Source organism: Podarcis cretensis (assembly GCF_951804945.1).
Source record: "Podarcis cretensis genome assembly, chromosome: 2".
In the NCBI taxonomy this organism is placed as follows: Eukaryota; Metazoa; Chordata; class Lepidosauria; order Squamata; family Lacertidae; genus Podarcis; species Podarcis cretensis.
The window spans coordinates 85,475,805-85,618,177 of NC_137171.1; the positions used below are offsets into that span (position 1 = coordinate 85,475,805).

Consider the following 142,373-nt stretch of genomic DNA (forward strand, 5'->3'; position numbering starts at 1 on the left):
TTACATGGCAGTAGGCTATCCTGTGCCAGGAACATATCTCCTGGATTTGTCAGCTTGATTCTATTTCTATACTCTGTTGATGAAGTCAGCCTGTTGTCCTGGTGCATTCAAAGCGTGTGGGGAAAGCACATGCAGCGGCACAAACGGGGGAAAAGATAACCAAACAGAAAACAGCCTGTAGAAAAAGAGAACAGGTTATCCTCTCAGTGGCAGAGGATGGATGATGTCAGGGTGGAATTCAGAGACAGGGAGGGCAGCCAGCCTACCTCCATGTTTTAAAGAGTGGCCTCACCTTTGGAGTCTCAGTATTACACCTTTTAATTGTCTTAGTTTTATAGAAATCTATAGAACATATAGAGAGAGAGCATAATGGAAGACAACAGGTTCCCAAGGATGTGCTCTACGGGGAGCTGGCTTCAGGCACCAGGCCTGTTGGCAGGCCAATTCCATGTTACCAAAATGTCTGCAAATGTGAGTTTAAAGGCAGGGAACATTAAGTCCGCTGTGTGGGAATCCCTTGTAGGCGACTGCAGGACCTGGAGACAAGTAGTCACATCATATATCCATAGTAGTGATCAGAAGAGGAATGACTGCTAGAAAGAATGCAGAAGGAAGAAAGGCCATGATGCATCTGCAGTAGCACAACCGGATGCCTTCATCTGCCCCAGCTGCAACAAAACAGGTCTTACCTGTACCAGTTTCTACAGCCACAGCAGGCGCTATAGTTCTCCCAACACATTGACTTCACCCCTGAAGGTGCACTCCTCCATTGTCTCTTGAGACAGACAGATGCCAACAAGCTTCCAAGGAATCATGGCCAATGTAGTAATTGCTGAGAGTGAATTCGTGTTTAATTATTATTTGTTGCTATTTTGAGAGTTAATTTTATCGTGTACTATCCTAAAGCATTATTGAATATTACTTAATTTGATATAAGTTGTTTAAGTCTATTTTTATTATGATTTATTTGTATTGGATCAGATTGCTAAAAGATATGTGATCTTTACTTTTTTCAGTTGTAAACCACCTTGTGTTAGTAATATAGAAAGGCACTACATATACAAATTAAAAGTGAAATGACATGAAAACGAGATGTCCCAAGTGTGTGGCTCCATACTGCAATCCGGACTGTGATTTAAGTGATCCGCATTGAATATTGCAGGATCTGCCTCTGAGTAAACAAGGCCTAAGATTGTGCTGGATAGTTTTACTGCAGAAATCCTGGGGCATACACGAGAAGCACACTTGATAACATGAATTTTGGGGCACGAATATTGCCTGTGGTTTCAGCTGCTTTGGCAACTACAATACTGTCATGATAAGGTTGAATAACCACCCTGGCTCTTGCAGGAGAAAGGGTAAGGTAGGGTAAGGTAGAAATGCAATAATAATAGTAGCAATTTATTATTATTATTAGCATCTCTATCCTACTCTTTCTCCTGCAGGAGCCCAGGGAGGTTAATAATTGCCGCCATTATTATTATTATTATTATTAATAATGTTTTATGTGTTGGAAGCCGCCCAGGGTGGCTGGGGAAACCCAGCCAGATAGGGTATAATTAAGAATAATAATATTGTAACAACAACCATTTTATTTAAAAGTGGTCCTTTCTTGGCATTCCCTTGAAAAGGGCCGAGTTGTAGAAACCCTAAGTGTGCCTGATGTTGCACCTATGTAAGGAGGGAGGCCAGATCCCGAGGGGTCCCGAATCCTTCCCCCGCCCTCGCGCGCCCCTTCCTCGCTCGGCGTAGCGCAACTCTCCATTTCCGAGGCGGCGCTTTGAAAGGCCCGCCGGGGCGCAACGACGGGGTGGAACCACCGGGCCGGGCTGCTGACGTCACCACCAGGCCCGGAGCCGGAGCTGCGACGACGCCGAGGAAGGCGCGAAAACCCCGCGAGCCGCCCCGGGAGGGAGAGCTCTCCCTCCGCCTCTTTCCCCTTCCCACCCCGTCACGCGAGAGCGGAGCGCGCGCACAAACACCCTCGCTGAGGCGGAGACAACTGCGAGTTCCGACGTGCGAGTCCACACACCGGGCGCCGTTCCGGGGCGAAGGTTGCCCTCCTTGCCAGCAGCTCCACAGTCCGCGCTTCTTTCCCTCGGCAAAGGTGGTCGCCGCCTTTTTCAGCCCTTAAAGACATCCCACAGGTAAAGAAGTTGGCCTCTCTCTCGCTTCCCCACCCTCCTTTGTTTCAGAGCTGCTCCTTTTTTCTTTCTTAAACCAAGAGCGGAGATTCTTGAGGAGGGATAGATTTGCCCTCTGTAATAATGCGTCTTTGTCAAGTTGCCCCGTCTGATGATGACTTTTTACTGGCTCAAATTTCAGTCTTTTAAAAAAAAATGCAGGAAAGCTGCTATGTTGCCACAAGGAAGTTAAACGTGGGCTAGAGGTGTCGCAGAAGAGCTGGATTAAGGGGTTTTTTTGGGGGGGGGGTCTTTGCTGCAGCAGAGATAGGGCAGGTACCCACATCTGAACTTTTTCAGGAAGGGAGCCTATAATGATAGTGAGCTGTGAAGCTCTACGTCTTACTGACAAATTAAAATTTAACATCACGTGCTCCAATAAGCTCTTAACTTGAATGTGAAATTGCTGATCTTCTGACAAAAGTATGTGGCTTGTTTCTACTTTGGGCATTAGCACCTGAGAACTAAAGGTAAAGGTAAAGGTACCCCTGCCCGTACGGGCCAGTCTTGACAGACTCTGGGGTTGTGCGCCCATCTCACTTAAGAGGCCAGGGGCCAGCGCTGTCTGGAGACACGTCCGGGTCACGTGGCCAGCGTGACATCGCTGCTCTGGCCAGAGCCAGAGCCAGAGCCACACACGGAAACGCCGTTTACCTTCCCGCTGGTAAGCGGTCCCTATTTATCTACTTGCACCCGGAGGTGCTTTCGAACTGCTAGGTTGGCAGGCGCTGGGACCGAGCAGCGGGAGCGCACCCCGCCGCAGGGATTCGAACCGCCGACCTTTCGATCGGCAAGCCCTAGGCGCTGAGGCTTTAACCCACAGCGCCACCTGCGTCCCCTTTAGCACCTGAGAACTAGAAAGTGGCTAATGTAGCAACATTTTTTTTAAACAAAGAGGGATGTAAGGGGGAATCTAGGAAACTGTAGGCAGGTTAGCTTCTGTGTGAATGAGTGTAAAGGAAAATTTAAAATAGAATTATCCAACATATAGAAGAAGAAATCTTGCTGAAGAAAAATCTGCATAGTTTTTGCAAATGTTAAGTCCTGTGTCTCACTAACCTTTTAGAATTGTTTTAGAGTGTCAGCAGACATATGGATAAGGATGAACCAGTAGATATTGTGTACTTTCAAAAAGCTTTTGCCAGAGTCCCTCACCAAAGGCTTCTGAGTAAGCTTAGCAACCATGATACCAGAAGACAAGTATCCTTATTGATTACTAACTTCTTAAAGAACAACCAGCAGAGAGCTGGAACAAATTGGCAGCTCTTAGAACAGAGGGATGTATGAAGTTGGGTTGTTGGCATCTGTCTATCTTGGACTGTGCCTCTGGTGGTGAGATCAAACCGTTGGAGAATCACAGCACCTGCTGCAGCTGCAGAGACAGGTAGCTTGTAACTTGCTGCCTCCCAAGGTTGTTTTTGCTACATTAGCAGCACTGAAGTGGCCTCTCTGGGGCACAAGCCTGGACACTGTAAATGGAGGTCCTGGGCTGTCCACACTACAAGATCTACCTCTCAACCCATCCTGGAATGATCTCTCCAGGAAAGCTTGGGATTCTATGAAAGGTGCACATCAAGGGCACATGGAATACTAGGATTTACTGGTGCTTCTCTGTTTGCATTTGTAGAACTGAGACATTGGAGACTGCAGGGGTGTCAGCCAGATTCATAGGCCTTTGGTCTGAGTACATCTGCTTTTTGCAGGCCACTGAAGAATGTGTGGGCGAACAGCTGTTGTACTGGGAGCAGATCGTATCCGCCGTGCCTGTGAATACCGTGATAATCAAGGAAAGAGAAGGTGTCCAGAATGGAAAAATGCTGAAAAATATAGTCCATCCTACAATAAGAGCCCACAGTCTAATAGCCCTGTGCTTCTCTCCCGACAACACTTTGAAAAGGTGAACCCCCCAAATATTAGATTTGTGCTTAGCATAACTTTCTGTTCAGCTACTTTTACATGTATAGGTGCTTTATGTTAGCTCTGTGAGATCAAAATTTCACAAATAAGGGGAACTGTGACTGTCTGCTCAGTGGAGCATTTGTGTTCCAAAATTAGAGACATCTGTTATATTCTGTAAGTCTAATAGAGAGCTTCTGAAGAATAGAATAGAGCTCTAGAATAGAGAGCTTCTGCAGAAGTAGTCTTTCAGAGTAAGAGTTTATCACTCTTTGTTTTATAGGTGAGGCCAAATTTTGACCAGTCCATCTTTATTTAAGACAGAGATGTGGAACTTGTGTTGCTGGACTCCAACTCCCATCAGACCCTAGTAGCATGGCCAGTGGTCAGGAATCCTGGGAATTTTCATTCAACAATGTATAGAGAGCCACAGGCTTTCCCATCCATGATTTAGGGCATTATGGGCAATGTTGCCTTCATCAATGACTCCAGCAATGAGGCATGGTTGCCATAATCTTTAGTGTTCACTGTGTTTCCAGTATTGCTGAGGGAATGTTTCCTTGTTTCCAAGACTACCAAACCATCTTTCAGCAAAATACAGTTTTGGTATATCAGTGGGGAAATGGTGTGAAAGTTTCGGAATCATGAGATATTAACTGCAGCAGCCCTCTATAGCAGTGTTTCCCAACCTTGTGCCTCCAGCTGTTTTTGGACTACAATTCCCATCATCCCTTGCCACTGGTCTTGCTAGTCAGGGATGATGGGAGTTGTAATTCAAAAACAGCTGGAGGCACAAGGTTGGGAAACACTGCTCTATAGAAACTTCCCACTATCCAGCAGTGTGCTGAGCTGGATGTTCTCAGTCGCATTAGATCCAGCTGACCCCCGTCATGCCATTTCATCTTCATAAGCTCTTGACTAGTGATTTTAATTTTGTTTTTAATTTGTAATCATTCAACTTGTTTTTATTAGTGCTTGTAAGCCGCTCTGAGCCCGGCCTTGGCTGGGGAGGGCGGGGTATAAATAAAAATTATTATTATTATTATTATTATTATTATTATTATTATTATTATTAGTGTTGATAGCAGCCCTAGTAAAGGAGCCAAGACTGAAGTCTTTGTATCCAGGCATTGTGACGGCATCACACAGGTCTATTGCAATACATACCGTAAATCATTTTCTTTTCCTTCTGCATCACCCTATTTTTTTCAAATAAAAGTTAGATTTAAATTTATAATAAATATGCTTACATTCATCTTTATATGTAATACAATCACTAAATAACAATTTTGTATACTGAGAAATTACTAATAATTACAAAGCTTACATTTCATTTAACTCAATCTGCATAGGCCTGCATATGGAGGATTGAGTTGTTAGTCTATCTGAGAGTGAGAGGAGAAATGTATGTTGAGAAATGAGAGAGAGAAACCCTTCCATCAGCCGGAGATGATTATCTGTAATGGAGCATTACAGTCTAAGCAGGCTTCTCTGCACTACCTTGTTTCCACAGGGTGCTGTAATTGTGTCTGGTGGTTGTTGTTGTTGTTTAAAAAACAAATTCCTGCTCCAGCACACAGACAAATATAATATTGGATTGGTAGTTAATTATGTTTTCTGTTTTTCAATAAAGCTGTTCTCAAATCTTGGAAGATAAGCACTTGTTCTGACACGATTTCACTCATGGTACAAGAGTAAAGAAGGAAAAAAGTGATTTTTTAAAATAATCTGTGTCTCAAAATAGTATACATGCACAAACCTGAAGCCCCCGCCCTGTCACCTTTTCAAACCAAAAATTTGCAATCCATTTCCTCTTTCATTTTCCTGCCTAGACAGGAAGCTGCCCTAAGTGCTTGTGGTTGATTAGTTCTTTCTCAAATGCACATATCAAAGGTATCTTGCCCTTGTTGGCCAGAGGAGCACAACATAATTGCCTTAACTAGGCAGAAGAAGAGGGTGTATATGCAGCAGTGTCAGGTGGATTTCAAAACAGCAGGGAGGTCAGCAAGTTGGAGGAGTGAATGGGTGTCTGGAGTCCTCAGTACACTGCTTTTCTACCACGGATGTCAATAAACATTTGCTACACTGTATTCCTTAACAAACTAGTTTCAGTGGTATTTACCATTAAGGGAAAGGTATCATGCGTATTGATTCAATATTGATTTAGAGCTTGTGCTGTATTTTCTGATGCTTACATGTGTATGCATGCTTTAAAATCTCAGACCAGTAAGACTATTTTGGTATTTGTTTTCATTGAAACCATTTTAAAAGTTGCCCTCGGGATAACACCGAAACTGAATTTGAATAGAAACTGGCAAACAGAGAAATGAAACCCGTTGGTCTGTTTCAATTGTTTCAACTGAGAAAAATGAAAGAAATGAGTCATAAAAACCGGAAGGTACATTGGGAAGAGGGTAAAATAGAAGATTTCAAATTCTGACAGCACAATCCTACGCACGTTTACTAAAAATTAAATCCCACGATGTGTTCTACTTGCCTGTTTTCAAATGGTATTTTTTAACGTGGCTTGCCTGGCTATAACTCATGTCTAATTTACTTCAGCAGGACCCTTGCATTTTGCTGGTTCCTTCTGTAACTATTGTAGTCATAGAGTAGGGTATCATCACAACACAGAATTAGAGAAATGAATCCCAGAGCTGTTATAAAGTGATAATTAACTTGCTGCCGTCTTTTTAAATATAAAACTTGGTATTTTTGTCAGTAACTGACTTGATTAGAATCACTTTGCTTATATAATGAGAGACAATGTAGAAATCTAGTACACCCTTTCACCTCAATCTACCTAGGAGGTACAAGTGCATAGAAGTTTGCTTCTCTAACTGGATAAAGAGCTGCTTGTGCAAACAGGCACTCCACACACGTTTTCCAAATCCAAACACCAGGAGCTGTGCACCCAGTCGCTTTTAGAAAGGTAAAAACCTCTCCAGTTTGGAAAGGTGAACTTATCAACCATTTTCTGCATTCCAACAGGATTTTTCAGCAGGAATTTTGCTGTTTTCTGTGTTCACACTGTGCACACTGATTACTCTGAAATCTTCTTTCTGTGTTTTTGGATGCTTCTCAATATTTCTTCCTGTTTCCACTTTATTAAAGGATGCCAACTCTTCTGAACGTGTCCTTGTAGCTATGCGTTGGGGGCTGGTTCCATCCTGGTTTAAGGAAGCTGACCCATCTAAAATGCAGTATAACACTGCAAATTGTCGGAGTGATACCATGATGGAGAAACTTTCCTACAAGGTTAGTTTTTGTGTAGCCTTCCATTTGAAAATAAACTTCTTTTTTTTGAAAGTCTGTCTCCTCCTGGCCATGCTATTTACGGTATGTCTTTTGAGCTATACACAAAAAGTGAAGCTTTTTCCTAGAGGTATTCATAACAGTTGCCTTGCCGCACCAAATGTAAACAATTCTGAACTGCATGCTGTGAACACAGCATCATGATTTTCCTGAAAGGGAAGAGCCCAGCAGGTGATAGCATTTCACATGCTGTGCTTGACAGAGCAGCTTCAAGATAACTGGCTGTTTGGTATCTGTGCAGGTTCGATTAGAGAAGAACATAAGTAATGTTGCTGGTATGGGAGGCTTTGGGAAATACAATAGCAGAAGTGGAAGTCTATGAAAACTCACTGGAAAAACGGTTTGCTCTGGATACTGTCACCTCTTTCCATTTGCATCCCACCAACTTCATGCACACAAATGGAGGTCTCTATTGTGGGGAAGCAAAGGGTCATGAAGAAGTAACATGCATCCGACTGAGGAAATGAGAGATCACATTGGAAAGTTAACCCTCCATGTTTCTCTGTAACTCATTCATTCATTCTGTAAGATTTCTTACCCACCTTTCACCAAAATGTCCCAAGGCAGGTAACAATATAATCATACCATTATAAAAACAGGTGAACAGTTTCAAACAAAAGCAGCTCAGTATAGATTAAACAAAATGGTGGGTCCTCAAAAACCAAATACCCTCACTATCAAAGTCTAGAGTAAAAAGGTATGTATTCAGCATATAGCAGAAGCTACATGATAAAAATGCTAGACGTGCATCTGTGGGCAGAGAGTTCCACAACAGAGAGGGGCCCACTTCTGACCACCTTTTCCTGCACTTTTGATGTATGGTGGAACTATCAAGAGAGCCCCTTCTGCCAACCTTAACACCTGGGAGTCTTTTCCTCCAGCAGCACAAGTCATCATCTAACTATGTGGAAGAGCCCCCTCAAGGGCATGTTGCCATCACACAGCAGTTTACTCAATGTTTAGGAGAGGAAACCTCATTGTTCCTCTGACTTTGTAAATCTCTCATTTTCCAGCCTATAGACACATTCCATACTTCAACACTTCCTTTTTATTTCTGAGCACAGTAAATGCCCTAAAATAGCTAAACCCCTTGGCTCAGTATTATGTAGAAGTTGGAAGTTGGACTATGTCATGGATAAGCTTCTCTCAGAGCATGCTAGACAGTGCCTTTCAGCAAGTAGATGGGTGTCTTTCTCTGGCCATTAAGTAGCATTCTCAAACACTTGTTCATTAATGTTGGATTCGGGATGCAGGCTTGAACCTTTTTTCAGTTCTCTGAAATTGATCATGGTATTGACCCATCCCAGGAAGAAATCATTTGCTAGAGAGGTGTTGCAAGGCTGTCTTATGTGAAATGATTTCACCAGTGAAATTGCCTCAGCACTCAGAAAGTGTGAGTCGCATTGGTGCTAGGAATAGCTGCTTCACAGCTCCTTTTGAGAGCCTTTGAATGCAGATCAGCTAGCTTTGTTGCCAGATTCTTCCGTTCCAAAACACAAAACTTAACTATGTTGCTGTCACAGTCTGGACTCTTAAGAGCAGAACTGAGCACAGTGCACTGGACCCCTTCTTTTCCCCCAGTGGCATAGCCTTGCTGCAATTGCACATGCTCCCAACTTTTTGTGAGAATTTTGTGTGATGCTCCGATAGTGTGATTCCTGTCAGCTCTTCCATCCTAATTTCTCTGACTACTTCTCGGAACAGGAGCATAGCAAACCTTGGGGATTCCGCCCTGTTGCTCTCCTACCTTTTCTATGTTACAGGTGTGTGTTCCTCTTTTAATAGGTGGCTTTGTTTTCATAAAAAATCAACTTTAGAAATGTATTACATTCTATCCTAAAAATAAGCTTTGTCCTCAAATCTTCATGTAGAGGCACAAATAAGACACATAAGACCTTGTGGGAAAGTGGCCTAAACTCTCATCTACACTTCTGGCAGGGATCTGTAGAGGCTTGTGTAAGGAAGGCCACTTTAGGATACATATCTGAGATCAGTAAAAACATTTGTTAGGCTGATAATGTGAGTTAACAGCCAGAACCAGAGTAGAGAAAAATACAAATAAGCACTCTAAAGGGATGGCAAGGATTCTTAAGCATGACTTGTAAGTGGAAAGCTCACAAACACTCATTAAGGAGCAGAATGATAGGGGATAGGGGAATTGTTCCTCACACCCCGTATATGTAGAAACCGTTGCAATAGTATCCCCAAAAAGCACCTGAGCTACACCAGGAACTAGCACAATTGTAGGACTGTTGCCAATCACCACCATTTTAGAATCCCTGTTGTGTTAGGAATGTCATTGGGTCAATAAGTGTAGATGTAGTAATTAAATTTCTGTTTCCTTCCAAGGATTGTAATGAAAACAAATGAGTCTGTCAATTTTGTCAACAGCTCCAAGTGAATTCACATTTGCTCTGAAGATCATTTCTTAGAATCCTATGTGATACTATTAAAGTTGTCCCATCCCAAATGTTTGTTTTTAACTATTTGACATTGCTATTTGCATGAATTAATAAAACTTGCTCCCCCTTCCCTACATCTCTCTCTCTCTCTCTATCTGAAAAGGGGCCTCTGTTAAAAGGCAAACGCTGTGTTGTGCTGGCTGATGGCTACTACGAATGGCAACAACAAAATGGGCAGAAGCAACCCTATTTCATTTACTTCCCCCAGACCGAGGATAAAAAGGTACAACAGCAATACGTTCATATTTAAAGCTGAAGTGCTCATTGGCTCTTTCATTTTCATTTACTTTCCCTCGAACTCTTAACTTGCTTCAGAAGGTTTTGGCTTTATTATTTTGGTCAGAATGCCTTTCCCCATGAAGCAAGGCCACCCAAGGGTAGCTGTTGCTGAAGGTCATATGATTCTGTTCTCCTTTGGCCATGCTGAAAGTTCAGCATAACAGTATGTCAGAATTGTTCATCTTTTATACATGTAATTTTTATTATTTCATTTCTGAATCTCTTCCCATGAGGCATCCTGAAGCAATTTACAATATTTAAAGTGTTTTTGCATTGCCGTTCAATTCAAAATTCCCAGAACATTTTAAAATAACTGAATTCTTTTAGTTACTAAAAGAGTACAATAGAAAAAGCAATTGCAGCAAAGTGCAGAATACATCACAGGTTAAACCCATAGGGAGAAATGGGTATTTGCCTTGCACCTAAAAAGAAACAAAAAAGGCAAACCTCCCTAACATGAGAATACCCCTCTCCCATAGCCATCCAGAGGCAGATTTAGTGGTGTGTGACCAATTTGCACTGGGCATGGAGTCTCAGGGGTGCCGCAACTTTGATGTAGAATGGAAGGGGGGAGGCACTGAACTTTGGCATTGCACAGGGTGCTGCTGAAATTTGAAACCCCAAGATCTGCCCCTGTAGCCACACAACTCACTACAGATCATGAGGGGAACCAGAAGAAGACCTCTGAGAAGATACTAGCAGGTTGAGGTGGGAAATGTTTACTTAAGTAGCCAGGTCCCAAGCTATGCAAGGGTTTAAAGGTAAGCACCATCAGTTTGAATTGTGTGCAGAAATAGACCAGAATCCAGTGGATCTCTTTAAGAACTAATGAGTAGTGGTTACAATTCCTGGTTCCCAGTTAGTAGCCAGGCTGCTGTGTTCTGAACGAAAAGCAGTCCTGAGAGTCTTCAAACACAGCTGCATGTACAACGGATAAGGGCATGGATAGGTGCAGGTGGTTTGTTTTATCCCAAAGGGGTGCAGCTAGTGTACCAGCTTTAGTGGATGAACAGGCTCCATGCTGTTGCGACCACTTTAGTACAGGGGTAGCAAATGAAGTGTCCTGCAGATCTTGTTGGAGTCCAACTCCTATCAACGCCAGCATTGCCAGTGGTCAGGGCTGATGGGAATTATAATTTAGTAAAATATGGAGGGCAACACACTGGCTACTCTGCTCTGGTGACATAGCTAGAGCAATGGACATTTCTAACTAGATCAAAGCACGTTGAGAGCTGACTAGAACACAAGTGGCAGAAGTCTCTAGGGAAATGTCACTGAATGTACTCCCGTTACTGAGCTTACTCTGGTTGAGCGTAGGAAATACTTCTCTGCACCTTTGAATCCTTGGGGTCCTATCTAGAAGAGCTTTTCTGAGTGGCTTAGTGTCTACTCCAGCTTGGCCCACAAGGCAATGTTAGTGACATGTTTGTTAAGCACTTGTTAAGGATGATATTTCTCATATCTGCCTCAGCCTAGATTCTACTGGTTCAGCAGTTCAGTCTATTGATGTGTCCAGAGCACCATCTAGTCTTGGGTTAAGGAATCAATTTCACATATTGAAGTCTGAGGACTTGAAGAAAAGCAGCCTATTAGTGTTTGCTCAGCTTGTGCCCTTAGCTTATTACATCTAGTAGGAGAGGGATAATCTGGGTCTAGGAAGTAATAAAATTGCTTGTTATAAAGAGTCCTGTCTGCCTTGAAGGAGGTAGTTGTGATGCCATTCTTAAAGGAACCCTTCTTGGACTCTGATAACTGCAGTAACTATTAACCAGTTGCAAAGATGCTTATGAAGTGTTGCAAAGCAACTCCCGACAATATTGGATGAAAAAGACCCTGTGGATCAATTTTGATTTGGTTTCATGAATGGTTTTGGCACAGAAACAATTTTGGATAACATTCACTGGGAGAAGAACATGCCCATTGAGATTCTTTCGTATGTCTCAGCAGCTTTCAGTACTATGGACCATACTATTATTCTTGATTGGTCTTCTTAGTCGGGGGCAATGTGTTTCTGTCAGGGCCAGCCCACTCATTAAGTGAAGTGAAGCAGCCACCTCGGGCAGCAGAAACCCCCGAGCTGATGCCTGACGTGCTATCTCTGGTGGAAAAGCAGCACCAACATCACCACAAATTGGCACAGATGCTGGCACAGCTTCCTCAGTGGTGGAGGCACTGGAAATGTGTGGTGCAGGGACAGGAGGCATGGCAGAATGGCATGGCACTTCCTACTTTGCCTCAAGTAGCGAAACAGGGCTTGCTGCCCCTGGTTTCCATGGTTCTGCTTTTAGCTGAAGTGCCAGTTCTAGGACTTCTGAGCAGCAAAATGGCACCTATGCTGTGGGGTCCTGCTGGGCTATTATAAACACACGACTTACGTTCAACACTAGTGTCCTTTTTACATCAAATGAGAGTGAAATCATGGAAGTGTTGAACTGCTGCCTGGAGGCAGTGATAGTCCTTATGAGGCCGATAGTTCCAATGAGGGCTAACAAATTGAAACTTAATCCTGACAAGATGGTAGTATTGTTGATGGGTGGTTCATCTATCCAGGGAGGTGTATTCAACCTTCTCTGGAAGGGGTTGTGCACTTGAAAGATTTACGGTATGTTTTTTAAAAACACGATTCCTTAATTTTGCAGGTCAGCAAACCAGATATGGAAGGTGAGGATGAAGATTCAAAGGACAGGAAGTTACTCACCATGGCTGGTATTTTTGATTGTTGGGAGCCCCTTGATGGAGGAGAAACATTGTACAGCTATACCATCATCACAGTAAATGCTTCAAAAGATCTAAGCTCCATCCATCACAGGCAAGGGAGAATAGCTCAATAAGTGTTTGGTGAAAATCATATTGTACAGTGGAACTAGTTGAGAATAAGACTGCTTAAGTCTCAATTCCCATCACTTCTGTGTACCAGCTAGTGTGGCATATGATTTTTATATTATATAAAAAAATAATCACACCTCTCTCTATATATAATGTATAACTTTTAAAGGAAGGTCAGAGAAATACCCCCCCCCCAAAAAAAAATTCTTTGTCCTCTTAGAGAAGAGGATCTGAATAGAAGTTACTTGTGACAGGATTTGGCTTATAAAGAATTATGTTTATACTATATTTTGTGGTTGTCATTTGAATTATTCCAAAACAGTTACCTGGCTTCGTCATTCAGACCCCTTGAAAAATAGGGCCTCTTTTGAATGATCGTGCTGCAAATTCATGCAGATCTTAGTTGCTGAATTCTCCTTCCTTTATCTCCATCTAATATTAGGAATCTGATTCTTTTTGATGCTTCAACTGTGGTGTCCCCCCCCCCAACCATAACATACTGTAGACTAATTTGGGTTATTCTATTCACTGAGATCTGTATTGTTTAACTTGTTTAGAATGCCAGCTGTCTTGGATGGGGATGAGGCGATCAGAAAATGGCTGGATTTTGCAGAAGTACCCACACAAGAAGCTGTTAAGCTTATCCAACCCACAGAAAACCTTGCTTTCCACCCAGTCTCAACCATAGTGAACAATTCCAGAAATAATACACCAGAATGCATTGTACCCATTGAACTGGAGCTCAAGAAGGTAAGATCTGAGGTTTTAAGGTTTGGGAAAATAGGTAAGGTTGTTATTCTCACGTCATATTTAACTTCAACTAGGGCTACATTCACACCACACATTTAAAGCACTATGATACCAATCCAGTCCAAAGCACTTTATTGTACTAGCCATTGGCCATGACAGAGCTGAATCAAAAATAAATACAAGTAAACAGGGTGTTGCACCACACTATGATACCAGTTTCAACGGTCATGGCTACCCTTAAAGAATTATGGAAAAAATAGTTTGATAAGGATGCTGAGAGTTCTTCCCCTCACAGAGCTACAATTTTCAGAGTTGCCTAGGAAGAGGAATTGATTGTTAAACCACTCTGGATATGGCTCAGGGAGGAGAAATAGGTATCAAATAACAGCTCTCAGCACCCTTAACAGACTACAGCTACCAAAATCCTTTAGGGGAAGCTGATTGTTTAAAGTAGTATCACAGTGCTTTAAAGGGGTGCTCCAAAAACCATGATGGTAATAGGTAGATTCTCTAAACTACTCTCATCATTCCTAATCAACCTTTAGTTCATAATAGTGGTATACTTTTCTAATGGTCCTTGTTCTCTGTCTCCTAGGATACCAAAGTTAGTGCAAGCAGCAAAATAATGATGAACTGGTTAAAAAACAAATCTCCCAAGAAAGAAGATGATGGCGATGGCTTACCAAGATGGTCCAGCCAGTTTATCCAAACCACACCACCTAAAAAGACCAGTTCAAGCTTAATACACCAGTGGCTCAAGAAGGAAGATGGAGAACCTTCTGCAAAGCATCCCAAAATTCAGTGACTTATTTGTTACTTGCACTTTATTCTTAAAACACATTTGGCAGTTTCTACTGATTTGAATTTGCAGAGTGGGATTGCAAATATTCTGACTATGTGGGCCTTGACATTTAACACTTTTTCTTGTCTATAGTACAAACTGGGGTGTGCATTTTATGTACAGTGTTGCTATTCCCCTGCCAACCTTGGGAGAGCAATTGTACTTCAAATATGTGAGACACTTAATATATTTCTCCTCCTAGGAGAGAAACAAAGATTCTGTAAGGCATGTTTCTTGTCCTGGTGTTCATCCGGTACACTTATTGGATTCTTTGGAGAGAACACACCACCATTACAACTAAGATCTCCTGTTGCAAAAATAAAAATAACTGTGTTCTTAAAGCATTATAAATATCTTATGTTCATCTTATGAGGCATGGGGTGTCTCCTTCACATACTTTGTAAGTATGAGCTGTATTAGTGGGAAACTGCTGTGGTGGTATGTCTGTAGCTACTGTTTTAATTATAACTGCCCAAATTTGTGATGAGAAAATGAATAGCAAAAATTCAGAACACTGGCATTGTAGAAGGAATGAGAGTTTGGGCCTATTTTTCTGACATCAGACTTACTCATATTCGGAACTGTACATGTTTTCATGTTTTAAGCAAGGTTGCCTGTTTCAACAATAAGAGATACTTCTTTTGGTTTAGTTTCTGGCTAGCAGTGTTCTTGGCATATCAAAGGATTATTTTGTAACCTCTCTTTTTAGTACCATTGAGCTGCTCTGGTACTCTGCTGTGTTGAACAACACCTGCTAAAAATTGATCTTCTAAAAGGGACAAAGCACATGCTGTGATGTTTGTGGTCTTAAGTTTTGAATAAGCAGGTGCAAATCTTACTAAAGCTCACTATTTGAGCACAGTTTAGCAGAAGCCAGGCTATCTGGAAAAACATTCATTGCTTTTATTTAAATAATGGTTGTAAAAAATAAAATGCGTTTCTATCTCGTTATTTTTTTGTGCATTGCCCAATTCCAGCTAATCCTCAAAATACTCGTTTAGGCTACAGTGCTAACCATGCTTAAAAGGTAAAGGTAAAGGTACCCCTGCCCGTACGGGCCAGTCTTGACAGACTCTGGGGTTGTGCGCCCATCTCACTTAAGAGGCCAGGGGGCAGCGCTGTCCGGAGACACTTCCGGGTCACGTGGCCAGCGTGACATCGCTGCTCTGGCGAGCCATGCTTAGCCATGCTAACCATGCTTACTCAGAAGTAAATCCCACTTACTCCAAGGTAAGTGAGGTTAGGACTGCAGCCTCAGAGGCACTGAACAATATGCCTGTCTTGTCTTGAAGACTATAACAATGAACATTAGCACATGAATTTGTAAGCACTTAACTATGTTAAGAATTAATGTTATAAGTGTATCATGCTAGCCCATGAGTGTTTGCAACATTTTATAAGTTCAGTACAGCGGTACCTTGGGTTACAAACACCTTGGGTTACAAACTCCGCTAACGCAGACGTAGTACTTTGGGTTACGAACTTTGCCCCAGGATGAGAACAGAAATTGCGCAGCAGCAGGAGGCCCTATTAGCGAAAGCGCATCTCAGGTTTAGAACAGTTTCGGGTTAGGAACGGACCTCCAGAACAAATTAAGTTTGTAACCCGTCTTCTACAAAGTCAGACTAATGGTCCGTGTAGCTCAGTATGGCCTGTACTGACTAGCTGCCTCTTCCAGGTTTCAGGCAGGGGTCTCTCCTAGCCCCACATGGAGATGCCAGCCATTGGACCTGGGACCCTCTAGATGCAGGGCAGATGTTCTACCTGAGCCTTTTGACACAATGTCTCTGAATGCAGTTCATATTGCCTTGTACGTAATGTATATGAATGACGTGTGTTTAATAATGATACTGCCACAAGCTCAGTGCTCTTTTCTTATGAGGAATGGAATATGGGTCCATCACAAGCCTCTCCAATTCTTTCAGCTCTGGAAAGCCTCCAGAAGCATGAAGGCAAATTGTCTCTATTCTAGAGCCTTCTTACAATGTATATCACAGTGCTAAGTCCACCAAATAAATTTGTTTAGGTGTTTTGGAGGATGCCTCATATTTCTGTACAATTACCGTATTTTTTGCTCTATAAGACTCACTTTTTCCCTCCTAAAAAGTAAGGGGAAATGTGTGTGCGTCTTATGGAGCGAATGCAGGCTGTGCAGCTATCCCAGAAGCCAGAACAGCAAGAGGGATTGCTGCTTTCACTGCGCAGCGATCCCTCTTGCTGTTCTGGCTTCTGAGATTCAGAATATTTTTTTTCTTATTTTCCTCCTCCAAAAACTAGGTGCATCTTGTGGTCTGGTGCGTCTTATAGAGCGAAAAATACGGTATGTCCAAAGTTGGTCTTCCTACCCATGGGTTGTCCGTTTCAATAATTTAAGGAAATAATTAACCTAGCTTGCTTAGATTCTTCTTGCTTAACGTCTAGCTGGGCCTAATTTCTGCTGAACCTAGAAACGATTTCACTCTCCCCTGGCCCTAGAAGTGTATCCCTGACTCAGCGGTTTCATCTGCCCCCTAAAGTCCAGTCTGGCAATTACAAGTGTTGGGGCATGCTGGAGACTTTAACAAGATTTATTGCAGCAAGCATTTGTGGACTAGAGTCTACTTCGGCAGATGCATATTCATCCGTTTCATCTGGTAAAATGAGACACTGGTCTACAGAAGCTTATGCCATAACAAATCCTGTTAGTCTCTAAGTGCCACAACATTCTACTGTATTTTGCTGCAACAGACTAGCACAGCTATCCCTGTGTGAAGTCGCTGGTCTGGCTGACAATGTTTGATTTAGCATTATTTGCAGCAGGTATTTTTTTAAAAAAACTAATTTAACTAGAATAGGAATGCTTGTGATTGGAGCATGGCCTGCTTGGCCCAACATACAGTACATCACAGAACAAGCTTGTTGGCCAGGCTCTTCTAAATACGGATGGCTTCCTCACCAGCCACAAAAACAGTAACAAAACCAGGCCCAGCATAACACACAATTTGCTGATCCATGAAGGTGCCACAACTCTTACTACAATCCTTACTCCCATATAATCTCAACCTAAATCCTTCCAGATAGGTATCCCCCCTGCCCCCACCCATTGATTTAAACTGGTGTAAACCCTCACATCTTCCCCGTCTGATTTCCTGAGTTAAGACTGCTCTGCCTTTCATTTCAAGGTGGCACAATACACTGGTTTTAAGAATACAATGTTTTAAGACATTGACTTCAAATTTCACTTCTATCCATGAACTCCCTACAACTAGGTGGCTTTAGGCATGCCACTGTCTCTTAACCTCCCCTGTAAGAACTTAGCAATACTGACTAGATTGTTAAATCATACCAGGATAACACTTGCAAAGTGCTCTGTGCAATAAAGGCACTATATAAAATGCTAATAAATTATTGCTGGATTAGGTTTCCCCACCTCAGATGTGCCAATCAAGAAACCCTTGATTTGGCCTTTTGACTAAGGTTTGGTTGGGGTTTGGGCACAGGCTTGCCTGCCTGCTTTGGGATGGGCCAGCATCCTTTTTAGGTGTCTTTGCCATAAGGGTACTGCTAATTAGGCTTATAGAGAGAAAGCAATACCCAACCGAGAGGATCTATAAATAAATAAGAAATGTCCTCCAAAAGGGCACCCAGATACAGCACAAATAAATGGGAGGAGGAGTGTAATCCTATCATGCTCTTCCTCCTCAGGCCCTGCCTGAGTTAAGTTCCCCTTGTGAAAAACCAGACGGCCTTAAATGTTTGCCTTTATTGCGGGTGTTGCATTTGCCCTAGGGCGCGGCGGTCGTGATCCTGAGCTTCGGTTTGCACCTGCGGGTTAGCCTTCAGCTGGGTTTGGGAAGGCAGACCAAGTATTTCAAGCAATTCAACTCGGGAGAGAGGGGATTGGGGAAATTCTGCTAACCTTGGCTGCCTTTTCTTCACCCAGAGGGGCGGCTGCTCCAGGTGGCATTATCAGGAGCAAGTGCAGCAGCCGCCCGCCCGCCTCCTCTTTCCCCCGGTGCATCCCTTTGTCACGCCGCGCCAGAGACCCCCCGCGTCTCCCAAAGCTGCTGCTGCTGCACATTAATATGCTTCACCAGCAGCTCTCTTTGCAGGCGGCCAAGCCTGCGCGTCTGTTGCCGCTCCAGCTCCCTCCGAGTCCGAACATGGACGACGCGAGCTCCTATGCAAATAAGGGATCGGAATACCCGCCAATAGCGGCGCGGCTCCGCGCTCGCCCCTGCCAATGGGAAGCCGCCGACAGGCTGGGCTTGGATTTATATCCTCCAGCATCTCGCGCTTGTTATTGTCACTGCAGCTGCGGCTCTCGGGCGGAGCGCTCCGCTTGGCGAGGCGGCGAACGGTGAGGGGAGGGAGGTGACCCCTGCGCGCGGCGCTAGCTGGGGGCCGCCGGAGCGCGGCCTGCAACCTGCTCCCTGCCAGTCCGCTCCGGGGTTGGGTTGCAAGGCGGGGTAGCGGGGAGGGGGCGGAGTTGCTCCGGAACACGCGTCAGTCTCGCAACCTGCGTTCCCACGTTACTTTGCTAACACTCTGTGGTGGCGGTGTTTCCCTCCAGGTCTTTCTCCTCCTCTGCCTGCTTCGCGCCGGGCCTCGGCTTGCAGCCCTTTCGGAGCGCCCCCCTACCCGCCCCCTCCAGCCCAGCCGCCTGCCCGCGATGTCCGGCCGAGGGAAGTCCGGCGGCAAAGCGCGCGCCAAAGCCAAGTCCCGCTCGTCCCGCGCCGGCCTGCAGTTCCCGGTGGGCCGCGTGCACCGGCTGCTGCGGAAAGGCAACTACGCCGAGCGGGTGGGCGCCGGGGCGCCCGTCTACCTGGCGGCCGTGCTGGAGTACCTGTCGGCCGAGATCCTGGAGCTGGCCGGCAACGCGGCGCGGGACAACAAGAAGACCCGCATCATCCCGCGGCACCTGCAGCTGGCCATCCGCAACGACGAGGAGCTCAACAAGCTGCTGGGCGGGGTGACCATCGCCCAGGGCGGGGTCCTGCCCAACATCCAGGCCGTGCTGCTGCCCAAGAAGACCCAGAGCTCCAAGAAATGAGCCCGGCCCTGTTTCCGAAGGGGAACAACAAAGAATGGGCCGGTGATGTGTCCCCGCCACCCCACCCGCAGGATCCGACCCAGCGGGCACCGGACATTTTCTCCCTTTTCTCTCTGCTTCACTTGGAGCAGCCAGCGCCGGGCAGATCTCTTCCTCTCCGCTCCTCTGCCTTGGCGCAGCCATCGCTGGGCCGCCTCTGCGCCTCCTCTCCTCGCTCTGGTCCTCCCTGTCCGCCTGGCGCTGCAGCCACCGGGCTTCCCTCTCGCCCCCGCCAGCCCTCTTTCCTTCCAATGATCTGCACCTTGCTTGGCACTCCTGCCCCCCTTCAATCCCAGGGATTGGTGTGGGAAGAGCAGGCTTAAATCATTTTTCTGTGTCGCCAAAAGGGCACGTGCTGCGGGCCTGGTGGCTGCCACCTAGTGCCCTGCAAATTGATTTCTGTATTATTATTTTTCCTCCCTCTGTCTCTCTCTTCTCATTCTCCCTCCCATCCCCATGATTTATCCCCTAATCTACTACCCTGAAGCTGCTTATACCTGCAGCATCTGTGCAATTAGCTTTTCTTTTCCCTCCCTCTCCCTCCCTTAAAGCCACTATTAATTTTTTGGGAAAGGGGATTTGGAAAGAAAGGACAGTTTTGGAACTAGAAGAATGATTTGTGCATCTTGTTTTTCTTGCATTGGGACTAACTGGAAGAACGGAAGTCACAAAGCAAGGTGGAAGCTGCAAGCCTGCCCTAGGAAGGCAAGGGACTTGGCAGTGTGCCACCATTTGTGACCATGGAGGCTTTCTGCATCCTGTCTGTGCACCTGTCAGGGAGGGAGGATGAAGGCAGAGCCTCTCCATTCACTACTGTTCTGCACAAATATTCCGTCTACTCTCTTAAAACTGCTCTGTCACGGAGCTCAATACAGTGATGGATCTATCTACCTGTTGTTGCTGCACATCCCCATTCAATGTGATCACAAACTTAATAAAATGTTGGAGGGGGGAGGGGAGAAAAGGAAGCTGCCAGAAAAATCGTAATGTGAAAAGAGCCACTACTCTTGTTGAGGGAAATATTCATCTCTTCAAGCGCTAAGCTTTTTTTCTCCCCCTTCCTTGTTTGCTTTATGATGAGGTATTGTGTCACTGTATTTGTACTCCATTCCTAATTGTGTGCTGGTGTTAAATTTTGATTTTATTGTTGTTGCAAACCTTTTTTAAAGAAAGGGGGAATCTAGTTTATGAAGTTAACAGCCTTGGGCTGGAGGCAAACAGTAGTGTGTGTGTGTGTGTGTGTGTGTGTAAGAGAGAGAGAGAGAGAGAGGCAGGTTATTGGACAGTGTCTTCGGTTTCCTAAGGTATGCACATCTTGTCCTACTGTCACTTCTGGCCAAACATGCTTGGGGTAAGGTTTTGAATGATGTGAATCATTTGGGCCAGACACAAAAGTGAGATGAGTGCACAGGCCAAGAACAGTAATTGTCTTTCAGACCAACTCTTTGGAGAGGGAGGGCTCCTATTATCTGTCTCTAGCCTTGATTGGTGCTGCATTCAGATCTTCTGAATGCGCTTAGCAGCTTAGCTGGAACCTCATTTTAAGCAAGGGTTCTTGGATTTAGGTCGTATTTTTGTCCTGTTGACGTCAGCAGAGCTAAAATCAAAAGTATTTTAGTATAATGGCTTTTGTGGTTTTTCAGCCTAAGTGATGGTAGGTCTGGAGGTGCCTGAAGCTTCCTTGAGACAGAAGCAATTACGTTGTGTGGTCTGTTCTGTCCTCCTCCCACCCCCATTCCCTTTTGGGTTATTAATTCTGTTATAGGCCTTTCCCCAACGATGGAGGTTTGGCATTCTGTATCTTTGTTTTGCACTTTAAAACTATACACAGTTTTTTTTCCTGTTCAGAATTTCACACCTGGTGCATAAAATAGAGTGCAATTGTGGCATCTGTTTAATTGTAATCCTCAATGGATTAATTTTTGGGATTTGGGTTTTTCTAGGGGAAAAAACTGAATTTATACTAGAGTAAAATATCTAGTTAATGTGTTGGTTTACTAAATTGGTGTTTGGGTAATGTATGAGCATGGAAGATGGCCTAGCCAGTCCTGTGGTGCATAGTAGCTATGGTACTCTAGAGATGGTATCGGAGCCAAATCTTGCTTGCTTGCCTAGGTGAAAAGTTTATAGAACCACGTGCATGCAGCAGTGTCTAGGCTATTGAGCAAGTAGAACTTGTAATATTTATGGGCAACTGTGTATGTGCTGTCAAGTAGCATGTGTTCAACCTATCAAGTGAGGTGTAAATCTGTGGATGAAGTATTGTCTTGCTCTGATTTGACAAATAACACATAGGTTAGTGGAACTTGGATGCTTTAATACCTGGGTAATGAAGGTGGTTTGTTCACTCCTTAGTGATACCTAAGAGGTAGAACCTTGATCTGCTCCTGTCTGATTTGTCTTGCCTATCTCCCACTGCAGACCCAGGAAAAAAAGACCCATTGTTTCTAAGTTGCTATCTCATTCCTCTGGCACTGGACCAGTGTAAGGCTCTTGCTTTCTTCTAGAATGAACATGGATTGCATAATTGTGGGGAAGAGATTGTTTAAATGCAAATAACTACTGAAAAATAGGAAATGAGAGTTTGTGGTTTTTCTGTCTTTTATTATTTCAAGATCAGTATTTTGTGTTCTGTCAAAAGACTGCTTTGTATTTATTAGAAAATGCAGAACTTGTGATACTGGAAAAGTGCAAAACCAATATTCTTATTAAACCAATTCAGTCTTGAATGCATGTCAAAGATGTCTCTTGTCGACACATCACTTAATTAGCTGTTTGGGGGTTACTGAATCCATGAAAGGTTTTTTGGTGGTTTGAGGTCTGTAATGTGCATTTATGCCCTACTCTCCTGAAAATACTGCTGGAAGAAAGGGAAGATGGGCAGTGGAAGGTCAAAGGTTTGGTCTAGTAACTCTGACTTGACTGCAGTGTGAGCCATCTGTCTTTCAGCTCCCATGTTCCCTCTTTCTATCTAATAGCAAATTAAATGGTGTTGATTAATAAATGGGAAATCAATGTTTGTATCAAATCTTAAAGCCCATTTTGCCCAAAGTATCCTTCTGTGGTCCTGGCAGTGGAGCCCATTTTTTAAAATATTTATCTGACTTGCACAACCAAATGCCTCATATCTTCCTCACTTCTCTCTGCTTGGCAAGTGACACCCTGATCCCAAGATTCCCTTGCATGCAGAGAGCCCTGCACAACCCAAGGTTTCCCATTAACTTACATTAGAAATGCACTGGGTTATTCCTGACATCAGTGCAATCCATGCACTATTAATCTGTGTTAGACCCGTCAAGCATTTATTTGGTGGTGCCCATTCAAAGTTGATATGACTTGCTTCCGAAAAGTGCTAGCATCAGAGTATGAAGTCCTGAGGAAGCCAGTTCAGTTGGATGCAGTGTTCAAAGTAAATGGGGACAGGATTAAGCTGTGCAGTGCATTTCTTGCTGGCAGAACTTGCATTGTGCTCTCGTGTATTCTCTGTTCAGAATTAATGAAATCTGTTTAGCAATTAACAAATATAACCTTCCTAAGCCCTCATCACATGGCCCCTTGGTATATTTTACTTTTAACTGTGTTTTAAATGTAAAGCTGAAGGGAAGAGAACATGATTAAATCAACAGATGGTAAAAAGTAATATTAGAAAGGGATGTCAGTTCTACAAAGGGGCTTCGCTGTGAAGAGCTTAGGGTCCCATATGTGAGCATCTAAAAGCCTGGTGCTTCCCTGCAGCCTCCCCCCCTCCCTTTAGTACCTTTCTACCATCTGTTTATGTCAATGGGTAGAGCTGGCATCTGGGGTTGTGAAAACTGAAATGACACTAAAAAGAAAATATTGCTCTTGTCCAGAAATGGCATTCCTTACAATAGCAGCTAGCTTGCTCTTCTATCTGTGGGAGTCTATAGTTCAGTTTGCAAGTAACACTAAGCCAAACCATGAATGTATTGATGTCCAGACTGCCATAGAGGAGAGATTATGGCTGCTTTGTTCTTCCTCTGAGCTAAGCTATGATTTAGTTTAGCATGTTATCCAGACTTGTAGTTTGCCTTGCTCCAGACAAACGAGGAACTGTAAACCAAAAGCAAACCTTGGAGTTTACTGGAACAAGACAAGCCATGAGCCTGGCCTGCATTTGGATGACATGCTAAGCTAAACCATGACTTAGCTCACAGGGGCAGGAGCTAAGTGGCTATGATCTCCAGGAATCCCAATGGTATGGCTTAGCATGGTGTATGAACTGTGTCTGTATATTGCTTGAATTAGTGGCACAAATGTGAGCTTTTCTGCCCTGTTGTAAGTGTCACCATTAACTCTTCCCTTTAACGCAGATGGAAATGAATGAATGGTGGAAACTAGATTCAGGAAGAGAATGCAGGTGGCAAAGTGTGTGGAAAAGCTTAGAAGTGACTTGAAAGCAGCAGCCTTTATATCCATTTTGGAAGATAACTTTGGATTGAGGGTGAAGAGTCTTGGTGATCAGTCAATTCAAATGTACAGCACAGCTTAGAAACATAATTTAATTGTACAGCTTAACATAATGTAATTGTACAGCTTAGAAACATAAGTCATTGCAATATATAAGGATCTTGGTGAACAGCATTAATGACCACTCTACAGAGTACAAAAAAATAAAAAATTATTCTAAATTTATTAGATTCCCAATAGTGAACTGAACAGCCATCTTTAACAAACTGGGGATATGCATTTAAAAGGCCTTCCATCCATACTATAGAATACTGTTGAAATCTGATGTGAGCCGCAGCAGGTCGGTCAGGACTAGTACTGTGTTGCCACACGATGCTTCTCAACACATTATATAATATAGCACTTGGAATGAAAAATGTGCTTCTATAATCATGAAAACAGTTTAAGGTAGAGGACACAGAGCTTGTGTAAAAGGAACAAGAGATCTTCAACATAAAAATGTCTCCAAACTCCCAGCAGACTCTGCTACCTGCTACTCTTCTGTTTGAGCCTGTAGCCTGAGAGCCTTGCAAATTATAGAAGGGGGTGCTGTGGTTTCCCCCCTCTGCCTATTTTTCACGTGCCTGTTTCTGCCTTTTGGAAATATCCTTGCAGGGAATTAAGGTAATCATGGCTCCTTTTGGAAAAGGTGAAGTCATTTAATGTTTTCCTTCTCTTGGAGAAACATACCATGCTGCTACAGCGGTGGTTGTAGCTATCTGCACTTAGATATAACGGGTAGCCAGAGTGGGGCCCTCCAAGTGTTGAACTACTACTTCCATCAGCCCCAGCCAGTAGTTCCAAGGTAATGGATGGTGGGAGTTGTAGTTCAACAGCTGTACCACATGGTGTTCTTTTTCCCCCTGTGTACAGAGCCCCCATAGCTTAAGTGTGGCTTAGTTGGATGCTGCTGGTTAAAGCTTGAAACTGTTAGATCATTCTGGAATGGACAAAGTTTAACTGTAAGAAATGTGATAATACCAGTTCACAAAAGTGAAAGTATCTCCATGCATGATTTGAATAAAGTCTATCAATATGGTTTGCAGGGGCGTGCCTTGCTCCTGTATGTGCATTGGGTTGTGAAGCTGGGAGAATATCTTACCATCCTGTCTTCTTAAGTAGTTTATCAAGATAGAGGTTTTTCCTGAAGTGCCAAAATCTGGCCCACTGCAGTTAGTTCTAGGCCACAACTCAGGCTATATTTATTATAAGGATCTTTCTATGCCACTAGTTTTATCTGGACATTTAGAATAGTATTATCACCCTTTTTGTACAATTTGGATACCCCTTACAGCGGCACACTTGCTGTGTATTATTACGTTCTTCAGAACCAAATGGTAAGGTAAAGGTAAAGGTACCCCTGCCCGTACGGGCCAGTCTTGACAGACTCTGGGGTTGTGCGCCCATCTCACTTAAGAGGCCAGGGGCCAGCGCTGTCCGGAGACACTTCCGGGTCACGTGGCCAGCGTGACATCGCTGCTGTGGCGAGCCAGAGCTGCACACGGAAACACCGTTTACCTTCCCGCTGGTAAGCGGTCCCTATTTATCTACTTGCACCCGGAGGTGCTTTCGAACTGCTAGGTTGGCAGGCGCTGGGACCGAGCAGCGGGAGCGCACCCCGCCGCAGGGATTCGAACCGCCGACCTTTCGATCGGCAAGCCCTAGGCGCTGAGGCTTTAACCCACAGCGCCACCTGCGCCAAATGGTGGTGGTGGTTAAATTTGCATGATGGTGAGTTATGGCACCTATTAGGGACCATTTCATGGTGGGTGATACATTCTCTTACCCTCCCCCTTATTTGTAAACCTGAACTGTGTGCTGTGTGTTTTCTTTTATGTAGAGGATTCCTTGTGGACAAGTGCTAAGATTAAAAGTGTAGGAGAAATAGGCTGCTCTTTCTACAGGCTTGGTCTTAGTTCCTGATCCTAATGTGCTCAGCTATTGGAGCGCCTTTAAGTGTTCTCCAAGGGGTTGAAAGTTAGGCCATAATTTAATATGTGGGGTGATATTTGTGTTTGTATTAGCAGGGCCCTGCTCTACTGCACCATTTCTGCCACCCTAAGCAGGTGCCCTCCAATTCCCTTCTTAAGGTTATATACTTCCCTGACCTGAGTAGCCCCATGGCAAGATCCTGCAAAAGCAGGTCTGGGGCTAGCCCAGCTTCCCTCTCTCCCAGGCCATATTCTCCCTAGACCTTTCCGCTATCCCAGACGGCACCAGGGTACCAGCCTCCGCCATTCATTTCCCACTTTCACCTCTTCGTTTGCTGTGACTGCCCCTTCATATTGCTGCCACGGACAGGTAGCAAGCTGCGGAAGGTGTAGCCGTGAAGTCCTTTTCCCAGCTCTGGGGTGGAGCTCTTGTTTTTCTGGCAGCGGAAAGCAGGCCACTGGCAGGAAGGGACACCGGCAGGAAGGGTGGGTGACTATGCAACTACAGTGGTACCTCGGATTAAGTACTTAATTCGTTCCGGAGGTCTGTTCTTAACCTGAAACTGTTTTTAACCTGAAGCACCACTTTAGCTAATGGGGCCTCCTGCTGCTGCTGCGCAATTTGTTCTCATCCTGAAGCACTATTTCTGGGTTAGCAGAGTCTGTAACCTGAAGCGTATGTAACCCGAGGTACCACTGTACCGCCCAGCATCATATGGGATGGTTAAGAAGAGCACTGACTCTCTATGTAGTCACATTGGGTGTTTTTAGCTTAGAGAGCTACACTGCAGGGCTGTTGTAAGGCACTCCCGCCCCTTACGCTGAGATAAACGATAGGCCGGAGCAGACCTTTGGCCGCGAGGGCTGGTGGCAGAAAGCAGCGGTAGCAGCTCCGGAGAGATGATCAATTCACGACTCAGTTGAGCACTTTGGTGCCGCCTCCCCCCTTTCAACCTGCTATCTGCGAAAGGAGTGACGCTACCGGTGCAGACGAATGGCTTGACGTAACCGCCCCGGCCAGCCAACCAACGAGCGTTTCCCCACTCGTGCGCACTGGCGCCCGATGACGTAATCCCCCATGTACGCAAAGGCTAGGCTCGCCCCCTAGAGGCTTCTTTTTAGCAAGGTGCATGTGCGGGGTTTAGGAGAGGAGGGGGACCGCCAAACCAAAGGATTGCCGCCGCCGCCTCCCTGGAACTTCAGGTCCGGCTCGGATTTTTATGTGGGCGACGACCTCCAACTTGCAATACCTACTACGATATGGGTGAAAAAAGTGACTAAGGGCAGTTTTTTTGCTAACAGGGCAATGCAATGCCTGCCGGCCTTTGCAGAAAATGGAGCTCAAATCAGAGAGGAAAGAGCTCGTTTGAAATGATTGACACGCCCACCTCCAGAAAACTCCACACCGGCAGAAAATTAAGCGGGTGGAATGCGCAACCTTCCCCACCCCCCACGCACAAGCTACAGCTTCCCCTGCCTGGTACCCAGCCTCCTCCACCCTATAGCCGCACCCCTATTATCTCCGGTTAATCCCACTAACGCCCCCATTTCCCACCCTCCCTCCCAAGCCGTTTTCATTTGCCTCTTGCAGTTAAAACACACGGAGGAAGCAGCGAGTGAAAAAAAAGCATTTTAAACGATTTATTGAACAAAAAAGCACAAGTGCGGAGGGGAAAGGCTACCGAAGGCAAGACACCTTTGAAGGCAGTATGATGATCTTCCAGGAGAGGAGGGAGATCCCCTCCGATCCCCACCTTCCCTAGAACTGAGCATCTACGCATCCCGCCCGGTAATGGCTGTGCAGGCCTCTCAAAGGCAAAAACGAAATAAAAAAGCACCCCGCCCCAAGCCCCCTTGGTCCCAACCGCTCCCCAGTTCTCCCCTCCCTCCCTGCATCCCGAGAAGCGCCTTTTTCAAGGGAAACGCCGAGACGCCCTTGCAAAGCCGTTGCCATGGCGCCGCAGCGGCATCCGAGGGGCGGCCACGACGGCCGGGGAAACTTTCGGAAGGCAGCCAAAACGCCCCCGTGAGCACGGAGAACCAGGGGCAAGCAGGGGAGCGGCGCCGCCTATCCTCCATATTTTTCGGGGGAGGGGGGCAGGAAAAAATAAACTATTCCAAATCAAAAAACAAAAGAACCCCGCACAAGCCGCCCTCAAGTCATCCCCCCTTTATTAAAAAAATAAAATAAAGGGCTGGGGCGAATAACGTCTTCCTCTCCCCTCCAAGGAACCGGCGGCCATGAAGAAAAGGTGCACCTCCAACCCACGCCCACCCCTCGCTCCCCCCCAAAAAAGAAAAAGCTACAGAAACGAAACCGGGTAACACGGCTGTGCTGAGAGCAATAAGTCACAATGTCTCGAGGCTCCACAAGTCCAGGGCCCCCTGCCCTCTCCATCTGCGCCGCCTTCATTTCCTGCTCTTGAGCGCCTTGGGCTTGGCCGACTTCTTCACCTTCTTGGCGCTGGGCGAGGCGGCCGTCTTCTTGGCGGCCTTCTTGGCTTTCACCTTGTCCTTCTTGGCGGCGGCCCCGCCGGCGCCTTTCTTGTGCGACTTCTTCTCCAGCTTTTTGCTCTTGGCCACGGGCTTCTTCTCGACCTTGCGCGACGCGGGCACGGCCCCCGCCTTCTTGTGCGACTTGGCGTGCGAGGCGCCCCCGCCTCCTGCTCCGGCGCCCCCTTCTCCGCCCTCCAGCTTCTTCCTGTTGAGCTTGAAGGAGCCGTTGGCGCCCGTGCCCTTCACCTGCAGCAAGGTGTCGTTCTGCACCAGCGCCTTGATGGAGTACTTGAGGTAGGTGCGCCCGTTCTGCTGGTCGAACCAGGCCACTTTCTTGGCTTCGTTGTAGATCTTGGCCAGCGAAGAGCCGTTGCGCTCCCCCAGCTTGCGGATCGCCTCCACCACCAGCTGGCTGTACTTGCCCGGCTGGTTCTTCTTCTTGCTATTTTTCTTCTTCTTGGAGGGCGACAACACCGACCCGCCGCCTCCGCCGCCGCCTTTGGCTTTCTTGGCGGCGCCTTTCTTCTCCGGAGCCAGAGGCGCCTCTTCCGCCTCGGCCAGGGGCAGGTCGGCTTCTTCCAGCTCAACAGACATGCCGGATAAAGCGGGACGGCGCTCTTCGCAAGAGAAAAAGACCAGGCTCGTGTGCGCGCTCGGGAAGCAGCAGCAAGCGCGGTAGCCGAGCACAGCTCGCCTCTGCTCCGCCCGAGAGAAAGCCGTCTGCCTGGGCGGGCTCCGCCACAGCTCTTTATATGCGCCAGGAGCGGACCACGTTGAGAACAACAACAGGCAGCGAGGAGGCCGGCTCCAAGTTGTGCTTTTTGTGGCCCCTTCGGCGAGCTCTCCCGCCCGCGTCCGGCGGCCTAGGGTCGGGCTGCCGGCGCCAGCGGCTGCTCCCGACGGTGCCTGACGGAGCTGCCCGGGCGCCGCAGCCTCCCAGGGCTGGGAAAGGTTCCCTGGAGGCGATTTTAAGGGCGCACCCTATGCTGGGGGAAGGCAGAGGATGGGGGCGCCCTGTATGGAGGGCTCTGGGGGCCCCCGAGGGATCCGCACGGCACGGCCAACGCGCGGACCCCGTAGAGAAGAGGGCGCCGCGTGCCGCTGGCCGGTCGTGGGGCGCCGGCGACCCTCGGGGGGGTGACTAGCCCAGGGTTAATTTGTTGCAACTAACACACTGGACGCCCTCACGTGGTCGGCTGCAGCAGCAACGGAGCTGTGGAGCTCATTCCAGGGGGGTCCCCGCCCGATCTGGAGGGGCCGTGACTCAAGGGGTTGCGGGGCTCAGAGAGGGCAGGATTTGGCCGCCCAGGGATCCTCGGTTGTAGGGCGGCAGCACCTTCCAGTTTGGGCTAGAGGGGGTTGCAAGCCCTCCCCCTACCACGCAGGCACTCCCGACGGAGGCGCGTTTGGTCTCTGGTATGAAGTGGTATGGGAGGGCAGAGGGGCGCTGCTATTTGTGCTGCTTTTGGGGGGCGAGGAGGCGCGATGTATATTGACCATAGGAAATGCTCAAATTCGTGAAACAACTGATGAAGCGAAGGTCGGGGGGGGCGATTCTTAGACAACCAGGTGAAGGAGCCTGCAGAGAAGGCGTTGGGTGCCCACTCGCTTTATTGCTTTTGAGTTTGTATATATTTATATTTGCGAGTTCATTATATCAGCCTCGGTAACTCCTGTTAGATGGGGTTGGGGTGGCCATGTCTCAACTTGGGCTTCGTGCGGGGAAATGAATATGGAGGATGTTTTCAGGATCTTGCCACTTGTCTTTAAAGGCACGGGTCACATTGCAAGGCACCCGGAGATAAGAGGGTATGTAAAGTCTAGCCACGAGAAGTCTCTCCGGGCTACTCCGCACCCCACTTCGAGCTACCTAGGGAGGGGGCGGTGCCCTTTAGTTTCTGGTTAAAAGAAAGCGATAATCGGAAGCGTGCAAAACGGGGAGAAGATCAGCGCCGCGGGGTGGGGGCGGTTTGGTGCAGCGGCTCCTTTTCAGCCAAGGCGCACCTTAGTTTTTTTCCCTTTTCCAGGTTTGGTTGGAAACAGATCGGGTGGCAACGGACACTTCCTTCGGGGAGCAGCTACTGGCCGCAGGAGGCATCTTGCTCCGCACGCGGGATGCCATGGATTTATCCCGCCGGCCAAGTCTCCTTCCCGCCCCCCAATTTGGGCAGAATTTAAATTCCCCTTTACCCACGTTAGCTTATAAGCTATCTGAGAGGGCGCCCGATCCGGACGTATTTAAATAAGGGGGGGCGCATATGCCCCCCCATAGGAAGGGGGCTGGCAGGGAAAGGGGGGCGGCACCACCTCTGCTTTAGAAGTGCAGACAGCCGTAGCCAGTGTTGCCAAGAGCACTGTGTAAAATGTGTGTGTGTGTAGGAGGGGGACGTTTCTTTTTAGATTGGGGGGAGTGGGGGGGGGAGAGAGATCTTCATGCAGGGAAGAAAACGAAAGCAACCCAGCGCGGTTACTGAAGGCGAGGGAGCTTTTTAGCCATGGAATCCGCCTACTCCATCAAAGCCTCTTCTCCGCTGCCACCTTTTAAAGCTGGTTCACGATCGCTCTGGGAGGGAGAGAAGCAGGCGCGTTACACCCACTTTCAACTGCATCCTCCTGCGCAGGAAAAGTTACCCCCCCCTTCCTTTGCCTTGAATCTGATTTGCTTCTTATGCCAAAAGGGGGGGGGGGGAGGGAGGCAATTCAAACCCTCGAGCTCCGCAGCTTGCTCTCTCGCTCCCCCTCCCACTTTCGATAAATCTGACACCCGTCCTCCTCCTCCCATGTCTTATTATTTTCTCCGCCATTTCGCTCGCCCTGCCTCCCTCTTGCACGGCTTTAAAAAACAGCAGTTCTGTGCAGGAGGTAAAAACCGCGCTCTAGGGAAGAGCCCACCCCGTAGACGTCTTGCAAAGCATGTTGGGACGAGGTGGACCTCGGTTTACCCCACAGCCTCTTCTGCTCTTAAGCAAAGGATCGCTTTTAAACCCCTTGGTTATGCCTTAGAACAGCCAGAGGTTTCTATGTAGATGTAAAAAAGCACGTTGGTGAACCGTGGGGATTTTATTTTTAAAACCTTCAAAGCTGAGACCATATCACCACACTGCTTCTCATCTAACTTTTGTTTGAGAAGCAGAGTTCAAATGGATCCCCATGCATCCAGGTAAATACGGACTGGTCAGTTTGACATTGATACCAGGACATTGATACTAGAACAGATAATTAAACTGTCCATCTGTAAGCACTTAGAAAAGGATGCTGTGATTACTAAGACCCAGCATGGGTTTCTCAAAAATATGCCATGCCAGACAAGTTACAAGCTTGATGGATCAGAGGAATACTGTGGAAATGGTGTATCTTGATTTCAGAAAGGCTTTTGACAAAGTCCCCCATGATGTGGAGAAGCTGGTAAAGTGTGGGCTAGACATGGTAACTGTTAGATGAATTTGTAGCTCCTTGACTCACCGAACCCAGAGTGCTCACTAATGGTTCCTTGTCTCTTGGAAAAGTGACAAGTGGGATGCCACAGGGTTCTGTCCTGTGCCTGTTGCTGTTCAACATCTTTATAAATGACTTGGACAAATCAAGGATAAGATAATCCAATTTGCAGATGACCTGAAACTGGGAGTGGTAGCTAATGCTGCAGAAGACAGAATCAGGATTCAGTATGATCTTAACAGATTGGAGAACTAGACCTAAACTAATAAAATGAAATTCAATAGAGACAAATGTAAGGAATAAACTTAGGCACAAATAACCAGTTGCAAACGTAAGATGGGGAACACCTGGCTTGCCAGTAGTACATGTGAAAAGGATCTTAGTAGACCAAAAGCTTAACATGAGTCAACAGTGTGATGTATCAGCAAAAAAATTAATGCTACTCTAGGCTGCATCAACAGTAATGTCCCAGTCAAGGGAAGCAGTAGTCCTGCTCTGTTCTGCCTTGGTTGGATTACACCTAGAGTGCTGCATCCAGTTCTGGGCACCACAATTTAAGAAGGATGTTGACAAGTTGGAGCGTGTTCAGAGGAGGGCGACCAAGATTATCAAAGGTCTGGAAACCAAGCCTTGACAGCCTTACAAAACTGAACTCTGCACTTTTCCCCAGGCTCTGATGGAATCACAGTATACACACATCCCAATAGCGAGCAGTGTAAAATATGGAGAAGCCAAAGAGCACCAGCTTATAGGTTGGCCAAATTTCCACATGGAACCCACTAGAGAAAAGGGAGTGTTAATAAATAAATAAGCTAAAGAATTACCAACCCAGTGTGGTGTAGTGGTTAGGAGCGGTAGTCTCGTAATCTGGGGAACCGGGTTCGTGTCTCCGCTCCTCCACATGCAGCTGCTGGGTGACCTTGGGCTAGTCACACTTCTCTGAAGTCTCTCAGCCCCACTCACCTCACAGAGTGTTTGTTGTGGGGAAGGAAGGGAAAGGAGAATGTTAGCCGCTTTGAGACTCCTTTGGGTAGTGGTAACGTGGGATATCAAATCCAAACTCCTCTTCTTCTTCTGACCAAGACAATAGAGTAGGCCTGTTACTTCCTTTGAATGGCTTGCATAACTTCCTAGCCCTTTTTATTACATGTGTTAAAGATGCACAGCACTCAGAAGTTTTAATAAATTTTATTCCAAACTGCTTTGGGGCTAGTGGCATTGGTGATTTGGAATACATGGTCAATCCAAGAGTTTACCGCTCTGTCAATGCATTATTAGCTCCTGCTTTTGCCTTTTTGAACCATAGCAGCTTTGCATGTGTGCGGAATTGACAGAGGACATGCCCAGTTGCCATGCATCTCAGGCCTTGTTAGAACCCAGAAAAAATAAAATTTCAGTTGACATGCAGGATATCATTATCTACTACACTCCTATGTCCTATACAGTGGTGCCCCACAAGACGAATGCCTCGCAAGACGGAAAACCCGCTAGACGAAAGGGTTTTCCGTTTTGGAGGTGCTTCGCAAAACAAATTTTCTATGGGCTTGCTTCGCAAGACGAAAATGTCTTGCGAGTTCCTGCGGGGTTTTTTTCCTCCCCTCCTTTTTCTAAGCCGCTTATCAGCTGATCCGCTAAGCCGCTTAACAGCTGATCCACTAAGCCGCTTAACAGCTGATCCGCTAAGCCCCTAAACCACTAATAGCGCTAATCCGCTAATGGGCTTGCTTCGCAAGACGAAAAAACCGCAAGACGAAGAGACTCGCGGAACGGATTCTTTTCGTCTTGCGAGGCACCACTGTACAGGACATTGCATTCCCCCAAACAGGCAGACTCCCAAGAAAAAAGCTAACCTACTTTGTCTAGTCTTCCAACTCCAATTTCCAAAAGATTCTAGCTGATATTTAAGGATACTCAAGTGACAATGATGGGGAAGGCTATAGAAAATCCAAATTGTTCTATGCCTAGGAGAAAGGAATTCATTATAGACCAGTTACTAGAAATGAAATCATTAATATGAACCTTTCATTGAATCAGCTGGTCCAAAACAGCTTTTGATCTAATAAAAGGAATCAGTTGGGGGAGCCCTTTTTGCTGATTATCTCTGTACCACCACCAACTTCCACTCTGTTTTTTTTTGGGGGGGGGGGCTTTGAATCAGCAAAACTCTCTTCTGTTAAAAGATGCCTCTGCTGGACCAGAAACCCTTCCCTGGGGGGTCCCACCCACTGATGCCAATTCAAGTCATCACAGAGCAAATATGAGGTTTTCTAATGAGGGTCCATCAATATGCTTTTGAAAGAATGTAGATCGAAGACAGTGATCAGACCATTCCAACTGCTACAGAACTATGTATAAGTGAGAGCGCGGGTCCAAAGCAAAGCGCGGGTCCAAGTTCAGCAGCATTTTCTAACTATACTACAATGGCAACAGCCATCCCCTGTATCACAGCAGAAGTTTCCTGAAGGTATATTGGAGGGCAGCTGTCAATGGTTTTACATCCATGAGTGAAGACTTGTTGCCATGACAATTTTATAATTTGCAAGCATTCTTGGTGTTCACAACACAGAAATTAATAGTGGGCTCTGCTATGACATTTTCAGTTCCTTCTGGGTTGTTTTGATTTGTCAGCTTCTACTTCACTGGAGCCCTGGGAGGCCTGGTGTTACAAGATGTGGTTTTGAACAAGTCATGCTTTTCAAGTGGCAATTCTGTTTGATCAGTGAAGTACGCTTGAAGATACTGAAGCAGCTAGCTACACTGAAACCTCAACGGCAGAAAAGGCTGTGCCATCGCAGCACAGCTATGAAGTAAATCAGCTGCAAACCTCTTTTGGAAGACAAAGAGAACATTTCTGAGAAGAAACCATAGACCATGAAAAAGGCAAAGAAATTTAGAGGAGCCCAAACCATATTGCAACAACCATAGCACATATCCATTTTGTGGCATTCATGTACCATATAGCCATGGGTGGATGTTTTGACAAGTGAAAAAAACTAGCTGCACAGGCAGAACAAGTGTACAGCAATCTGCACTGAAAAAAACAGTTCTCGATCTACCTTGTCAAAGGCATAAAGGTGGGACATTGCAACAATCCTATTGACAATAACCATACCAGAAGGCCTGTGCATACATGGTAACGGAAGAGGTTACATTATATACTGGCCTAGATCATCCAATTATTCCTGGCATTGGAGGTGAGCACCATCACTGAATGTCTGGAGGATAAAGAACAGCAGCAGCTCCTTGATAAATGTTCTAAGCCTCTCCCACTATAGAAGAATTTTACTCTGAAATACTACCAATAAACTGTGTTTGCTTTCTAGAGCTCAAGGCTTTTTGAAAATCACATTGACCTCACACACAACCCACTACCATGAATGCATGGTTTCAGCATTGCCGATGTTCAGAGAAGCAGAAGTGCTCAGTATTTTTATCCATGTTTAATTTTGGAGGGATACTCCACACATGAGATGCCTTGAATCTAACGCTTTCATGAGTCATCTATATGGCTAGTGGCCTATATAGTGGTAAGGTTTTGGAGCCAGCTATTGCATTAAAACAATCCGTCCTACATTGTACAGCAAGGATTTGACCCCATTTCTGTTAAACAACATATACAAACTACAGAGTGGAGGAACTAAATATCTGTTCCTTCTGATATGGAACAAGAAACTGCAGTACAACAATGAGAGCTCTATTGTTCTCCAGGCAATTAGTTAGCTATACAAGACAATGACCCAGTTTGCACTCAGTGCTAAGCCAAACCATGGCTTAGCACAAATATGCAGGTGTGTGGGTTCCTGGGATGTAGAATGCAAACACTGTGCTCCTTCCCTGGTCCTGCTGTGCTACATAGGACTAAGTCAGGGTTTAGCATTGTATGAACCTGTGGTTGTGGTTGGTTTCTGCTCAAGCCATGAACAGCAAGCCATGAACAACAAACCTTGAAAATGGGCTCAGATGCAATGCCAAACCTTGGTATAGTTCTGGGTAGCTGGCAGTAACAGGACAGGGCATTTGGGAGATGGCTTTCAGCAGAATTTTCACTCCAGGAATGCATTTGCTCATTCATGCTAAGCGATGGTTTGGCTTAGCTTACATGCAAACAAGGTCAATGTCAAGCCACAGAAACTATCCATATAGCTCATGATGAGAATTAGCATGGTAAGTCTGAGCATGTTAATGTTTGCTGTCACAACTTTTCCCTAACAAGAATTAAAAATATTAAAGCAGCACAGCTTTACTTCCTCGCTGTTGCAAGCAGTAGCTGAGATTTCTGCTTCATTCTACCCTTTCCCTGGCTGGCTAAGGTTATGCTAAGGGGAAGTAATAGAACAGTTAAAAGTGGGCAGCGGACAAGAAGAGATTAAAATGAGATCAGGAGCTTCAGTTTCAGTAACATGATAAAAATAGAAACAGGAGCAAGAAGTTTTGTTCTTGTTAAGTTTATTGGCATGTTTCTTTACAGAAGAGCTCTGCCTACATACTAGAATGTAGACATCTGGGAAAAACAGTAGAAGGGCTCCATTTAAGAAAGCTACAAATGCAAGAACAAGGAGAGGGCAGAACAAAGTTGCCAAGTTTCCATCCAGAAAATCCAGACTAGTGACAGTAAGAGAGAAAGGGGAAGGTGCTCTTAGTCACCAAGAATGACCATCACAACCCATATGGAGATTGTTCTACAAGACAGACATGTTAGATTCCTCTTTACATTTGCAGAATTAATCATGAAGGGTGGTGGTGGTGGTGGTAAAAGGCAAACAAAGTGATCATTCTGAAAGCTGTATTTAATTTTTCTTTTTAAGTCCAATAATCCAGTGTGCAAGGTTATGCAAATCATCCTTTGAAGATTTAGCTACAAAGAAGCCAGACAATATTTTTCCAGACGATGAAGCTTTTTGGCTCTTAAAATCAATAAAAATGTTTACATAATTCTTGCTTCTACTGTACAGAATACTGCCTCTATCTGGACTTGTGTTGCTAGCACACGGCATTCCACAAGTGTCCTGTTCACTTCCTAAACAACCTGTGTTTCAGTACTTAAACATGTAATTCAAGAATTTTACACTAATTTATACATTTTAATTGGTTGCATATATTAACATGTACTATAAGATTTCTCCTAAAGAAGCCATTACATAATACGTGGATACTGTAAAAAGATCTGATTAGTTAAAAGTAACAAGCATTAACAGATACATACAAAACTCAACCTAGTTGGATCGAATGCTGAGCTTGCAATGAACTATGAGTAATCAGCCTTTCCAGTTGCAGCCTTCACAGGGGAAACACAAGACATTAAAAGGTAAATTGTTACAGATTCTGTACATAGTTTCTTTCCGCTGGGACACCTGGAAGTAGCTTAAGTTCCAAACATAGTTTCCTCTTTTTAAAACTAGGAGAAAGGTCTGCTACCATGAAATAATGAGATGGGATGTAGGGACATGGGAGGCGTGAAAAGGAATGGGCTTACAAGTTGTTCATGGTAAAATGGGTGATTTTGGCCACTGAAAATAGGATCTTGTTTTTCTTTTTACACAGAAGAGGGGCTGTGTGTGTATGTGTTTGAAGGCCTAAGTGTGATATCTGTTTGTGAAGGACTGTTCTCAACCCCTCCAGCCCCACCTCAGCAGCTGCAGCTCTCCGCAGAGGCTTTCGCCCGGTCATTCTTGTCTAGTTTGATAGGTTCAGGAAATTCGTTGTAAAGCTCCACTTCAGTTTCCTATAATGAAAGAAAGAAAATGTCACCAACTACAATTTGGTCCTTTTATTCAACTAAGTGGGTGCTAATAGCACCACTTCACCATCATGTCCAATACCTGCTTCCCCAACTCCTGTTCTCTGGAGGAAACAAGCAAAGCAAAGTCTTCCTAACTTGGATGGAACCAAGTTAATACTACAGTTTATGACAGGAGAAGGTGCAGTGTAAAAACCAGGTGCAGCACACCTTGAAGTGCCATGAACTGAAGCACACAATTCCAACTGTTGATGACGTAAGAGGCATCACTGCCTATGGGGATGTATGTTCATCCCACTTTTGTCTTTGAAAACAGGTTTTTGCAATGTTTCAGAATCCTGTTCAACTGGAAAACATATTGGACAAATGCCAGTGCACAAAGGCATCAGTGCCTCCATCACCTATCTCCAGCCATCGCCTGGTTTGATATTGCATATAGAATAAGGACCGGACTGCCAGAAGAGGGCACTAGAACTCATACCTGCTTAAGTGCATTTCGTGCAATTGTTTGGAAAGCCTGTTCCACGTTAATGGCCTCCTTGGCACTGGTTTCAAAATAAGGGATATTGTTTTTGCTGTAGCACCAGGCCTGTGCTCGTTTTGTAGTAACCTGTAATAGAAGCAAACTCCTTTAAGCTCTTTATAATTACCAAGAGTCAAGCGCATTCATCTTCCATGTCCGTACCGGCCATCTTTTTTCACTGCCAAAAAGCACAGCAATTTGCCATGCTAAATGTAAAACCCCATGTTTCCCAGAATCCCCAGGAAACATTGTTCACCAACTGTTCTCCCCCTCCCCCCCTCCCATTGTTTTCTCTTCACTATTTAAAAATAGCAGACTTCTGCAGACAGGATTCAGTTTAGCATCCTTAGGAGATCCTGGTTAATGGTGGTAGATTCAGAATGTTTGCTTTGATAATTATTCTAATTAAACCCCACAGTATGCATCAACCAGCTTACTTGTCTGTTTTCAAGGTCAATCTTGTTTCCCAGCACAACAAAAGGAAAGTTCTCAGGATCCCGCGGACTGGCTTGAATGAGAAACTCATCTCGCCAGCTGTCGAGAGTTTTAAATGTGTTGGGAGCCGTTACATCAAACACCAGCACGCAGCAGTCTGCTCCTCTGTAGAAGGCTACTCCCAGAGACTGAAACCGTTCCTGCCCTGCTGTATCCCATATCTGCAAGACATTGGAGAAGAACTCTTAGGGACAAGCTCAGATCAGGCCTCAAGATCATACTGACTGAAGTTCCTCAATGCCATAACGCTGCTTGTCAGAATGTCATACAAATTTGGAAGGAACACATTCGTGCCTTTGGAAAAAGTATCAGCATGCCCCTAATGGAGAGTAGGTTCTTAAAGACCAATAGTGCCAATAGTTTAGCTAGTGAATTTGGAGCAGCCTGACAAATGTGGGAAGGTAGTGCCTTACCCCTTAAACAAAGCAGGACCATCTAGAATTACAAACCATTCCCCACCCCACCCAGTTCAGAAAATTGCAGGCCATGCAGGGGAAGCTCCATGCCATGCTGAGCTATATAAGAGCAGGCTAGTCTTTAGTCTGCATGACAGAAAATAAGCCTCTCCTTCTCAGCTCTCCTGCATCCTATACTTGTGGCCTGTGATTTTTTTCTACCTAGATGCAGGACTTCACATCTATCTGTTAAATTTCATCTAATTGCTTTTGCTCAGGGTTGTTTTTGCTTATGGTGTTGCTGGGAGGTGCCCAGCATTAGAGCAGGTTGCCAGAGGGAAAAGTTTTGTGATGCTACTCAATTTGCCCTCTGGCACCGCAGGGTAAGGGGCAAGCCACTCTCACCTCTGTCGCTACTAACAAGACACCATAACATAATTTAAGCATTCTGTAGATATTTGACAACGGCTAGTTTAGAATAGTTGTCCAACTATCAAATATGCCATCCCTAGTAAGATCTTTTCTGCTCGTGTCAACGCATCAAGGGTCTTTGTCTCTCACGCACACTCATGTTTGCCACTGCCTCCTCCAGAGGCTCGAGAAGAGCAAGACATGTTCTCAACAGTGTGCTGAGCCTTGGGACCACCAGTCAATCATCCTATTGCTTTCCAAGCATCAATGCAGGGCCTGGTGTGACTGGCTCTTTCGAACTGGGCATTCCTCCCTACCATGCTGTTAGCCCTATCAATGCTGTCTAGCAGAAAAGCAACGGATACAATTCTTACCTGCATTGTGACTAGCCTGTCATCCACCATCACTTCCTTTGTGAGGAAGTCGGCTCCTATTGTAGCTTTGTACTGGTTACTGAATTTCTTGTTCACATACTGGTTCATGAGAGATGTCTTTCCCACCCTATGGGAGGAGGAAGAGAGAAAAGCCATAAGGATACAAAGAATACATGTTGTTGTGCACAAACAGTATGCAGCCATATTCCATTTACAGAAGAATACAAGTTACCCTGCATCACTTTTGGATTTATTCAGGAGTGTTTTAATCCTTAGGACTACAACTAAAACACTGGTGCATTGGTGGCAAACTTACGACTCTCAAAATGTTGTAGGACTCCCAACAATTAGCCCCAGCTGGCATTGCCAATGGTCAGGGATGATGAAAAGCTGCAGTCCAGGAAAGGGGGTGGGGGTGGGGGGGAACAACAGGATGCCGACCCCACCTTAGATCTGAAGGTACATGAGACCACCACTTTGCTGAAGCTAACGGGCCAGAGTCTGGTCTGGGTCTGCATGTAAGACTGTTTGGAAAGCACCTACATTGCATTGGGTTTCATGATGTAAGAATATCAGGATATAAATAAAAAAGGTAAAGAAATCCAAACAACTAACTCCTCTCAGGGGTCATTTCAGTGGTGGCCCTATATTTAGGTGCATCTGGGATCACTTCCACATAACCCATTTAACTGAGAATACATCCTAATTTGTTCACAGAGAGATCAGAAGATGTTGCACCAAGCAAATGTCACCCTTCTCGCCAGTGCATTTGCCTGTCACTTTCCTTCTGGCAAAAAGTATGATCTTTTGTTGAAACAGTTAGTTGAGCAAGACCTCAAAATCAACTTTAACTGCATTAACTTGAATTTGCCACAATAGAATTTCACCTGAAAATAGCAGCAGTCTGGAAGCACCCAAAGCCTGTCAGTTTGCTTTTAAGTGGGCTTTGAGCGTTTTTATTGCCATCTGTTTTTTACTGAAATGATCTTGATCTTGAAATACCATTGCTCAGTTTTCAATTACAGTATAGCTCTTTTCTGATCTGCCTGGAAATTTTTGTATCCTGCTGTTTAACATGCATTTTTAAATACATGTTTTTAAGTTAGTTTCAAGTGTTTTTGAAAGGCAACATAAAGCCCTAAAAAATAAGAAAATTCAGCCCCGTGTTTAGCATTCTACTTATGAAAGAAATAGTTCACCCTCCAATACATCCCTTTAATAATTTGAGGTTGAATTAGGTTCAGGAACAAGTTATCCCACAGAATAACTGAAACAAAAGAGGCTCAAAGATGTTGCATGAGCTATCTGAAGCAGCACTTCCAAATATATTGATTAGATGAATACATCAAATGCACTATCAGTAAGGTGGGTGTTATATTCTTTGTCTGGAAAATAAAGGATTCATTTCAACATGCCAACCTTCACAAATCTGGAATTAAAACAGCAAATTGTGCTGAAAGCCTTGTGTCTCTACTGGACTAGGCTTTAATTCCATTAGTATCTTTAGGTGCTGAAGTAAGCTCTTTCACAAGACCAGTATCGAGATGTGGCCCAAATTTATTTTCTATTGAAGCAACTCTGCCTATTAGGTGATACAGGGTATGAAAATATGTGAGCAGTCTGTAATTGAGGAAAGGAAATTAGTATGGATGGAATAGTTTTGGTCTTTCACTTACACCTTTCCTCTGGTATGATACAAGATCATATGTGTGTACAACAGATTGTTTAAGGAAGCTTCACTCTATCGAATGAGAGGCTGGTGTAGCACATTAGCAGAATTTGCTATTTCACAACTATGACTGCAGCGGCCAATCTCTTTTGCAGAGATGTACTCAAGATGGCCACAACATCTTTCAGAAGCCTGGGCCAAGTGACATCAGATCTGTTTATTAAGAGTAGAATTTGGGTCACATTACATTCCAGGCAGCAAATATGAAACTGCTTTTCCACTGACAGTTGTGAAACAGCTTTACTCACAAAAAACCCCATCCATTTGCATTAAGCATCTCTTTGGTATTCTATCACAGCATGGTTTGTACTGTGCTGCTTTAATGCCTAGAGCACTGCTCTTAAGAGAACTGGTAGAGCTTTATGATCATTGATTTTTCTGTCGCACATCTGCTCTCTCTCTTGTGGGAAGCTCCAAAAAGCCTGGATTTCCTCAGTCATGCAATATGTAGGTGAAGCTGTTAATTGCCTAGGCAGCATAATGCAGGTAGGATGTTTTGACAATTTATTCAGCACTGAAGGTTAGATCACGCAGCAACAATATAGTTGTTTTTAAGTTTACACACCATCTGACTCTGAAGAATTACTCTACAATAAAAAAATAGTCTTAATTCTACCAGGGTTGTGAGTTTTTGTAAAAAAACAAACAAACCTATCCGTGTAATTTGAGCCTTTAAACAAGTTTCCCCAGCAACTATGGACTGAAAGTGGAGTGCTGGTTTATTTATTTTTATTATTTTCTTCATTATTCTTGAACTTGTTTCAAAACCTAAATCCACTTCTCCCTTTTGTGGTAATTCACACAACACATGCAACGCTGCAGGCCAAGTTGCTTCCTTTACTTTTGATCACAATTCCATGGCAGCAACAATTTGAATTTCAACAAGTATTTTCCTGGATTCTGTATGGCTCACTGATGCTGCACAGCAATTTATACAGTGCCAGTAAAGCAAACAAAACTTAGGTAGCTTCACAGGTAAGATAGATAGGTCCCCGTTTGTAAAGAGCTTCCAACTACCCCTGTCATATGCATTTCCAGTGAGCGTTTTAAGATGCAGCAAACACTGTGCTACATCCAATAGTAACAGACACCACTTTGCTGAGGCTCCACTTACCCCGAGTCGCCAAGGATGATGACTTTGAGTAATACTTTCTTCCTAGAAGTCATTGTTCAAGGGTTCAGAAGATCAGTTCCAAGTGCACTTACTGGACCAAAAAAAGAGAGAGAATACTATTTTTTAAAAAAACATGCAGCTCATTTGCTGCTTGCAGCATCTCAAAGTACAGGACAACCGATGAGCAGGTTGTGTGGCTTCAAGCTAGGTTAACAGGTACGTACTGCCTCTTCAGATACATACTTGTCAAACCCGTAGGGTTTGGCCTACTCTTATGACTAGAAAACACGAGGACCCATCAGGCTCTTCAAGTTCTGGGAAAGTCTGGCCATGAAACACAAGTAGTAAGGAAATAAAATGTATCCAAGCAAGAGCAGCAAAAAGTTGCTTGACGGGGAAACTAGGCTGCCACACTATCTAATAATGAAGAATCCCAATGATTAACAATGGCTTGCATGCAACATACTTTTTTTTTATCCAGCTGCCTGAATGCAGTCTTAGTAAATGCTACTATGCACACTGCAACTTCAGTCCTCTTTAGGCTTCAGATTTCACAAGGATTATCCCTTGTGAAAGAACAAAGAGTCTCATCTTACTCCTATTCTATGCATGAATCATGCATTACTAACCAGATTAGACTCTGCAGCAAGGACTCCAGTTCAAAAGTCTTATTTTTCACCAAAAGATCTATAACAAGTTTAGAAAGCGGTTTGGCTATTGCATAGGCAGAAAAGAAATGCTCAACAAGATTCAGGTTTACACACACCCTTCAGGGATAAAAACCCCTTCGATCTACAGTGGCCCACTGACAGTTAGTTGCAATGCTTTCCAATGTTTGTATACCAAGTGCTGGAGAATTAAAACGGGCAGCAAGGAAGCTTTCGCAAGCAGCCTCTTCCAAAGGAAGCAGGATGAAGGAGAGCAGGGGCTTTTAAGAAGAACCGATGAAGGCACAGGAGCAAGGAAAAGGTTTCACAGTTCTTTGAATGCTGGACAGTCACTATTGTCAAGATAGCAGCATCTGTAAGTAGTTCATAAAACAGCTATAAAGTTCAGCTGGTCAGCAAATGTAGAAGAGGAAAATATCACAAGGGGAAAGCAGCAATTAACCAAAAGTTCTACATGCAATTCATACACCAGAGATTGCTAAGCTGCACTGATAGCTTATGACAGCAGCCTTTTGCAGCTTCCTATAAAAAAAAAAAAAGGATGGCAATGGTTAATCACTGGGCTTGCTCAGGAAGCAAGAGGAGCTACCTACGTTAGAAGAATGGAGAATGAAGATGATGGAGTATGCAGAACTTGATAGACTGATTGGAAGGATTTGAAATAGACGAGATCAGAAGATTGGGAAAAGTTTATAGAATATATGCATAAACTAAGTGATAATCAAATAACGTTTGTAAGTTTTAATGAAGCTCTGTGAGAAGAAACGTTAGATTGTGTGTAAAAATAAGAACTAATTTATAAAAATAATGGAAGTAAGATTTTAGAAATGTGTAAGAAATTAAGAAGGGAAGGAGTATCAGTCAAGTTGAGGGAAGTCAAAAGGAGAATGGAGATAAAAATAAGATGTATGAATTGTATAAATTTTGTATTGGAAAAATGAATAAAAATATTATATATATATATAAATAATAATCACTGGGCTTGCTCATTGAATGCACAAACTAGTATTTGTACTCAGTTCCTTAGAATTTGTTGTTTTAGCTGGCACTTAAGGGACCCAGACATTGTGCAACGGACTCATTGCTGTAAATTTCTACTGCAGGCAAGGGAAATTTCCATCCTGTGTACCATATTAGGCCCACACTATTTATTATTTTGATAAGCATGAACTAATATGCAATTGGCATAAGTGACACATTGTTAATGTGACATTTTTAGCAGAAATTGTTAATACGCGTTTTATTTGGTGTTTAAAATAAAACTATTGGTACCGTACTTCAGTTTTCAAAACACTCTACTCTTTATTGTTAAACTCCTTGGCATATTGTCTATCCTTAGCATATACTTTGAGGCTTCAAAGGACATATATTTCAATAATCCTTGAGCGTCAGTCAGGAACAAAAAATGGCACCCAGACGTTTTGAAGTGCTCACAAATGAAGAATCTTCAGATGCAAAATGCACCTGGTGCCCTGCTAATTTCAAGCCCAGTATCATAGTGTCAGGCAAATGACAGGAGGGCAGTCCCACCCTCTTCAAAGTGGTCCACAATAGGTGGGTGAGGTCAGGATCCAGCACACCAGAGGTTTCCAACCCCTGTTCTAGAACTCTGATTTTTGACACTGACAAACCCAAGGCAACTCTTACTTCAAGACTTAAGTGCACAGCCAGACTCTAAGTGAAATCATTTTTAAGAGATCACCTAAAGTATCCAGGAATTTTTACTTGCTTCATGCTTTTGAAATTATATGCAGAAATGCAGCTTGAAATAGTTCTACAGAAATTATCTTTTGAGATGCACAAAAGCACTACCACATAAGCTTCCCATTCCTGCAGTGTTAGGAACTCAGATACAGTCGTACCTCGGATCCTGAATGTCTTGGGAGTCGAACGTTGTGGCTCTCAAACGACCGGAAACCGGAAGTGAGTGTTTTGGTTTTCGAATGCTCTTTTGGAAGCTGAATGTCCAGTGCAGCTTCCACTATTGTTTCCGGTGCGCCTGCGCAATTGGAAAACAATCAGAAGCTGTGCCTTGGTTTCCGAATGTTTTGGAAGTCGTACGGACTTCTGGAACGGATTCTGTTTGACTTCCGAGGTACGACTGTATACAAGTTAGTCGCCAAATGGCTCCTTAAACCAAGGCTACAGTTGCCATTTTGGGTAAGACGGCTCTAAAGTCTTATTTTTCAAATGATGGACTGACTGATAATGATTCTCAGTTCAGATTACAACTTTGAGCTGGTTTAAGAGCTTTTAGAACTTAAAAGTATAAAAGTCACTTGATCCAGGGCCTATTCCGATCTCTTTTTCTTAATGGTGACTGCTCCTGCTCAGGCTGCCAATAAAAGCAATTTGGTTCCAGAAATTCATTCCGATTGTGCAGATTAAATATAACTGATAAAATTCTACATGATAGGGTATTAGTGTGTGAAAACAATCTAGATCCAATGATCCCCAGATGATGGAGATGTCAGGCACCAGCCTGGCCCCCAGGCATCCTCACTTGGTTACAAGTGGTCAAAAGCCTGGTGCCAAATGTGCCTGCCGCTTGGCTAACTTCAAACACTGCATTCCTGTTTGAGGCATTCAGTCTTAAAAACCCCACACAACCAAGGAACACGAGCAGAGCAGCAGCACAAGCAGTACTGCTTATGAGAGAGTGTTATAGCCCACAAAAAAGAAACTAGAAAAGAGTTACAGAGCATGTCAGATGATCATGGCCACCCAACATTTTTTAAGGTGGAAAAAGTCATGCTTGGTACAAACTTTGTTTTCCATCTAGACACATTGAAAGAGCTAATGGTTACAAGGTGTCTCATGTCTCCTGTTCGCTATTCACAGCAACAGCATTGCATTTGAGCCAACTAGCTTAAGAGGAGCTACACAAGAACAACTGGTATGTGGAAGCTTCCACATAACTGAATTGCTGTACAGTGGTACCTCGGGTTACAGACACTGCAGGTTACAGACTCCACTAACCCGGAAGTAGTACCTCGGGTTAAGAACTTTGCTACAGGATGAGAACAGAAATCGTGCAGCGGTGGTGCAGCAGAAGCGGGAGGCCCCATTAGCTAAAGTGGTACCTCAGGTTAAGATCAGTTTCAGGTTAAGAACGGACCTCCAGAACAAATTAAGTTCTTAACCAGAGGTAAAGGTAAAGGGACCCCTGACCATTAGGTCCAGTCGTGACCAACTCTGGGGTTGCGGCGCTCATCTCGCTTTATTGGCCGAGGGAGCTGGCATACAGCTTCGCGGTCATGTGGCCAGCATGACTAAGCCGCTTCTGGCAAACCAGAGCAGCGTGCGGTAACACCGTTTACCTTCCCACCGGAGCAGTACCTATTTATCTACTTGCACTTTGACGTGCATTTGAACTGCTAGGTTGGCAGGAGCAGGGACCGAGCAACGGGAGCTCACCCCGTCACGGGGATTCGAACAGCCGACCTTCTGATCGGCAAGTCCTAGGCTCCGTGGTTTAACCCACAGCGCCACCCGCATACCATTGTACTAAAAAATGGGTGAGTTGAATACAGTGGTACCTCTGGTTACAAACTTAATTCCTTCCGGAGGTCTGTTCTTAAGCTGAAACTGTTCTTATCCTGAGGCGCGTATTTGCTAATGGGGCCTCCCCCTGCACACATGCCTCTAGTGCACGATTTCTGTTCGCATCCTGGGGCAAAGTTTGCAACCAGGAGCAGCTACTTCTGGGTTAGCAAGAGTTCGTAACCCAAAGCGTTCGTAACCAGAAGCTAATTCCTCTAACTGCACAATTTCCAAGGAAACACTAGGGGCTGCAGATCAGTTTTGCTATTAATGCTTGTCAAAGAAGCCTTGTCCCTTCCCACTGAACGAGTTTGTCAGACACAAGGCAACTTGAGGCACTATAATTCTGTTGCAAAAGCATGAACTGTAACAGCCTCAAACATTTTGGTACTGAAAGTCTTTTTAAGAAATGGGCATGTGTTATAGGCATCTTTGATGAAGCAGCTCAAAAATATTAAGACTGATACTAAGATAATCAGAATATCCTGCCTTAAGTCAACTTGTTATTAACCTGAAAATTTGCTTAATAAGTGTTCCTTTAGACACCTTGTCAGATATTGCCCCAGTATTCTCTCTTGCAGCAAAATAAATCCGAAACAGTTAACAGGATTTTGCTTCTTACTGAATTCCAACAGCTAGCATTGCTCACACATAGCAAGGATGAATACTATCATTGAAAAGTAGTTTTTTTGAGTCACTTGTGAGAAATACTTAATAAGTCCATGTGACAGCCACAATTAGGAGAGTCAATTGTTCAAGAGTGGCTGCCTCATGCTATTTGATATACAGCCTTGGCCAGTTCAAGCACTTCTACCACCAAGGCATGACTAAGGACTCCTGAAGACTCAGAAGGATCACATGCTTTGTAAACATCCACAGAGCCAGAGCTTCCTAGTGACGAGCCAACGATGCATCTCAGATTCAGGCTTTATATAAATCCTCTGTGCCCTGCTGCAAATTCAACCTTTGGTGATCAGCTGGACTAGTTTAAGTACATCATGAGTAAAGTCAAATTCAGCATTTCGTTTTGGGCCAATATATTCCAATTACTCCAGAGGCCCGAACAATTTGGAGTTTGCCTCAATGAAGGCCAAGGTGGTAACAACTTCCTAAACCAGTGTTTTCCAACCTTTTGCTGACCATGGCCCCTTTCAGACCTTGTTTCCTTCCTGTGCCCCCCCCCCCGTCCTACCGGTAGAAAGGTAGCTATTTAAATGTTTTGTTTGTAAATAGAGTATGTTTTATTTATATCTTTTATCATTCATACCAAACACAATTACATTAAATGGTAGGAACAAAATAAAATATTGTTAAAGCAGAAAAAACAAAGAATCATAGAGTTGGAAGGGATCCAAAGTGTCATATTTCTAGTGGAACCCCCTGCAAAGTAGGAAACTCAGCTAAAGCATACATGACAGATGGCCATCCAACCTCTGCTTAGAAACCTCCAAGGAAGGAGAGTCCAGAACCTCCCAAGGGAGATCCATCTTTCATGTATTATAAAAAGTAAACAATACTTATTTGACTCCAGTTATTAAACAAAAACGGGGGAACCTACAGATTACAGTCCAAAAACATACCCTACAACATTTCTCCGATGAAAATAGAGATGTTGTATTCCATAATAATAATTTTACTATTTATACGCCACCTATCAGACTGGGTTGCCCCAGTCACTCTGGGCAGCTTTCAACATATATAAAAAACATAATAAAACATTAAACATTAAATAAACTTCCCTACACAGGGCTGCCTTCAGATGGCTCAGGGGTCAGATACCCTTCAAAGTTTTCCGGTGAAAATAGGGACATCCTAAGGAAAAGCAGGGCATTCTGGAATCAAATCAGAAACTGAGACAATTTCTGTAAATCTGGGACTGTCCCAAGTGGTCCTCACTGACCTGGTGCAAAAAGATCTTGTCATCCAGAGGAGCCCTGGCTGCCTAGTTAAAACACTATAACTCCACACCTGGGAGTAAGGCCCGCTGAGGCCAGTGTGGCTTTCTTCTGAGTAGAAACGTAGTAATTTACTAGATGCAAGTCAGCAGCACCAGACCTTATTGGCTAGGCTCTGGGGGGGGGGGGATCCCTGATCTGCTAGGTGCTGGGGTGGATTGCACCCCAGCAACTTGCAGAGTCTGTCCCAGGGTGCCACTGGCACTGGCAACTGCTACAAGCAGTGGTCAAAACGGGAACCTCAGTGATCACCCTCTCTGGCTGGAAACAAACCAGGACTGCTCCAAGAAAATGCACGTGGCAAAAAGAAGACCTAGGCCACCCCCTTACCTGCTTGTTATTGGCCAAGCAGATAGCCAGCCAATCTTTTTTTAAGAAAAAGATTTTTTTCTTTTCTTCTCACTTCACTCTGTGGCCCCCGAGCCTCATGCTGTGCCCCCCCCATTTATGTAATTTTCACCTGGGGGGGGGGCCTGGAATATCCTGGGGCCCCCAGCTGGGAAACACTGACCTAAACCATACAGTCAGCAGCTGTCATAATGGAGATTGTAAGGAAAACTAAGAGCTATGCATTTTGAGGATTTAAGATGCCTTCTGCACCAATTAGTACCCCTGGTATTCCATCAGCTCTAATTTATTAAGACGTTGGACTTCCTTCAATTGTGGCCCAAGTCCATAATTAACTGTTTTTAAAAACTTCAGCTACAATAAGATTCTTATTATCTTATGATACCTCAAGTTATAGAATTGGCTCTCCAGGAAACTCTTGAGATAAAATGAACACTCTCAACATCAGGGGCAGGAAACCTTTGCGGCCCAAGGGCTGTATGCAAAAGTAAGCATGCAAATGCATGTAACTCTTACCTTTGTACAATAGATTTATATTCCAGCTGCACAAATGCCAGAGGTTTTTACAGACAAAGCTACCTCCCTCCAGAATGAGAGGCATTTGCACTATTCAAGGAAACATTCCAGGCAGGCAAAAACAGTGAGGCCTGGACAGAGTCCTGAGGGACAACTAGAAAGGTCTGGAGGGCTGCATTTAGCCCCTGACCCCCAAGGTTCCCTATCCCTGCTCTATATACTCTTTGATTACCCAAATCACAGGTGCTAAAATTATTGCTCTTAAAATTGTCTTTGTTCAAAAAGACTGAGTATAATGTTCAAAAGCTTCCAGCTGAACTTGACTATGTAAAGATAACCACTGTAGAGCTCCTATTTGGTTTAATCTTGTTTTCCCAAGCTCAAGCAAGCCTTTATGGCTATTCTCAGAGTATGTCATTGATGGCTATGATTGATGGCCAGTACTGCTGGACTCATCTGACTCAGGATGCAATGTGGAAGATCTATTTTATGCTTCGTACTTTTATCTAGGCACTTGAATTGGGATCCTACTTTATCGGGATTACATTCAGCATCTTTTTTCTGGGATGGGACCTTTTTGCCCTGGTTACTGCATGGATATCTATTCATGTATTTATATTTAGTTAGTTAGTTATTAAGTAAGTACTGAACTTATATGCCGCCCTATACCTGGAGGTCTCAGGGCGATTCACAGAATAAAATCAAAACATAAAACCACAAAGTACACAATCAAAATAAAAACAACCCAATAATCCCCCCTCCAAAAGTCACATTTTAAAAGGGCATAGGATGTCAATCAGATCAAGCAAAGGCCTGGTTAAAAAGGAACGTTTTTACCTGGCGCCTAAAGGTGTATAATGAAGGCGCCAGGTGAACTTCCCTGGGGAGAGCATTCCACAGATGGGGAGCCACTGCAGAGAAGGCCCATTTTTGTGTTGCCACCCTTCAGACCTCTCGAGGAGGTGGCACATGAAGAACGGCCTCAGAAGATGATCTCAGGTTTTGGGTAGGTTCATATGGGAACAAGCAGTCCTTGAAGTATTGTGGTCCCGAGCCATTTAAGGCTTTATATGTCAAAACCAGCACTTTGAATTCGGCCTGGAAACTAATTGGTAGCCAGTGCAGTCGGACCAGGATTGGTGTAATATGCTCAAATGATCTTGCTTCGGTGAGCAACCTGGCCGCTGAATTCTGCACTAGCAGAAGTTTCCGAACCGTCTTCAGAGGCAGACCTATGTATAACACATTTCAGTAATCTAACCTTGAGGTTACCACAGCATAGACAAAAGTAGTTAAGTTATCCCTGTCCAGATAGCGGCGTAGCTGAGCCACCAGTCGAAGCTGATGGCAGACACTCCAGGCAACTGAGGCCACCTAAGCCTCAAGCAACAGCTAAGGATCCAGTAGCACCCCCAAGTTATGAACCTGCTCCTTCAGAGGAAGTGTAACCCCATCAACAGCAGGTGATCTCCCACCTATCTGGTCTAGGGTACCAACCACTAATAGTGCTCAGTCTTATGTGGATTGAGTTTCAGTTTGTTGGCTCTCATGGAGTCCATTACTGAGGCAATACACTGATCTAGCACTTCCACTGCCTCACCTGCAGATGTAAAGGAGAAATAGAGCTGAGTGTCATCAGCATACCGCTGACAACATACTCCAAACCTCCAGATAACCCCACCCAGTGGTTTCATGTAGATGTTAAACAATGCAGGGGATCAATGTCCCCCACTTTCAAATCAGCCTCTTGCTGCCCAGTCAAGAAAACAAGGTCCAGAGTGTGGTCTGCCATGTGCTTTGTGCTGGGGAAATCTTGGGACAGCCCCATGGTTGTCATGGCAGCCATGAAGTCGTGAGCTGCCCCAGAGCCAGCTGCCTTGGCATGAATGTTGAAGTCTCACAGAACCAGCAGTCTAGGAGTACCAAACACCTTCTCCGAGACCAGTTCTGTCCGCTCAGGCAGGGAGATTGCTGGGCAGCGAGGCAGACAGCAAACCAGCAGAATCCCTAATCTGTCCCAATTGTCCAATGCCAGGAACACACACTCTAGATTCCCAACCCACCCCACCCCCCGGACTGGACAAAGAGCCTGGAGATAGAGAGAGAATCTGTATAAACCACAGCAACTCCCCCTCTCTGACCCTCGAGTCTAGCCTGATGCTGCACTGAGTGCCCAGGTGGGCACAGCTCGGTGAGACCAACTCCACCCTGCTCACCCACCCAGGTTTCAGTGAAAGATGCCAAATCAGCCTCCTCATCCATAATCAGATAATGGATGAGGGATTTTATTCTGGACCGACCTGGCATTCAACAGCAGCAGTCACAGACCCAAGGGCTGGCTGATATGACAACCACAATTCCCCAGGTTGGAGGAGGGGGCTGGCACACAGCACAGTCACTAACTACCTGTGCCATGTGCACCTTAACTGGTCTGCCCCACCTCCCATGCCATACCTTCCCCTACCCAGAACCACTGTAATTGGGCCTCCCCCTGCTTTCAGAGAAAGAAGGATCATCAGGGTGATACCCAATTTGATTTTATTGCTTTCTTCGTCCTTTGTTTTACTGCTTTCTTATCCTCAAGTCTGGCTTTTGTTTATTGTGTTTTATATACTTTTTTTTACTAATTTGTATTTTCAAATGTAATTTGTTGCATACTTTTGAGCTGGTTTGAATCTCAATTTTTGCAAAGGCTCTAAGCAATAGAAATTTGACCTGCTCAATGAGTGCAGAATTAGCAGTTAATTTCTGCATTACATTTGTAAAGGAATATCTGGCACCTTTAACACTCTGGTAGTTACACTGCTTAAGGAATGCCATGAATTCACACATCTTTGCCACTTCAGCAGTCAACGGCATTTAGGGGCATGGTGTGTATGACCCTCCCTAAATATTTTTCTTTTGAAATCACATTTTAAAAAACTAGAACCTGTAACCTATCTACTGTGTCTGTAACAGCAGTACTTCACTACATAGAGTATGTTTTCAGATTTATATATACTTCACCAAGAACCTTCCTGTTTTAGAGTTATGCTGGAAAGAGGCTCTTAGGAGTTGGGAAAAGGTTTGCAAGCTACTTCTGATATGCCAGATACTACCTAATTCACACCATGTTCCAAATTCTGTAGTTCCAAAGCATTTTCTACTCATTAGAATTGTGAAGATTTTTTTTTGCTGTTTTACTGTTTTCTATCACAACAGCAATTTATTTATTAAACAGCCTGAATAAAACAAAAGCTGAATTAAGTCATTACAGGAGAGGTGTGGAACCTTCAGCCCGTGAGCCTAGTTAGGCCCAGCACATGCCTCAATTTGGCCCGCCGAAGTTTCCCACAGACCACAGCCACCTGTCACATACCTGAGGTCATAGGCAACATCAAATGTGAGGAAAGGGTGGGTCCATTTGTTCCTTTGCAAGTGTGACTCCCAGTCAGCAGCAATCAGCTGATTGATGCTGAATGGAAACCCTGCTGGGAATTCTCTAGAGCATTTGTGAGGGGCTGAAGGAAGTGATTTGAATCAGCAACTTCCTTTGAACTTGGACAGGTGTCAGTCACCTGACAGATGAGTGACCATGCCCACTTACCCAAGGTGGCCTATTTTCTTGGGGGGGATTTTGGAAACTGGCCCATCAGCAGGATCCAATTCCAAACCCCTGCATTATTAGGGTGGTCTCCAACCAGGTAATATTCAGAATACAGCAAGAGAAAGTGACTTTTAGTCATTCCTAATTTTAAGTACATTAATTTTAATGGATCTACTCAGAGCTTGACTTAGATAGTACCCATAGTTAATTTGCATCTGCTAATGCATATATATATTACCTCACATGGACAGATTATTCTGTATTTGGCCGCTAGGTATTTGGCCACAAGCAACTAAACCGCCATTTCACAATCACTACCAGGTAGAATGTAGATTAGGACACTCTGCAAATTTAAAGACCACAGGGCCAACTATCAGTCACATAGGTAACAAGTCAGCCACTACTAGCCTTGCTACTTTACTGATTTCCTGCACACTTGGCCTGAATATGCCTTTACGCTCCTGACCAGTTGCTGCCTCCTTTAAAGAGGTATTTGGACACCAGGCCTGTCAAGTGCCAATCTGGAGGAATGTAAAGAGTCAGAAGCTTTTGGAAAAGGACAGGTGGCATCCATACCGGTTCAGCAGCTCTACATATATTGCATCTGATGAAATTGTCAGTTCTCCCATATAAACATGGGACCTACACTGTGCCACAGATAGAACAGGCTCTTTCTGCATTACCCTTAGGAGTCAGAAGCTGTTCTACTGAGTTAATATACTGGTATGTCTCAAAGCCTAGCACACTGTGGCAGGTTTGTGCTTCTATATTGTAGAGCACAACTATGAGGGGAGGGGCCAAAAGAGAGGATACCTTGAACATGCTATGCTACTTTGAAGGAAATAAATTCAGTTAAAACTGAACAGTATTTCAGTTTCTGCACATATTAAGCAAGTTCCTCTTGCCAACTTTCTTTCTGGTGGCATGTCTTCCCTCCTCCTGTTCACTCCCTCTGGTGTCCATAGGAACAGTACTTGGCTCAAGGCTGCACAGTCAGATTACAGCATCATGTGTGGGCTCAGGGTGCTTAATCACTTGCCCCCCCCCTTGAGAAAACACTCCATGTCTGCTTCCCCACCCTGTCAGAATGAGTCTTTGACTTTCTATAATGGTTTTAGATGTATTGTGAACTCAGCACAGTTGAATGATTCTTTTGGAAGTGAGCAGAAGTATAAGCAATCAGCATTTCTCCCCTGAGTTTCTAAATGCAGCTAGGATAGGGCCACACATTTGAGTGGCAAGTTGTACTTTTCCTATAAATGCCCCTCCTCAAATTGAGAAGCAGCAAAGGCACTAGCAAAAGCTTTTGAACAGCTGAAAGTAGCAGTTCAGCCTCTGAGGAGGTAGGGTGGAACTAGGCTTTGCAGTCTGATGTGCTCACTTGGTTGTTGCCAGACCCTAGATATATTAGAATGGTTATTTCACGTGGTTTTTCAAAGTAAGCTCAAGGGCATGCAACACATAATCTCACTGCTAACACATGAATGATTCAATGGATTCATCTGCCTTCAAATCCCTAACTCTTCACCACCTAGATCGACAGTCAACTTTGGCACATCAGCCCTGCCTCCCACAGATTCTGGAACCACTAACAGTTGATACTTAAACAGGACTGCCAGTGCTTGCTAGCTTCTAGTCCTTTAGTTCCAAGCTTGAGGCACATGAAAGCAACAGAAAAAGATTCAAGAAGGGCTCAAGGTAGGAGGGTTTCCATTGCATTACAATGGTATATTTACGTTACAAGGGTCTGAAAAAATTAAGCTAGATACAGAAAACCAGATAAATCTATTGAGTTAACAACAAGAAGAACTAAAATGAGTAATTTGTTAAGCAGCAAGTACAGGTAAAGAAGCTACCCTGCCACACAACCTGTCCACAAGATACAGTAGAGGGAACAACTCGCCTGATTAATGAAACTGTTTCCTTACCTAGCCACAAGGAATTACTATCCTCATGATAGTTTATCAAATATAAACCAGGCTTCCATTTTACCGAGCCTTCACTTTTAATCTGGGCACAATGGGCAGTTTCAAACTGCCAGATCACACAGGCAAATGTATTAGACGCTTAAAGACAACCTGTGTACAAGCTGAATTAGTGAAGCACTATGATTAAGTAACAGATAAGCCCCTCCCCTCTTTGAGAAGACACCCTATGCAATTTTTATTTGAGAAGTCAGCAATGCTAGATCTTGTATGATACAGGAATACTTTTAGTACTCAGGAGAACAATGCAAATCTTTCTATCAAGCGTTTATGGTCTCAACTCTGAATGAGCCTTTATGGCAATTAAAGTGCCACCTCCTTTAAATTTCACAACACTCAGTAATTTACAGGTTCGTATTTCACAACAGCATCTAAAAAATTTAGTTAAGAATAACCTGCTTGCTTAAACAGGCAATACTTTTTGCCAACCCCAAGGTTTATTGAGTGCTCCATATTCTGGACAAAGTTGTGCTTCCACTAAAAGTGCAGGGTGCCTTCCAGTATTAGAAATTAGCCAGGCACCAGCTGCATTTTGTGACTGACGTGGGTCCAACTGCAACCATGTGGAGATTTCTGGTGCCAGGTTGGTGACTCAGAAAAGCAAAATGTCACTTAAATTGAAATATTTTCCTTGAAGCTTGAATTTGTTTTATTCTGGATTGTTTTAATATGTTGCTAACCACTTTCAGGTTTGTTCTGTAAAATATGAAGCAGTATAGAAATGAAATGAACAATAATAATAAATCCGGGGGGGGGGCACAGTGCCAAGACATTCCTATGTGTTGACCACACTGGGTTTAAAGTGCTATTGGGCAATTATATTATATATCCGAGTTTCTAACACTGGTCCCTTCTGCTGCCTTTCGCAAATAACCCTACAGCAATCCTATCTAGATAGACAAGAGTTTAGCTTCAGTGGTCTAGACTACATTACTGCAATACATTATATGTATTATTGTCTTTGAAGCTGCAGAACTCGGCAGCCAGATTATTAATGGGAACTAGGGGGTCTGAACATATCTCACCAGTTCTGGTGAAGTTGAGTTGGCTAACAATATGCCACTGAGCTCAATCCAAAGTAATGGCTTTTACCTATAAAACCTTATACAACTTGGAACCACAAAACCTAATGGATGGCTCTGCCATATGAATATATATGGAGCCCAAGATAGTCATCCAAGGCCCTTCTCAACATTTGCAAGTCCTCCCTAGTGAAGTTCAGAGGCTAGCTATGAGATAGCAGGGCCTTTCAGCTGGCAGCCCCTGCCCACCCTCTCTGTAATGCTCTCACAGGTCAAGGCGCCTAGAATCAACTCTTTCTGGCACCAGGAAAGATGTTTTGGTTTTAGCACTGCTGCTGTTTTAGAGGGCATTCTGTTGGTTTTGTGACAATTGTTCTTTGGTGAATGGAAAGGATATTTCCTCAAGTATGATTGTTGGATAGACACTTCTTAACGTGCTTTTGTATGGATTTTTATTCTGCAAGCTGCTTTGTGACTGTTTTGGTGCAAAGCAACTCATCAATACAACAAACAATATTAGCTAATCAGGCTGGTAGGCTTGACCAGACTTTCTACTTTTGACAGTTTACATTAACAGCACTACTGAGAAAACCTGCCATGTAGTTAGGCTCTCTTCTATGTAAGAAATGGCTTTATAGAACAGCAACAATGACATCACCAAGGGCAGACCAGTGCTGGGCAGAGAGCTTCAAGCACAGCTGCTGCATCTAAGCTGCAGCTTTGGTTTAAAAAAACAAAAAGGAAAGCTCATCAGCAGATATGCTTGTAGCAATATGTGCCAGAACGATAGCAACTGATAACAGAATGCTCCATGAAATGCCTGCATGCTATACAGCAACTCCTAGTCTATTCATTTACCTACCAATCATTCAGCTGTGATACATAACCAAGCCATGTTTATACAACCTACCTTGTTCTTACGAGCCTGTCCTGACCTAAGTCAGAGCAACAGTCCTTGAACCAGCCCTCTGCTGGCTGAATTCCAAGTCCCTGAATGGACTGAAAAGTGTTAGGGTGCAAGTGCAAATTAATGACTATCCCACTACACACAAAATGTTGTACTCCAGTACATCCAATGGTGTTAAAAGGGTACTTCAAACTTTGCATTTGGAGCGTTAGTATAGTGCAGAGTGGTTTCTTGAAAACCTATTTCTCAAGCTTAACACTAGATGTTTAATTCTACACTAGTCAGGGTCAACCCAGAATTGAGCTATGTTGAAGCTATGCAGGCTCTCTTTAACTGCATCACTGATCCTCTCATATATTGAGTGCCATGGGAATCATATTTGATGCAAAGCAGTGTTAGAAACTCAGATATATAAGCTAATCACCAAACGGCACCCTAAACTTAGGTTATGGCCACCACAATGGAATGTCTAGTTGCCTTTTTTTACAATGGGATTTATTATTATTAATTTCATTTATATATTTCTTTATATTTTAAAGAATTTTTTTTTCAAAGAGTTATACAACACATTAAACCAAAACAATCCAGAATAAAACAAATTCAAGCTTCAAGGAAAATATTTCAGATCCTTCTCTAAATGACATTCTGCTCTTCCCATATTTATTTACCTACTTAATTTATATACTTCTGCCCCATAGCAGAAGTACTCTAGGAAGCCTCTGTGGTGTAGTGGTTAGAGTGTCAGAATACGACCTGGAAGATCAGGGTTTAAATCCTTTCAGTCATGAAGCTCATTGGGTGACCTTGGGCCAATCACAGCCTCTTAACCTACCCCACAGAGTCGTTGTAGGGATTAACTGAGGAGGGGGCAAACTATTAACTCCTTGGAGAAAAAGGTGAGATATAAATGCAATAAATACTGTAAGCTCTTTTGCTTACCTGCTTAAGAAAGCTGGAGAGGCTAGCCAGATGGAGATGTCAGTCATCAAATCAGAGATCTCCATGTGGTTGCAACTGGACCTACACCAGCAGCAAAACACGCCTGGCTAATTTCTAACACTGAAAGCAATGTATATGGACCAATTCACAGTGCCTCCTGCCTGCACACAGTTCTATAGTACAGTGCTACCTCTGGATGTGAACGGGATCCGTTCCAGAGCCCCGTTCACATCCAGAAGTGAACGCAACCCGCGTCTGTGGATTACGTTTCAACGCTTCTGCGCATGATGGCATTTGACCGCATGCGTGAACGGCAAAACCCAGAAGTAATGCACTCTGTTACTTCTGGGTCGCCACAACGCGCAACCCGAAAATACTTATCCCGAAGCTACTTCAACCCGAGGTATGACTGTATTAGGTTAGCTCTCTGGGCAGGATTCATCTGAGTTGTTGTATATGTGGCCTACTCGTGCAACTTATCCCCCCTCCTCCTACTGAATATGCTCAGAGGGTGGGGGACCCCTAAAACAAGATTAAGGGGCCTGCAGGGGAAGAAAGGGAAATGTTTCCTTGCACAAGCGAATTCCACTTAGCACTACATTAAATCCCAGCCTGCAGTTTAATTTTGTTATTTTTCACACCTTTGCATGAAATGGCAGATTGGAAGAAACATATTTACCAGCACTGGGGAGGGCAGAGAAAAACGTTGTTAAGGAAAGCACAGAAGGAAGAGTTTTGGACAGCTGAATAGTGGCACAGAAGATAGAGGGAGATATTATCTAATGGGGATGAGTATAATTGTCAGCTAGTGTTAGGGTGAATGCTTCCAGCAGTTCACCTGAAATGCAGCTACTGTAATGAGATCACCCATCAGACATGGATGAGACCCCTGCAGAGTTTGCTCATACTTTCTTCCTGCACCTTATAATTAGTCAAGGCTAAAAGTATAAGACTTGCAAGTCAGCATGAGTGAGTGGATAGATAACCCCGAGAGGTGGTGTTGCTGCAACAGAAATGATCTTGCCAATGATATTACAGAGAGTACCTCCAGCTATTTCACAGAGGACTGCAAGAAGGCTTTGTGCATTCATCTCAGTATCACAAACCAACTCTGAGTTGGCTAATCCCAAGTGGGGGGTGCGGAGGGAGAAATCTACCTTAATGTTTTATCTTCTGAAGCTATCAAGAGTGTGCTACATGGCTAGGATCTGGATTTAAGAACATTACCCTCATGCATCTCACAGAAAATCAAGTAGACATTTAACTTATCTGCAAAACTGGTTGAGGGTGTGCTTCCCAAAGAAGGTAAGGCAGGGCAACAACTGGTGCATTATCTGTCTTCAGGCAACTGCAAGAAAACTGTCACCCCAAAATTAAGGAGACTATGGTTACTCAACGTGGTGCCCTTCTAATGCTCCTGGACTACAGTCCAACTCTAATCAATCCCACAGAGTTTTCAAAATTAGCCAGGGACATTTTGCTTCTGGCTTTCGACCACTTGCAACCAAGTGAAGATGACAGGGTGCCAGGATGGTGCCTGACATCTCCACCATTTGGGGATCATTGGATCTGGACTGTTTTCACATGCTATTACTCCATCCTGTAGAATATTTTATCTGCATGATCAGAATGAATTTCTGGAACCAAATTGTTTTTTCTGTGAAGACTGAGCAAGAGCAGTCTGCCTTAGGAAAAGCGGTCGGAATAGGCCAATATATATGTGGAGTGTCCCTGAATCAAGCGACTTTGCACTTCTCAAAGCTCTTAACCTAGCTCAAGGTAGTCATCTGAACTAGCCAGATGTTTAACTGAGAATCAATCACAGGCAGTCCATCATTTGAAAAATAAGACTTTAGAGCTGTCTTGCCTCAAAATAGCAACTAGACATTCCATTTTGGCAACTGCAACCTTGGTTTAAGGAGCCATTTGGCACTTAGCTTATATCTGAGTTTCAAACACTGCCAGCCAGCATGGCCAACATTCAAGGATGATGGGACTTTTAGTCCAGGAATATCTGGATTGCACACTGGATATTCCCTTCAATTTTTATCTACTTGGGCTATATACCAATTGCAAAAATACTTGGATGGATGCATCTTGGAGAACAATTATGTATGTGGTTGTAGCTGCCTATTTAGATTACTGCAATGCAGTGTACAAGGGGCATCCTTTTAAAAAATGGCTAGGAAACTGCAGCTAGCTCAAGACAGAAACACAAGATCATCAACTGGGGCTGGACACTCTGGTGATATTATGCCAGCACTTTACCAGCTATGTTGGCTTCCAATCTCTTTCCATACCCAATTTCAATGGCTGGTTTTAAGCTTTAATTCCCTTAATAGCTTGTGGCCAGGTTAACTGAAAGGTTGGCTTCTTCCATATATACCTACCTGAACCTTACATTCCTCTTTGCACTCCCACCAAATAAGGCCAGTTGGATGGCTACTAATACAGCCTTCGTGGTGTGGGCACCAAAACTATGAACGAGGTTCACTAAAGAAGCTTGCCTTGCACTGCTTCTAATTGTTTCTTCAGTGCCAAGTGAATACATTTTTATCCATGCATTTTAAACTAACTTATTTTAATAAAATAAAAAGGCAGGCTCTAACCATTTACTGTTTTGTCTGTTTGCTAGAAGCAAAGTTACACTGTATTTTTATTTTAACTGTTGCGTGCTTTTAATATTGCATCTTGTTTAGTTGGGGGTTGGCAGATTGCTCTATAAACTGACTACAGAATATTTGTTGATGGGTGTCCACAAAGCTAATAATGATGATGCCAGCTTTCAACAGCAAGGTAAAAACTAGTCCACTGTATAAAAGTAAAATTAACATTCTTTGTCCTGGCCACTTTTGCTCTAGTTGCACTCACTGCTGGCATGCTGCCCAGAAGGATATCCAGAAAAGAACACAACCCTCAGGTTCAAACAGATTCACCAACTATAACTACCATTTTTGGCCCTCTTCAGTGTACTGCTCCCTCCAGACAAAGAAGGTCTGCCGCCTACATAGACATTCATTTTAACAGGGAGCTTCCAACTATGGAAGGAAATCCAGTACCATTTTAGTTGATTTAACATCAAGTGGCTTACATTAAAAATGTTTGCTATAACATCACACTTCCAGGATATCCCTTGCAATGTATAATTTTGAATACAGGTTGAATTCAGAGCACACATATATAATTTAACTGTTGTCAGCTTTCTTTTTCCTAGGAGGCTGCCTTACACTAGGTCAGACCACTGGTGCACAGAGTTCAGTATCATTTACTCTTACTGGCAGTAGTTCTCTGGTAGCTGGCATAAGTCAACACCTGCTACTCTAGAGCCAGACTGAAGCCGGAACCTTCTGCACACAAAGCATATGGTCTCACACAGTATGAAATCAAATTTATTGAACTGAAAATGCCTTAAGTCTTGCTTTAATAGCTGCCAGGTAAAGTAAAAAAACTTCAATACCAACTTAAAAGTAAAAAAAATTTTAAGCTTTGTACTGCAGCTTGCAGCTCTAAGGTGATCTATTTCCTGTATTCTGAGTTTATCCTTTCTTGTGTCTGTTTTTAAGAACCCTTGGCTGGAACTTTTATAAGTACAGTATTGCGTGCAGGAAAACATATGCAAGAGAATCTTTCTATTACTGAGACACTGAATGAAGCAGACATTTCTACAGATTTTGTACTATTTGTATTTTATAAGACTGAAAGTTATTTTTAAAATTCATCTAGAACATAGAGGCAATGTTGATGAAGTCCAGGATGTGACCATTTCCCTCCTAAAAAGTGATTCTGCATAAACATGCCAGGATTTTGAAAGACGAGAGTGACATGTATTTCTTTGCTTCCATTAAAGACATGGCATTTATTTGATACCTAGTCAAATCATAGTTAACTATTCATAAACTAAATCATGTGCTTAATCAGCTGCTGCTGAAGTCACAAGCAAGACAGTATGTTTGTTCTTCCCAACTAAGAGGGCATGGCTTAGAACAGGAAGAGTTTTCTGGACGTTTCACTTTTCAGCCTCTGAACAAAGTAAATATACTCTGAAAATATGCTGCCTATAAGAGATACTAGATTACATGTTACATCTGACGAATAGTCTGCATCCAGGAGTGTTGCATTATTGTTGACCTAAATATTACGCTGGTCCGATTTTCAGCTGGCTTAAAAAAAAAAGGTTTTCTTTCACTATGGTATGTAGTTAGTATTTGGTAGTCATTAGAGTAAAATCAGTTTTAGGGCCCAATACATTTTTGTTCTTACCATTTGGCTGATGCTTTAGAAACAACATGCTTCTATTGTGCTCATGCTGAAATATTTTTAGTTTAGCAAACTGGTTTAAAAGAATCAGCCTGACAAGATCTACTACAATAGGACTAAGATAAGATAAGATCTTTATTTAAGGACATCAGCACTTCAAACCTTGGAGATCAGAACACCTGCAGTCTTGCTCTGACCAGTGACTTCTAAAGCATTACTCACGGGCAACACTCCAGGATGAGAAGATCACATTTTGTTTACCATCCCAACTTATCAATGACCTCATGTTTAGCTAGTAAGATAACATGTAGCTGGCCCAATTTATTTAACATTCAAGGTATTCAGAGCAGATTCTGTAATAGATTCTTCAAATAACTACTCTCTTAGTTCTCTGTGTAAATATCGCCACATCATTCCACACATGCAATTCACCAAAACTAGTATTGTCAAGTCACAATCATTACTAATAGCTTATGTGCAACACTCCACTCAGGATTAAGTCCAGTTGCATTCAATGGGACCGAGTGTCTAGCAGCATGCCGCCCACTAGGAAAAAGCACCGCCCTCCATCACAATCCCCCCCACCCCAAACTCTGCATGCACTTCGAGAGCTCCTTTTTTAAGCACGGCAAAGGAACAAACCAACCTCCTCGGGTAATCACAAATATAAAGCTACACGGGAAAGGTGGAGAGGAGAGCAAAGGCTACAAAAGTTCGGCAATAACACGAACAGGGCTAGCATCCCCACCGGGAAGTCATCCAACATGCCTTGCTCCAGCCGGCAGCTACGGGAAGCTTTATTGTTTGGCCGGGAGGGGCGGGGAGAAGGAACTTGGGCTGGGCTTGCAAGCTACTCCTCCGCTCTCACCTTCCAGAGCTTCCCGAGGACTCGGGAGCCGAACGGTCCCGGGCGGCCCGCACCGTGACAGCACCCTGGGGGAGGGCGGCCCCTTTCCCACGTTTCTTTGTTCCGGGGAGGGCGCTGGTGGAAGGGAAGGAGGGAGCCAGACAAGGAAAGAGGAACCAACCCTCCCCCGCGCCCCGGGCTTCTCCTGCCGGGTCTGCCACACAGGCACGGCCGGTGCTCGCGGGGGAGACCCGCTCCTGTGACACACAGGCGGAGGATAGCGAAGCGGGTAAAATATCCCACCGCCACCCCCGCGCCGCGAAAAAACCAAGCCGACTTTGCTCCCCGCCTTCCTAGAAGACCAGGGCGGGGCCCAGCCAGCCGCTCCTCGACGCCCCAAACCCCTCAGCAAACGCGGCCCCAGCTAAGAGGCAGAAGGAGCAGCCGCAGCCGCTCCGGCGCCGTTAACGGAACCGCACCCAGCCTCCCCTCCTTCAGCCCCGGCGAGCGAGCCGAGACCGCCGCACCCGGGGCCTCGCACCCAGCACCGGGCCCAGCGGCCCTAGATCCCGAACAGCCTCCGCCCTCTCTAGGTCTCTCGCTCTCCCACCCTCCGCCCCACAGCATCGCCCCCTCCGCCCTCACCGTATACGAAAAGCTCGGCCGCCGCGCTGACTCGCCCCTCCGCTACCTTCGGCTCCCTCTATTAATGGGGCCAAACACCCTCCCCGCTTTCACTTCCGCCTCTTGCTCGCCCTCTTCCGGTCACGGGACCCGCCCGCCGTGTTGACGCTCTGACGTGATAGGGAGGCGCGCGGGTGGGGCTGGCAGAGGGCGGGGCTTGGTGTCCCAAGGCGGCTCGGGGAGCGTCTGGTGCGACGACGGGCGGGCCGGACTGACCTCGGCGGTGTTTGGCCGGCGCCCCACGTGACTTAGATGCGGTTGAGGGGCTTCTGGGAAATCTGGGGCGGACTGCTCTTTGAGCCTTGGCAGCCTCTCGGTACCGGGTCGAGTTTACTTTGAAGAAAGCAGGCCGCAACCCAGTTCCCCCATCTTGTCTCAGAGGCTTCTGGCATTATATACCGTGTCTCTCTCTTTCTCTCTCCAATAGTTTCTGGCGCTGTGGTATTTTGTGCCATTGCACTTGCACTAACTTGTTCTAAGCCTCCCCGATTTAAAATGTTGTTATAAGAATTTTCATTTTTTTCAAAATAATATTTATTACTTTTAAAAGAAAAAAAGAGAAAAAACAAAAGAGAAAAAAAGACAATACAATACAATATATAAACAATACAAAACACAACCTAAACCCATTAAACTAAACACATTAAACTAAACTAAACCAAACCCACTCCCTAACCCTAACCCTAAATAAAACAAAACAAAAACTATTTTAAAAAAAATAATACACCCCGCCTTTTTGATACTCTTTGATTCCCTTGTTTCCTCGACCTCCTCTCACCTCCCTTTTTGTATTCCACTTCTAGTTATTTCAGCAAATCCTTTCCATCTTTCTCTATTCTCTATCATATTATAAATAACATATTTTTTAACCTTATTTTAACATTAAAACTAAAATACTTATATATGCTTAACTCCTTATAACATTTCTGCTAAATCCATAAAATATCCACCATTTTTCTATCACTCATTAATTTTGCGATATTTCTATATATAAACTTTAAATTTTCCAATCTTCTTCCATCAACTCCTCTCCCTGGTTTCGGATTCTAGCAGTCCTTTCCGTCAATTCCATATAGTCCATCAACCTGGAGATCTTATGTCTGAGGCTCTTAACTCTTTTCCAGGTCCCTTCTGCAGATCTTCATATTCTTTAATGCTAGAGAGCAAATCTCAAGAGAACTCCATCCTAACAATACTTTTATTCCTTCTGGACAGTTCAGCCAAATTTCCATAGTTGAAGCTAGGGTCTATACAGTGTTTCAGGACGTATTTCAAGATTCCTCCAAATCCAAAGGCCCCCAAAACTTCAATCTCCTTCAAATCCAAGTCCATGTCCCAAAAATCAATTAATCCCTGGATAGAGGGATCTTTCCAACTTTCCTTCTTCAGTCCAAGCCGGGATCCAATCCTCAAAATCTGGCTTTTTCTAGATTCAATCATAAAGGTAAAGGTAAAGGTACCCCTGCCCGTACGGGCCAGTCTTGACAGACTCTGGGGTTGTGCGCCCATCTCACTTAAGAGGCCAGGGGCCAGCGCTGTCCGGAGACACTTCCGGGTCACGTGGCCAGCGTGACATCGCTGCTCTGGCGAGCCAGAGCCGCACACGGAAACGCCGTTTACCTTCCCGCTGGTAAGCGGTCCCTATTTATCTACTTGCACCCGGAGGTGCTTTCGAACTGCTAGGTTGGCAGGCGCTGGGACCGAGCAACGGGAGCGCACCCCGCCGCAGGGATTCGAACCGCCGACCTTTCGATCGGCAAGCCCTAGGCGCTGAGGCTTTAACCCACAGCGCCACCTGTGTCCCTTTTATTCAATCATAAAAGGCCTCAATTTATAGTCCTCAATTTGCTTCTGTAAAACTAAGGATCCCACTTTCTCCTTTTCCTCCACCATTTGTTCTGCCAAAGTAGGTTCCTGTGCCAGGTCCTGAATTATTTCTGTGTTGGTGCTCGCTTTTTGTCTCAAATTAGTCACTTTCTGTTCCAAATTATCAATTTTAAAAGTCATATCATCCGTCTTTTTATGAAGCTCTTCCAGCAAATAGTTTATCTTACATAATGCAGTCACAATAACTTCTCCTATCAACATTTTGAATGGTCCAAGGTCAATCTCTGGTTCTCAGAATCCTTATCTTGCAGTTGGAGACCTCCAGTTACACTCCTATAACAATTTCAAAGGCTTCCTCTAGAGGGAAACAGTCTCCACTTGTATCAGTTCTTTCAAGCACAACTCAAACAATAAACATAGTTTCGATTTTCAGTTACTTTTTCCTCCATTTTAAATGCAGAAGAGGACAATGGAAACAGTGTCTTACTCTTATTTTAGCTAACTGTCAAATCCGTTCTGTCAATAAACTTTCCCCAAACGTCATCTGGCAGCCAGTTCCCAGGTTCGGAGCTGTGGTAATTTGATTTTCCCCTCACTCCTGCAGGCTTACTAAGTTCAAAATTTCCCCCCTCTTCACCTGCTTCCAAGGGGGGTTTTGTATTTTTAACCGATGGAGATTTAATCCTTTGTCAAAAGCTTTCAAAGACTTTAGCGTGTAACCTCTTTGCTTCAGTTTGTTTACAAAAGCGGAAGGCGGGCTTCCTGTTTATGACCTTCCCGCTTCGGCGCCAAATTAAGGTATTTAAAGATCCAATTTTCCGTTCTACTCACGGGTAGTTGTTTAAAATCCAATTGTTCACAGGAAAAAGTCAGCGCTCTCCAGCAACAGCAATGCGGCTTCACTCCATGAAAGAAGCAGTCGATTCAAAGCACCGCGCCACTCACCCCACGTCGCTCCGGATCCCCAAAACAGGGTTTCCCCGCGAGTAGGGGAGGCGCAAAAGGTGCCAGCCGAATCACAGGTTCACAAGCTTCTCCCGCTTGTGATTTCAATGGGTCTCCGCCTTCGCCATGGCGGTCAGACCCTGTTTTTCATGGAGTAAGTTCCTCCCGATCGGAGGAGCTCAGCCATTGCCGGAGGTGCCAACCCAGAAGTCTGTTATAAGCATTTTCAGTGTCATCATCTTTTTATCTTCATGCTCAGCGAGAGGTTGCTTTCAAACTGGACCTGCCTCAGTGTCTGTCCTCTACCCCCCCATTAGTTTAAAATCTGTTCTCCCAGTAGTCTGGTTTCATCCTGGTTCAATTGGAGCCCCCACCCCGTTTGTACTAGTCCCAGCTTGCCCTTAAATGATTCCCTGGTCACTAAGAAATTAAAAAGCCTCCCTCCGACACTGTCACCCTCGTCTCAGCCACATGTTGGTCCTGCACGTGGAACCAGTCATACCTGTATTTCAGAGAAGGCAACCTTGAAGGTCCTGGCTTTTGACATCCTACCAGGCAACTTAAATTCTGATTCCAGGAGCTCACAACATTTTCCCATGCCATTTATGTATTAATTAAATTTGTATACCGCCCAATACCCATAGATCTCAGAGCAGTTCACAACCTAAGATTGTTAACGGGTCATGGTCCATATTGCAATTTTTTGTAAGTCAATGACTAAGTCCCACTGAAAGCTAGAGACCCCAGGATTTACTTCTGACTCAGAGTAAATTCTGAGTAAACAAGCATAGGTTTGTGCTGTTGATTCCCCCAAGGTAAAGGGTTTTCCCCCCATGTTGTGAGTTTTTCATTAATGTTTTTTATTGCTTTTCTTTTGTCTTTTTTGTAGCAAATTGGGCTATCTCACAAATAAAAACCTGGAAGAAAATCAGTAATTAAAACCTCTACTGGGGACAGAAACTGACATTTATGCAACTGAAAGAGGTTATTCAAGAGGCTATTGCTTACTAATCCCCCTCCTGGCACTCATCAGAAAGCAATAAAATGGACTGAAGCCACAAAAGGAAATATTTAATTCACTGCAAAGTACCTGTGAGGAGGGAACAAGGAAGTGTGCCAAGGGGCTCCCAGTCTGACCCAGAAGTGGTATTGCAGGGAGAGAGTGCTGAGGATGTAACACTGCTCTGTCCAACAGAAGATTAAGGCAGGGGAAAAGACATATCAGGTGTGGGCCCTCACTATCAAGAAGGGGAAATGAGCTAAAGAACTGACATATAGCAAAGGAAGCCAAAGTGAAAGGAGCAACAGCAGAGCACATAGATGAAGGAATGAAATTTTATTATGTTATCTCCAAAATTGATTGAGCTATAATAATATGCTGATATTTTGGCTTTATAATAGCCTCCAAGATCTTCAAGATGAGGCATGTTTTCACCACCCCTGTCCCTGAAACTGGGATCCACCATATTTCCAAAGATTCTCGGCCCTAGGGCAGGTGTTGAGATCCTTTGGTCCTTCATTGGCCCCATCAAGCTTTGCCCAATGGCCAGGGATTATGGGAGAACATCTGCACCAGGGGAAGGGTAGGGAACTTTTTTTTTTCTATTCCAAAGGCCACATTTCATTGTGAGCAACCTCATCCCAGTCAGGCAAGAGCATTTGCGAAGTGTGGCTGATGAAGAGTTTAGCCTTGAGAATGCAGAACAAAAAGAATGTCTGAAGGGACCCTAGATTCCCAGTGCATTTCAAAATCATACTAACATATCTCTTCGTATGCTAGGCAGCAAAAACAATGCAGGAGGCAGCACCCCAGACATAACAGCTAACAGTAGTAGTGTAATCCTAACCATTTCCTTAGAAGTCTCACTGAGTTCAATGCACTCTATGTGTCGTTAAAAGCCTCTTCATTTTCTTCTAACATTTTTTTTCTCTAGGCAGAGGGAAAATTTCACTCATCCTGCAAACACTGATTTGCACACCTGTGACAAATGAAACAACTGTGTTTTGATTGGCTGAGGTAGAAAGCATCTCATTCTGACAAATGATAAGTCTTGTCATAAAGAGGTGTGCATGACAATTTTGCTCTACACCAATGATTTAGTTTTGTTATCTCTGAATGAAATTGGACTTAGAAGGATGCTGGTTAAATTTGGACAGCTGTGTAAAAAAGAGCATCTAAAAACTACAATAAAACCAAGGTCACTGTATTTGGCAAGAGGACTACCAAGTCCAGGTAGACTCTAGAGCAGCCTTTCTCAACTTGTGGATCCCTAGATGTTGTTGAACTACAACTCCCATCACCCCTAGCTAGCAAGGCCAGAGCTCAGGGATGATGGGAGTTGTAGTCCAACAACATCTGGGGACTCACAGGTTGAGAACTGCTGCTCTAGAGGGTCACACCCTTGAGCAAGTACCCAGATTTAAATATCTAGGATTACCATACTTATCGATGGGAAGTCACCATGGAAACCCCATCTGGAAGCAATTAAGCTAATATCTGGCCGTTCTACTGGGCACCTGTATAGGTTCTTCCATTCAAAGGGCAGGCAGTTCATCAACCCAGCTATTAAGATCTTTGTCTCTAAAATCATCGCCAAAACAGTCTACAGATATGACATATGAGGAATTGGTGTTAAATCTGAAATAGACACCCCCAAGAATAAATTTATGAGGCAGATTTTAGGGCTTTCTTGTGGTACACCGGCAGCCCACCTTAGAGCTGAGTTGGGCCTCCTCTGGCTAGCAGCCAGAATTGATCTAGCCTATCTGAGATACTGACACAGACTAAATGCCTTCAAGGATCATGCTCTTATTAAGCTCTGCTGGTTAGAGCAACTAAGGACACGGGGCTGGGCACAAAAGTGCCAAGATTAGCTTAGGGCTTATAATCTTCAAATGGAGAACTACTTAGCCCTTAGCCCACGTGACCTTAGAAATTGGACTTTTTGGTCAGGGTGCCAACCAAGACAGCATGCATCCATTGCCAACAGTTACTCTACTTGGTAACCCCAAATTAAGACCAATCACTCAAGGCCCTCTTACCTTGAGACTCTAACCTTCCCACAACTATGCAGGGCCTTTGCAGAACTAAGATTTCAACAGATGCCCTCAGCATATTTAGAGTGGAGATATCGGGGGATTTCTCATGTGGATCGCAAATGTATATATGGATGCAATCAGGTAGAGGACACTCCGCACTATTTACTGATTTGCTCCCTGTATACAACACCCAGAGGAAAATTTATATCACTAATTCCTAATTGGCTTTCAGGTCAATCCGCACAGGAAGTGACAGTTCAACTCCTAGCAGATAATCATCTATATATTATACACCAGGTAGCCAAATTTGCACTGGCAACCAAGAAGCTCCGTTCCAGCTATGTGAATGCACTCCAATCTTCAGTTTTAATGTTGTAAATTTCTTTTTATCTTGTAAACTGCTACAGGTTACGTTGTATGATTTTAGATTAAAGTGTCCTTTTATTATCTGTCGTCCATTGTAAAAACCTTTGGCTATACAGTAAGATTGATTGATTGACTAGGGCATGAAAGTTTTTGATGCAGCTTTTGTTCTTCAGCTTTGAAGCGAGTTATCAGACAAATGTTGCCAAAACTCTTCTATATACTCATTGGTGGAGATTTCAAAAGTTTGAAAAGCAGGCCTATAAATGGAGAATAAGAGATTTTAGTTGACAACAGCAATCCCTCTAAAGACTCCTTATCGATTTAAATCGCAACATGTTATAAAAGTGAAAGGTTGCCTTATTTATTACTCCTGGAATCAAGCCACCAACACCCTGGTTCCATGCATAGCTACTTTGAAGTAACTAATTGGATTCGGTGCTGCTTTCTCCAAACAGATGTGCGCGCACAGACTTCCTGGTATGCAGCACAAACCTAAACAGTGGTGGCTGGTACCCATTGACAGTGGTACACCAGAAGGCGGGGACACCAACAGTAGGTGGAACCAGAGACAATTGATTCCTCCCTGCTGAGTTCCGTAAGGAGGAGGAAGATGACCCAGTGCCATCTTCTGGGCTGGATGTGAAGAAGGCAAGGCAGGTGGGAGCTGGCGGCGGGCCAACTGAGGATGGTGGGGAAGTGCCCCATTTGCCCTAATGGACCAGCCTTGACGAATCCTAAGCATGTTTACTGAGGTACAAGTCCCCAATGAATTCAGTGGGATGTGTTGTGAAGTAAGCAAGGGTCATACCTGTGCTTCGGTTTCAGTCGTTCCAAACACAGAACATTCAAATGGAGCTGTACCTTTTCTCTGCAAAGTGAGCAACCTGAAAACAGGTTAATCATACTTGCTACAGTTCAAAGGAAGGTTGTGTAATCTACAGGAGAAAGATTATACTAGGACTTATCCAAATCCTGCTATTAATGGGACTGCTCAAAAGAGTTTTTAGAACAAACTAGTGATCTGTTTTAGAGTATTCACTTTGCTGCTACACATTTTTGCATCCTACTAATAATATAAGGGACGCGGGTGGCACTGTGGGTTAAACCACAGAGCCTAGGACTTGCCGATCAGAAGGTCGGCGATTCAAATCCCTGCGACGGGGTGAGCTCCTGTTGCTCGGTCCCTGCTCCTGCCAACCTAGCAGTTCGAAAGTATAGTGGTACCTTGGGTTAAGTACTTAATTTGTTCCGGAGGTCCGTTCTTAACCTGAAACTGTTCTTAACCTGAAGCACCACTTTAGCGAATGGGGCCTCCTGCTGCCGCCGTGCCGCCAGAGCACGATTTCTGTTCTCATCCTGAAGCAAAGTTCTTAACCCGAGGTACTATTTCTGGGTTAGCGGAGTCTGTAACCTGAAGCATCTGTAACCTGAAGCGTATGTAACCCGAGGTACCACTGTACATCAAAGTGCAAGTAGATAAATAGGAACCACTCCGGCGGGAAGGTAAACAGCATTTCCGTGTGCTGCTCTGGTTCGCCAGAAGCAGCTTAGTCATGCTGGCCACATGACCCAAAAGCTGTACGCCGGCTCCCTCAGCCAATAAAGCGAGATGAGCGCCGCAATCCCAGAGTCAGTCACGATTGGACCTAATGGTCAGAGGTCTCTTTACTAAGAATATATACATAAGTGTGAATTATGCATATTTACTTAAAAGCAGATCTCTGTGAGTTCAAAGGGATCTACTCCAAAGTCAGTGTGCACTTCTAAGTTGTTTTGTTTGTTTGGAGGCTGCCTGTTATACAGATGCTATGCAACTTCAAAGTTATATAGAAATGTTGGTCATCTAGTCCAATCCCTTGAAAAGCAGTAATCTCAAATGCTTAAAAACTAAAGCATCCATGACAGACCCAATCTCTATTTAAAAACCTCCAAAGAGAGTCTACCATTTTCTGAGAGAATTTGTTCCACCATTGAACAGCTCTTACTCTCAGAGATTTCTTCCTGGAGACATCCTTAGGCTCAAAGCAGACCTGTGGGGGGCAGATGGGTATGCTTGCCCGTGGGCCTTGGAGGGCTAAGCTGGTCAGGGTCCTCCGTCAAGGACCAACTGCCTTTTTTGTTTGAATTGATAAGTTTATTCTAACAAGACTCTCACCCTGGGCCTCAGATAAGCTCTGCCCTGACCTGGCTCAAAGTTTTTCATACTCCCTTATGCATGGGATGTGGAATAAACAGAGCTTTTTCTCTCAGCCCTAGAATCACTGTTAGTATGAACTTCTGCTATTATCATTGTGCACTGTATTTTCATAATAAACCAACTATATAGAAATGTAACATATTACACAGAAATATACCCATAATACAGTAGTTATTAGAATTAAATTCCTATACAAATGATAGAGCAAACATTGAAGTACTCGGAAAAAGCAGCTCCTAATCTTATATCTAGAGGTAGCCCTGTTATTCTGTTAGCAGTCTCCTGGCACCTGAAAAATCAACAAAGTGGCTTGTAGCCCATGAAAGCTTATGCATTATAACTTTATTATAATTGATTAGCCACTCAACCTAATTTCCGTTTTCTATAAAACTGTTCTCTGTGTTTTCCCATAAAGACCTGGACACTCTCTCTTAGTAATTTGAAAACCGTATGTTAGAATTTTGGAAAGGTTACACTAGAGAATAAAGGTCTCCCTGGATAAGCAGCTTACTTCTCCAAGAGCAGTTTACTGCCTATTTTTTAAAAAAAAAATTATTCGAACATCTGACCCACTGGTATCCATTACTACGGCTGCTGCAATCTGACGCATTCCGGCAGCTTTCAGCCTGACGTTTTCTTTTACAGCTGTGGAGGCTCCTCCCTTCGCACCCTCGGCCACGTGACGGGGAGGGCCCCGCCGCTCCCTCTCCGTCGTCCGCGCTGCCATCTTGGAGCGCCGACGGCCTCTGGGCGCCGCCATCTTGTCTTTCTCTCGGCGTGGAGGGCGCCATCTTGTGCCCGCCTGATGAATGAACCTTGCCGCGAGGGAGGGGAGTCTATCCGGTTCGCTCGGCTGCTCAGTCTCTCGGCGTGGCCAGCCATGGAGAGCCGCGCCGCTCGCGTCTCCCTCCTCCTCCTCCTCTGCTTGGGGGGCGCCCTGGCTGCCCCGGAGCTGGTCAACGAAGAAGTGAAGAGGACCGTGGACCTCGGCACTCACCTGGCCAAAGTGACGGCCGAGCTGAGCCTGGCCAACCCCGCGGGGGGCTCCGGGTCGGCTGCCTCCTTCCTGCTGGCTCTGGACCCGGGCCTGGAAAGCCACCTGGCCTACCTGGGGGTGCAGGTGAGCGAGCTGCTGGCGGGACGCGCAGCCTCCGCGGCCTTCCGCTTCCGAAGCCCTTCCCACCGCCGCGCCTCATGTCTCGGAGCCCCGCGAGCCTCGTTCGCCCTCTCCTCCGGCCTCTCGCAGAGACGGCGCTCTGGGCCAGCCCTGGCGCCTCCCCGCTCGCGCTTCTCCTTTTCCTTCTGCGCGCGGGGCAAATGTTTCTAGGAGTTGTGCTTCTGCCTTTCATTCGCCTTCCCTCGCCGCGCCCAGGCTTCGAAAATCATCTTCCCCCCTCCATCCCACTTTGCCTTCACCTCTTGGTTTTTCCTCGGCATCTGCCTCTATTCCCTGCAGCTTTTCATTCCCTAATAAGTTCGCTTATTGGTACCGAGCTACTGGCATTTGAGCGGATATAATTTCCAAAGCATCTCCTCCCCTCGCCTCATCAACGCTATGGCATTGCATTTCAGGGGTTTGTCTTTCTTTCTTTCTTAACTGTACTGACTGTGGTGTGTTTGGCTCCTTTCCCCGTATAGTTAGCAGGGATGGAGGCTAAACTGCAGATTTGGGGTGGCTATCTCCTTCTTCCCGTAGAGGAGGCCGTGCTGCAGAGATATATGGGCCACGAAGAAAACCCTATCAATTTTTTGTCCACCTGAAATAAAAGTCTGGGATCTTCTGGGCAGCACACACAGTGGATTGTGATCTGGGAATGCAGTGTTAGCAGAATATGTGATCCATATTGGCGTGGGGTTGGAAATAGAAGTCTTTTCTAAAGTTACACGTAAGCTGCCCTTTGGGGGTTTGCCAGCTTTTTGACCCAGACAGTGTCCTGGAAAGGGTTGTCACTTTGCAGCAGTGCTCACCACGTATTTGTTTTATTTCTCCTCTTCCTGGCTGCTGACTCCCTTCAGAGCTGCTGCTGCTGTAGTAAATGGCCTGGCATATACTGACACGTAAGCGTAAGTGCTGCAATCGGAGAGCAACCAGTGGCAACCTAGAGGGAAGGAGGCGTGGATCTCAAGGCATGTCTATAAAACCGCATAACGCATGCGTTTGCAAGGCCTGTGGCTAGCTGAACAGCAGGCTGCTGGCATCAGAACATTTAAGTGGCTCATTATTATTCATTGCTGCCTGTGTTTCCTGCCTGCCTGCAATAATTGGAGGTGTTCGTAAATGTGAGCTTAGGAGAAAGCCTTTCTAGAAGGTGTGTTTTAGCTGCTTCGATCTGTGTGGCAATGTGTTAATGAAAACTGGTTAGTTGAAGCTCTGTCCTGAACCATGAATGGCTGCAGATACCATAGTGGAGTGTGCTCTGTTATTAGAAAGTGAGCAGTCACAGCTATTTGGAAAGTACTGTAGCTTGGTGGTAGAGCATCTGATTTGAATATAGAAAGTCCCATGTGCAATAACTAGTATTCCTAGAAAGGACTAGGAGAAAGCCCAGTCTGAAATCCCGGATAGTGGCTTCCAGTCAGTGAGCTGGATGGACCAGTGGCCTGACTTGATAAAAGGTAGCTTCCTATGTTCCCATTTGCTGCAGAGAATTCATTCCGCAAGGCAACTTGATTTTAAGGAATGTAATAGCAGCTAGAAACATGAGCTAAGCTTATTTTGCCTTTGGAAGAAAGGGTTGTAAGTACGTACAGTAAAGGTAGGTGAAGGCAGTAAGGGTAGTGGACTGAGTCTTTGGCATTGTATCTGATGGCCAAAAGTGAGCTCATTGGAACCTAGGCCCTGCTCCCTATGCAATCACCAACCTGGTGCCCTTCAGCTGGTTCCCAGTCAACCTGGGTGGTGGTGTCAAAAACAATGGGAGGACACCACGTTAGGCAAAGCTACCCCCCAAGTATGATTTCTCATGTTATTTACAGTCCCATTCTAAATAATGGAACTTGCTTCCTTGTAACTATATGCATAGGATAATTGCCGTTGTCTTCTATTTCATCATTTTGCAAAATGGGAATACTTGCTGGCCTATGGGATAGTGGATAATGCTGAATATGGATAGGCATTGCACTCTCATACATGAATTTCTTGATAGTCCTTGGACAATCAGATACTGGTTGCAGTATCTGGTAGTTTTGATCCATCTTAGAGTTACAGTGAGAGGCCTGTGAAGCCCTTTGTAGATTAAAAAATGGAAGTAATTATTATTTTTGACCTGGGGGTAGGTGTACATATATATTTGGGTCTGAAGATATGAATTATCAGTAAAACAATTCTACATCCTAGCCATGCCTTTACTTTCTAGTGAACCCCTTCCCAAGGACCTGAAAGCATCACATGTATCTTTTTTAATTTTGGCCAGTTTACTCTCAAATTAAGAAGAAAAGTGCTGTCAGGTGCATCATCTGTCATTGTAACATTGGGGAGGCTGTTGGGGAAAGTAAAATCAGGACTGTTTTCAACAAATCATGTCATCCAACACTTGTCTGTCTAGTTGTGGCTATTCAGTGAGTTCTCACAAAAGACTTCTGGTAGAAGTACAGCAAGTCTTTGATCAGAACTTGCATCCCATAAATCACTACTGTATGCCTCTTGTTCTGAAGCTAACACAGTAACAGGGTTCCAGAACTTGCCTACCTGTTTGCCAGCAGTGTGTGTACTCCCTGTCCAGTAAGCAGAAGAAAAATGTGCTTTATCTCTGTTGTTTTGGCTTCTGCAGAAAGCACCAGTAGTGCCTCACTGTTGCTTTAGAATTACAGAAGCCAAATTCAGAGGGAAAAGATTTGCCTCTTCAAAATCACCACACAGAAAAGGGAGGAATGCTTTCTCATAGTTTGAAATTTGCAGGAGACAGCAGCACATTGTTGCTTGCTCCTTCTGCAGGATCCCTTCAGAAAAGCAAACACCCCTCCATTCTCCAGGTTCTTCAAAATGCCGCAGGACTCCAGGAAGGAAGGGGTGAATGACAGCTGCAGACAATGGGCTTGGTTAGTAATCCAAGCCAGTATTTACGTGTTCTTGTATAAGAGTCTCAAGGGTTTAACAGACCTCTGTGTATGTTGCTTTTAGATAATGCAGGGATTGTGGAGTTAGCCAACAACTTGTTCATGATTGGATGGCTAATTATTGGTGTGTGTGTGTGTGTGTGTGTGTGTGTGTGTTAAATTGAAGTGTGTCTTTGCTGACTTGCAGACCCCTGGGAGTAGGAATTAGCACTTGTGATGAATTCAGCTGTCTCAGATGGAAAATGTAAATGGTAACAATGACCAAACTTGAATTTAATCGTTTTTTATAGGTGAAAGGCGAGGAAGAAGAAGAGAGTACTCTTGAGTTGAAGGAGACAAAGGTAAAAGGTAAAAGGTGAGTTTTGCCAAGGGAAACTATATCATATCCAGGTTTGCCACAAAATATGCACTGAAGAATTTGCGCCCAGTCTGTATGACGCATATACTTAGCACATTCAGACTTTATATTTTTGTAATTTCCAAAGTGTTTCTTAAAAAATAAATATTGTACTAGGTCAGATACGTTTGCTTGTAGCCCTGCAGAATCATAGAAAATCTAAGACTTCAGATACTATTTTAATAGTTGCTTTCTTTTTGATTATTGGATTAAAAAATTAAGAAAAACAAATCTAATCTGACAATTCTGATGACATGCAGTTATCACTTGAAATTGGGAGGCATAGTAATTCACAGAGTTGCATTATAATCTGCTTGCTTCTTAGAAGCCTAAACCTGTCTATTGGAAACAAAAAATTATCACTATCATTATCATCATTTACCTGCCCGCAGAATGGGTTACAACATTACAAGACCATACTAGTAAAACAACTTACAATTACAGAAATAAGGTGGGTTCTATCAATGTACACCTCAAGTGTCAAAAGTCAGGGCAAAGAGGTGTGTCTTCAGCGTTCACCATAATGAAAGTGCCAGATGCACCTCTGTGGGGAGGGAGTTCAGAACTTAGGGGCTGCCACAGAAAATACCCTCTCCTAGGCCGCCACCACGTAAGCTTTTGAATGCAGAGGAACTACCAAGTGTGCCCGCTCTGGCAATCTTAGCACCTAAGAGAGTGGGGTGGGAAATATAGCCTGCATGTATTGAAGAGCTGGGAAGAGCTGTTACAGAGTTGTGAAAAGAATGCTGTTGGAAGAAAGAAAGGATGTCTTTGAATATGTTGCAAAGGAATGTGCTGGCCCTGATAGATGAGCTTTTTAGCCTTGTACTGTCTCTCCTGATAAGACTTCAGTTGCTTAGTTACCTGATAAGACCCATGCTATGTATGGTACTTGGGTATTGTGCATGTGTTAGGAGCTTAGAAACCTTATAAAAAACTCAGGTATTCCTAGGGATGCTGGAATTCACCCTGGTGACTTCCCCCAAATGTTACATTTGACCAAATAAAGCTGCCTTAAACTTTCCTTGATGTACTGCTTGAAGAAATCCACAACAAGGGTCTGTAAGGAAGGAGGTGGTCTTTTAGGTATTTGGGGCCTGAGTCGTTTAGGGCTTTGAACATTAATGTGAGTGCCTTGAACTGGGCCCAGAAATGAACTGGCAATCAATGCAGCTGTTTTAGCACAGGAGGTTATGTGAGATCTGAACTAAACTGCAACCAGTAATTTAGCTGCTGCATTTTGGACCAATCAAAGTTTCCAAGTCATCTTCAAGGGCAGCCCTGTATAGAGTGCATTGCTGTAATCCAGTCTGGAAGTTACCAGATCAAGAAGTGGCCAAGTGATCTGTATCCAAAATGGGCTGTAGCTGGCGAACCGGCTAGAACTGAAAAAAGGCATTCCTAGCTACCTGATCCTCCAGTGACACTTTAAATCCAGGAAAACGCCTTCCCCAGCTACAAACCTGCTCCTTTCATGGGAGTGCAAGGCAGACTGCCTCCCCACCTCCCAGGTGTCACAATGGGGCACACAAAACCTCTGTCTTTTCAGGATTCAGCTTCAGTTTTATTAGCTCACATCCAGCCTATCTGTTGCCAGTCGTTACTGACCAGTTTTTAAAAGCTATTGCAATATATCTTTTGACATTTAAATCAAACTGTTAGCTGTTATAACATTCGTCAATTGTGATCAGGGTTCTCTGAAATAGCAAACGTTCCCAAGAGTCCATGTTCTGATTGCTGACAGCAGTGGGCCACGTTACTGCCATTTTGATTAAACCCAGGCTAGTATAACTGAGCTAGGAATACAAAGATGGTTTTGGTATCCACAGCATTACATTTATTATTACATTTATATTTCATCTTTTATCCTCACAACAACTTTGTGAAATAGATTAGGTTGAGAAACTCTGACTAGTCCAAGATCATCCAGTGAGTGGGGATTTGAACTTTAGTCTACACTCAAACCACTATGTGGTCCAGAACTGCAGCAGACAAATGAAGGTGGAGATGATATATTCTTCAGTGAGGATCTTTGTTGAGCCTCTTTCCATGCTTATGGGTGTCTGTAAAGCCAGCAGAGCCAGATTGATTTTTCTGTCTGTTTTTCTCCTTTACAGTGGCAAATTCTTCACTGTAAAACTGCCATCTCCTTTGGCTCCAGGTGGAAAGATTCGCTTATCTGTTGAAACGGTTTTTACACATGTCCTGCAGCCGTACCCAACTCATATCACCCAAGCAGAGAAACAGTTTGTGGTTTTTGAGGGCAATCATTATTTTTACTCTCCGTATCCAACCAAGACCCAAACTACTCGGATTAAACTGGCCTCAAGGAATGTGGAAAGCTACACCAAACTAGGCAATCCTAGTCGGTCAGAGGACATGATTGAATATGGACCCTTCAGGGATGTTCCACCATACAGTGAGGTAAACTCTTAATCCCAGTTAATGTTCCTAGGAGAGAAACTGTTTAAAAGGAATTTGTCACTCATGTAGAATTAAAATACATGCATGCCATTCTGCTGTGTCAAATGATTAATATAAATCCAAAAGCCAGGAATGTAAGGGGCTTAAAAGGAACTAAAGTAAACTAAAGCTGCCTTATATGTAACAACTCCACCTGTTCATCTTGGGTGGACAAAGAATACCGCACAGGTGAGTACATGAGGTTATATGCACGCCAGTGAGTGGACTAGAGAAGAAGAGAGAGATTGCTGTGTTCCTCTGCCTGCCAGCCTTTGGCACAATACAGTTTTTTTGCAGGTCTGCCAAGAGGCTTCTTCTCCTCCCTGGCCAGCACAGAAACATGCTAGTATTTACAAGATTCAGCCAAAGGGCACCAAGCCTTTAATCTTTCAAAACAGACAAGGCACTTTTTGTGTGTGTGCTATTACAGATTTCTAATGGGCTCAGAAAAAGTAATGCAGCCACTGTCTATGGATATTGCTCACATTATTCCACATGTGGTTTCTCAGCATAGACACCTTCTGACTGGGATAGCTCAGTCAGTAGAGCACGAGACTCTTAATCTCAGGGTCATGGGTTCAAGCCCCACAATGGGCAAAATATTCTGGCATTGCAGAGGGTTGGATGAGATGACCCTCATGGTCCCTTCCATCACTACAGTTCCATGATTCTAAGTGCATATTGGGGGTAGGCAATGAAATACTGTTTCTTTAATGCCCTGCTTATGAGCTTCTCAGAAGCTTACTTGTGTCGGAGGCTGAATGCTGGACAAGATGGATCCTTGCTAGATCTAGCCAACATTTCTTAATGAGTATTGTGCAATATTTCAATCAATACATAGATTGTGTAATACCTCAACAAAAATGATTGAGAGTCTGATTTGCAAGTAGGTCTTCTTAATAGGCATTGCTGTAAATGAAATGGCTTTTTCTACAACACACTCGAGCACAGAAAGTCTTCAGTTTCTACTTTGATGTTTCTTCTTAGGATAACCTTAAGGTGCATTATGAAAACAACAGTCCGTTCCTGACTATCACTACCATGACACGTGTCATTGAAGTTTCTCACTGGGGCAACATTGCTGTAGAAGAGACTGTTGACTTGAAGCACACAGGAGCTGTGCTCAAAGGGCCTTTCTCCAGATATGACTACCAAAGACAGCCGGACAGTGGAATATCCTCTGTGAAGTCTTTCAAGGTCTACCCTTGCATATTTCTCTTTGTCTTAAAAGGAGCCTGGGGTGTGTGTGTGTGTGTGTGTGTGTGTATAAGTGTAAGTAAACAGTTCCTCTTCCCCTTGCCAGAAAGGACCAGGCTTTGGGGGTAGGGAAGGGGACAGCAAGGCAGCATTGCTACTGATCTGCTTTTGAGGAGATGGTGCCTTACTGGAAACTTTCTTTCTGTCCCTTTTTTATGTTGCTTCTTGTTTCTGATATGGAAGTACAGGCTTAGGGCACAATCTTAACCCTACTTGTCTGGGAACAAGCCCCATTGAAATCAGTAAGACTTAGGTCTGTTTAAATATGGTTAGGATTGCAGCCTTAGGTCGCTTGCCTTCCCCACCATTCTTCTGTTTTGGAACAAAGCTAAAGGGGGCAGCGGGTGAGAAGATTCCCTTTCTAACTTTTGGAAGAATTGCTCAGACAGCATTTTAAAACTAAAAGGTATTAAATATTAAAATAATTACAGTGATTGACTTAGGAAACACAGTAATAAAAAAAAGGTACATACAGTGGTACTTCGGGTTACAAACTTAATCCGTTCTGGAGGTCTGTTCTTTGATCAAAGCGTTCTTAACCCGAGCTGTGTGTTTTCCCTAATGAGGCCTCCCACCGCCCGTGTTTGTCTTCCATTCATCTTCCGGGGCAAAGTGTGCTAACCGGAACACCTACGTCCGGTTTTGCGGAGTCCGTTGTTCAAAGTGTTCGTTAACAGGACTGTTCGTTGACCAAGGTAGCATTGTATTGTACTCTTTAGAAATGTAGGCACTACATTTAGAACCTGAGAACTTTGAAGGAAAGATCAGGCAAGCATTGGCTGGCGATACTTTAGGGCAGAGGGTTGGACTGTATGACCAGAATCTCTTCCAATGTGATTTTTTAAATTCAGTCTGCTGTATATGATTTGCTTATACTGTGGTTGCAACTGCTGTGAGAATGGAGATAACTCTTTGCTTTTAGTGAAAATGCACTCTTAAAAACAGTGACTAGCAAGTGCCCCAATTATCGGTACTGGTGAATTTGACATTAAGTGCTTATCTTGCTTTTGCAGACTATCCTTCCTGCTGCTGCTCAAGATGTGTATTACAGAGATGAAATTGGCAACATATCCACCAGTCATCTCCTCATCCTGGATGACTCTGTGGAAATGGAGATCCGCCCTCGCTTCCCCCTATTTGGTGGTTGGAAGACACATTACATCATTGGTTATAACCTGCCTAGCTATGAATACCTCTTTAATCTTGGTAGGTTTCTTTGTTACGGTAGTAGCATCTGGAATATAATTTGAGCAACTGGAGTACAAAGCTATTCACTGTCTGCAGTTCTATGCAGAATGGTATATTTGGAATTCCAAAGATTCTTATTTTTATTATTTGTACATACGTGCTCAGAAACCAGGTTCTGTACTGTTAAAGTGCATCTCAGTACTTGATTATATGAATTTAAATGATGCAGGCATCTCCTGAAAAATGCCGTGCATGGTTAGAAGCTCCTTCAGGTTTGCTCTCAGGCACACCTCCCCGCACTTCCTACTCTCCTGACACCATTTGTTCCTTTCCCAAAACATACAAAATGATATACAGTGTGGTCAATGGGGGATATCCAGCTAAGCTGTACTAAGCTTTGTGTTCTGCACTGCTTATGCTGGGTGCACAATTCAATGTGTTATCACAGTAATAGTGTGGATATTGCTGAACTTTACTGCGAGTAAGCAACATGCAGCTAAAACAAGTTGTAATGGCACTTAATGGGGCTTTTTTAAGCTCGCCTTTAAACTTGTGACTGTTTTACCCAACAGGGCTTTCATAGCTGGTATCCTGATACATTGAAAAAATAATAGTGTCCTCTTGGTTTTTGTTTCCCAGGTGATCAGTATGCCCTGAAGATGAGATTTGTTGACCACGTGTTTGATGAGCAAGTTACAGACTCACTAACTGTAAAGATAATCCTTCCAGAAGGTGCCAAGTAAGTAATAATATGGTTGAGATCAAGGCACTTTGTGTCAGCCAAAAAACACATGGCCTGCTTATGCATTATTCTGCTTATGGTGAAGCAAGAAGGAGCAGCATTTATGTCCCTGTCTCAATTCCACATCCCCCTGCCCTGTATAATGACAGTGTGTGGAGCATGGTTGTCTGCAAAGGAACTCGTATGTTTGAGCAGCTGCTTGTGCACAGGGACACCACTCAATCAGGATACCAACACAGCCAGGCATCCCAGTTACATGCAGCCCCTGTGTGTGAGTGGCAGCTCATGTGCACAGCTTTACTTGCAAAGGACCATGCCCCAGCCATGAACATCGGAGGGCAGGGGCTAATCCAGGGCTAATTTCTCACCCCCCCCCAACAACAACCAGGTTAAGTTTTTCCTGGGACAGCTAACAGTATTGTATACACCTCTGTTTGCAGGAATATCCATGTGGATAGTCCATATGACATCAGCCGGGCACCTGATGAACTTCACTACACCTATTTGGACACCTTTGGCCGTCCAGTCATAGTTGCGCACAAGAACAACCTAGTTGAGCAGCACATCCAGGATATTGTGGTAAGCATAAGCCCTTTGCTTAGATAGCATTAATAATGAGAAGTACCGCGCTCATCTTTGCAGCCCAGATTGCTCTCTAGCAAGTGACATGGCTGCAATAGCAACAGACCACGTTCATAGATCAGTGAAAAGATTGAGCTTCACTCTTGAGTTCTGAGCTGCGTCTTAAATGTCCAAGTATCTCATTGTTCTTACGTATAGGAATGTAAGGTGGGTAGCATGTCATCTTGACTAATGGAAGTTTACGCTCTTCTCACTGCTTGCCCTGCTCTTCCTAGGTGCACTATAATTTTAACAAGATCCTGATGCTGCAAGAACCTCTCCTGGTAGTTGGAGCCTTCTACATCCTGTTCTTTACAGTGATCCTCTACGTGAGGCTGGACTTCTCTATCACTAAGGTACTGCAGTAGAGGCACGATGAAACAGGGAGGATGTGGCAGGAGGGTTGGTCTCACTGTTTCCTTTGGGAGAGCCCTTTCCTTGGTATTAAATGCCCTTGCACTGACTGCTAGAGTACTGGATTCGCTGCTGTTTCTATGTGAGGTAGCACTTACTCTTTTTGTAAAATATGGATATATTGCGAGAGCAAGCTATTACCTTATCTTTATATCAGCGGTGCTCTGAAATTTAATAGTTTCTTAGCATAGGCAAACTATACTTGAAATACATTAATTCTTTGAGTCAATAAATGAGCATGTTGTGTTAGGGCTTGCCTTTTTCAAAGCACTGCTAAGATCCAAATTGGCCAAAATTCTTCATCTATTAATTTTCACAGAATGAAGTAGACTTTTAAAATGGCATTTTGGTCCATGTTTTAATTAATTTTGATTCAGTCAAGATGGCTTGCACAGTGGATATCCTTGTTTCATTATCACATAGAAGTCTGTTTGAAGCAAATGGAACTCCTCAGTGTTTCTTGTTTTTGCACTTTGCTGCAAACAACTATTTTGGTAAAGTCTGTCTGATGAATTTAGCCAGTGTAGTGAATAAGCGACAGAATTGTGAACTAGGAACTCCTTTGGTTTAGATCTTGCCTTTTCCCTTTCGACTCTCTAGATAGACTTTAGGTATGCCAATCTCTCTGCCTCGGTCTTTTATTTCCAAGGTGGAGGTTATGCTGACAGATCTTATAGGGTTGTGGTAAGGACTACCGAGAGAGCACACAAAACACTTTCTGGACACTCAGAATGCACTGTATACTGTAACAAGTATTTAAGCCATTGTGCTTTTGCAGGACCCAGCAGCAGAAGCTAGGATGAAAGTTGCCTGCATCACAGAGCAAGTTCTCACCCTGGTGAATAAGAGACTACGTCTGTACCGCCATTTTGATGAAGCTGTGAATAAGTATAAGCAGTCACGGGATATTTCAAACCTAAACAGTGGCAAAAAATCACTGGAGACTGAACATAAGGCCTTAACCAACGAAATAGCTTCATTGCAGTCCAAGCTGAAGACAGAAGGCTCTGACTTGTGTGACAAAGTAAGAATCCGTTGGCCTCCTTAGTGTGTATTGTTACTGTACTGCCTTTATTCTAAACTGCCTTTTCTCTTGTCATTCCCAAGGCAGATATTTTCCTCACACTTTAAAGAAATTCTTTTTTGTTGCCTTCGTTCTGTGTTTACAGTGTATCATGATGATTCCAGAATAATACTGCTAAAGTTGAGATTTCTAGGTTCCTTGATAGTTTTATTTCCAAGCATTCCTCCATAAGGCTGGAGAGCCTTGGGGGAATTTCCCCGTTTTCATTCTGCCATGGCTTTAAATATTGCGCTACCTGTATAAAATATCTAAACCAGGACTGTTGACTATCCCCGCTTGATGAGATGCATTGGCCAGGGTCCTCCACCACATTCAGCCAAGCCCTTCTCTCAGTGAGTAGGCCCTGAAGGTAGCAAGTTTGCTCCAAATGTTTTAATGTTGTGTGGGGAATACATCAAGCCCCTCTGGGTGAATTAAGCCTTCTGGCTACCACTTACCTAACATGCCTACTGCTTTGAAATGGAATGTTTTTTGAAAGCTGCTGCTCAACATTGGTGAGCGAAGCCTAAGGCATCCTGACTTCCCGATTTTAAGTTGTATTAATCCTTAGGCACAAATGTGGCCCACGTGTCATTCTCTTAGCAGACTGCTTCTACTCTGCTTTGAGTGAAACTTTCACCCACAATAGGAGATGCATTCAGTAGATCTCCCTGGAACTGTTGGTGAATATATCTATCTTGAAGATGGTCACTTTTGCCAGGATGTCAATGCATAGTTTGCAACGGAAGGGCTCTTAATGCATTCTGTTCATTAATACTCAGCTGCAGTTAGCTGAAAGCTCCCTTGGTAACTTGGAGGAGGGCTGAGTGGAGGGGCTGTGCACACACACTGTAGCTGTTATCTCTACATATTCCTCTGCTGATGTTTTGCTATAAAATGGAAGGAAGGTTAGAAGGCATTTCATTTCTCAAAAACAAAGTATGAATGAAATGTAGCATAATCAAGTGCTCTTACTATCATGGAACCAGCACTGACATGTTTGTTGCAGTAAGTGTCCATATTCAGAACCATTAAATGTAAAGTTTAAATGGGTGTAGCTTCTAACATATCATTGTATAGTTTGCCATATACAGTCGTACCTTGGTTTTCGAACAGCTTAGTTCTCGAGCCCTGCAAAAACCTGGAAGTGACCATTCCTGTTTGCAAACTATTTTTGGAAGCCAAACATCCGACGGGGTTTCTGCGGCTTCCACGCATTGGTTTTCAAATGTTTTGAAAGTCAAATGGACTTCCAGAATGGATTCTGTTCAACTTCAAAAGTACGACTGTAACTGTTTGCAAATCTACTACTTCTAGGGTGACTAAAAATAAAATGAAAGCACCCTATTACCATTGCTTTGTATGGCTATGGTGTTGTCCAGTCACCTAACGTTTTGTCCCAAATTTCTTCCAAGGTTAGCGAAATTCAGAAACTTGACAGCCAAGTAAAGGAGCTGGTCCTGAAATCTTCTGTGGAGGCTGAGCGGCTGGTTGTCGGCAAGCTTAAGAAGGATACATACATCGAGAATGAGAAGATGCATTCTAACAAGCGTCAGGAGCTGATCACCAAAATCGACAACATCCTTGATGCGCTATAAGTTAGAAGTAAAAAGTTTGGGAAAGAGCTAAAAGGGGTGGAAGAAGGTTCAATGAGCATACTGAGCCACACCAAGTTGGGGAATGGGGGGGGGGGAGAGAGGTGTGTCTAGCCTACAAAACTGCGGCAAGGAAAAAGTTTTTGGAAATCGCCTCCAAAATGTGGTATTAGTCACTTTTAGGACCTGTTTGCTCTGTGATACACCTATTATACAGAAGAGGTGTATTTATACCATGCCTTGGACTTAAATGAAACCATAGTCCTCAAAGTGTTACTAGCACGACTTCAAAGTCTGCTGAGAGGCCCCCTAATTTTCAGTAGGGAAGCATGCACACAGGTCCTGTACTGGCACTGAATGTCTCAGTCAGAGAATAAATACAACTGTTTTATTCAAAGGTTTGGTAGCAAATCTTTCCTTCTGTCCCCCACCTTTGAATTTATACTTTTTTATATTTTGGAGATGGGGATACGGTTAAGTAACTTGAACAAAGGATTTTTTTTTAACTATTTGTCGCACTAAATGAGATTCTTGTCCCTGAACTTTCTGAGCCTCTTTTGAAATTCAGTGTTGGGGTAGAGTCCAGGGAAAGAGAAGGGAGCGGGTGAGGTTCATTTGCTTAGAAGCCTGTGCTTTTCCTCAGATGGTTTGTTTCTTTAAAAAAAAATTGTAGGGAAGATCAAACTGAAATAAAGATGTATGGATCTTCTGCCTCTACTTTCTTCCTCTTATTATTATTAGAGTGTCCTGTGCCTTTTGGATTCCTGTAATGAGCACCACATTATGTTTAATCGGCTATCTTTATCTCATGCTTCATCTTGTGTAAGAATTATGAACCTCTAAGCTGTTAAGAGCTTTTAGAATGAGTACTGCAGTCAGTAACCAACTGACTTGCATTAATGCTGATTGTAGCAATAGTTGAATCTTTCTATGAATGTGTGTGATTTTTAGGCGTTGTTTGACCTGGTCAAAACTCTGTAGAATATACTTCAAGATGTAATGCTGAATCACCTAATAATCGACCAGTGCAAAATAGCAGGGAACTAGCAGTTTCTGATGCAGGATGCTATCACTTGGAAGTTTCATAGGCAGAACCATTTTTGTCAAACTTTATGACTCCTTTTCCAGAGAGTTTAACACACATTCCCCTGTTCCTTTTCGCTTTTTAGATGGGGAGGAGAGTGCATTTCCCAGGTAAATTATTTCTGAGGTTTTCCCCCCTCTTCATTTTGCCTTGAACAGCTTAAGTTTTTATTTCATTTTTTAATATGGCATGTAAGTTGCTGCGGGTGGACAAAAATTCCTAAGATTTCTCTTGCCACTGCGCACAACATAGATAAAATCACAGGACAGAACTGGGGGATCTTCTTCTCATTGTAATGCATTGGTTAACAAAAAGTGTGTTATGAGAGGAATGAGCCTTGTGTGAAAAGCCAGTTCCCCCTTGAGGGAGTATCCATTGACTATAAATAGCTTGTGATTTGGTTTGACCTAGTTTACGCACCAGATGGCGCCAAGCTCACTGGAAAGCAAGAAGTCAATATTCTGTTAATTTCTTAAGATGAGAAGGTAACTTCCACCACTGATTTTTTTTTTAATACATGTAGGTAAACACATGTTTATCTTGTAGCGTTGATTCCCCAACACACATATCTTCATACCATGCAATTAAGCAATCACTTTTAAGTGTCAGCCTCATTCATGTACACTAACTCTTCTTCACACAGTATCTGCATTTGCCCTACAATGAGAATTACAGCAGTAGCCACTGAGTTACCATGATAATCGCTACAAGACTCTGCATAGTGAAGTTCTCTCGGGGTTAAAACTGTCTGGCAATGTGAAAGGGCTCACAAATAATCTGACTGCCAAATACCTAAGCCAGGGATGAGGATCCTGTGGCAGCACTCCCAAAAGTTGAATTCTAACTCCATGATTGGGGATTGTAGGAGTTGTAGTCAAGCAATATTTGCAGGACTGCAGGTTTCTCATCCCTGACCTAAAGCTTAAAATTTAAAAGTGACTTCTGCCTTAAGAACCTTGTTTAGGGAGATACCCTTCTTGCCATCTCTGTGTGGCCTTGTAAGTGAATGTGTCCATCATTTGAATTGTAAGGATAAATTGAAATATTTGTCCAGTTTATAGAGGATCTTAATATCTTAAGTTTCCATTCATGTACCACTTCCATTGAATGACATTTATGAGATAAGGAGCTTGAAAGCAAGGCACTATTTAGCTTTTAAGGTAAGGAAAGGGTACCCTGGGCTGCGTTACAAGATAGGCAACTCTTAAGTGCACAGCTGTCCATCTCTGCTTCCTTACCGTTTGCTTTGCCATAAGGGTACTTTAGTTTTTGTAGCTTCTTTACTCTTTCGGTGCCTGAGGTACAGTGCTCTTATAGTTCTGAATTATCACAGTGCTAATTAGTATGATGCTGTTGCCAGAATGAGGAAGATACGATGGCCTGATTTGACTCAAGCTAGTCTTGAAGTGTCAGCTCCCATCTGCCCTATATCATTCTGGCTCTGAAGTCTTTGTTGATTGACTATAATTACAGCATATTGGTTACTCATGGAACACCGATTTTGTGCCAAAGAATTATCAAGCATGAGCTTCAGGCATCCTAAACCATGAAAGTGCCCCCCCCCCAAAGGGACAGGTGTAGTCATGGTATTTGAACCACCTGATGTCTCTAATTTGTTTAACTCGAGCCAATTCTATAGCTGTTGACATTTAATAGTGGGAGGAGTTAGAAGCCGGAGTCTTAAAAACTGAGGGAACAGAATGAAGCAAATCTGGTTCTCATGCTCTTGCAGGTAATCGAGGAAACTGCTCCTACTACTAGTTAACCCCCCTGACTTTATACCTCTCTGGATTTTAGGCTCGGGTTTACTTACAAATGCAAATATTTTTAATCGAGGCACTTGGTGGGCTATCACTAACACTATTTCATGCCTTTCGAAGCATGTCTAAAGCAGTGATTCCCAAATTGGCTTGGAGCACACCAGGGTGTGCCACTGAAGAACCACAATGTGTCTTGAAGACATTCTGTTGGAGGCAAACACTCCTGCATTTCTTTTAGAGTGCAGTGGCCTTGGACATCACTCATTCCCTAGCCTGCTCCAGGATAACACCCCAAAGGAGTAAGGATGCGTTCCCTGTTGCTGCAGCCCAAACTACAGGTCTTTGCACAAAGGTTATCTGAATACCTGCTTGGCCTGGATCTGACAACCTTGGGCAGAAAATACAAGAGCAACTTTTAACTGCTTGCCAGTGCTCAGGAAAAGCATATTAATCTTCTGGAATTCACTATATAATTCAAAATGCTGCTTTAGATTTCCTGCAATTTAGCACATCCCCTTTAACTTCTGGCTAAGTAGCCCTGGCTACCTCTTTAGAAATAGAACATCGGAAAGGTCCAGATAATTGAACAAGGCTTTCAGTCCTTTCTGTAGAAATCTGAATGAGGGGTTGAGCTGAAGTAGAATACTTTGGATACATTATTAAGACCTGTTCCCTTTATATGATTCCTCTCCAGATAACTTGCTCACGTGCCCACCGTAAGCCAAAAGAGCAAGCCATGAAACAGGGTGAGGCAAATGTGATGTGTGTCCAAGCTACAAAAGGAAGTTTGTAGCCACTTGCAAAACAAGTTCCCTTGCGGGTTTGTTCTGACCCAAACATGAATTTCACTGTGGAGTATGGAAGAATGGCAGATATAACTCAACACTGCCCAGGATCATGAGATGGGAAAGGAAGGGCAGTGACTGAAGTTGAATGTAGAATCGGGCATTTGTGATTGTTACAAGAGCTGTAGGCAACTTGGTGACTGCTCCTATTTATCCTTTGTTTTCAGTGTATTAAGATTCTCTACCCCAAAGTAGGACTTTGTCCTGTTTTGAACTTGCTTTTCCCAAGTCAAATCTCAGTAGCAGGTTATTTTCTTTTGACTTATCTCTGTAAAGTCTCCCTGCCGCAAGTCCACATGCATCAGGCATTCTGGTTGCAGGCTCCTCCTAAAAGCCGATGGGCCTTGTTTTCATCTCTGCTTTCTTGAAGGAGTACTTCTGATTGGTCCTTTTGTCAACCAGAATGTACCATGTTCCCCAGTAGATGCCGCTGGTCACCCCCGTGTAGCGTCCATGGTGGTACTTCCCATTGAGGTTGGCTGCCAGGCAGGAGTCGAACCACCAGCCGGCCCCATAGTACGCACCACAGTTGCCCATGGGGTAGTTGTCATTGTCACTGTCCCAAGTTGTGAAGCACTTGTGATCGTGGTTGTAGTTGCGGCTGTAGCTCAGGGCGTTGCCTGCACTGCCTTGATACTCCCGGGCTGTCAGGCGATACTTGTGGGCCTCGCTGGCCACTTTGAATTTGCGGTAAACAGCATGGCGCTTGACGCCATGCCAGTCCTCCAACTCTATGCGCACAACATGCTGGCCCAGGCGGGTTAAGCTGTGGAGGTGCTCATTGCCCAGCCAGTGCTCCCCTTGCAGGCTCCCAAATCCCTGCCTGTACTCCTGCCAAGTGCGGTTGAAATCCACAGAGCCATCCTGCCGGCGCTGGAACACGGTCCACCCGCCACCATCCGTGACCATGTCACAATAAGCCTGGCAATACACAAGACGAAGGTTAATCGGCAGAAGCACTGGAGCGCCTGAAAAAGAGCCCTTGCTCCAGCCCACGGAATCAGGCTGTGACATCATGCTCTCCTAGGAAATTTTCCACTCTGCAGGCAACATGAAGTGCTTAAACAGGTTTAATGGTCTTTGGCTGCTCTAAGGAACTATTCTCATCAGTGGGGAACAGGGCTAAGGAGCTCCAGAAGTGAATTCTCACCACTCTCACTAAATAACATTTGAAAACCATGCAGATATGATTAATGGTAAGTGGCAGAAACTCACCGCCTGCCTGTTCATGTGCCATTTTGGAAATTTTATTTTCAGCAGTTTAGATTTACTTATTTTTGATTCTGTTGTGTCTGTTCTGCGCAGCATTAGTGCAGGAGTGTCCCATCTGGGCATGTATTTATTTTACTAATTAAACAACTGAGTAGTGGATGTTCCCGTTTTAAGAACCACACACTTAGCGTTATGTTTTCAGTGGCTGCACTTAATCTTTCTTGCTATGGGGAACATATCTAACCAGATTTTTTTCTTGATAGGGGACTTTGCAAAGTCCACGTCTAAAAAGAACTTGGGGACACACTTTGCTCATGGGGAGAGAGGCCATAAGTGCAATGTTAAAAAGGATAATTCTCACCTACTACAGTGGTACATTGGTTCTCGAATGTCTCCGTTGACAAATGCTGAAAGCCCAGAAGTAAATGCTTCCATTTTCAAACGTGCCTAGGAAGTCGAACGACTTTCGCTGTGTGTTTTTCAATTTTCTCAATTGAATTGAGGCTTCCGTATTGAGTTTTCAGTTCTTGAACATTTTGGAATGTGAACGGTCTTCCGGAATGGATTATGTTCGAGAACCGAGGTACCACCGTACCATCAATATATTTTGATGGGCAGGTGTATGAAGGTTCTAATCTGCATCAGTGATGGCAAGGGGGGATATTTACTCCAGATTCATTAATGCAAAGTAAAAGCTGTATGATCTTAATAAGGGAAGCAATCTACAGTGAGTGAGTGGGACTTACTTCTGAGTAAGAATACACAGGATTGCATAGCAGATTATCATTCGTAATAACAATGCAGAGGAGGATGAATAGAGAATGCCCACTTTAGGAGCAAACCAGTGCAAATTTTATGTATGGATACAACTTTTACATGCAGTAACACATACCAGTGGAGCAAGGAGCTGAATGCATATTGCAATTGTGCTACCTTTGGCCAAATAGAGACCCAGTTGGCTGCGTGCATATCTTATTTACTCCATTAGATATGATACCTCAAACCTACCTACCTTACCTCAAAGTGTTGACGGAGGGGAATGGGTTGGATGGTGTATATCCCATTGTCTCGGATGCCCTGTTTATGGATCTCTGCACAATCCCGAGGATACGTGTGCTCAGATTTTTCAGAGGGTTCCACTGAAAGTATATAGGAACATAGAAAGCTGACTTAGACTGAATTGGACCATAGGTCCATCTGGAAGGCATTGAAACCACAGGGGCCTGGCAATGGAAACAACAGGTCCTGGACATATGACCTGTCTTCCAGGAATTTTTCTGTGATATGGCACCTAGAAACTGTTACGCGTATGCTAAAAAAGGGGACAAAGAGTATCCTGCAATATGAAGGCAGGGACAAGACGTACATGCTTCTATGACAGTACTTAGATGTTTGGTTGGCGAGCAGGATTGCACCTCCAGAGCAATCTTGGGGCACTGCTGCCTGCTTCAACATGCTATTGGATATAGCAATCAAGTGAGGTCTCCCCAAAGAATTAAGAAATTATCATGTGCTTCTGGCCAATGTGTGTTGGGCTTCACACACTCAGACTGCCTTCAAACATAATGGGTTCTAGGCAGAGGTGGGGAGTTGCATTTGCATACCTGGAGATCCATGTGTGTAAGGCATCATTTTCCTCCTGTGACTTGACCAATGTGAAGTGCGAAGCCATTTCCTGGCTTCCCCCAAAGCACATATTTTCTCCTCGTTTTGGCTTCATTTTAAATTGTAACCTTCTGCACTAAAGCACCATGTATATTGATGGTGTTATATAAAAAAACGCATCATCTTAAGGAATGAGAGACATTGTAGATTTAATTAATCTTCAGCTGTTGTGGTCTAGCATAGTTTAATTTGGGTTGCAAGTTTATGTTTATGCTGCCTCCGTTGCAAATATATATACTGTCTTTGTTGTTAAATATTAACAATTAATTATTATATATTTTATTTGTTTGCAAGCCGCTCAGGGAATGTTTATTGAGTGGCTATATAAATATTAAAGGCACCTTGAGGCGGTGAGGAATATCTAAAGGCTATTTTGCCATAGCCCATCAGGGTGCAAGTGAGGGCATCCCTTTGCCTTTTTTTCCCTTAAAAAAGGTCAGTTTATTTTTTAAAATTGTACTTCTCTCTCAATAAATGGGATCAATTTACACCAGCTCTTGGGCTGAAGTAAATTTATTCAAAATTTTGGCGTGTATCTAGGGTACCAGGAAGGATTCAAATCTTTCCGACCTAAGCCTTGCTGTCGCACTCCTTTGGGGTACACACTGCTCTGACACACCCTTTGTGGCCCAACATCATCAGGGTCACAAGACTATGGACCAGTGGCGTAGCGTGGGGGGTGCAGGGGGGGCCGGCCGCACCGGGCGCAACATCTGGGGGTTAGGGTTAGGGGGCGCAAATCCACGGGTTAGGGGGTGCAAATCCATGGGTTAGCGGGCGCAAATTACTTGCCTTGCCCCGGGTGCTGACAACCCACGCTACGCCACTGCTATGGACCATGATGGAGAGAGGGGACCTGGCCTCCCTCTCAGGTTTCATACGATTGTAGTCTAGTTTACATAATAGATTTATACTAACCTGTAAGTGCTGGTGTCTCCTCAATCTTGTGCTCTTTCCCTATATCTGAGAGATAATTTGGAGTCTGTGAGTGAGATTACTGCAAAGATCTTGGGAAAAGCCACTGCCCACTCCATTCTCAGTAGTCTGTGACTGAGCTAGTTCAATGCAGTGTTATTATACAGATTTGCTAAGTGTTTGGATAACTTCCCCCCAGGCATTAAGGGGGCTTCTACACAAGAGCGTTCTACATTCCAAGTGGAACATTCAGATTCATTTTTCTCTGTGAGTGCCATTGGTGCATGGCCCCCTGCAACACATGCCATTCTTGCTTTTTTTTTTTTTTTAGGGTGCCTTCGGACTCCCACTATTTTGTGGGATGTATTCAAGCACATACCAGAACCTGAGGTTTGCACAGTTAAGGTGAACTAAAGGGCTCTGTCACCTTAGGGCAACAAATCTGCTTTTAAAAAAAAAGAAACAGACTTCTAGCAGTTTGAAAAGTGGCAGGGAAGTGCATTGAAAGATATGGGACGAACAAACGCCTAACAGGAAACACCCCACAAACAAATCAAGATGAATGCAGGCCCAATGCTCACAAATGTCATAGATAACCACCCCACAAACCATGCTCAATAAAGACCTGGATATGAGACAGGGATGGGGAATCTGTGGCTTTCTTGGACTCCAACTTCCATCAGCCCCAGCCACCTTGGCCAATGCCCAGGAATGGTGAGAGTTAAGGTCCAATAACACCTGGAGGCCTACAGTAGTTTAAAGTGGGAAACATTGAAAAACACGTTCGTGCATTTCACATCTGAGGACCCAAATGTAAGCCCTAGGCATCTAAGGCTGGGAAGCGGATATTTTCTGTCATCAGCAGCCTTCCTTAAGATTTCATCAGGTCTCCTCCCCTGCCACTAGATAGATCCAGGAGCCACAGAGTTTCCTGTGTGCAGGCGACGAGATGCTCTGCCTTTTTGACTCTGCTTCTGGCAGCAAAATAACTTGGGCAGGCATTGTGCCGTCTGCTCCCATAACAGCGTCTTTGCATCGCTGTCCCTCTTGTTCTTCTCTTGCTCTGGTATAATCAGGGAGGATGTGGAGTGGGAGAGGGCACTATCTGAAGGAAATGATGAACAGTGGGGGGATTGTGTCCAACAGAAAGGATTGCATCATCGGTCAGCCTGATAGCCATAAATGTCAGCCGCAAACTCTTCAAACATATTGCTCATCAATACAGCATCCATCTGTCCAGAAATTCCTGGCGGGACATGGACTGTTGAGATGTCAGACATCAAAAGAGAAAACGAGTGGAACATCTCAAGCAGAAGAAGTGGGGAGGGGGGAGGAAATAATGAAAAATGGTGGAGGAAAAAGCCAGGCAGAGGCGGAATGAGGACTCTGAGGTTTTGAAGGCTTTGCCTGTCCTTGCTGAATCGAAGTTGGAGACAAGACACATTCACAGGACCACTTGAGTGCATGGTGACTTTGATTCTGCAGTGTGGAGCTGGTTAGGTGACTGCTTTGGTGCAAAGCAGCACTGGAATTTTCTCCATGGTTTATTCTGGCCAGGATGTAGGTTCATGACAATGCCAAGCTCAGCTCACTTGGTATGTGTGCTAAGTTGGCCTTGTGAGACCAACTTAAATAGGATGGGCTTAAATAGGAATATGACCTAGGGTGGAACAAAGGAGCCACAGGAAAACACCCTGGAAGCAAAATAAATTAAAACAATTCTTTTAGAAGATAGTTAAAAATACTCTTCTTAAAAACCTAAAAGAATCAAGTCTTCAAAAAAGAAAGTCTTTAAAAGAATCCTTCCAAAAGAATTTAAAAATTATAATGTAGCACCTTAGAGACCAACTGAGTAGTTTTAGGTATAAGCTTTCGTGTGTGTGCATGGTTTTTAAGAAGAGCCTTTATAACTATATCTTTAAAGAATTGTTTTAAATTATTTTGAGTACGGCAGACCAACACAGCTACCTACCTGGAAGCAAATCAAGATGAATGAAGAATAAATATTCATTGTCATAATAACGGCCTCATAAACAGAATGAGCATTCAGAATGAATGCTCAGTAAAGACCCGACATGGTCCAGCCACATCATAAGATTTGCGCAAGGAACCCTGTCTCTTTTTGCCTACCTGAACTCCAGGTGCAGCATGAGCAAAGCAAGGCAAGAGGACTGCCTTGACGGGGCCTGGCCTCCTTCCCTCCCTGCTCAGCACTCCAAGCTCGGTGTAGGGGGCTGTATCCCAGCAGACTGCTGTGAACTATTTACAAGGCTTTATTTAGAACTTCATAGAATTGTAGAGTTGGAAGGGACCACGAGGATCATCTAGTCCAACCCCCTGAAATGCAGGAATCTTTTGTCCAATGTGGTGCTCGAATCCACAACCCTGAGATTAAGAGTCTTGTGCTCTCCTGACTGAGCTATCCTTCCTTTCTCCCAACAAATAATAGTAAAAACGCAATACAACACCACACACTAAAAACTTCCCTGATGTCTTTTAAAAATCACATAGCTGTTTATATGTTTGACATCTGCTGGGAGGGTGTTCCACAGGGTGGGCACCACTACCGAAAAGGCCCTCTGCCTGGTTCCCTGTAACCTCACCTCTCACAACGAGGGAACTACCAGAAGGCCCTCGGAGCTGGATCTCAGTGTCAGGGTGGGACGATAGGCATACATAGGATTCCCAGGAGATCTCCCCTCGAAGCACTTGCCAGGCAGATGGGCTTCAGCAAGGCTGCTGCACCATGAGCCTTCAGATCATACCCCACCCCAACCTGGACTTTGTTGTTTGTGAAGAGAGAGAAGAACCTCTCTCTTCACAGACAGGCTAATGGGAAGTGGATAACGCCCCCCCCCCCCGCTGTACTCACCAAGAATGGATGCCTTCAGGACTGAATCGCTGCAAGGCAACTTGCAGCCAGAGAGGATCCCCAGCAGCAGGGCCACCAAGGAGCTGAGCTGCTCCTCTAAGCGGTGCAGATTAAGCCGGCTCTCCTCCTGCAACTTCTGTAGGCCCGATGCCATGGAAACCACTCTGGTTTCCACCAAGCTGAGTCGGTCCATCAGGGTCCTGGTCCTGGAAGAGCTTTGTTTGTTGAGCTCTCCAGTGTGCTTCAGGATCTGCTTGAACTCCATCTGCTGCTCGCCAGCAGGGACATCCTGCACCTCCTCAGGTACTGCTGGCTCCTCTGGCCCCAGGACCTGGAGCTTGCAGCTCCCCAACCCATCACAGCCACCTTCCGGAGAAGGGAGAGGCATGGCCACCAGGGACCCTGCGCATGCTGGGTTGTCATCTCTTTGGCTGCACTCGGGGCTGTCTGAGTTCAGGCTTCCTGACTCTCGCAGAACCATAAAGAGGAAGCCAAGGCAACAAAAGCACTTGCTGAAGCGGGGGAAGAGTTTCATTTCTCTCCTTAATGCCTCCCGAGGGGGTGGGAAAGGCACACGCGACATGCAAGAAGCCACAGGCTGGAAGCTACTGCAACAGAGCTTCTTCTGTCTCCGCAGGCGAGCTGCCTCTCTAGGCTGGGAAGGCCACTCCCAGGCTGGGTCGGGGCAAACTGCCTCGCCGAAGAAAAAGTGTGGAGATTGGGGAGCTGCGAGGGAAAGGAGGAGGGAAAGTAGAGTGGCACACAGATAAAGGAGCATTTGAGACTGTCCAGCAGATTAGCATGTCATGGGCAATTAAAGCTAGGCCCCTTGTGGGAGGCAGTGATTAGCGTCTGGCTTGAGTGAGCTTTGCTCTCCAGCAAGAGGGCTTTGACTTGAAAGGCCTGTAATTTGCCTTGACATTAAAGGCACAAGGAAATCGCCCAAATGCTAGCAAGGGAGCTGAGTGAAAGGAGCGGTAATCTCTCGCAGTGCTTGCTGGCCTTTGGCACGGCGTGGCCACCCACCCACCGCCCATTAAGCAAAGCATGTGCTCACAGGCCTCTTCGCGCTCCAAGGCCAGAAGGGTCATGTGCACAGCCCTCCCATGCCAGACTTGACAGGCTCACTTCATCACTCCCCAGCTTTCCGCAGTTGCACTGACCAACTCTCCCTCCTTTGGGAGCAGCCTGGACCTCAGATCTCTAAGGCCTCAGATCTTTAGAGCGGTTTGATACCACTTTAAACAGTCATGGCTTTTCTCCAAAGAACTTTGGGTGCTGTGGTTTGTTAAAGTGTAAAGGCCCTCACTCGGTCTCCACCCTCATCGTTCAGCCCCGTCACTGAGGTCCAGCTCCTAGGGCCTTCTGGCAGTTTCCTCATTGTGAGAAGTAAAGTTGCAGGGAAGCAGGCAGAGGGCCTTCTCAGTAGTGGCACCCTCTCTGTGGGACACCCTTCAGATGTCAAGGAGATAAACAATCATACGAATTTTTGCAGACATCTGAAGGCAGCCCTATTCTGGGAAGCTTTCACTGTTTGGTGTTTTGTTGTGTTCCTTTATACTTTGTTGGATAAACCCAGTCAGATGTGTGGGGTACAAAAAATAAAAACTATCATCATCCTCACCATTGTGCAGGGGTTCTGGGAAGCAGTTCTGAGCAACCCATCTCCAAAGAAAGTAAGCTACTGCTTTCTGATACCCTCTTATACAATTATCAGTGATATAGTCCACTCTTGGAAGTTACAAAGCAATGAGCGGCCCTTCTTCTTGGTTGATGTCTCTTATCGCCTCCCCTTAAGTGGACGACTATGAATCTGAGGACACTAAACAAAAGTAGGATACTGTTTCTCATTTTAATTAGGTTTTACTGAAATCCTTTACATCTCTACTTAGAAGAAATCCCCATTCAGTGGAGCTTATCCCCAGGTAAGAGGTTATATAGGATAACAGCTTTAAAACTCTGATGGTGTGTAAAAGAATTAAGCAAATGACTGGTCCACCCCACTCTTTAAAAACGGAGCAGGAAGAACATACCAGGTGTTGGGATGTAGTCTTAGCATCTTCTTAGTTGTGTACCTTAAGAGCTCTGTACAGTTGCCATATTTCAAACAGTGAAAATCTGGACAGAAAAGTTGTTGAGTTTTTTGGGAAAAGTTGTGGAGCTTTCATTGACAAAATCACCATTTGTTAAGCTATTTTTATGGAAAACCAGCAAAAACAGCACTGCTGGCATGGGCTGCCATATGTCCAGATTTTCCAATTTCCACCCAGGCTGCAGTATTTAGACTGCAGTATACTGTATATCCCCTGCAACCCTACTTTTAGGCTTGTGAATCACATAATCCGTGCTCTGAGCTAATGTACAGTCTATGTCCTGACTTCTTGAATAAAGCTTTCAGGTTTCCTCGAGCTGAGAGTCCAAGTACTGTGTCTGAGAGTGGGAGCCAGGACACCCACAAGGCTGCAAACAGCATCACCTTTGGGGGTTTGCTTTCTAGCTGCCAAACTAGTGAAGAGAAGTAGTTCTCCGCCATCTAGTGGTCAGAATGCTGCACTGTTCACCCAGTTTATCTTCAACAAGCTGTTTAATATACAGAAATTGGAACATGGTCCTCATGGACCATTTGGCTCACTTAGCTCTGCGTAGTCTAAACACTCTGGCAGTGGCTGTCCAGGGTTTTGAGACAGGGAAATTCCCAGGTCCACCTGGAGATTGAAGCTGGGACCTTCTGCAGACAAAGAACGTCCTCTGTCACTGAGCCACAGCCCTTCCCCCGTTTCAAAAAAGGAATGGATTGAATTATAATGATTGATTATCATGCTTGATTCTTCCATACAGCTCTCATGTACAGTCTGGCTTTTACAACAACGCCAGTTTCTCCAACGCGCTCCCAACACTGAATACCATTTCGCGTGTCCATTTCCCCCAACCATGTGCGGTTGGGAAAAGCGTGCATTTTCCTGGGAACCATTAAAATGATGAAGTACCTGGTCTTCCCATTGCAGTAAGACACAGGCCTCAGAAAGGAAGGAAATGAGCAGAGACGGCAGCAAGAGGTGCTACTGTGTGCACACTCCCATTTACTCCACATCCAGTGTGCTCCCACCTCTGGGTGTATACACCACATTTACTGTGATCCGTTTCTATTCTGTACCTATCCTGTTGTTTCTTATGAAGTTTGGTGCATTGATATGTTTCCCCCCCAAACCAGCTTTGATCTGAATTAAGTAGAAGAGCAACCTAGCTGTGTTTTAAGCTAGCAACTTGTGCACAGCCTACAGCTGCCTATCAGCCCTGACCCTTGGCTGTGTGGGCTGGGGCTGATTGTTGTCAGAGTGCAATGGCATCGGCAAGTGCCCCATGCCAGCCACCTCTGCCTTAATCCAAACAGGTATGGCAGTGAGAGAGAAGGGACATCTTGGGGATAGTCCATCATCTAGTTAGGAAGAAGAACCTAAGGAAAGGAAAAGGGTATAGGAGGTACTATGCAACTCATGCAAAAATATGCCAAAGGCTGCTTTACGACTTACAAGCAACAATCTTTTTTTTTATTTAGACAAGAATACATTCACCCAGAAAGGTTCGATTCTAGGCTAGACAAAAAGTCCACAGAACAGATCCAAGAAGGGGAGAGGGAAGACCTAAGCTGCAGCTTCTTATTCATTGCTTAAGGAAAAGGATCTAAACCAGTCATTATGCTGGGGGGCTTAAAAATTACTCTCTTTTGGGGGGTCTAGTCTCAGTACAAAGGTTTTGGCTTGTTCTTCAAAAATGTTGAGATTCACAAGGTGTAGTGGCTTCTGTTTTACCACTAGGGGGACACACAAATGATCCAATATGGTCATACCAAGTTGGGAAAACATCTAGCCCCCTCTTAGCCAACTTGATCAGATTTCTCCCAAATTTCAGCCCTTGACATAAAGCCGCCTGGGGGACTCATTGCTTCTTTCCTGCACATACAATAGAAAAACAAGAGTGAATAATGGGCAGTGACAAGGCAGGACATCTTTTTTTTCTCTCTCTCTCCCCACCCACCCCGCCGTCCAATTTGTCTTCGAGGCTGACATAGGAAAAAACCCCAAATTGCCGCTCTCGCCTTGCACAGTTTTACCACAGTATCCTGAGAAGCATCTGGTGTGGAGCTGATAGCACAGGGGGGGTTCAGGCAGGAGCCCCAGCCGGAAGCCGAAGAGTTAGCAGCGGTTGGGGACCCACTGCTTCTGTCAGGACGTCAGACAGGAAACCTTACAATGGCTCTGAAGTGAAGGCTCTCTGGATCTCTGCCACTGTCTGTTCAGAGAGAGGCAGACAGGCCAGCCTCCCTGCCAGGGACAGCAGAAACCACTCAGAACCATTCCCCGAGGGCCATTTTGTGTGGCTCAACCAGCAAACCATTGGGGCCATAGGAAGGCACTTTGGGTAGCTGGAATAGTAAGAATTACCCTCATTATCCCAGCCCATAATCCTTATCCTTATGTGCATAGTGACAGCCATGTGCAAAGAAGCCAGGAGCATCATGTAGCCTCTTCTCCACATGCCCAGGATATGCTCCTAAGCAGCTGCATGCATGTGTAGCCTTCCGGGAGGCCTTCATCCCATTACAAAAGTCTGTCCAAGTGAAACTTTGAGGAAACAGATCATCAAAGCAAAATTGCAATCCCTTGAGTTCACCCACCCGCCTCCACTTATTTTTTAAGACCAAGCTCCAATGTGCATCAGAGCCTTGAACGAAAGCACCAACCAAATATGTGCCAGCAGAGTTCAGTGGGATACCCCTGTGTTGCCCACATATCTGTGTGGAGGAGGAACATTGATGATAGATAGATGATATAGATGATAGATGATAGATGATAGATGATAGATGATAGATGATAGATAGATAGATAGATAGATAGATAGATAGATAGATAGATAGATATAGATAGATAGATAGATAGATAGATAGATAGATAGATAGGATCTCTGAATGGTTTCCACTTTAAAAAAAAATGTTACGGTGGTGTAGAATCCAAAATATCATGATGATGGCAGAGCACTATTGTGATGGATGAAGCCATTGCAATGGTTATTCCAACCTTCAGATCACAGCACTGTGATGAACATTGTATTCACTTTTATGGAGTGGGGAGAGTGTCTAAAATACTGAGAAGGACTGTTCCCTAAAAAGGTTGAAGGCAGGCATCTTGCTGTAGTGTTGCTTTAAGGCACTTACCTTGAATAAACCATTTCGTCAGAATGTCATCCAGGATTCCTACATGGCAAGCTTGCTGTAGCAGCAGCAGCAGCAGCAGCAGCAGCAGCAGCAAAACAGACCATATTATGTTGTGAAGTCTAATACTGGAAAATGTATGAATGATCACCTATCTCCTAAGTGTCTGTATGCATTTTCATCCATTTCCACCAGAAGTATTTGTCCTCTATTCTGTAAGCCTGGAACTCTATGTCAGGGGGTGCCAATATGGTCCCCTCCAGATGTTGTTGGACTACAACTGACATGAGCATACATGACCAACAATCCGGGATAATGGGAGTTGTAACTGAACAACTTCTGGACAGTATCATATTGTCAATCACTGCTCTATATGACAGGGTAGATAGATACAAATCACTAAGAAAACACAGGAAGTCAGTTTTTTCAGAGATACTTTTAACTGGTCCTAATCATGTCAAAAACGTTTCCATTAAAACATGTACAACTAGAAAGAACACATACCCCATTTCAGGATTGTTTCTTTTATATCATTTTTAAAGATAACTTTCTTTAAAGTCATTTTAGAAAATGGCCGCATAATTCACAACTTCTTTAATGGCTAATTTTGCTTATTTCCTGTGCATTAGGAATGTTAACTAGAAGTACAAAACACACAAAATGGCACATATATTCTTTGCTTTCTTTTTAAAGATGACTAAGGGTCCAGAACTGCCTAGAAGAAAGGGCTGGGAGTGTCTGGGTAAAATAATGTATTCCAATGAAATTATAAAGAAATGCCCACATCTAGGTTGAAGGTGAATATTCATAATATGACAAAGCAAATTGATTCTGAATTTTCACAGAAAAGTAGCCTAATAGTTCTACAGTTAAAGTTTGGCAAGCCCCACTTTCACTGCAAGCAACTGGCTTTAAATTAACCATAGTGGGGCTGCCTCCTAGATTTCACTGCAACCTATGCCACAACTAACATTAGCTGGGCTGTAGGCAATGTGTTCAGAGCCATGGTCTCAGTTTGAGAATGTGAATGATAGAATAAACATGCTTTAATTTTAACAAAATTACTTTTCTAAAGAGCCCTGCATTTAAATGCAAAGAGAGAGAGGGTGGGATCGGTCATGTATCCTGATCGTCCTGATCAGGAGGCAATCAGAAGTCAGAATCATCATCATTTGAGCAGAATAAGTAACATTCACGCAAACAAAGAGTTGCTAGGCTAGGCCAACAGTTGTCAACCTTTCTGGGCCTGTGGGCACATTCACAAACTGGAGACACTGTTGTGAGCACACACATCACAGCAACCAAGCACACCACACAACCTATTCTGCTGACTACAATAGAACGCTGCTTTCAAGTCAAATTTCAGAGGAGGAGACTCTCCTGAAAGGCACCAGGAAAGGCTTCTGTGCCACACTGGCAACCCCAGAAGACCCCCCCCCCAAGTGTTCCTATTCTCCAGGGACAGTCACAGATTTACAGAATCCGTCCTGGTATCTGATTTGATCCTGGAATGTGCCGCTTTTCCTAGGACAGTCCCAATTTTCACTGGAGAAATGTAGGAGGGTATGGAGTTATGCAACTCCTGAGCCAAGGACATAAGTAACTATGCAACCTTTAGAAGACATCTGAAGGCAGCCCTGTTTTTTAAATGTTTAATTATGTTTTTGGGCAGGGTATTAATAATAATAAGGCACATGATGTCCTTATTTTCATCAGAGATGAACATGTTAGTGTATGCCCCAGGCCTAGGAAGTCCACAACAGTGAAGAAATTCAAAGCTTAGCATCTGAACCCTGCTCCTATTCCTGCTCTGATTTCAGAGAGCCCTAAAACTACAAGCGCCCACTTGTCCCTTCTCACCACAGTCAGGCGTCTGTGGTGAAAGAAGCCGAAGGGTCTTTCCCCATTTTCTCAGCCGGTGAACCAACTCTGCAGTTCTATGCACATGTACCTTGGGAGCAAGCCCCATTGGACATGGGGACTTTAAAGGTGAAACCTGGATCCAGGAGGGTTTATTTCAGTCATGGATGCATAGGGAGGGCACCTGTCTCTTATCCACATATTCCTCAACTGTCACAAGAACGCCAAAGTGGAACGGTTACAATGAGAAGCAACCTAAATGTTCTACGAATCTCCATTTCACACATTCATCCCTTCCCAGCTAATGGGAAGCTGCATTATAGCAGGTCAAACATTTTGTCCACCCACCACAGTATTGTCTAAATGGTCTGGCATTCCATGGTCTCAGGCATCACCTACTATCTGAGATCCTTTTACCTGGAGATGCCAGGGATTGAACCCAGGACATTCTGCATGCAAAGCAGGCATCCTACACTGAGCTATGGCCTGCCCCGTATTTCCTTGTTCCTCTACGCCTCTTGCTCAAGGGATTCCCACTTTTGCTTCTTGTCAAGCAACCCTCATTTCTTTCATTCATCTAAACCCACCTTGAGCCTTTTCCCCTTTTTAAAAGACCTTCAATCTTGACCTGCCATATATATACTACTAATCCAAGGTTGGGAAACTTTTTTTTCAGCACAAGGACTTCATTTCCTTGGGTAGCCTTGAGGGCGCCACATGCCAGTGGTTAGCGGGGCCAGAGGCAAAAGTGGGGGAACACAGAATGTAAATTTTACTTTTGTACGGTAGGCTAATCTCTACACTCTCTTTCACCCTTCCATCTCCTCCATCCAGGCAAGCAAGCAAGAGGCATTATCAGAATCGAAGGCCACATTCCACTTAGTCAGTGAGAGTGCATGGCAGGGCTGTTGGGGGGCGTGGCCTAGGGAGAGAGGGTGTGGCTTGGGAAAAGATATGGCCTGAGGGCCAGACAGAGGCCTGGAGCACTGCATCTCCCCTAAATTATTCAATCTTCCTTGGGCTCTTCTCTTTCTTGGACTTTTGTTATTCTTTCTTTCTTTCTTTCTTTCTTTCTTTCTTTCTTTCTTTCTTTCTTTCTTTCTCTATCTCCCACTGACATTAAGCAGGCTTCAGCTTTTGTTTTTTTCCAGAGGTGAGTCCCAAAACTAAATTCAGTGTCCTGACTAGTAATGGAAGGATCTGTCAGTTTCAATTCTCTTAGTTTCTCTTTTTCCCAATCTTAAATTCAGTTCATCACATTTTGCAGCAATTTGGCATTAAAAAAAAAAAAAATCCGCATGAAAAGGTCAGCAGCGTTTTAGTGCAAATTTATCCCAATAAGCACATTTTTATATGCAATTTTGACTAAAGTCCTTCCCCCCCAAGGAATTTCCACTAATACAATGCAATTTTGTACGTTATTTTCACTAGTATATTCATTTTAGGCACACTTTCTCCCAATACATGCATGGTTTGGAGAACGGCAACACAAAATTCAGAAGGATAGCTGTATTTTGGTTTGCATATTGTCTTAAAAAGTGTGGATTTGATAGATTCAGCTTTAAATGCATACTGAATGAAAATTCTCTTCCATCCCCAGTCCTGACGTCTCACCTTCTTTGCAAAACACCATCTCAAACCCTTTTTTCTCATGTTTGTTTCCCCTTGGATGCCCCACAAATATCTTGCTCTGAAAATGGTGAAGGCAGAGCTCTTAATTGCCCAAACCTGCCGACTCCCACATTTCTGTCACCTTCAGAAACAGAAATAGTTATTTCTCCACAACAAGGAACCTTTGTCAATCTTTCAAGGCTGGAGACATATCTAGAAAACTGATACATTTTACACTTTCAATAATGGGAAAGCAACCATTGTACACTACTTCATTCCAACATCCTTTGTTGTAACCTGAAACTTCCAGAGCACCTACAACTAGTAGAGGCTTCATAGCTTAATACGAACAAGCCAGCTCCCCACCCCGTCTCTTTCCACCCCGCTTTGCTTACCATCTAAATTTTGAGCCACAGACTTTTGTCTGGGAGCAGAGAGAGGAATGTCTGGGTTCCAATGCTGCCCTCATAGCTACAGCATCAAACCGAATTTTTGTACTTTGTTTCTCCCTTGCCTGCTTTGTCCTCAGATCCTTGATGGAGAGTTCTGGAAAAGCTGCAAACTAGCAGAAACATCTCACTGAGTGAGGCAGTGGGGAGGCCAGCATAGTTTGCCACATTTTAGCTTGCATTAAAAAAGGAAGGAAGGAATGATCAGCATTTTAGTGTGAATTTTTCATAATATACACATTTTTTAAATGCAGTTTTGCCCAACCAATAGTTGGTTGCAAAGCAATTTTCCTGACTGTAATGCATTTTTGTATGCTACTTTCACTAAAGCATTTTTTCACCCTAGCCTGTGCATTTTTGTACACATAACTGTGAATGGTTTCAGAACTCACAGGGTTAAAGAGTTCTGTGTGACGTCCCTCAATTCCTGTCGCGTGACCCGAAAGGAGGGAGGAGTTGTTTCCTCACTGTTCCGTCTCCGCAGCTGAAGGAGACCGTGGCCATGGCTGCTAGCAGCCCAGGGGAAATCTGAGAAATGCTGAGTTGTAAATGTTCTGCTGTAATAAAAGACTGATAAAATGGACACACAAGTGCTTGATGTGTTTGCATGGATCTGAAGCAACAGTTTTTCCGCTGTGTTTTTACTCTGCAAGGCGAAACCGGAGAGACGCAGATCGGCGCAGCTTGGCTGGGGAGCGTGCCGGACCGCTATAAACTGCAGCTAATTGGGGTCGTAAACCAATTAAGCTTCATTATCTAACATTAATAGTTGGTTGCAAAGCAATTTTCCTGACTGTAATGCATTTTTGTATGCTACTTTCACTAAAGCATTTTTTCACCCTAGCCTGTGCATTTTTGTACACATAACATGGCTGGAGGACTGCATCACAAACTTTGGAGAAGAGGGATTTCGAAGGGTGGCTGCCTTTTGGTTCATGTATCATTTCAGAAAGTGTGGATTTAGTGAAATTGCCTTTAAATGTGAACTGACTCAAATTTCTCCCCCACCCCTAAGAGATTTCCTTTCCTTTATCGTATTTCTATGCCACTTTTCATTCACGTGAGTCACAAAGCTGCTTACATAAAATAAATAACACAGTAGCTCATGAATTACAATATAAATCATATAAAATAATTAACAAATCATCAGTAAAACAATGACAAATCCTTAATAAAACAACCACCTTCTATAAAACACTGTTTTTTTAAAAAAAAAACTTTAAAAAGAGTTTAAACAGCACAACCACAAGAAAAGTCATGTTATAAAATTCACAAAGTATAACAACACTCATAATCTACAAAAACAATATTAACAACATTAATAAGCTAACAACTAAAAACAAACTAACTACAAACTACAAATATGTGTTAACATATTTGCATTTTTACTCTCCATGCTATTTTTTATAGAAGTGCAGTTTATCAGTATTTAAATAAGCAAGCAAAAACATATTCTCTAGGAACTATCTTCACGGAGGAAAAAGAAACCAACCCAATAACAGGAGAAACAAAGCACTAGAAGACGTTAATTATCCTGGGTGTCTTGCTGGGACTTCTGGCTTACATGCAGCCCTGGCTGATGGAACCAAAATGAAATTTACAATGTTTCATGTTAAAAGAAACATATTCTGACACCCCCAATTTGCAAATACAGTAAATGTTTCTATACAGTGTGTTCTTACAGAGCCTCATTGTGAAGGAAAGAAGAATCATAGCCAGGATGTGTTAAATACACTTTCAAAAGCACCATCAGCCTCCTGCAGTGAGCCTTCACCTGCCCCCATTGCTATTACACCTTCAGTGAACTCTTTCCTTTAGCTCGGCAGCTCTGACTTGCGTTTCCAGCCTACATTCTAAACAGTGGCGTAGCGTGGGGGGTGCAGGGGGGGCCGGCCGCACCGGGCGCAACATCTGGGGGTTAGGGTTAGGGGGCGCAAATCCACGGGTTAGGGGGTGCAAATCCACGGGTTAGGGGGTCAAATTACTTGCCTTGCCCCGGGTGCTGACAACCTACGCTACGCCACTGGTTCTAAACCCTTCAGGGTTCTGTAGAATGCTTACTACATCACGGTCACTGCATTTCACCATCTCTATAGTCATAACTAGGGATGGAGAGAAATTTGGTTCAGATTGCATCGAGAAGTGAACTACCTAATTCATGCATTCCAAAACAATACAAGAGCCAAAATGCAGCACCATCCTTAGACATTCTCACTGCTCTGAATGTTGCAGTGTGGCCTTCCGGCCATGTACTGTGTAGATTGGACAAAGTGTGCATAAAGATGCATATATTAGTGGACTGATATACTATTCAGTGAAAATTGCTTTTCAAAAGTGCATCTATGAATCAAAACCGTATATAAATATGAAGAGGATTACGAATTGCCACTCAGATGTTGCTGAATTTTTGGGAAGACTTTTAAAAATATATATATAAAAAATCACAAACTGATATGGCGCTGTGGAGAACTGAACTGGAGAAAGAGACACTGACAGATCCACCCATCCCTTGTAATGACTTCACAAGGGGGAGTTGCAACAAAATGTTATGGCATGGAGGACTTCAGGAACATAGGAAGTTGCCATTGGTCAGTACTGTCTACACTGGCAGTGGCTCTTCAGGGTTTCGGACAGAGGGCATTCCTAGCCCTACCTGAAAATGAAAGGGGTTGAATCTGACCTTCTACATGCTAGGCAGATGTTCTGCCGCTGAGTTTCCTTTTGGCCAGCCATGCTCTTTTCATGGATACTCCATCCCTCTCTTTCCTACCCCATGTCAGTTAACATTCCATGCCCACTGTCCTTATTGGGGTGTTTTTGGGTTGTCCTCCTGCCCCAAATGCCTCTTAATTTCATTTTCTGGGACTCACAAGCAGGGAGAGGGTTGTTGCTCTAAGGTCCCTCTTGCAGGCTTCCTATAGGTAGCCTCTGAGAAATGGATGTTGAAATAGACATGCCTCTGGCCTGCTCTGGCAGGGCTTCTCTTCTGCTCTTATGCCCCCCACAGCCTTAGGGGTTATTCTTTCTCCTAAAGTCGGTGTGTGCACGCGCTTCTGCACATCTGCGCTCCCACACCAAGCCTGCTGATACCTCCCTCTGATGTGTGGATGTTTCTGTTTTGACTCAGGGGATGGGTTTGCTATATAGCTTCTCCCTTGGATTGTGATTGGAACTTGGGTATCACACAGATCCTCGCATCTGGATAATTACCATAACAGTTGCTGATGCTTCGTTTGTTGCATCTGGTGAACTAGGCTCCAGCCTACGAAATCTCATGTTACAATAAACTCTCTGTTCTTTAAGGATAACACCTCGCCCCAAAGTGTGCCTGCCATTTCCCACCAGGTTGGTGTGTCTGCCCTACTCCCAATGTGTCTTGCTGCCCACGTGGGGCTGCGGCATTACAATACAGCCTAAATGCATAAAAGATGGTTGTGTGCAGGGCAATTGCTTTCGGGGTCAACGCAAGGCCTGCAGCTCGATGGTAGAGCATCTGCTTTGCACACAGAAGCCCCCAAGTTCACCCCCTGGCATCTCCAGCTAGGGCTGGGAAAGAATTCTGCCATGAAGCCCTGGAGAGCTGGTGCCAGTCAGGGTAGGCAGTACTGAAGAAGGTAGATCAATGGTCTGCTTTGGTATCATGGGCGTAGTCAAGGGGGGCAGGAAGGGGCAGCTGTACCCCTAGCAATAAAAATCAATAACAAATACATAGGTAACTGAGGTTCTGCCCCCCCCCACAAAAGGCCTGCTCCCCCCTCCAAAAAAATACTGGTTATGCCCATGCTTGGTATGTCAGCTTCCTATTAAATCCAGTTATTGGCTCTGCAGTTTGGTCCTGTTTCAGTTGGATTTTATGCATGTAGGCTGCATTCCAAGGCTACGTCTCTTGCATGGACTTTGAGACACATTGGAAGTGGCACAAGCATATCAGGTAGGAATGGGAGACAGGTGTTCTCTTGGCCACCTCACATGTACGGGCTGAATCTGGGGAGAGGAATCATCTGATCTGCCTTTTAAAAATGCATAGAATCGATCCTAATGAATACCCTGCTTCCTCCTTCCTCCTCCCCCCTCCTGAAAATGCCTTATGGGCAGATGCTTTGTAATAAGTAAATTCTGCCTCACTGTCCTGTTTCTGCGATTTCACTCTCATAAGAAGGCAAGCTTTTGCCGTGAGGCCTGGCAGCCACTAGATGGCCATCTAAGACAGTTGGTGGGAAAGGCAGAGCTGCACAGAGTTGTCTGTTTCACGCGAACCAGTTGTCTGGTTCACTGGAGTAAAAGTGTGAACGTGCAAGTGATTCAAACTACTGCAACAAACCTGGGTGGCTCACTAAAATGGATTGGCTGAAAGCTGAGAATAGAAAGTGTTTGTTCACCCGCCCCATTATTAACTTGCAGAACACCTTGCCGTGGTGGTGATGGCCAATGGCTTAGGCGGCTTCGAAAGGGAATTGGACAATTCAGTGGGGCCTCCATGGTCAGAAGCAGTGTTTGTCTGAATATCAGACATTGAAAATAACAGAGCCCTGTTTGTAAATGTCGCACCATCTTCAGCTCTGGAAAAGGCAGTTTCTAGATAACAGCTGGCCAAGGAAATGTGATGACAGACTTAGCATGGCAGCCAGTTGAAAATCTGGTCTCTCCTTGATCCTCCACTGGATCATCAGACTAAGCTGGTACTAGAACTGTACTTGTGTGCCCTGAACTAGGAGGAGGGAGAGTTTAGAGACAAGATAATCTTCCAGGCAAGTACATGCAGATGGGGAAAAGTGCAGGAGTGCTCCTACTTTTTTTTTTTTTTTTAAAGGGAGGAGGATGAAACCTAACTGTTATCTAAGGACTGCTGCTTATTCCAGAATCACTCAGCAAGTATGGATATAGGATGCAGCTTTGGAACATGGAACAACAACAACAAGAAAAAAAGGCTATATGTAACCGATGCATTAGATGCAAATGCTGTTCAGTGTGAAAGCCCACTGGCAATTGATGCTTCCACTGGTTGTGTGTACACTTGAATGATGCAGTTGCTGAAGATTTCGCCAACCTAGCACCCTCCAGGCCCCATGGCTGATGGGAGTTGTAGTCTCAAAACATATGGAGGGTAGCAAGTTAGTGAAGGCTGCCATGACTTTAGGCCTGCCTTATGAGTTGAGACAACTCTCCTCTTCTTATTTCATACTCATTTCTGTGAAGATTGAAAAGCACCTCACTTTTGGCCTAATTTCCTGCAGGCTTTGAACACATGCTTTATTTTTATGCTGCTGTAACACTGCGTAGTGCCCTTTGTTTGCCTGGAGGCCTCCAACTTCTGCGATTTGTGTTTCCCCGTCTCCTTTGCCCTTACTGTCCTTGGCCTCTCTCGCCTACATTGTTTTCCTTTCTTTGTTTGTTTGCTTGCTTGCTTGCTTGCTTGCTCGTGCCTATGCTGCTGCTGTTTTATCTGATTTGATATTTATTGTATTATTTGATCACTGCTGTATGGGGCTAGGCTAATCGGTGACGAATACATGTAAATAATAGACCATGACATCATGGGAGCAGCGTTCTTATTCAGTCTTTTCTTAATCAGAAAAGAGGCTGCTGAGGCCTGGATGGTCTTATGTGGGTGGAAAACTTCTCAGCCAGTATCATGGAAGAGGTACAATCAGAAAATTGGCGAGAGAGGCTATCACAAAGCTCAGAACAAGAGCAGTGGGGGGGGGGCGGCGGCAGTTGCTGAGATGTATCACTGAAACACCAGCGTTTGGTGGGATTACAGATGAGAAAACCCGTGGAGAGACTTGAGTGAGATTGATCTGGTAGCCAGCAGATCAAAAACGCACAGAAGCAGATATTTAGCAGGCAAGGAGGGCGGCTGAAGCAAATCTCCCTGAGGAGATTCCAGATTGTTCCACTCTCTTCCTTCAGGCAACTGACGGAGCCCAGGGATACTATGGAGTTAGATCTGTGGTCTCCGTTGGACGGTTCACATCCTTCTCCAAGTGTCTGTTTGAGTCCCACCACTCCTTTGTTTCCTTCATTTTGTGACATCCCCTCCACACCCACACACTCCACCACCACTCTCTCCTTTGTTGACAATTTGGACATTAATCTTTCTGGTTCCAGTGTCACATTCATTTTTATCACAGTTCCGTTAGGGTCAGGTCGCTCCTTCCGGAGCTTTGGAGGCCCTCAGAGCAAAAGCCTCCCCTCGGGTTCCTTGGCAGAGGCCTTTCTCAGCCTCTTTGCTGCCTCTCACAGCCTTGGTTATTCCCCCACCTCAGCCTCCTGCATATGGGCCTGAGCTTTCTTACCACATCAGGATACAGAGCAGTGCATGAATTCCGGCCTCAGACTCTGGTCAACCGCAAGCTCAGTGTATTTCACAAACTGTACCTCCTCGTCGTGGGGGGAGGGCTGGGCCCTGAGCACCGGCACATAACAGACTCTCAGAGGCACTAACTACCAACTGGATTTCCAACCAAAGGAAACAAAACACAGATAGCCAGCCTCCTCCTTCTGCACCAACCCAAACCCACCTGATTTCACCATGGGAAGGGTCTTCCTGCTTCTCCTAGCCCAGGGACTCCTGAGGGCTTCTAACAAAAAATGGAGGTGGGTGCATCGGCCTCCTGCTCAGGCACCTAGCATTTGTGATCTCTCTCCCCTCCCATCTCAGATTTGAGGATGTGCTGCATAAACATGGACAATATATATATATATATATATATATATATATATATCTCCAGAATCTAACCACATGTTCCTCATCCTGAAGACTTCCTGTGCTCCCAGGTATAGTGTTTGGTACAACTAGTGAAGCACGGAGGACTGCTTGCCAAATGGCAACCAGTGCTTTCCCCCCTAAAAAAATGTTTAGGGGTACTCTCATTTTCCTACTCGTATTGAAATACTTCCCCTCAATGAGGCCAAACTTAGATTCACAAAATGTTTAGGGGTATGTGTACCCCTGCGCCCCCCCCCCAGAAAAAAGCACTGATGACAACACCTGGCTTTGCCAGGCTATGCTCTTTGTGCAGTGGATTTAATCAAATAAGCACCTGAAAGGAGTTGTGCCTTAGTCCTTCCTGATCTCTTCTGCGGCTCCAGACTCCAGACCACCAGCAGCAGATTGGCTTGGGGAATTTTGCTTTCCTTCTGAAACAAATGCTGGACCACACTGTGCTCCGTCACGTCATTTGATATGCCCATAAGCAACAGCCTATACTTATAGCCCTAACACAGGAAGCAGTCTGGCCCATCTAACTCAGTATTGACTACACTGACTGGCAGCAGTTCCCTGGGGCTTCAGAAGAGGGTCATTCAGATTCCGGGGTTGGAACCTTGGAACTTCCAGGTGCAAACCTGATGTTCCGCTACTGCTGAGCTTTGGCCTTCACATAACAAGATTAGTTCTGCCTTAACTGTTAAGAGAACCCTTGTATTTAGAATACATCGGTGGGCAATGAGGAGTCTAGTTTTCATTTTTAAAGTGGACCAGGCAAGACTAGAGTCAGCCTGATCCTGTTGTGCAGGAGCCACATAACACCGTTTGGGCTTTAGCCCATTGCAACCTCACTTGTGTATAGATTGAGCTAGGAGACAGAATTTGGAACCAATCAGAACTCTTTTTGGCTTTAAATTGGGTGGTCCTAAGGCAGAATCACATACATATGGTATGTAAATAGTGCCCCTGGATGGCAGAGGGCGCAAACAGCCATTTCACCATTTTGCAGCGGACGCTCTAGTCATAACACAAAGGAATGGACGGTTTGATTAACCATAAAGTGGGTGGAATTACCCCTGTCTTATACCAAGAATCTGCATTGTGGATAGACTAAATCAGTGGTGGGCAGAAGTTAGATCAGGGCTGACTGCATAATTTGCAGTAGATCAGCAAAGATTTTTTTTATCTCCCGGCTGCTTTACAATAGCAGTAACAATGAAAGGTTCTCCTAAATTACACTGCTGAAATGAAGGAAGCTTATGGTAGTGGGGTTTTGTTAGGAAGGGCCTTGAGCTCCATTTTGTTCTGGTACCCAAACCAATTTCCTGGGCTGAGAATTACTTAATTCTAAACATATTTCTTTCACACCAGGTATTGGTTGCCATATCTCAGGGTTCTAGCAAAAATGAAGTAGACCCCCCCAACAAGCCTGAGGTTTGCCCAGTCCTGGACAGATTGGGCTGTGACTCCCCTAAAAAGGCTAGGATTGAGCACGCCTAGGATCACACTATTAGGATCCTACTGGCAGGCAAGAACTAAAGCACTCAGATTTCATGGAGACCACTTTGCTGCCATTACCGCAAGGCTGTATTCTTCCTCTTCTTCAGTGAGATGCAGATTTTGCAAGTTGAGTAAGAAGAGGCCATGTTTGCACAACTGCTCTCAATGTTATAGCAGCCTACCATCACAGCGAGCGAACTCTTAACCACTTTGGTGCCCTCAATGACTGTAGCCGCGCCCCAGATGTGCAGCTAAGGATGCACTGCATTTTTTCCTTATGAAGGCATGTGCAACTTGGAGCCCGCAAACTTAAGGGAGAGAGGGGGCAAAGAGGTTGATGAAGGAGGCCTACTCTTCGGGGACACGTCCTGTCTGTCATCGCTGCAGCTTCTCCTCTTTGAGGTCCTACTGTCTCTGTCAGGAGAGCACAATGAAAGGGGCAGGGGAGAGAGACTCCACCTGCCTAATCCGGCCAAGTATTCCTCTTCCTAGGATCTTGCAAATGACAATAAAAGCCATTAATCACTTAATCTCCAAAGCTGTGGAGGGGAGACCCTTGCTTTGATATCATCTCCATCTCAGCTCATCAGAGAATCTCTCTGGGAGCCAAGCTAAGAGCCTTCATCTTCCTGTTGTCATGTTCATCCCCTGGGAACCTTTGTCTCTACCCATCTCTTATCTGCAGAGAGTTCTACTGGAGGTTAAGTTGCATTTATTTATTTCCACCCCATTTTTAGTGGTCTTTTTGCCTGGCTCCTTTGGATAACACTTGGACCATGCCCGAGAGTCAGGAAAGATGGTCAGAGAGGTCCGTTCCCAAATCAAAAGATGATATAGGTAAGGCTCAGGTCTCATGATGTGTGGCTGCATAATAACTGTGATTCTCTGGAAAGAAGAAAGTAGCTTCAACACGGAAAGCAGACCCAGTGCACACATTCAGGAGTTATGGGTTGTTCATTTCCCTCCTGTGTGTTTGTTTATTACCACATAGATTTATATCACGCTTTTCAGTTCACAACCTTTATAATATGTATGGCTACATGAAAAACCATATCCTTACACCAAACAAAGCCATCTGGGCCATGGGTCCAATGTTAGCTTCACCTGATTCCTTCTTTCTCCCAATTTTCTTCCATAAGGCAGTCAGTGTTAGATGGCAAAGTTTCAATATGCTGATTTCCGGATGGACTGAACCAACGTGTGTTCTCAACATGCCAATAGGATTGATCACCAGTTCTCCTTTGCAGCTCTGCACTCCCAGGCCATTCTAATAACCTTGCTACCCTAGAGGACTTATGCCTGGTCTCTGAATAGTGGAAAGCCATCAGGAAAGAGAGAGGGAGAGAATCATCAGGGAGGAAGAGGGTTAAGCAACCCTTTCTTGCCCACTGATTTCCCTCTGCAAATTCCAACCTGGTTTAGAATTAGCGTTATGAGGTAGACATGGATATGGGAAGCCCACAATTACTTAGCAACACATAGTTCCACCCTCGGAAGGAAACCTTTGAGGCTGGTTATAACAGTAATACTGTATATGATGTCGTAAGCTATGTCAGCTCCCCACCCAAAAGTTGGTTAAGGACCCATACATTGCATTGCTAAGAATTTTACATGTAATCTGTAGGACCTCAGCTGGATCCTTCTTGGCAATTGTAAGCGTGGCCCTTCTTCCAACTGCAGTAAGCAGGGAGTCTTCCAGATATCACCCATAGCTTTCGGTACTCCTGGGCAGGTCATCCTCACTGGAGAGAGACTTTTCGTTTTGGAATTTGTTTCTCCTTTGGTTTGATGGAGCTCAAATTTGCAGAGTTCAAAGGAATGGAACAACAAGGCTTTTGATGTTTGCATGGAACAAAGCTTTGGGGTGTGGAGGGGAATGATTGTTAGCCTTGGATCATCTTGGTGAATTGACTCCATGTTCAGGAGAACAGGGCATTCTTTTGGAATTGACTTAAACCGGGCTTCATTGTTGCCATTGTCCCCTGGGGGAACAATATCACCCAAAGGACGCCATCCATATAGAATGCATTTTGGCAAAGTCAAGCAATGAGCCTGACAGCACACGTCTCTCATGTGCAGGCATTGCATTATTGCACGTCTGACCTGGATCTGTGTGACCTACTAGCAAGGCCATTGTGGAGACAATATTCAGGAGCAAGAAGAGAGAAGCAGGTGGAACAGAACCAACGTTCAACTCCCCTTGATGCTTCCAAGAGAGAAAGCCTGGCAACAAAAGGAACTTCCTCTTCATACACTGCTCTTTTGGTATATAGATTGAGGGTGGTGGGAACAATTAAGACAAGGAAACCTCAGTGTCCTAGAAATAGCACCCTTGCATATTATGATGGCATAAAAAACCTATTTTCCCAGTTCAGTCTGTCTGATAACACATTCCTTTCACACATTAAGCCAGAGGAGAATGCCACTGTGTGCTCTGAAAATACGCGCCTTTATAGCATTTTGAGATTCCTCCTATTGCTCCATAAGTAGTGGTCATGTTATAGGGGAAGGGGGCAGGTTAGTGAAGCTCGCAAGCCCTGTCCTGTTCTTTCCTCCCAACTTAGCCAAATCATGCCCACCATAGGCATCTTAAAATAACAGCTAGGGGACATTTCAGAAGGTAAGAGGGATGGGTCTCCTTTGCCCCTTCCCCCTAATTTGAGAAGTGCAAAAATGCTCCCACACAAAGTAGAGGGGCATCCAGCAGAGTGAAGAATGAAGAGGTGATGACAATGACAACAATGATACCAAGATGCCAGAGATCTGCCCAGAACAGTGTCAAAGTTTCATAGCTAAACCACTCAGATTCTCATTAAGCAGGTCTTCAAGGTCACGGAAAAAAGAAGCATTGCTATGGCTATGGGAGCATGTGGGTATTAGCAGTTAGATAAAACAGCTTTTATTATGTGGCAGAGGGAAGGCTAGCTTCACTGGCTCTTAGCCCTTGACACGGTGCATAGCGTGTACTTTTCAGCATAACAGCATGCTAGGAGTCTATTGTAGTGGGTCAGACGGCCAACTTCTAAAGCCTGGAGTCCTCCTTTATTATGGTTCTTATGCATTTAATTCTTGTTTATAGCACTAGTCATGAGAAATACAAGGTGAAATCCTTTCAAGAAAGCCCAAAATATCTATCTGTTTCCTTAATAAGTTTGCAGTCTCAGAGAAGGATCTGGAAACAACTGGGATTCCAGAAGTAAATAAACAAGATTAACAGGCTTGCACAGTTGAAGTGGAAAGCACTTTTTGAGAACAGTCTGTCTTTTGCTGGTGCAGACACTGTGATTTACCACGTGGGGGTGCAATTGCCTAAATTATTTTGGCTTTCTTAGCCGACCAGGCTCATGGACAGATGTTCTTGAATGTTTGTCCTGTTGAAGGGGAGGCAGTGTCGCAAGCAGCTTCCCTCCATCATCTTCACTTCAAAGGCATTTTAATGAGTAAGAAAAAAATAAGTGTATTAGGTGATCTCATAAACAGCATGTCTGGGGGATGATCCACAAAGCAGCTCTAAAGTATTTAGATGAAGATAAAGTGGTTTCTAGGACTTTGCTTGGAAGAGATTCCTAGCATCCTTACAACAAAAGTGATCCTCAAAGTGTGGCAGGGAAACATGAAGGGCACTGGTGCAACATGAAGATTCCTTTTAAGCCATTCCAGGGATGTGTTGATGGGCTCAGCATCAACTGAGCACCACACACGGTTGCACCTCCCACTTAGGAGATGATGGGACCCTGCAGACACCCTTTTTTGAATTACGTGACTCACAAGAATTTGTGCTCATGACGATCTTGGGGTGGTTACATGTGATTCTGCTTTCAAAATGGTTCACGCCTTGAGATGCTTTAGGATGAACATACTGTTTCAGTGCCAATCAGCGCATGTCCTGTACCTTCCTGCTGAAATCCTGTGGCTTTTCATACCACAAATGTTCTGTGTTACCTTCTGCTCTGCTTTCATTGCGCTCAGGGCTGGATTTAGGTTTGATGAGGCCCTAAGCTACAGAAGGTAATGGGGCCCTTTATATGTCCAGCTGTCCTCTGTCAACAACAAATTGTTGCTGTTTTTTGTGTTGAATATATTCTATATGGTAATTTATGGACCTAATAGGCATCTAAAGCCATTTGCACGTAACAAAATATGTATTTTATCAAAGTAATTGTTGAACTGAAATACAATTAAGAAGAAGTATATGAATAGTGAAATACAATTAAGAAGAAGTATATTAATAGTGTAATAATTATTAAACTCTAACTTAAAATGATTTTTTATTCATAACAAACTTAATAATGCAAACACACTGGCATTTGGCAATAACAAAAGTTACTTTAGAAACACAATTTACAAAGACTCATAATCTAGTCTCTAGAAACTTGCTATAATATGAAATAATAATAGCAAACCAGTGATATTTTAGGGAGCAGGCTAGCAGGCGGGGCCCATTACTTGCATCATAGGAGTCTACACAAAACAAAACACTGTTGCTGTATGTAGGTTTTATTTTATTTGTTTTTTATCTTATATTTTGGAAATGTACATCCAGTTGTTTTTTTATTTAAATTTTTTGGGGGGCCCCAAGAGAGTGGGGCCCTAAGCTATAGCTTGTTTAGCTTATACATAAATCTGGCACTGGTTGCACTGTAGTGCAAGCTTTTGCCTGCACATGGCAGTAATGCAGCGACACTGGGGAAACATTGCAGAACAGCTAATAATTTGGAATGAGGTGTGGATAATCCAGTATAAATCCACCACTAATGTATTGTCTGTCACATGTGGCAGAATACACACACATACACACACACCAGTCTCAAGGGGGCCATCTATATGCCTTCTTCTGTGTTGACCATCAGTGCTGAGGTTAGTGAGGCAGCCATCTATTTTGTTTGCTTCCATAGACCCCACCAGAAGAACAAAGAGATACGTTGGGTTCATTGTGGCTTCACTTTCTTTTTGCTGTGTCCCCGCTGGCCTACAAACACCAGTGAATGTTGTAAGGTCGGTGGTACAGAGAAATAGGGAGAATGGTACTGATCTGTACTGATTTCATTCTATATCACTGTGAGGAGAAGGGGACATAGATTTTTTCAAAGAAAACTGAATTATCAGCAAATTAGTCTGGAATATTCCTGTCTGGGCCAGGAGTTTAATGGCTTTAAATGCATCAGCTTTCTTTTTTAAAAAAATAAAAAATAAACACTACACTTTTAAGCACCATAGCACGGATTACTGGTGACTCTCCTGGCATTTTAGTGGTTTTTGAAAAGAAATTGTTTGAAATCTAGAGACAAGCATCAGAATGACAGCACTGCAAACTGAACCCAGCTCGCCCTTGTCGCCACTTCCAAACAGGAAATCCTGAGAACAATTCTTATGTTCCCACCACCACTACCTAAAAAAATCCAAAACACTCTGGGATAGGAGTTAGTTCAGATTTCATGGAGAATTTTGCTAGGAGTTAGTTCAGATTTCATGGAGAATTTTCAGCCTGGGTTCCTTGAGAGATCCATTAAAAAAACCAAAAAATTGTGTATATGTATGATGACGCTATCTATGTGGTCACAGTGTGCATAATCTACCATAAGACATAGACAAGCCGTGTCCAATCAGTACAGTCTTTGGTCAATTTGGGAAAGTATCCAGGACAGATACTTGTGGTTTATGACAGCTTGCAGGGTCTTGCACTCTGGATTAGGCTCCCTTTTGATGTCAGGCTTCACCAGCATAAGAACAGTACTGTCTTCCCTCCATGCTCACTCTGCACTTTGGCCCACGACGGTCCACCCACCCCAGGGTGAAGAACTTACCCAATGCCAAAAATGAGGACATCCCTAGAGGTCTCTGTGTGAGGATGTAAAAGCCTCTAGGGCGTCCTTGCATTTAATTTCACATTTGCCATCACTAATGTGGGTTCACCATGCCGAACAGAAACATGTGATATTGTGTGACTCACTTTTCTCCCCCCCCCCCTTCATACTCATTTACACTGAGGGCTACTCTGGGGAAGGACTGCAGCTCAGATGTAGAGCATTGCATGAAGGTCAAACCCTGGCATACCCAGGTAGGGTTGGAAATGCCCCCTATCATTTTCAGTTTCGCTCAGTTCCTTCCCCCACCCCAGTCTTAAGTTGTGTTCTCTACATTTCCACATCGATTTACAATTTTACAAAAAAAGCCCTCATAAAAAATTGTCATCCTTTTAGTGCAATATTCTCCTAATATACATGCATTTTTGCCTGATATACACATTTTATAAGCAACTCTCCCTAAGACAATGCATTTTATATTATTTTCACTAATATATGCAGTACAGCTTGATGCAATTTCTTCAGCAATGAAACAATTTTTTGCTGGAGAACTGCACTGTAAAATTTGCAGATGTGTGAATTTTGAAGGGTGACTGGGTTCACATGCTTATTTATTTATGGTACAGTCAAACCTTGGCTGTCGAATGTAATGCGTTCCAGAAGACTGTTCGATTTAAAAAACGTTCAACAACCGAAAACTGAAAGCGGAAGTCTCAGTGCAATAGGGAAACTCAAAACAGAAGCCACATAACAATTACTTCCGGGTTTTCGACATTCAGGAGCCGAAGCATTCCAAAATGGAGGCATTTGGGAACTGAGGTTTGACTGTATAATATACTGCTTAATCATTAGCATTTCCAAGTGGCATACAAAGGACAAAACAAGAAAAAATAACCCAAAAATCAATCAGAAACCTGAACACCACCTTAAAACACCTGCTGGAATAAGAAAGCCTATGCCATCTGTATGAAACTCAGCAAAGGGGCTGCCTGTCTAATCTCAGCTGGGTGGGAGTTATGCCTGGATAGCTCAGTTAGTTTGAGCATGGTGCTGATAACGCCAAGGTTGCAGCTTTGATCTCCATGTGGGACAGCTGCATATTCCTGCATTGGAGGGGGTTAGACTACATGATCTTCAGGGTCCCTTCCAACTTTACAATTTTATGATTCCATGACTTCACAGGCTTGGCCCACAACGCTGAATATTCCTTTGGAGAATACATACTGAGGATCCAAATATGTATGGAAGTGGCTTCCTTAACTCTAATGGGAATTATTCGTGGAAAGGGCATGTGATTCCTAAACCCATTCCATTAGCTGGATCTGCACATACGTAGCCCCAGTTAGAAGGTCCTTCAGCTGTTGTGGAATAAGAAAGCCCATCATTCCCAACAATTGGCCATGCTGGTTTGGTTGGATTTGGTCCCTGCCATTCTCCCTTCCTTGCCAAATAGCCGATAGGCACATTCAGCTACATAAATTCCCAACTGCATCCAAGCATCATGGAGAGGAGCCTGAACTGGGAATCTCCAAGTTTATAAACAAGGGCTGCAATGTACAGGCCTTTCCTCAATGCAATTTGAAGGGGTGTGTGTGTGTGTGTGTGTGTGTGTGTGTGAGAGAGAGAGAGAGAGAGAGAGAGAGAAGAATGGGATGTGCTTATGTGTGGATAGACTGAAGGAGGGGCGGTGTGTGGAAAAGGGAAGGGATGGGGTTGAAGAGGGTGGTCTCACCCACTTTTGGTTCTGGCCCAGCCCACAACTGGCATGTGACCCTCTGAGAGAATGTGGCCATTTTGGATGGAGAAAGCCTTCCCACTTCTGGTGTGTGCACACCTACTGGATTTAAATCTCATCAGACATAACAGGGCTCACTTCCAAGTATAGGATTGTCTTGCAGTTGATATGATGACTTGGCCACTGCCGAATCTCTAAAAAGCAGGGATGGGGGTGGTAAGGGAAGGAGAAGAGTTAAATATACCATTAACCTTGTAGGAGCGGGGAGTGAATCCTTTCCTTCCTCACATTAATCTTTACAGGCATGGTCCCCCTGGTAGGACCCCGTGAATAGAAATAACTTATCTTCAAAGGGTGGTGATGGAGAATTCAGCTCCCCGTCCCATCCACTCTGCTGCACTTTAAAAGTACACACACACACACACACACACACACAAAACTTGGTCTGGCCCTCTGCTGAGTTGCACTGCATGTGCTGAGTGTGGTGTTGTGCTTGGAGTCCTGGACCTGGGGGGACCCATTTTCGAATCCCCACCCCACTGGGTGACGTTGGGTCACTCGCTATCTCCCTCGGCCTACTTCACAGGGTCGTTGTGAGGAGAAAAACAAAAGGTGGCAGAACTTTTGGGTTTGTTGGACTTGTGCTTGAAAGGCTGGACCAATGGAACTTAAGAAGGGGAATGTAGCGCTGGCCTCACGCCTCCAGATGCCCTGGCCTGCCTCCATAAGAAGGATGCATGCCCAGCTCCCGGCCTGCTTATTTTTGTCCAATGTTGGGAAAGCGGAGAGCGAAGTGACTGGGCCAATCAAAGAACAAAGCGTCCCGTGCCGAGCCGGCTTTCAGGCCGGCTATCGTTGCACAAGGGCTTTCAACTGTGTGTCACTGGGAGTCGCCTTTGATGCGACTCAAATAGCCTTCTCTCTCTCTCTCTGCTCTCCATCCCCCCGCATGCCGTCGCCCCCCGGCCCCTCCCCGATGTCTCTCTGGCACTCACAGCCCTGCAGCACATTTGAGGCAAAGAATGTATCCTGTCACCACGGCTGCTTCCCTTTATTTGAAGTGTCTCACGGAGCTATCTCCCAATGACATGCTTCTTTCAGTGAGAATTATTTCCCCCCTGCTTCTATCTGTCAGTGTGTGTGCGTGTCCCCCCCCCCAACTGTACGCCTTGGGCCTCCGTGCTCCCTGGATGTCCGAGCAGGTGTGAAGACAGGCTGGCCCTTTGTGCAGAAGACTCTTCCTCAAACCTCCCCCCCCTTCCACTGGACTCCTTCCAAGGCTGTCACTTTTCTCTCTCTCTCGCCTCCGTCTTGTTTTTCAACAGAGCGCGGGGCTCGCTTCTCCTGTCACCTGGGCCGAGGCTGTGCAGCCGTGTGCTGCCTCTAATCTTGCCTTCCACAAAGGGCATTCCTGTCACTCCAGGGAATTGGAGGCATACCTGAGCCCAGGTCTCGGCAGATAGCGCAGTGCCCTCAGCCACAGCTAGGGGGACCCTGCCAATAGCCAGGGGAAGAGGCTGGATTTCGGAACCATGTCAAACCCAAGAGGAGTCTCCGGTCTGGGTGGTGGTGGGACATCTTCAGTGAGTGGAGAACAGATACTTTTCTTTCCTCCCCTTTTTAAATCTTTGGCTTCTGATTGCTTTATGAGCTTGTGGGAGGTTTGCGGTTTCTTTTTTTCTTTTTACAAACACTCTAGGGCTTCAGGAGACGGAATCAGGAGAATAGGCAGTGTATGTACAAACTTGAAGATGGGCCTACAAAATTCATTCGTCTGAATCTATTGGCTTCTGGGCATGTACATGCTTTACATGCAGAAGATCACTGGCTCCACCCTCAGCATCTCCAATAAGGGCTGTCAAAGGCCCCTGTCTGAAACCCTGGAGAGCCACAGTCAATCGGGGTGCAGACTAGGGGTGGGGGATTCAGTAGAGCAGGTGATAATGCCTGTTTCCCCTTCTCTCACTCTGCTGCATCCGGATAGACCAGCTGCTGTGAGGCTGCACTTGAGGGAGAGGAAAATGTACATTGCATAGAGCAGAGTTTCTCAAACTTGGGTCACCAGCTGTTGTCAGACTGCAACTCCCATCATCCCTGACCACTGATCCTGCTAGCTAAGGATGATGGGAGTCAGGGGTGCCAACTTGAATAAAATATTGGGGGATCCCAGGTAAGCCCTACCTTGCATTATCGATCACAAGACACAGCACATGCACACTATTTGAATGGCAATGCCCATCTACTGCTCAAATGTTTTATTGAGGGGACTGAAGGGACCTCAGCCCCCCAGAGTTGGCTCCTATGATGAGAGTTTTGTTCCTAAAACAGCTGGAGACCCAAGTTTGAGAAACACTGACACAGAGAATATGCAAGCCTTTGAACTACACAGTGTGGTATTCAACTAAGTTTTAATCAGAGTAGACCCATTGAACATAATGAACATGACTAAGTTAGGGCCATGAATTCCAATAACTTTGTTGACCACCACCCAGGATCCCCTGTTCTCCTCAATGAACAATCCAATATAACTCAGAACTTGCTGTACCCTTACCACAACAGAAGTTGGTCCAGTACATCACTTCATATTTATGTTTTATGGATTTATACTCTGCCGCTAAAAAAACAAACAACAACAACACATCATATATTTTGTATTTCCTCCTGTCTTGGACCAGTGCAGCAAAACAAACAGCTTTCTTTGCCCATTTCATGTTACAGCAGAAGAGCTGAAAAGACTAGCTCACCCACACAATCTCTGTTTGTGCCTCCTCTTGCGAACAGGGGATCTATTTGCCAGGTAGAAGATTGGTACCAGACAGCTCTCTCCACTGAGAGCCCTGTCGATGTCAATGAGCTCAGGAAGGAGATTCTCTCAGTTAAAAGGCTGGGATATTGTCAATGGAGCCTCTCATTACCTTCAAGTCAGGACCCAGGATGTCCCCTCTAGCAATCTGCTTTTAACAGCCTGCATACTTGGCACAGGAAAAATAACAGGCCAGGAGATGCCAACTGCAAGCGCTTGTGGCATTTTGAGGACAGCTCCTTTATCAGAATTCCCTTTGTGGCTTGTCTTTTCGTCTGCCCAGGATGGGATTATTTGAAAGTGTTGATCTTGCTTGATGAGTTCTTCTGATGTCTCTTCTCCGCTAGTGGTGGTTTCATCCCTCCTTGGCGAAGGCTTCTCACCCGCAACACTGGCACTGGAGAAGGTTCTCAGTCTGGCAACTTCACTTGCAGGGGCCTAGCCGCTTATATCCTGAAAGGTTAGCTATCTGAGAATGTCACAGATGCAACACAGAAACACAACTCTCAGCTTAAGACTAAGCAACAAAGTGCACACCTGTTGAGAGTAAGGCAGCAACATTTGCAATAAGTTACCTGAACCAACGAGGGGAGGCAACAGACAGAAACCATACCCTCCAAGTGCCCCAATTTTACAGGGACAGTCTCAGGATTCTGAAGGCCATTCAGGCTTCTGATTTGATCTCAGAATGTCCCAATTTCTCCCCGCCCCTGAGCCCTGGCAGCAGCAGCAGCGAGGGAGCATCTCATGGCCTCTCCATGGCTGCTGCTACCAGCCTCCTCCCTTGGGAAGCTCATAGCAACTGCTGGAGAAAGGGTGAATAGGAGGAGACTGCTGCCACCAAGGCCCAGCCCTGCGTGATGCACCAGCTCTGAAGGGCAGGCAGAGGACCATCCTGGGCAGGAAGAAAGGGGGAGCAGAGCAGAGCACAAGGTGTCTTGATTTAAAAAAAAATGCTTTTTGAGCCCAAGTCTTTGCGTTTTTCTTTTTGTAAATCTACCAAAGAATAAAATAAAATAAAATGGGGAGAAAGGAGTTTTCTCAGGGTGGTGTAAAACAGGCATAGGCAAACTTGGCCCTCCAGATGTTTTGGGACTACAACTCCCATCATCTCTGACCACTGGTCCGGTTAGCTAGGGATTTTTATTACAATTTATTGTTTTCTTTTGTTATTGTAAAAAGACGCCTATCTCCCTGCTCCTGAGCTGTTGCTCATGCAAACGCCACCATTCCTCCTGAGCCACTTCTTCTGCTCTGAAGAAGAGCTAACCATACCAGGCCAGCCTTTCTAGGAGGGATGGTCAACCACAACCTCAGTTTCCTGTATGACCTCCAAACACCCATCAGGATGACAGGGACTTGACTCCTTGGCAGCCGGAGAGCTTCCCTTCCTTGACCACTGAATCTTCTTTGCTTCTTTGTCTGTCCCCAGTGGCCGTTCACTCCCCCCCACTTCCACTTTTTTGCCTTTCTGAGTCACTGCAGGCCTGCTTCTGGCCAGCAACCTTACCTCCAGACCCATCAGAGAATTAGAGAGCATCCTTTCCCGTCTTTTAAATGCTGTAAGTGGCTTCTTATTTGTATAGATGGGACTCCTCAGCTGCCAGTGCCTGATTCCCTACACAGGCCCACTTCATGCCTTCCCACAGTGCCTCTGAACCCCACCGAGAGATGCTCGCTTGAGGTCCATGCTAGTTTATTAGAGTGCATGTTCAGACACAGTACGAGAACAGCTTCCGAGCACAATTCAGTGTTGGGGCTGACCTTTAAAGCCCTAAATGGCCTTGGCCCTGTATACCTGAAGGAGTGTCTCTACCCCCATCGTTCAGCCTGGACACTGTGGTCCAGCTTCGAGGGCCTTCTGGTGGTTCCCTCACTGTAAGAAGTGAGGTTACAGGGAACCAGGCAGAGGGCCTTCTCAGTAGTGGTGCCAGCCCTGTGGAACGCCCTTCCATTAGATGTCAAGGAAATAAACAACAACCTGACTTTTAGAAGACATCTGAAGGGTGGCAGCCCTGTTTAGGGAAGTTTTTAATCTTTGATCTTTTGTCATGTTTTTAATATTCTGTTGGGAGCAGCCCAGAGTGGATGGGGAAACCCAGCCAGATGGGTGAGGTATAAATAATATATTATTATTATAATATTATTATTAAGGGCTGTCAGCTGGGTCTCATATGGGCTGCAGTCACAAGAGAAGCCTGAGTAAAGCCCTAAGTGGAAGGAAGAAACAAACACCTCCTAAGCAATTGTCGGCATAAAAACATGTGCTGTCCGTTACCATATGCTCAACTCTGCAATGCACTTCACTGGAAAAGGCGAGAAGCTGACCATCCTGGCTGGTAAGTAGAAGTCAGAAGTGCTGCTCCAACCAAAGGCATCTGCCCTGAGATGTGATGAAGAGGGGGCTTCCCAAGCCTTTACAAAATGACTGCTGAATGCTGCCAATCAGCTAATCTGATTCTGTGTGGGGAGGAAATAGAGGCCAGGAAAGTGTCTGCTGAATTGTCTTCCAGCTTCTTGTCTCCCTCTGGATTCTCTGGGAAAATATCTCAGAGCAAATCCACATGACCCAAGCTAGTGCCATTGATCTGTGCTGGATTTGATGTGCCACTGTTTGTCTTTGGAAGCTGTTTGCAGTGCTTCCGGAAATATCGGTGGAGTCTGTACATCAGGAGCAGGGACATGGGTGGTGGTGTGTTCTAAACCACAGAGCCTAGGACTTGGCGATCAGAAGGTCAGCAATTCGGATCCCCACGACGGGGTGAGCTCCAGTTGCTCGGTCCCTGCTCCTGCCAACCTAGCAGTTCAAAAGCACGTCAAAGTGCAAGTAGATAAATAGGTACCGCTCCAGCGGGAAGGTAAACGGCATTTCTGTGCACTGCTCTTGTTTGCCAGAAGCGGCTTAGTCATGCTGGCCACATGGCCCGGAAGCTGTCTGTGGACAAATGCAGGCTCCTTCGGCCCATAGAGCGAGATGAGCACCGCAACCCCAGAGTCGTTTGTGGCTGGACCTAACGGTCAGTGGTACCTTTACCTTTTACCTTTACCTTTGTACATCAGGAAAGGGGAGACTGTGCCCCCCCCCCAATGTCAGACTTCAACTCTCAGGAGCCCCAGCCAGCTTGCTCAGTGATCAACGATGATGGGAGTTGTCAGGGAACTGACATCAGAGCGAGAGGCGGAGGCAGGGCTCCAGAGCGATGCCGGAGAGGGGACCAGCAGGGGGGAAGGAATTCAGTGTAACACCAGTAGAGAAGAGAGGGAGATGGAGGAATTGGTGACAGGGCTCGGAGACCCTTCACCAGAAACTAGTGGAGAGAGCGCTGGCACGCCCCAGCCTTCCCCTTACTTGCGCAGACGAGTTCCGCGCAGGGAACATAGGCAGAGACTTGGCGTCAAACAGCTTTTATGCTGGAAGAGGTTCAAGAAATGCCCACTGACGGATCCTGCAAGTGACTAACAGGTCACGGAGGGCGAGCTGTGAGCCTAAGCATGGTTGGGCAAGCAATCAAACTAAACCGAAGGCAATTTACGCACAAGTAACCCCCTTACAACCATTACAAGAGTTTTCGCCCAGCTCCCCATCCTGCGTCACATGGACACAGAAACTGTTCTGTGATTATTACCTGTTTCAGATTATGGGTTGGTTTACAGTTAATTTTTTTGACATTCCCTTCTTCCCAGGCAAATTAAATATTTCTGAGGCCCAGCAAAACTGTGATTGTCATTATAAATATTATAACATTGTTATCAGCTAGAATGTGGGGGAAATCTGACTTTGCAAGTTGCATTCTACAGGCATGCAGATAACAAAGTTGTGAGTCAGGGATGACTCAGCCGTAGTCATTATCATAAAAAGGTTTGATTAGTGAATTAAAATGTATGCTCACTCCGCCCCAAGAAGTCACAACTTCCTCACAAAGAGCCCTAGGAATTGTAGGTCTACATCTTCAGGGAAGCTATGATTGTTAAACCAGTTTGAAAACTTGTTTATATTTGTGCATTACACAATTTTTAAATTGTGGTTCCTGTTTTCAAAAGGAACATTTCCTCTAATTCCCATTCTGTCTCCTCAGATGGTCTGATAGAGAATTGTCTTTCAGTACATGAGGCACACATCCTAACCTCTCTATGTATCTAGATGATAACTGCATTCCTTTTAAATATCTTTGCAATAGATTCTCCCAAAGCAAAATGAGAGCCCGGGATGGGTTAGATCGATTTCATGACAAGCAAACTTGTCCACAGGGGGCGCCAGTACCTAAACTGAGGATCTGTAGGAAAGGGGAAATGCCAGGATTTTGCATGCATGGAAGCAGAAGAAAAGGGATGATGTACAATAAATTTACTGAGAGATTTCCTGCATTTTTCATACCGCTAGAGAAAAATGCTCCTTGAGCCACGTCTTGGCAAGAGGACAACTGGAGGATTTCTGCAACAGCCTTGGGAAATTGTAGATGGTGCATGAGATCCAGGAGGCTAGATGGCGGTTAAAAAATGGGCAGCCATTAGTGGGGAAAAGGTATTCCAACCTCTCTGTCATGTTCCAATATGGGGATTTCTGAAGACTGAGAAGCGCCATCTCTTTGTGAGGAGAGCTGTAGGCAGGTATTAGCCAACATAGAGTCTCTCGCTCTTGTCTTGGCATCTAAAGCACATTCATTTGAGCTATTCAACTCGATGTAGAAAAAGCACTTCCTGCTCCAGTGACGACAATGGGTAATAAAGTGGGCCAAACCTTTGTAGCCTTCTAACCTTGGATGCTGTATAAAGAGCCTCCTTTCCTGAGGAATGGCATATTTATGGAACTCAGGGAGGGAACTCGCCTGAGAAGCTTGGATTGTCATTGTAGTCTTTAAAACACCAGCCACCCCCCCCCCCCAAGATTACATTTATGCTAAGAGGCATAGGATTTGAAGGTCTCTCATTGTCCACAAAGCAATGATGGTGTGTGCTTTGACAGGCCAAGTATTTATTGCACAATACCACCTCTCCTATGAATAATACGGCACTCTGTTGCCAAAGACACCACGGTTATTTTTCTCTTCCACTGGCATCGGCCCCAGATAGTAAAAAATTATTTCATAAGAACTGTTTGCTCAAGAGGTAGCCAAATTGATCTCCAACAGGTGTTTGGTGTTTGGTGTTTGTGGGCAAACTGATCTTAAACACATTAGCTTTCAAAGTAAATTCAGCCGGTTAAAAGTAAGCCCAAGTAATTCCACTTATGTACACATAATGAACTTAACACCAAAGTAATCTTGACCAGGCACCATATTTAGGTCAGGTTGATGCTTGTCAGAGGTTTACCCTCAAGAAGGCTATTTGCAGTGCTGGTCATGTATGGATACTCTGAGCACAAGATATTACCAGGGTGCTGATTTACTTTCAAGTAAACCTTCACCATTCATCGTTTTATTTGTATACCGATTTTCCTTCAGAAGCTCGAAGCAGCTAACATTGCACAAAGAAAAATACTATACCAAAAGGCAAAGAAAATGAAACATTAATTAACAACCCAATTATGTTGTGTTGTGGTTTTACTATTTTTCTTTTTTTCTTTTTTACTATCTTTTTGTTGTTGTTGAGAGCTGCCCACAATAGACCACATATGCCATGGCAGCCATTTTGTGACGGGTGCCCACCGGACCTAGTTAAGAAGAGTAACATTGGGGGATGAAATTCAGGGATAGCTTTCAAATATTCAAACGGCATTCAGAACAAAGAAGTGCAACATTTCTGAAGCAAAAAAAAGAAAGACGGGAAGTGATCTAGGTCAAGCAGTAGGTAGAGCTGCCAAACTCCGAGAACAGTTCAGTGTGAGGGCAGAACACTTCTGATGAGACCCTTGGGAGCCGCAGACCAGCAGCTGCACCACTGCATCCAAAGACCAGCCAGGTTGGTGCAGTTGATGGTTTTGGGAACTGGGCCTCTCACAGGATCCACAGGTGATCCAGAGCCTCTGGGGCCCATCCCTAAATACCTTCCAATGTGGTTTTCCACTGCCCACTTCTGGCTGGAGGAACCTTGGCAGGAGCTTACTGCACACTTGAGAAGAGGTAGGGCCTCTCTGCCACACTGAACCTCTCCCCAATGGTATACTCTTCTCTTCCGACAGAGCCAGGCAGAGAAGTAACTGCACCACAACCTAACCACTCCCCCCTCCCCAGCCACCAATGTGGTGAGTAGGGAGTGGCAACAATACAGCCTAAGCTACCTAAGGAGGTTGTGGAAACTTGTTTTTGGAAGGTTGAAGCACAGACTTCTGGATTAGATCATCCACTGGGTTGTTTCCCATTCTATGACTCAATGATTCTTAACAAAATATTGGCATAATAGCAGTGCACTCCTATACATGGACCATGTAGGTGTCAGTCCTGCAAGACCATGTTCCTACTCTGGGTCTGACTCATTTCCAGGTTGACTTAGGGCAGGAGAGGCTAACCTTCAGCTGCCTAGATGTTGCTGGACTACAACTCCCAACATCCCTGCCAACTGGTCATGCTGGCTGGTTGTGATGAGAGTTGTAGTTCAACAGCACCTGATGGGCAGCAGGTTTCCACCCAACTTTGATTTTTTATAAGCCGTACTAAATTGCTATTTGGGTTATAACTCTGTATTCTCTGTTAGGTAGTAGCATGAGTTGTTAGTGAACTGTTCGATCTTACTGTAGAATTACTGATATGAGATGTTTGCCCTGTTCATATGTATGTATGTTTATTTAAGCTCTTATATTGTGCAATTGCTGGTGGATCGCCTTCAAATGTTGCAGGATCTTTCAAGGAAACTTTTCTGATGTCATTGTGAGCCACATTCGACATGGTTTGCCATGGGAAAGCAGCACACAAAATGTAGAGAATTACAACCGAAATATATAATTTCACTCTGTGCCTTTCCATACAATGAAACACAAGCACATTTCATTGCTGAGTTGTTGCGGGGAAGTATTCATTGTTGAGAAATTGCATTTCCCCCAGTAGACTGCAATGTTGAATTTCTAGGAAAATGTAATCCTTTCCTGAGCGAGTGCTTGAAGGCAGTTTATTACACTGTCAGCAGAGTCAAGTGGTATAGGTTCTCAGATTGCAAAGTATATATGAATGCTCCTCTTTTAAAAAGAAAGACTCCTCGCACATGGAAACATAGCATGACAGGAAGAAAGCAAGGATGAACCTTTCTCTCTGACATGCACAATTTTTAAAAAATGGCAAAAAGTTTGTCAAAACAAAACAAAAGAGAAATAAATAAAAAGTAACTGAAGACTAGAGAATCCAACTCATATATTTTATATTATACGCCCACCCCCTACCCCTCCAGTTAGACAGCAGTTTAACATATTTAAGAATGTTTTAGAGCAGCAGAAACTAGTTATAATATACTCTTCAATTTTCTCATCCCAGAAACTTGCAGTGTCCATGTTTCCATAAATTTGTTTTCTTGGGGGCTTATTCCATTTTTGATTTAATACATTACTTGAAATAACAAGACTGATCCCCACATTTTCCTTATTCAGTCTGATATAGGAAGAGTGGTTTCCCCCCAGTAATGACTGAGGCAAAGCCTCATATGAGAAGGCATATGACTAATTGTATGTGCACTGTTTCTACTTATTTTTGAATTATGCACAAAAGAATCATTTTGGAACATTCCAACATCCTGTTCCACAATTTCTTTTTGCTCTGACACATGACCAGAAAATGTGTACAAAGTACATGGTAGCTGCTTGGGACTTTGGCAAATTTAGTTCTGTAAATTATGCCTGTTTTATAAGGTATTAAAGGTAAAGGTAAAGGGACCCCTGACCATTAGGTCCAGTCGTGGCCGACTCTGGGGTTGTGGCACTCATCTTGCTTTACTGGACGAGGGAGCCAACGTACAGCTTCCGGGTCATGTGGCCGGCATGACTAAGCCGCTTCTGGCGAACCAGAGCAGTGCATGGAAATGCCGTTTACCTTCCCGCTGGAGCGGTACCTATTTATCTACATGTACTTCATGCTTTCGAACTGCTAGGTTGGCAGGAGCTGGGACCGAGCAACGGGAGCGCACCTCATCGCGGGGATTCAAACCTCCAACCTGCTGATTGGCAAGCCCTAGGCTCTGTGATTTAACCCACAGTGCCACCCGCGCCCCTTTGTAGGGTATTAACTGACACTAATGTATGAATTCTGGAAAGTTTTCCTTAAGGTGAAAACTTACTAATAATAATGGTATTGTGTTGAATAACCAGCTCCATTGGTCATATGTAATTTATCAACTGGTAATCTCTCTTTTTAATTGATGGAGATAACTGATTCAGCTTAATATCTAACAACATTATATTCCAGTTATAAAACTTTTTAAAAATCTAGATCAATCAGAAGCTTTTCAAATGAAATTTATGATTGTGGGAGTCCATGTAATTTTGGCTATTTTATTACTTGTTTATCATATAAGATTAAAAAAGGTAAAAGGACCCCTGACCATTAGATCCAGTTGTGGCCAACTCTGGGGTTGCGGCGCTCATCTCGCTTTATTGGCCAAGTGAGCCAATGTACAGCTTCCGGGTCATGTGGCCAGCATGACTAAGCCACTTCTGGCAAAACCAGAGCAGCGCACGGAAACGCCGTTTACCTTCCCGCCAGAGTGGTACCTATTTATCTACTTGCACTTCGACGTGCTTTCAAACTGCTAGGTAGGCAGGAGCAGGGACCGAGCAACGGGAGCTCACCCCGTCGCAGGGATTCAAACTGCCGACCTTCCAATTGGCAAGCCCTAGGCTCTGTGGTTTAGACCACAGTGCTGCCCGCATTCCTGTGTGCACCTGTTATAGCTCTCTGAAAAAACAGACAGTCTGCAAATGCAAAACTCCACATAACATTTTATGCATATTAAACTTTAACACTATTCACATCAGCGCAGCTTCCATTTGTTTGTGTACACATCAGGAGGCATTGGCCAGGTGGGCTGCAATGTCTTTTCCCTATTTAAAGGTGTCTTTAGCGTGGCTAGGGACATGTTAGCAATAAGGACTCCAACTGATGTGAAGCTGATTTGGAAAACAATGCACCAAACAGCAGTGCCTTATAGCAAAGTACACGTTGTAAGCATTTTGTATAATTTTGTGTGAACACAGGTTGAAAACCCAGCACTGGAAATGCAGTGAGAGCATAGTAAATAGGAATGTCAACACAGCTTTAGTATTCCTCTCATGTAAGCTTTGCTGCATCCCATATTACAGGCCAAATTACTGCAGGTGTTGCATTTTGCTTAAAAAAATCTATATGTGCTTGGATATTACGGTAATTACTAGGTCTTTATTTTGTAGAATATAATTGCTTAGTCTTCAGGGTTTACCTTGGGGCACATTTTGTACTTTTAGGACCAGAACTATTGGCGCATGGTCAGCATAGGTCATTGGTTGGATGCAAATATGTTTGATTAAAGATTCTTGATTAGGTGGAGTTATCAATATATCTATCTCATATTAAAATATTTTTAATGGAAAAGTTATCAATGAATATGAATCATGAGAGAAAAAGATACAGTTTTTAGTTTCGGGGTGGTAGAAGATGCATCTATTAAGGTAGTTAATATTTAGCGCTTTTATAAAATGCTTTTGTAATGTTTCTTTGGAGGCAGATCTATTTTGGTTTTATTGTATACTTTTTTGCTGTGAACTTTTTTGATATATATATATATATATATATATATATATATATATATATATATACACACACAACACAGCGGCATACCAGTATTTTTTATAAATATATATAATGAAATAATAATAATAATAATTCAGTTTATATAGTTCTGTGATTAGCATTAAAAGGTAAAGGGACCCCTGACCATTAGGTCCAGTCGTGGCCGACTCTGGGGTTGCGGTGCTCATCTCGCTTTATTGGCTGAGGGAGCCAGTGTGCAGCTTCCGGGTCATGTGACTCGCCAGAGTGACTCAGGTGTTTGTGGCACAACACCCACCTAATCCAAAAAATGAAATATTTTTCCAAAAAGTAAAATTGCTTCCTCAGATAAATAAATTTATCTAGAGTTAAATCAGATAAGTAGGAAATCAAAAAGCAATTAGTAATTTTTTAAAATTGAAAATATACTGATCCGTTTATCAGTCAGTGTTCAAAATGGATGCATGTTTTTGACATATATAGCTTTCAATCTCGGTTCCTTGATGAGATAGAAATTCAGGGAGCGCACAGAATGCGGACTCAGCCCCACTTCCTCAGAGTCTTGTCTTGCCACATCTGTGCCTCCAGCCACTGCTGCTGATGTTACCAGCCGTTGGCAAAGACACTGCCTCCTCTCCCAGGTGTGCCCAGTTACCCACAGCTCCTTCCTGGTTTCTTGGCCTTACTGTTATATTCTAGAGCGGAGACTGAAACAGAAGAGATGAAGCTCTTCACCTCTTCCTTGCATCTTGGATCATGTCTCATTTTCCATAGGCGCACACGTTTGGAAGCCACTGCGGGCTAGAGGCTTCCAAAAACGAGTATCCAAGGCAAAACCTGTGTTTGCTTGTCAAACATTATGGCAGGGATAGCCTTGCATTATGGGGTACACGGTGTAAATATCTTTCCTAAAACTGTATACTCTGTGTAGATGAAATGTCATCTGTGAAGTAATTCTACAGTTCATGGACAGAGGGGCAGAAGATGACTGCCTTATATTAGATTATTTCAAGAAAGCGATAATTACTGTAGTGTAGTATTAAGGCCAATTCTTTTCACATCAGAATGGGGGGAAATTCTCCCTGACTTCAAACAGCAGCTAGGGCTGCGTTATCACTTGAAATTTCTCTGTCCTGCTGCCATTGAAGCAGGCTGTACTGCATTCTTGTTTCCTTGCTCGCCACAATATTGCCTGATTCTTGGTGATATTGCATTGTATTGAATTACATGGCACTCTGCAGTATTGTATTGCATTTTTATTGTATTGCATTGCATTGTCTTGCATTGTGCTGAATTGCAGGGCATTGCAATCTATCATGCTCCCATTACATACTGACAAAAGCCTTGTTAATATATGCCCGTATTATGCCCGTATTTATGGCCTTTATGCCAAGTTGTTACGTGACATGAAAATGAGGCACACTGTAGCTGCTAGCTCATCTCCTGTGGGATCACAGCAAAGTTGAAGTCAATGGGTCAATTTCACTTTTGGTGTAAGCATGCGTGTTTTTAACAGACTCTGGTGTAGTGTGGAATTTTTGCCCCACATTATACGTACTTTTGAAGGGGTGTACACATAAACTGCTTCAAAATGTGCACACCTAAAAATTGTGAATATAACTGTGAATAAAACTGTGAATAAAACAAATATAAGAAATAGGCTTTTCCAAGCATGTACTATACTTGTTAGGCCACTGGAATTTTACCTGAGTGTATTCTCAGTCATAAAACAGATTTGTTTAGGGCTAGATTAATCTTTCAGTTCTGGTTTCTCTCAGTTCCTCATCCATCTCTCTCCCCCACACCTCCATGTCTTAAGTTAGGTTTGCCACATGTCTGCATCAGTTTGCGATTTTTTAAAAAATGAAACAAATCATCAGCATTGTAGTGCAAGTTTCTCCTAATTCCCCCCCCCAAAAAAAACAATTTTCACTAATATAATGCAGTTTTGTATTTTGTTATCATATTATCTTTATTATTATATATATAGACAGAGAGAAAGAGAGAGAGAGAGAATGTACATTTCCCACCACCTCAACCGTGTGCATTTTTTAGGCACACTTCTTTGGCTTGGAGAGCTGCCTCACGAAATTTGGAGAACTGCAAATTCCGGAGGCTAGCTGCATTTCGTGTATTGCTTTGGGAATGATGTAGCTTCACTTTAAAATGCAACCTCTCAATCCTAGGTTGTTCCTATGTTTACTGTATGAAGAGACCCAAACTGCAAATACCCTCCAAAAAAACTGCTTTTCAGTTCTCCAGCCTGCTGTTTGCTCCCTAGTTTTTCTCTAGAATCCATACTGTATCCCTTTCCTTTCCTGTCTTGTCAGATCGGACCATTAGCTGGCTGCTTTGTCTGTCTGTCTCTCCCCCCCCCTCCTCTCTCCCCCCCTCATCCTTTTGAAGGTATCAGACTACTGGAATCAAAGAGGCATTTCAGTGACTCAGGCGTTTCCCATTGCCCTATTCCCGTATCCTCTACTCTTAACGCTGAGAGCTTTTCACGTCCTATTTGGAACTGATAGGAAGCCCTTTCATTGTTTCACTACATGGATATTAACACTGATGAAGGAAATGCTCCATCTGATAACAGAACTGTTGAAAAGAGCACCACTTCCAAAGGAGAAAACTCAGAGACAGAGGATTCCTGCCGGACTCTCACCAACTTAGCTCTACTGGTTGGCAGCAAGGGCCCTCGTGGCACAGAACTGGCAACGTTTTCCTCTGCCTTGCTCTGCTGTGTTTTGACCTCTACGTCCCACACCTCTGCTACAGGCTAATCTGAGGCGGGAAAGGCTGTTGCTTATCTTAGGATGTGGAATAGAGCAATTTCTTGCTTCATGTCATGGGATCCACCCCTTGTAGCAGGAGGAGTCAGGAAAGTGCCGTACAACAAGTCAGATCATTGCTCCATCTCTCTCAGTATTTACACTGAGTGGCAGCATCACTCCAGGGTGTCAGGCAGCATACCCTCCAACGTTTCTCCGATGAAAATAGGGAGGCCCATTCCATAATGGTAATTTTACTATTTATACCCCACACATCTTACTGGGTTGCCCCAGCCACTCTAGGCAGCTTCCAACATATATAACAACATAATAAAACATTAAACATTTAAAAAAACTTCGCTATACAGGATTGCCTTCATATAGTTCGGGAGTCGAATAACTCCATACCCTCCAACATTTCTCCAGTGAAAACAGGGATATCCTACCATACCCTCCAACATTTCTCCAATGAAAATAGGGATGTCCTAAGGAAAAGCGGGATATTCCAGGATCAAATAAGAAACCAGGACAGCTTCTCTAAATCAGGGGTGTTCCTCAAAAATAGGGACACTTGGAGGGTCTGAGGCAGGGGCCTTTTCCAATCCTACTTTGAAATGCCTGGAAATGACCCTCGGACCTTCTCCATGCCAAGCATGAGTTCTACCACTTAGCTAGACCCTCTCAGTGGCCCTCCGTGAGGACCAAGAACTTGGCAAGCAGACGTCATCTCTCAAAGTGGCACGTTTCAGTCTCATTCTGGGTTTGTGGACATGCTCTGCAGTCAATGCAGATCAGAGTCTTTGTTTTCTCTGGAAGGGAGGTGTTTATTTGTTCTTGTGCTGGGAGATAAAGAAACTGTAGTCAGCCCTGGACATTTCTAACTCTACTGTCAGCAACTGCTAGGCCCAGGGCATCCTAGTGGCAGATACATACAGTTCTCCATGCCTAGGAACATGAACAGTCAGGTTAGCTTAAAGCAGCGCCTTATAAGGGATGCTTCCTGTGAACGGCATTGAGAAAACTTCAACTGGTTAAAATATCCCAGCTTGATTATTAACAGAGAGCCACTATACTGAATACATTTGAGCAGTATTTCACTGTGCTTCAGGGTCTGTCTGTCCCCAGCACTAGTGCTGTCTGCGAGATTCTGGGTAGCTCTCAGACATGGCACCCTCAAGGTTAGGCTAAGAGGCAGTGACTGGCCTAAGGTCACCCAATGACCTTCATGGCCAAGTGGGGATTTGAACCCTGGTCTCCCAGGTCCTAGTCCGACTCTCTATCCACTGCTCCACACTGGTATAGAGTGCTTGTTTTGACCAATAAAGCCCTATAACCAGGGACCAAGTTCTCATAAAGACTCATTTTCCCCCAATACGGACCTTCCAGTTTTCTGAGATCATCAACTGAGGTTCTGTTCCAGGTGTCTGCACCTTTACAGGCCAGGTGGGTGGTTACCTGGGGCAGGATCTTTTCTGTTGTGGCTCCCAGATTTTGTCCTTGCTGTTTGCCTCAAACATGCCACATATTCCAGTGCATTTTCCCATCTCTTTTCTTATCAAAAAAAGTCTGGGGTTTTTTTTTGGGGGGGGGGCGGTTTTGTTGCACAAGAGCTCCAAACCCACTTCAACTGCACAAATGGAACTTGCTGGGATGTGATTGAATCCTCAAATATTGACACCTGGATGTGCCCTGTGTGGCCACATCTAGTCCACTCAGTTGTAAATGTGACCTGAATTACTTGGTTCTAGGTTCTGGGAGCCAAAGATTGTGGCTACAGGGCAATGTCACTTTAGTTTCTTGTTTACTGTAAGCCACAGCAAACTAGGTGTCCGTTCTTAACCATTGGATGGACTTCCTTTATCATTAGAAGTCCCCAAAGGGATCACCTTTTATTCTTTTTTATTTTGCATGTAGCAAGGTAGTGATGGGTGGTGTAGTGAGGGGTGCACTTTGTTCCACAAAAATCTGAAATCTGATTGTGGTCAGAGTCAATCATCAAGGAGAGAGGTCAAGATCAGTCATTGAATCAGTAAATTATGGAGGCACAGGGCTGTTAGTACTAGGGAAATTGGATCTGGTATAGTTATAGATCTGTTGTAATTGGAGAATTTCTGGCTTGACAAGCTGAGGAGTAAACACAAGTCTTTGTATTTGACAATCCATCTCTCCTTAATTTTTTTATTTTTTATTTTTTTGCAGCAGAAGCTTTAGCCTTTGATATAATGCAGTATAATTGTCATACTAATACTTCGCATTTCATTAGTACTTTCGAGTCAAAGATCACAAAGCCTCCGGCAAGGTTCAATGAACCTCTTCTGGAACGCAGGTGAGGAAATGATTTAGTGGGAAAATCTGTCTCCTTTAAAGCAACCCCGACTTACTTGTTTTATTTCTAGTCTGCCTTTCCTCCCAAGGGAGCTCAGGGAAACTTACAGTGCACTCCTCCTCCCTACTTGTGGCCCACCCCTTTAAAATAAAAGGAATATTGACCAATAGGGCAACCCCTTCTTGTCAAAGAAAATTTTGATTTTTAAAAATTTGTTGGAGCAAATTTACCTGTTTTGTATACCTCAGTTTCAATGGGTTCATTATCATACTAATTATAGTTTAATGTTTTTACATTCAAAGAAGTGTGTGTGTGTGTGTGTGTTGAGGGTGTAGAATCCATCATTCACTGTCATTTGCAAAGACTTTTTGAAAAAGACTTACTTGGGACAGCCAAAATTTACTTCAGCTCTCCTGAATTTTCTACTCTAGGATTGATCTTACAATTCCTTGTTACCAAGTGACATGGTCAAAGCACCAGGTTAAGTCAAACCCAGGACAGTAAATGAACTGTTGTCTTCTTAAACAAAACACTATTTTTAGAAAGTTAAATTCCATTTCTCACAAAAATAATTCATAATAGTTCAGCCACAATTCGCCTATATTGTATATTAAGCAAGTGGCTGCATACACATTCCCAGCTTAAAATGCAGACCAGATCATTCTTTTTCTCAATCTAGATTAAGGCTGGTTTGGAGAAAACAGCATCCAAACACAGAATATCAAAAGCTGGCCTTGGTCTTCCAGTGCACTTGAAACCTACGTACAACATTCACATGTACAAGGATCACAGCTGAGGCCAACTAGCGAACCTGTTTTCCCTAACCTGGTGCTCTTCAGGTGTTGCTGGACTCCAGTTCTCATCATCCCCGGCTGTGGCTGGGCTGATTGGGGCTGATGGGAACTGGAGTCCTACCAACCTCTGGAGGGCACCAGGTTGAGAAAGGCTGTTGAAGTTGTTCACTGCTGGCCTTTGTTCTCATAATCCGCCCCCCCCTCAAATACTCTCTGCATTCAAGGGCCTGAAAGACACTGATTGCTTAAAGGTCTGTATCCAAAACGCTTCATGCGGTGCCTCTCTGTCAGTCCTAAAAGTCATTTCCTCTGGCTGCTACCACCCTAATCAATTAGCTGCCTATAAATAGCCTGGCTGATTTTGCCATGACATCCTCCAAGCGCAGTTGCTGCCAGCTGCCTTTATTACCTGGGAAGCTGGATTCCCTCCCTCTGCCTCATAGATCACAAGAAGCTCCGAGGGAGGGAGGGGAGTTGAGGGAAAGGACAGGAAGAGGCTGCTGTGAGTGGCTGGCAGTCTATCCATTATAATGACTTCAGTTTTCTGGACTGAATCTACTTTCCACAGCATACCATTCACCACCCTTTCTTGCCATGAAATGGGCAAAGCATTTGTGCTGCTGAGCTGATTATATAGCATTAATAGCTTCAGATGTTTGGCCTCTATGAGTATGCAGTGAATGCTTGTTCATCAGTTGCCCTGTGTCCTCTGCTGAGTGTCCATAGATTGTCTTCAAGAGAAATTACCAGCTTTACCCTACATATGTACTGCATCCTTTGTCCATTGCTGGCCACAACTGCAGTATGTCCAGTGTATGGAAGTGAGAGCTGGACCATAAAGAAGGCTGATCGCCGAAGAATTGATGCTTTTGAAGTATGGTGCTAGAGGAGACTCTTGAGAGTCCTATGGACTGCAAGAAAATCAAACCGATCCATTCTTAAGGAAATCAGCCCTGAGTGCTCACTGGAAGGACAGATCCTGAAGCTGAGGCTCCAATACTTTGGCTTCCTCATGAGAAGAGAAGACTCCCTGGAAAAGACCCTGATGTTGGGAAAGATGGAGGGCACAAGGAGAAGGGGATGACAGAGGATGAGATGGTTAGATAGTGTTCTCGAAGCTACCAGCATGAGTTTGACCAAACTGCGTGAGGCAGTGGAAGACAGGAAGAAGAAGAGGAAGAAGAAGAAGAGTTTGGATTAGATATCCTGCCTTTCACTCCCTTTAAGGCTAACAATCTCCTTTCCCTTCCTCCCCCACAACAAACACTCTGTGAGGTGAGTGGGGCTGAGAGACTTCAAAGAAGTGTGACTGGCCCAAGGTCACCCAGCAGCTGCATGTGGAGAAGCGGAGACACGAACCCGGTTCCCCAGATTACGAGACTACCGCTCTTAACCACTACACCACACTGGCACAGGAGTGCCTGGCGTGCTCTGGTCCATGGGGTCACAAAGAGTTGGACATGACTAAACAACAACAACAACATATGCTATGAAATTCTGCCTCCGTGAAATCTCTTGAATCCAAGGCCTAGGAATGCTCCATAACCTCATAAATCATGAAGAAGCATCACTTCCAGACTGATGTTGGTCACTCATCTTCTTTCGTTCTGATCCCCAGAGGTAGTCAAGAGGGTATCTTCCAGATGTTGTGGATGAGCATGGTCTTGTCATGGACTGGTCTGGCATTCAGTAACAGTGCCACCAGACCAGAGGGCTCCATGGATAAGCTACCAGTAACACATTTGCCTGCTGTTGAAACTGGTGTCTAAGGGCCCCAGGAAGTTCTGACATGCTTTTTATGTGTGACCTCTAGGCATGCTTCCTGTCCCTCTCTCTCACTGGCCCTGAGATTACCATCTGGTACTTAGGGAGTTTCCTTTTTGCCAGTTCTTTCCCATTGTTTTGGAATCAAGCTTCAACACTGTGCTCCAAGGTCACTTCTCACTAAACATTTGGAAGGTAATAATCTCTTATTGAAGTGGCTGAGCAGAGCCTGAGAAATACTTTGCTCTGATGTTTATGGCTCTATGTTTGATCATAGATCTTAAGAACTAGGTCTTCATCATCATCAATTTTATTTTCATGCTAAAAACACCTTGATCTACCACACACTCAAATGTACCGGGACAGAAACCAGGAAACCCTGTGAATTTCATCTTGGCTTATTTCAATGCACCATTGTTAACACTAACCGTATTCCCCACTTTGGACATGACAAGAATCTGTGGGTAGCTGAAAGTAGAAGTGAAAACTTCTGATATTTTCCCCACCACTGTGCCAGGGATGAGAAGGGGGAGGACTCATGTGTCCAGACTTATTCACATATTTCGAAAGTATTTTCTCCAGTCTATTAGCATTCCCTCCCCGTGTAATTTGACAACTGCTCACTCTGTGGTGCTCCAATGCAGAGGGCAGTGTTTTCAATGCATCTGCTCTGCATATATTTTAACAAACAGATTTAACAAAATTTATATGAAAAGACCACATCTAAGCAGTTTACAACAATATAAAATAAATCCTTTACATTATAAAAAAACAGTTAAAAACAGGTATTCAAAAGGTGTTTAAAATCAACAGTAGCTAAAAATGAAGCACATGTAATCTTTACATGTCTGGCTAGGCTCACCTAAACA

The 142,373-nt window shown here is 44.4% G+C and overlaps 6 protein-coding genes and 2 long non-coding RNA genes across 10 annotated transcripts; 3 read left to right on the forward strand and 5 right to left on the reverse strand.

Annotated features, from left to right (window-relative positions):
• The first annotated feature begins 1,798 nt into the window (after positions 1-1,798).
• On the forward strand, positions 1,799-15,503 carry HMCES (5-hydroxymethylcytosine binding, ES cell specific). 2 transcript variants are annotated; one of them, XM_079965785.1, is made up of 7 exons: positions 1,799-2,147; positions 3,811-4,080; positions 7,194-7,337; positions 9,960-10,079; positions 12,775-12,944; positions 13,519-13,711; positions 14,307-15,503. In XM_079965785.1, exons 2-7 carry the CDS (start codon positions 3,898-3,900, stop codon positions 14,514-14,516), a joined length of 1,020 nt encoding a protein of 339 aa, XP_079821911.1. In that variant the 5' UTR covers positions 1,799-2,147; positions 3,811-3,897; the 3' UTR covers positions 14,517-15,503. The 2 variants fall into 2 exon arrangements, with proteins under 2 accessions (XP_079821911.1, XP_079821910.1); XM_079965784.1 differs by having other exon boundaries at positions 1,801-2,147; positions 3,887-4,080.
• A 3,256-nt stretch (positions 15,504-18,759) lies between these two features.
• On the forward strand, positions 18,760-22,363 carry LOC307210851 (histone H2A). Its single transcript, XM_079967037.1, has 2 exons — positions 18,760-18,891; positions 19,105-22,363. The coding sequence occupies exons 1-2, from the start codon at positions 18,775-18,777 to the stop codon at positions 19,582-19,584; spliced, it is 597 nt and encodes a 198-aa protein (XP_079823163.1). The 5' UTR covers positions 18,760-18,774; the 3' UTR covers positions 19,585-22,363.
• Positions 22,213-26,224, reverse strand: LOC307210860. Its single transcript, XR_013836185.1, has 3 exons — positions 25,784-26,224; positions 24,187-25,412; positions 22,213-23,713 (listed from the first exon to the last, which is right to left on the reverse strand). It is a non-coding gene; the product is annotated as an uncharacterized lncRNA (long non-coding RNA).
• Positions 26,225-27,638: 1,414 nt separating this feature from the next.
• Positions 27,639-29,255, reverse strand: H1-10 (H1.10 linker histone). The gene has a single exon (XM_079967772.1). The coding sequence runs from the start codon at positions 29,109-29,111 to the stop codon at positions 28,431-28,433; it is 681 nt and encodes a 226-aa protein (XP_079823898.1). The 5' UTR covers positions 29,112-29,255; the 3' UTR covers positions 27,639-28,430.
• A 7,126-nt stretch (positions 29,256-36,381) lies between these two features.
• Positions 36,382-64,087, reverse strand: RAB7A (RAB7A, member RAS oncogene family). The gene is made up of 6 exons (XM_079967760.1): positions 63,949-64,087; positions 42,731-42,821; positions 39,888-40,014; positions 38,650-38,868; positions 38,171-38,299; positions 36,382-37,674 (listed from the first exon to the last, which is right to left on the reverse strand). Exons 2-6 carry the CDS (start codon positions 42,781-42,783, stop codon positions 37,579-37,581), a joined length of 624 nt encoding a protein of 207 aa, XP_079823886.1. The 5' UTR covers positions 42,784-42,821; positions 63,949-64,087; the 3' UTR covers positions 36,382-37,578.
• Positions 64,088-73,136: 9,049 nt separating this feature from the next.
• On the forward strand, positions 73,137-86,874 carry RPN1 (ribophorin I). The gene is made up of 10 exons (XM_079967757.1): positions 73,137-73,481; positions 76,708-76,772; positions 78,932-79,238; positions 80,265-80,474; positions 81,548-81,740; positions 82,362-82,461; positions 82,905-83,043; positions 83,322-83,441; positions 84,278-84,523; positions 85,978-86,874. Exons 1-10 carry the CDS (start codon positions 73,167-73,169, stop codon positions 86,158-86,160), a joined length of 1,878 nt encoding a protein of 625 aa, XP_079823883.1. The 5' UTR covers positions 73,137-73,166; the 3' UTR covers positions 86,161-86,874.
• A 2,704-nt stretch (positions 86,875-89,578) lies between these two features.
• Positions 89,579-97,389, reverse strand: LOC307211275 (fibroleukin-like). Of its 2 annotated transcripts, XM_079967758.1 has the most exons (4): positions 96,511-97,389; positions 93,642-93,686; positions 92,076-92,197; positions 89,579-90,767 (listed from the first exon to the last, which is right to left on the reverse strand). In XM_079967758.1, the coding sequence occupies exons 1-4, from the start codon at positions 97,286-97,288 to the stop codon at positions 90,174-90,176; spliced, it is 1,539 nt and encodes a 512-aa protein (XP_079823884.1). In that variant the 5' UTR covers positions 97,289-97,389; the 3' UTR covers positions 89,579-90,173. The 2 variants fall into 2 exon arrangements, with proteins under 2 accessions (XP_079823884.1, XP_079823885.1); XM_079967759.1 differs by lacking the exon at positions 93,642-93,686.
• A 2,639-nt stretch (positions 97,390-100,028) lies between these two features.
• Positions 100,029-112,143, reverse strand: LOC307210203. Its single transcript, XR_013835918.1, has 3 exons — positions 111,936-112,143; positions 105,586-105,752; positions 100,029-100,460 (listed from the first exon to the last, which is right to left on the reverse strand). It is a non-coding gene; the product is annotated as an uncharacterized lncRNA (long non-coding RNA).
• Between the last annotated feature and the right edge of the window lie 30,230 nt (positions 112,144-142,373).

What these genes read in the sequence shown, in the direction of transcription:
- HMCES (XM_079965785.1), top strand. Translation starts at nt 3,898, where the DNA reads ATGTGTGGGCGAACAGCTGTTGTACTGGGAGCAGATCGTATCCGCCGT. An exon ending in CCCGACAACACTTTGAAAAG is followed by an intron (nt 4,081 to 7,193) that starts GTGAACCCCCCA and finishes ACTTTATTAAAG; the next exon opens with GATGCCAACTCTTCTGAACG. An exon ending in CTAAGCTCCATCCATCACAG is followed by an intron (nt 12,945 to 13,518) that starts GCAAGGGAGAAT and finishes TAACTTGTTTAG; the next exon opens with AATGCCAGCTGTCTTGGATG.
- LOC307210851 (XM_079967037.1), top strand. Translation starts at nt 18,775, where the DNA reads ATGGGAAGCCGCCGACAGGCTGGGCTTGGATTTATATCCTCCAGCATC. An exon ending in GCTTGGCGAGGCGGCGAACG is followed by an intron (nt 18,892 to 19,104) that starts GTGAGGGGAGGG and finishes GTTTCCCTCCAG; the next exon opens with GTCTTTCTCCTCCTCTGCCT.
- H1-10 (XM_079967772.1), bottom strand. Translation starts at nt 29,111, where the DNA reads ATGTCTGTTGAGCTGGAAGAAGCCGACCTGCCCCTGGCCGAGGCGGAA.
- RAB7A (XM_079967760.1), bottom strand. Translation starts at nt 42,783, where the DNA reads ATGACTTCTAGGAAGAAAGTATTACTCAAAGTCATCATCCTTGGCGAC. An exon ending in ACAGGCTAGTCACAATGCAG is followed by an intron (nt 38,869 to 39,887) that starts GTAAGAATTGTA and finishes AATGTCTTGCAG; the next exon opens with ATATGGGATACAGCAGGGCA. An exon ending in TTGACCTTGAAAACAGACAA is followed by an intron (nt 38,300 to 38,649) that starts GTAAGCTGGTTG and finishes CTTCTATTACAG; the next exon opens with GTTACTACAAAACGAGCACA.
- RPN1 (XM_079967757.1), top strand. Translation starts at nt 73,167, where the DNA reads ATGAATGAACCTTGCCGCGAGGGAGGGGAGTCTATCCGGTTCGCTCGG. An exon ending in AGCACATCCAGGATATTGTG is followed by an intron (nt 83,044 to 83,321) that starts GTAAGCATAAGC and finishes TGCTCTTCCTAG; the next exon opens with GTGCACTATAATTTTAACAA. An exon ending in GCTCTGACTTGTGTGACAAA is followed by an intron (nt 84,524 to 85,977) that starts GTAAGAATCCGT and finishes ATTTCTTCCAAG; the next exon opens with GTTAGCGAAATTCAGAAACT.
- LOC307211275 (XM_079967758.1), bottom strand. Translation starts at nt 97,288, where the DNA reads ATGCTCCTTTATCTGTGTGCCACTCTACTTTCCCTCCTCCTTTCCCTC. An exon ending in CCTGAAGGCATCCATTCTTG is followed by an intron (nt 93,687 to 96,510) that starts GTGAGTACAGCG and finishes ATTATCTCTCAG; the next exon opens with ATATAGGGAAAGAGCACAAG. An exon ending in GGAGACACCAGCACTTACAG is followed by an intron (nt 92,198 to 93,641) that starts GTTAGTATAAAT and finishes ATATACTTTCAG; the next exon opens with TGGAACCCTCTGAAAAATCT.